Genomic DNA, 125,216 nt, shown 5'->3' on the forward strand with positions numbered 1-125,216 from the left:
GGATATATATATATCGTTAACACTTGACATTGAAACTTATGCCTACATGTCTGATGTGTGATATTTGATGCGTAAAAATAGGCAAACGCTCTTCAAATGGTTAACCTTTACACTCTATAAAAACTCAACACATCATACTGTAAGTGTGACTTCCGTGCTGCAAATTTATGCTATTTCCCTAAATTTTTAATGTTCGATTACAGGACTTTAACTGCATGGATTTCTTTTCGTCTACTACAAGCAAACCTGCTGTTTGATGTGTAAAATCGGTTTTATTGTCAAAATACTTTCAGACCAATAAATAAAAAAGGGTTTGCATATCGTACTCATAATGAACAATATGTTAACATTATATCCGAAAATTTTACCTTATGCGACTTATCAGATAACCCCACACAAAATAATAATCATATTATAGTTACGTGAAAAGTTATGTGAATATTTTCCACCCTACTTTTCACGTAGGTTTTAATGGACTGGCATTTAAAAGCTGTTTAATGCATAATCCAGTAAAAGTTACGTGTTTCATAGGTAAAATGTAATGTACTGTTCATATCACATTTATCTATCAGTTCATATCAAATTTAGATACCAGAAAATTACTATTTTATATATTGGTTGAAGTCAAAAGGGAGATTCCAGATTTTTATATAAATTTATGAAATGAAAAATGCCATGAAATATAAAACATTTATTTCAGAAAATTGTCATACAATTCCAATGGCTTAAAAAGCAACTAATAACGTCGTGGTATCTCAAATCGACAAGCCTCCAGAAATCGTTTATGTTGTCACTGCCATCCAACCGAAGCCGAAGTCGTGATCCAAGAACTCCCACAACACTACCGATGCAGGTTGAAGTTGCATTACATGGTTCCAGTGTCTCTATCTTCATACCGACGGCCTGTTTGAAGCATTCGCAGGAGGGGGTAAACTTCCGGACTCACGCAGGCACTCGGTCCAGTTGAACACATGGAAACTTTCATACTGGAATGGTCCGGTCTATGGAGTAAAAAATTGTAATTAAATAACTTTTCTCGCAAATGTTTACACTACTTACACTTCGAGGGCCACTACTCGCCATTTTCAAAATCGAGTTTTTCACACTGGAAATTCACGTAGATTGTTTGACGTTTGGTCAATTCACGTAAACCTTATGTGATGACTCTATTCATTTTAGGCGTTGTTCGTATAACATTCATTTTCGTCACGTAAAATATTCAATTTGACATTTGAAACCATTCAACGTGATTTTTCAAGTGAATCGAACGTGAATTTTTATTTGAGTGCCGGATGAAACACATTTTGTTGAGTTATTGGACTTAGATCCAAACAAACCACATCTTGACGAGCATTTTGCTGTTAAATCTATAGCATTAGAACACGAAAATAGAAACTGAAACAAAAACAAACATTACGATGAAAGCTTCTTATGTCAAAATAATACCTTGCCAGATCTCGGCTAAACTTGTCTAATCCCAAGCTAATCCCATTCTAATCACATGCGATCCCTATTAAACTTTTATACTCCCGTTAAATCTTACTTGTGTTCAGACAAAGTTTAGAGTGATTTGCCCCTTGATAATTTCTAAACACGATTTGAAACCAAAGTCGAAACATTCATCGATGATTTTCTCTATTGGCTGTCAATGTTAGATTCGCCGTTCTTTGAAAAACAGCTGAATTACACTTATTTGTCATTGGTAGCGATCGAGACTACACAAATCAATTAACTCAACAATATTATCAGATCTGGCGTCCCTGCTTACGAGAGAGCGAATGCGCCTACGTGACTTTCGCCAAAAACTTACTCTCACGGTGCGCAAGAACGTCCGAGTTTTGACAACTTTTGGTTTGCTAGATTTTTCTTCACTCTTCAGCTGATAACTGATTCTCGTTTTTCAGATCTATACGCGTTGTGAGATTTTTCAAATTTTATGCAGTAAAATCATTCGTAAATGTGACAAATTTGTACTAGAATTGTGCCATATTGTTCAGTGAATGCGATAACGTTAACAACTTACCACAAACCTCTAACATTTCGTGCTAAACGACCATTGGAACCAAGGCAATCAACGCTTGCTTAGCTCTCAACACTAGGGCATTGTTGTTGCAGCTCAGTAGCAGAGGAAACCTGCTGATTATTTTTTTCTTGCAACCAGTTCTATTAATCCGGTCAAAATTTGCGTCGTAAAGATGGATCTGTTGAAGAAGATGATGGGCCTGGATGGTCACACAGGGGACGATGACGACAAAAGGTAAGCTTTTTTGTTTTGTTCATACACATTGAAATATAGTGATGTAGAGGAAGATTTTCAGACATTTTTGTTTTTATTACACAATTCCCCTGTGTACGGTGGATAGATTTGTGCTGTTGCTATATGATTTAGGTTTGCATTTCTAGACGCTTTTGGCTGCGACGATACCGGTTTATATTGAAATTATTGATTTTTCCTTAATGAAGCAAATACTATTCTCAGTTTTTTTTTGCGTTTCGTCTTCGACTCGTCAGTGTACAGCGTTACAGATTGATCTGCTGTTATAGCTGAGTAGTTTAATTCGAACGACTAAGCAGGCGTCAAATTCCATTCCACTAGCAAGATTGTCGAGGATTTGCACGCTAAGCATTACTACAATTTCTTTTACCGAATGTCGAATACAGTAGCGTTTGAAGTCAGTAATAATTGACCTTGATCTCGGAAACGCCAGTGCCTTTCGTTCGTTGACGATTCGACGTTGAGATCGTATTATTGTTTACTACAGTATTTTCATTCTTTGTTTCTATCGTTCCGGTCGGGATCGGCTTATGACTGCATCAAACGAGACACGAGAGCGAACTGGCCGTTGTAGATTAGATTAGACCTAAATATTGTACTTGTTAAGACTGAATCAGTTCCAATACGACTTGATGGCATAATAATTCTGTATAAAATGTTCAGAACGACGAATGTAACAATAAGAGATTCTCTTTGTTTACTTTCTTTTTCGATTATTGGAAAATATTCCTGCTTATTTTCGTTAATTTCTTTAGTGCAGATTAAAAGATGATAGCTTTAGTTTGGCGCTCTTTCCAGAACGCTTATTTATTAAATATTAGTTCAGAAAATAGTTGCTGGGAACTAAATCAGACAAATATGGTAGATGCGGTAGCAACACAAACCATCCTCTAACGTTCGACTTGTGACACGGTGAATTAAGCTTTTTTTTTATTCTTTTTTAAGGCAACATGATTACATTCACAACTCAAAGTACAAAATTGGAAAAACTATTTTCCACGATTTTTTATACTTTTCCAAAAACAGCGTCACTGAAAGTGCGATAACAAACACACTAACGAACGATATTCGGCATGAAATTTTCATACATGACATCTGAAAGATGCTTCTATTGAACACGAGGAATTTTTAAAGTATTTGATAAAAGTTAAACTTCTTGGTAACGAATCTTTTTCCTGGTGAACAATCACAATTAGGTTGAAGTAGGGGTAAAATAAACGATACATAGAAACAATCTTTATTTAATTTTTCATTTGATACTTGCACGAATTCATTGTCAGTATCTCAACTTTTGGGATTTTGATTACTCATTTTCGAACAGAAAACTTTCAGATTCATTAAAAGAGTTAAGGAAAACTGTCTACGTGTATAGTTTCGTCATTTCTTTGATCATTCGAGATGCTAAAACATTGAACGTCTCCTATTTATAATACACTGAAGTCTTTTTTTATGCGAATTTACGTACCGCATAAAAAAAAACCGCATAACTCTGAAAATTCGCATAAAAAAAACCGCATAACTCTGAAAATTCGCATAAAAAAACCGCATAACTCTGAAACTTCGCATAAAAAAAGACCGCAGAAGGGCAAACCGCATAACTCTGAAAATTCGCATAAAAAAAAACGCATAACTCTGAAACTTCGCATAACTCTGAAAATTCGCATAAAAAAAGCCGCGTAAAAAAAACCGCATAAAAAAAAGGCCGCATAAAAAAAGACCTCAGTGTACAAGTTTCTAATATGTATTCTGTTCTCGTTAGGAAAAAGAAACCAATCGTGAAGGATGAATTCCGCAAGCCCATCTGGGTCGAGGAGTATGACAGTGACGATGATCTCTTCGACAACCAAAAGATTATGGGTGTTCAAATTTTTACCAATCCGTTGGAGATTCAGAAGCACTTCGATCATCAGATCCAAGAAATGATGAAGAGCTTGGAAGAATTTGATTGTGAGTGTCTGAATTGTCTCAATCAGGTTTTGTATTTCGAGCATTACCGTTTTTTTTCTATTCCGTTTAGCCGATGCTGTAAAATCTTTCGACCATAACCTGAAGCAAGATTTTTTGAAACCCGGTTTCGAGGATGAAATTAAGAAAGATCTAAAAAAGGAAAACCTGATCGACACCGATCTGGATGGAGAGTAAGTAACGTTATAATTGTAATCGCAATTTTTGTCTATAAACAATATTTATTTTTAGAATCTATCCTGATCAATTGCACACCTTGTTGCAACGCATCTCTCCGGATTTGAAGGAGCTATTGCCGAAAAAGCGTGGATCGGAAACAACGTCAAAATCCGAGCAAAAGCTGAAGCTCACTGACGAACAAAAGATAATGGATTGGATACATGGCTACAAGGAATCGGATCCGTTGCCGGTCATGCGTCCTCGAGCGCCACGCAGAATGCCATCTCAACGGTTCCATGACGGTATTTTCGAGGGTACATTCCAAGGCCCTCGCATGTTCGGGCAGAGTATTATCTCACAAACAATTCGGAAGCCCGATGGGGTAAGAAACACCGACCCTTTCGTTCCCTATGTTAAATTGATGTTTATTATTGTTTCTATGTTTCGACATTAGACCTACGAAACCCGCAAAACGGTTCGTGATTCGGAAGGCCACACCAAAACTACAATAACTCGTTCGACCAAGGATGGGCAGAAGGAAACCATAACAACATACGGCGACGAAGGAGGGTCTACCGGGACAAGCAAACCGTTCATGGAAAGTGCTGGAGTACCAGATTTCGACAGCAATGATACTGCGGCACATGTGCTGTTGGATGCGGATCAGGGCTGCCGCAAGCATCTCTTCTCCAAGAACGGTTACATCTTACCGAGGAACCTCTGGTGACTCCAAGCGCAAGTAAACCGTAATGAGCTAACTACAGTGCTAGTGGATCATCGGTTGAAATTTTGTAATACTTATAATATTCACTTCCCATACCATGGGACGAAGGTAGTCGTCACCCATCGGTTATTATTGTCGTTTAGCGAGCCAAATATGTGTGCAGTAGTAGTTGTAACCAAACCCCACTCTGCTAATGAGTGCAATGACATTTCTGAATGCAAAAACATTAACTATATCAACCAAACTTGTCCCATCAATGATTTTGATGACGTTACAGACAGAACAGAACAACAATTCATTACCCTGCATCCCACGACATCAAACGCTGTCTATTGTAGCACCGAATGTCCTGTCGTTTCACATTTACTAATTTGTAATTTACTTTTAGTGTTAGTAAAGATTAGTTTTTGTAGTGTTCAAGTCTTACTTACCTTATTCAGCAGCAATTTTACTGAAGGCACCGCTGCACAGCAAAGGCGGACGACGATTGAACGACGCAGTATTACAGATATCTGGCGAAGGCCCGTTCTAACGGGTGGCTCGTTATGAAAACTGGTCCTCTGTAAGGAGTTCAACTGTTGTCTACCTGTGCACGGTACATCTTCAAACAGAAGACGTTTGTGTTTGTGATATACTTTTATGTTAAACAATTATCTTTGCGTCTTACCGAATAAGTTTGCGATTAGTGCTAACAATTTGAGCTGACTGTGGTTGAGCCTGGAACTATTGCCAGGTTGGGAAAGTTTATGAACGAAGGCAGAACATGTGCGATCGCGTGAGTTTTACCGAGAATTTTTGTGGAAACGTATAATAGATTGAATTTATATATATTTTTTACTGCGTAAGAATTTTTTTATTGACTCGATAGAATGTTTTTAAACAGGACGAGGAGGGAAACAAGACAGTTGAATACGATGCAATTAATTGATACCCACGTTTGAGTCAATGACATAAACTATACAAAATATATATACTATCTACTGTAGTAGCTTTCCCTACTGTCAAGAGAAAACAATTTCACATAAATACATAATATCTACTAGAAAGATATACAAACCCTTTGCTCCTCGTACAGTCTCATTGTGCGTTATTTTTGTCCGAAATCCAAAAATTTGTCAATTCGTTCATGATTCATCCCCATTCTGTATTCCAAACTGTCGAGAGCTCTGTTCTGTTCTAAATCTGGAAGATTTATCTCCTCGGGTACGAATTCGGCTCCGTTGGCTTTGTACTGGACTACCGTGTCCTTCGCGAAATGCACTGAAGCCAAATCCACCTAAAATAGTTCTTCATTATGATATTTTCGGATCATAAAGAGTAGGCACCGCTACAAGCCTTTTTTGACAGTAAACATTCGCTGTCATCGTATCTGTTGTAACACATGAATTCTACACTCACAATGTGCTTGCTAAATCATTGTCTGATTAACGATTTTTTCCGATAAAAATCAAGGTTTCATCAGCCATGATTACTTATGCTGCTTTCCGTAGTTTATCGTATAACTTGCGGGCCGTTGACAGCTGCAGCTTTTTCCTATAGAAAGATTATGCAATCACTATAAAAAACGACTTTTGAACCGAGACCCGAAAATGCGCGTGTTTTATACCGACTCAGCTCGTTCGTGTAACAAAAATATGCGCTAGATTCTCTCGGATATAGCTGAACCGGTTTTCACAATCCCATATTCTGCAAGTTAAAATGTGCAAAAAATATGTACAACCAATTTACTCAAAGACCGCAGTTCCGATTCTCTTGAATTTTGATTCAAACGAGAGACCTTAAAATCCCACAGCTTGCTATTGAATTTAATCCGCATCCGACGTTTTTTTCCGGAGTAACCGGGTAAAATGTGCAAAAACAGTGCTCTCGATTTTTTCAGAGACCGATGGATCAATCTTCAAAAGCTTAAGTTAAAATGAAAGGTCTCATAATACTATGGACCAGTGTTGGTGATTGCCGAAAATTTGACAGAAACTGCTCGATTTTTATCTATATTGTATACAACATTTTCAATCTGATAGAAGATGCTACAAGAACTCGAGTCTCTCAATGCATGAACCGCGAGAGAATTTTTCTACATTTCTTCACTCCACTTCATACTCTGAGTATTTCACGGCCCTTAAAGAAATACAGTCTGATAATGATTGGTGCTGTGTGGAATTTACCAAGAGAGAATCGCAAGTTGACAATTATCGCAGAAAATCGAATCGATGATTCGACTTGATGATTCTCATACTAGGTTGTAATATTTCAAAACCCTTGTGTGGAGCATTCACATACATTTTCATAAACACAACTTATACAAAGGTTTTATGCACATAGTTAGAATAAACGGCAATAGTAAAATGATTCTATCGCAATTATCCACTGCCCATACAGAATCGGATCGCGAAACGAGAATAAGCGACCGTTTGTTGCTTGAGAGAGAATCCCCACAGAAGCGAGGTAACCTTTGATTCTCAGACAGGTCATCGAGAGAAATTCGCTCTCGCACTAAAATGGACATTCTATGTTAAATGAACCATGCCGGTTTTTTGTTGCTGGGATGATATCCGTCTCTCTTTGATGGGACGGATTCAATCGTGTGAAGAGTTGCTAGTGAGAGTTCTTTGATACGATAAAAGCCATCCTTGCTATGGACCCCTTTTGAATTTCATTCAAATACGACTTTCGGTTCTCAGGCTAAGTATAAATATTGCAATTTGGAGAGCGTACTCCTATGCGTTTAACTAGTCGCATAATTCTTCAATTTGGCAGATCTGGTTAGTTGATGACCAAATTAGTTGATGAAAACTGATCGTGCACTTCACTCCAATTTCTTAGAAACGGTTAAACCGATTTTCAAAAACTTAAATCCAAATAAAAAGTATTGTTTTTCCATAAGTTGGTCCGGAAATACAGAGTGCAGTTTGTATGAAATTGCAACCCGTCATTTAGAGCGACGAAGCAAAAACACGATTTTTTATATTCGGCTTATAACTATTTTAATTTATATATTATGTTAGTAGCTGGCAAAAGAACCATTTTTAGCTATACGGATTACCGGTTAAGGAGGCACCGAAAACAGTAGTCAAAATCTCAAAAATGGAACTCTTCATTTTCTCAGATACTGTCAATTTTCACAAACTTAGACGCAAATGAAAGGTTTTACGATCTCATAGACTGCTTTTGACTTTTGTTCGGAACCGACTTCCGGTTCTAGAACAACAGGGTGAAGTCGTCGGTGAAGTGTTTTTGAAATTTCAAACCGTCATTTAGAGCGACAGTCCAAAAAACTGAAGAATCTCAAGCTTGGCTCAAATTTGCAAAAGTTATGAAAGTTTGTTTGTTCTTATTCAAAGAGAAGTGTTTTGAAGAATCCCTTGATAATACTTTTTCTTTAGTCCGCCTATTTCATTACCAATTTCTTGGAGATATGTGGCCGACAATCTGTCGTCATGGGCACGTCCTATCCACCCCCCTGCTATGGAGGCTGGTTCCTGAAACCGACGCATTTTGCTTTGGTGGCGTTGTTGTCAACAATATTTTAAGCTACGTTCATACCATACAATCAAACCACACTGGTGTCAAAAGTTAATTTCTTCAAACCCAATATAAATATAACTCTTGTCTAGTATTCTTCTTCGATGACCTATATTCGAACATAATATGGCCAAAGATAAATAATAACAACATATATGTGCTTATAAATATTTTTGAAAAATGTGGTTCGTTCCCGGTACCTTCTGAAATGACCCCACTCACCGCTTGGTGGAGCGCGAGATTAATTGCATTGTTATCATTTCAACCAAAGTGTGCCTTAAAATCTCAATATATACAAATGAGCTACCGAATCGAAAGGGTTCTCACGGTTTGACATTAGCATTATGAATGTATGTTGGGAGCTCAGCAGTGAAACCAATTTATCACCATTGGTGCCAGTTTCACGGAGGACCATAGATGTGCGCCAAAAAAAGATCGTGACTGTCATGTCTGGAAATTCGTTTGTGATATGGCTTTCTCATAGAACTTGTTATTTTCGACTTCCTGTTGGCGATTTTAGTCTGCTTCGCGCATGTCTTGTATCGTCCCTCGTTTGTTCTCGTCCGTTGTTATAGGTTATGGTATGTTGCATAACTTCTTAGCATGCTCGCATTTGTCATCGAGGCAGTAATTTCTTTCGTTCGGTCCACTTCCCTCCGGTTCCCTTCCGATGACAGTGTTAGTCCGAGTCTCGAAATCGAACAGTGGTAGCACCTACCGGACGTTGTGAATAATTTTTCGTTTAATGAAACGCGATCGATTTGTTTGTTGGTCAGATGATCTCCAAGTAAGCAAAGCGAAGCCTTGTTATTACATTCCTTTTATGGACTTCGCAGCCGATTCATAGCGTACAGAATAATTGAATGGCTAGTACTACGATCTTACTGATCCTAAGAATCTTTGCAGGCTCGAACATACTACAACTGACTTGTAAGGCCAGGGCGCTGTGCATTGAGCCAGCTACCCGGGCGATCTCCAAGTAGCTTTATGTTAATTCAATCATTCTTCAAAGTTCACACATCATTAGCTGCTTTTAATCAATGCAACATGAAGGCTGTTCGGTCTGATTGTCGTTTTGTACATTACTTATCTACTACTACTCGGTCGTCATGCCACTGATGACAATTTTCTTCGTCTCTTACCGTCGTATGTTTGTTTCAGTTACGCATGTATAAGGCTTCTATCTCGTCTTTAGGTCTCCTTCCATGCTGGCACGGTACGTTGATGATGATGTAGTTGAAGAAACCATCTTTAAAACGTTAACTTACATATTTTTGCGAAAGGGTCACTCGTCCAAGGCGCAACGTTTTTAGGAAGGCGACAAAACAATCCTAGGGACCTTTTTTTTGCTCGTCCAAGTCATCTTTCCGGATATCAGTTTTATTTTTTTCTCATTAAACCAACGATGGGGATGGCAAATTCTATTTTGCCCGGGCACCAAATTTCGTCGGAACGCCACTGCCTTTTGCGTTCATTCTTTCCTGCATGTAAACGGTATGAACGGGGAGGATGCAATGCACTTGAGATATTCGATCTGAGTTGGAATAGTATTAAATTTAGGAAACAACTCGATAATCAGCAAAAATTAGATTAATTAGAAATTAGAAAATTTCGCAGCATTCAGAAATTTTTTACCGAATTTTCAACAGCTGAACGTTTGATAATTCAATTGATTACTGACCGTTCGGTAATAAAAATTTTGTTGAATTACCGAACAGTTCTGTAAACCGAATGGAATCATCTAACGAATGGTTCGGTAATTAATTTGTCTTTGCTTTTTTAATGAAATTCTGAATTTAATTGGATCTTTAGATTAAAAAAAAATTTTCAGCTTACGATAACCTTTTACGGATTGGGATATTTTTCACAGAAACGAGTGAAACAAATTAGAATCAATGGCTACGGTTTTATTGACCTAGAAATCTACTAAAAAAGAAAAACATGTTTATCAATAGCAGCTGATGATAATTGAGAAAAATTTGCGACTTAATATCACGGTTGATGTTATGTGTTGGCAGCAACTGGACATAGTGATATGAAGTTACTTTCTACCTATAAGTTAAAAAATAGCTTTGAGGAGTTCTGTTTTGAAAACATGTGCACCAGCACATTTATTCCATTTGACGAATCTCTCGGAGATTTTTTTTCGTTTTGTGAATAAAAATACACTTACTGAAAATTTTAATAACTGTTTGACAGCTAGTTTTCACAGTATATACAGCAGTTCGGTAATTGGAAGACAACTTGACCATACGGACAGTGATATTTACCGCACTCGGCTACTATTCTGATTTACTGTATGAATTGTAATATTATTGTCCAGTAGAAGTTTGCAAAATTTTTGTATTTTTTTTTCATGACCGGATCATCGGTTATTTCTAATGATGTTACCGTAAGTTTTCGTCAAAAGTTACCGAAAATTAGAATTAAATATTAGTGTGCATTGTTACAATGCAACACATTTTGATCTAGTATTATTACATAAGGAAATGCATCTCAGCTTAGTGAATGAAAGATTTTTTCAACGAGATTGGAATGTACAATTTGAGTGTTTAATTACAAATTGATCAGTGTCCTTGTCATCTCAATGAATGCATACAGAGTAGTGTTTTGTATTTTTATCATATCGTTTTTATTGAAATTAGTCTGCGTAAAACCACTCTACTGAGTACTGATAAATCGATACAATCATATGCGTTACAAGTTGTGGAAATGTTAAAGCTAACCAAGTGTTAGTAATGCCGTTGTTGTTTGTTCTGAGTAGCGTTACTGCTGCCCGTCATCTACTACACACAGTAGTAGGCCAGTCTATCTAACTGATCTGAGTCCTTTAAAACTTGTGGTTGGCACTAACGTCAATAGTTGTGCAGCTATGTCTAACGTAAGAAGGGCATCTCCTTCTTCGTGGGATCGTAATGAAAAATTAGCCCTTGGAACTGTTTGTTTTACATTTACTCAATCAATAAACTAAACTTATCTTCTATATTCAGATGACATTTTATCGTCCTTCAACTGTAATGATGAAAAAAAAAGTTAATCGATTGATCATTGCTGCACAACCCCCAAATACTTACTATACGATGAGAGATCAATTTCGTCCGGAAGCTCGGTGATGTTTACATCGAACCGATCCTGTACCTCGTTCAAAATCTTTGCATCGGTTTCATCAGAAACGAACGTAATAGCCAAACCTTTTGTACCGAATCGCCCAGCGCGGGCTACCCGATGCAGATATGTATCGGAATCCTCGGGCATGTCATAGTTGAATACGATGTTAACACGCTCGATATCCATTCCGCGTCCAAACAGATTAGTCGCCACCAGAATGCGCTTCTGGAAATCTTTAAACTGCTGGTAACGAGAAAGGCGTTCTTCTTGTACCATACCGCGATGTATTCCGATGGCAGGGAAATTCTGCTCCGTCAGTAGCTGGGCCAACGCCATGCACCGTTGAACAGATTTTACGAAAATGACAACCTACAACCAAATCGATCGTTGACCATGAATATAAACTCGTCTTTCATTCACGCCCTTAACCTACCTGATTGAACTCAAGTACATCTAATAATTCGAATAGCTTTTTGTTTTTCTCATTTTCCTTCAATTTGACGTAGTGCTGCTGGAGTCCGTGCAGCGTCAGCTTGGTTTCATCATCGACGTACACTTCCATAGGCTGGATGATTTGACATGAAATGGGGATATCACAGAGGGAAACAAAATGAACGTTAGGCAAAACAAATCGCAGTTGGTGACGTAATGATGAAACGGGATACGCTGTTATTTAAAGGAAGTCTACGCTAAGCAATCTGCAGCCCGTTAAACACCATCTGCTAAAATCTAACGTGCCACAAAAGTCTGTTGGTTACGTGGGAAAGTTTCACGACCCCGGGCCCCGAGGTTGAATGATAAATTGTGAGTTTATATTTATCTGAAACGAGAAAGTCTATAGGGATTAAGTAATTACAAACTAACTACATACGGATTTGGCTCTCAAAAGGCTGCCCAGTTTGACTAAACTGTCCAGGATGCCAACTTGCGTAGGTTTCATCGAATTTTCTTTACAGCATACTGTGTGTCAATCCATCTATTGGTTCTGCATGTCTTCCTTCGCCGAAGCTGGATTTTGCCAACGATTCGTTAGACCAGTAGATTTTTTAGCATAGTTATTATTATTTGTGCAAAATTATTGGGTTTAATGAAAGTTAATGATTCCTAAAATCCCAGTATTAACAGGTATGTGTTGTATTATAGGGTTTCAAAATTTATAATATCTACTGGTCACTCCATCACTCGCAACTACTTCGCAGGGTGGGACATACAAACCTTCCCATGATTGCCCTTTTCTACTGGCGCCGATTTTTTTTAGTACAACTATCATGAGGTAGTGGACATTATCTCAAGTAACATTTCCGGTCACCCATAATCGGCCGGTATTAACGATTTAAGTGTAGAAGTTTTGGTTTGACAACCAGCTCTCTCCACGAAACCAAGGATCCCAGCGGTACGGTAAACTTTCCCCACCAACACAATAGCTTTCGAAGTGGACGCTAGAGATACTCTCAGCGTTACAGGAGACAGTGGTAGTAGTACTAGTAGTAGTAGTAGAATTGGTTGTAATTACATCTTGCATGAATTTCTTGCACACCGGCCGAATATCTTTGCTGAGAGTGGCGGAAAACATCATCACTTGTTTACCGTGCGGTGTATTGCGGAAAATCTCCTGCACGTCACGACGCATGTCTGAAAGCAAACGAAAAAATCTAACCTAGTAAAACGTTCTTACAAAATCATCTAGTACTTATGCATCTAAAAGATCAGAAACAACAAACATTCATTCACTAGAGATACTCAGATGTCCCTATCTACAAAATAGTTTGTTTTTTCATCACATTAAGACTATGAAAATCCAAGACTGCAATAAAATTCTTACCTAGTTGCTCCAACATCTTATCGCACTCATCAAGGATAAAATGTTTCAGATGCTTCAGATTCAATTTCTTGTTGCGAATAAGTGCCAAAACACGACCAGGTGTTCCAACGATGATGTGCGGATTAGTCGATTTCAGTACTTCTTCATCCTTTTGAATTGGGAGACCACCGAAAAACACGGCCACTTTAATACTGGGCATATACTTGGAGAAACGTTCGTATTCCTTGCTGATTTGGAATGCCAACTCGCGCGTGTGGCACATAACCAACACGTACGGGACACTCTCCGTGGGTTCCAACTGTTGGAGGGTAGCTAATACGAACACTGCTGTCTTTCCCATACCTGATTTGGCTTGGCACAGAATGTCCATGCCAAGAACCGCCTGGGGAATACATTCGTGTTGTACTGAAAGATGACAAGGGAAAAGCAATTAGAATGGGAATACTTTTTCTAAAAGTTCATCTAACATTCGTTGCTATCAGCTACTTTTTAAATTATTCATCCGCATAATCAGATGTCCCTATCTACAAATGAGGTTGTTTTCATCATTGAGGAGTTATTAAGTTTGTGATCACGCTTCAACACTTACCTTCAGAAGGATGTTCAAAACCACAGTCAACAATGGCACGTAGAATTTCTGGCTTTAGCAAAAAGTCACGAAAACCTGAACTGTGAATCGAGACGTATGTTCCTTTTACATCCTTTTTGGGTTGTTCTGTCGGCTCAGTGGTAACCTGTTCGGTCTGATCTTCATCCTCATAATCTAAAAGATCGTCATTATCTGCCATACTGCTTTATCGGTCAGGTAGATTCTGTAAAAATAGAGAACAAATTTTTGGAATCTTAATTTTTTTTCATGCTGCAATCCATGTGTAACACATAAGCAACGCCATTGAGAAAATCTACGTAGCGTCAGCCATTTTGAATGCGGCATGAGCTCATATTTCGGGAACATTTTCTAGTTACTCTCCCCTAGTTTACATTAAATTGTAATGTATTTGAACATTAGGAACATAAACAAATTAACGGCACAATATAAGCAGTATAATAAAAAATTTAAAAAAGCTTACAAGTATCAGAAGAAATTTGGAACACGGTCGTCACTGCTTGAGATAACTGGCACGAATAGTTCAACTGATTTCAGGGACAGGGAACACAAATTAGCTAGTGAAAATCAGAGTTGCCAACTTGAAACAAAAGCTATTTGTTCTAAAAATTTAGCAAATCTACGTTGACATTTCAAATGGGCCTCAAAGCAAATGAATTCGATAGTCCCACGACAAAAGGGCCTAACTGCAAATGAGAGCCTCTCTTCGACGACACGACCTGCCACTCGCCTTCCAAAACTGTATCGTAAATTTGACTACCCCTCAGTAACTGGTAATGTCAAAACGAAATAGCATGAAAAAAATTGAAACTGGCATCACAAGTTGATAAATTATTGACTTGGAATAACAGTTACCTTGGTAACGTACTTTATAGCACAGACTAACAGACATGACAGTATGAGTAAATTCTTATAAAAATAATTTTTCGTGATGCACTAGTTCCACCTATATTGTACTGCGCGAACTATTTACTATCTGTACACCCCTTGTGGTATGTAAAAGTTTTTTTTACTAGTTGGTTTCCCCTCGTTTGTCAACAGCGATCAGCTGCTTGCAGGGATGCCTGATTTCATCGAAATATTTGAAAAGGAATCGTCACAATAAATTATTGGATTACGTTGATAATATATTTAACTTTTTCGCGATGTTGGAAGGTAACCATTTATTTGACTCAACGTTGCTCATCTAGACTATTTTTTATTGTGTTGGTAATTTTCACCCGAAATTAAGTGGCGGCAGACCAGAAGCAAGTAAATATTGTAACAAAACAGGTTCGATTTTGTATTTCGTTGGAGAATGAGAAGTAGGCACAATTATGTATATGGTTTTGGCAATATGTATTAAATCTGTATCCTGCATGAAATTCGCATGGACGTATACAAATTAATACATTACTGGTGATTCTGTATAAATGGCAACTCTGTTGGTAAATGAAAAAAATAAACACAGTCTAGATGACAGACAGGATGTTTTTGATAGGGTAACGTGGCGCCATCATGACGCATGTGAGTACTGTCCCAAATAAAGGAATATTCGAAATGACCGTTAAAATGATTGAAGAATTTAATTTGAGTGTCCTGTCTGTTAGTCTGTGTTTATAGTATGTTCACATTAGCGCTGATATCAAGTGATATACGGATATACTTGATATCCGATGATATCATGTGCGATATCACTTGATATCCCATACAATTTGATGTCAACGCGTATCACCATTTTGGCATGATATCCGGGATATCATGTACGATATCATGTCGAGTTGTAAAAAATCGCAACTAGCAACACGGATAATGGCATTGAACGCACTCATTTATGAACGTCACTTTGAAAGTGACAATAAACAATCATTATAATTTCAAATTTTTCAACGAATATGGCGTTCGGAGACCATTTATTGCAAGACTTCAATTATTGATTGAATTGTAGGAGAGAAAAGCAATATTATTGATCTTACTCCTAATGGGAACATTCAATATGACAATTTGATTGTCAAACGATATTATTTCGATCATATGTGAACACTCCCACGTGATATGCATATCATCTCGGTATATCAAGTGATATAAGCGCTAATGTGAACATGATATTATACTGATTGCCAAAGAGAAGTAAATGTTTTTATATCTCCAACTTTTTCTTCCAATAACTTTTATTCTTTTCGGTCAGGGGCAACATTTTGATCGTAGGCTCAAACCAACGAGGAGAACATGGGAATGATACAACGAGCTATGCGCGGCCAATCGACTACGGAAATAAGCGCACTGCTGCCCCTATATAATGTTCGTCAAATTTATTTCTTTGGGGAAGGATTCCATTGACATCTTCGAATAAGGGTAAACTACCTGCTACGCAATCAACCGAGACAAGACTATTCGAATCACGCTAAATCGTACTGCTCGAAAGATAGTCGGTTTGATCATAAGCCTTTCCTGTACCGGGTCTACTGCAGCTAGTGGTTAATGTGTATCGAAGAATAGCTGGAACAAGTTAATTGTCCATGTTCGTTGGGAAACGATAAGACTACAAATTTGGATCTCCGAACACAAAGTGTCTGTCATCTGTCGTTGATGACATAGGGACGGATCATTGGCTGAGTCTTCCAACTGCGATGGATAGAATTCCATTCGGAATACCGAAGCAAGTAGTGTCTTAAGATGCTCATAGATGACGACAATCTGCAGATTTCGTATGCAAAGTTTTCATCCAATGCAAAGTACATTTGGTGGAAATGTTGGTTGACACATTGAAACTCTGAGACTACAGTAATGATAAATGTTTCGGCTGGTTTATACTTTTGTTCATTGTTGATTCAATAAAATTTCGAAAATCGACTTTTAATCGACATTTAAATGTAATTCTACTCTGTTTTCAATTCCGTAGTTTGCAACTATGACATCGTCATATCGATTGCCGCACCATTATTTTTCATCACATTGTTAACCATCACGCAATTCGACATTACGTTATGTTTCATGAGTCTCAAATATCACCTCACTCTTTGAAGACTTTTCAATGTTGCGTTCTGCTGTATTCATCAATAGTTTTCTTTTGTTTCAATGCCTGACCATGCCTGATGCATCAATTCTAGTTCCATATGACTCCAAAGATTCGACAGAGCAGGTCATAATTTATTACGGGCAGTTGATATCACCTCATATATCGCAAAATTTCTTGAATTTATCTAGAACAGTGACTAACCTAAATAGAAACCTTATCATGCTCACATAAGTAGGATAACGAATTTTCTTTTGAGCACAATGCCGAAGCAAGGAGATATCCTGGAGAGATTCTTTTAATGTGTGGACTCAAAAATTAAATCAAACTATAATTAGAGGATAACATGTATCGTTTTGTTATCTGAAATTTAAACAATCACAGGATTTTATCAGTCGACAGTTTCAGAAATAGTTTGAATTGATTCGTTTGTTTATTTATTTTGGGGCTCCTTGGTAACTAGTTCATGGCAACTTAAACAGTGTTGCTCGAGAAAATTATTTTTATCATTATCAAGGGGTCGCTCTATTTGTGGTAACTGGCGGTAAATCGTACACGAACGATTTTATTGCTGTTTTTTCTTCGGAGTGCCTGGTCGTGTCGTCGCTCTCTTGGTTTACTTTCTCTTTTGATTATTACGAAACCATTATTGCAAATTCCCTGAAGATTTCACTATTAATTGAAAGATTGTAGTTTTACCTTAAAAGTTTTGCGAAGAGTAAAGCACAGACTAACAGACAGGACACTCAAATTAGATTCTTCAATCATTTTAACGGTCATTTCGAATATTCCTTTATTTGGGACAGTACTCACATGTGTCATGATGGAGCCACGTTACCCTATCAAAGACATCCTGTCTGTCATCGAGACTGTGTTTGTTTTTTTCGTTTACCAGCAGAGTTGCCATTCATACAGAATTACCTGTAATGTCTTGATTTGTATACGTCCATGCGAATTTCATGCAGGATACAGATTTAATACATATTGCCAAAACTATATACATAATTGTGCCTACTTCTCATCCTCCAACGCAATACAAAATCCAACCCGTTTTGTTACAATATTTACTTACTTCTGGTCTGCCGCCACTTAATTTCGGGGGAAAATTACCAACACAATGAAAAATAGTCTAGATGAACAACGTTGAGTCAAATAAATGGTTACCTTCCAACATCGCGAAAAAGTTAAATATATTATCAACGTAATACAATAATTTATTGTGACGATTCAATTTCAAATATTTTGATGAAATCAGGCATCCCTGCAAGCAGCTGATCGGTGTTGACAAACGAGGGGAAACCAACTAGTAAAAAAAACTTTTACATAACACAAGGGGTGTACAGATAGTAAATAGTTCGCGCAGTACAATATAGGTGGAACTAGTGCATCACGAAAAATTATTTTTATAAGAATTAACTCATACTGTCATGTCTGTTAGTCTGTGAGTAAAGCGTCAAATATAAAATCAGTTCGGTAGATCGTGAAAGAAAAAGTAAACAAAGAGAAACTGTCATTTGCAGTTAGGCCCTTTTGTCGTGGGACGGTCGAATTATCTTAATCTCTCTCGATCTTCTACACAGCAAATGAAATTGTAATTACCAGTCTCGTAATACACTGCGACGTTCAAACAAAATCGACGTAATTTAATTGAAGATGTGGAATCACAGATTTTTGTTTATATATTTAAAGCCATAGCGTAATATTATGCATAAAAGATGTACTCAAATAAAAACGTCGAAAGAGCAAAATTTTATATTTCGTTCCGTGTTATATCCCAACGAAAAGAATGCACATAAACTGAGGGGGACGACAGATCTGGTTTTTTCAAATAAAATACAAAAAGTCAATGGAAAGCGAAAAAAACTACATCTATCCAAACATCTAGATCGATCCGTTTGAAAGCGTTTCTAACCGTGTAAAAGAAAGTCAAAGAACATATGATCTCTTAAAAAGTTTCTGTTACTGGTCTTGACATTCACTGAGTGTCAACATTGATTCGTCAGCAGATTGGTAAAATGAAATTAGGGTTAAACAACATTGAAAATTTGTTTTCTTAGTAGCTGGGAGCATGAAGATGGAATATATTTCAATTTATTGTAGCCCTTTGAAGGTTTACCCAAAGATATCTCTGTCTGTGATATTAAACTGGTTTTATATTTTGTTAGATGCTAAGACTTGCAATTTTTATGTTTAGAAACGTTTTTCATTAATACTGAAGCTAAAACTGAATAAAGCTGTGTTTAATATGTTATTGAAAATCTTATAGAAAGGATAACAATTCATTTTTTTTACTTTAATACACATTAACAGCAAACTACATAACGGTTTACTTCACGATTTCCCTTCTAGCATATTTTGAAGGTTCGCAGACGTTAAAAAAATCAGACAATGGAACGTCTCTACAAGAGAAACCCTACAGTGTACGATGTAGATGAAATTCGGAATAATTTTTGGTTCGAGTTGAATATAGAAACTGTGGAAAATGACGCAGATATTAAACGAGAATGGCCAACATTCCGACAGGATATGGCTGATAATCCGGAGCATACGCTCTCGGTGTGTTGGTTAGCTATGCACCAGAATATAACAAAACTGATTTTACAGGACGATAGTTCACAACTCTCCGAACTGTCTGCATCTGGCATCTTCTTCATGTGACATTTGCAACTTTCAGGTTTCATGGCCTATTACGATACATCATATCTCCATGATTATGTTTTTAACCAGCAAAAATCCAAGAAAAGACGATCGATCCATATTCAACCGTTACTATGTGTAGCAAAGAGAAGAAAAGTGTGCATAATCGTATGCAGCGTGAAAAAGCCTAATCGAAGCGAAGTGCAGTTTTTTAGTGTCGTCCCCTTGGTCGTCCCCCTCGACATAAACCGCGTTGAAATTTTACCAGAATATTACATAGTTGTTTTGTGATATATTATCGATACAGTGTACATATACACAAAAGTGTGTAATATTCACACAAAAGTGACGCAGAGCTCTTATGTGTGCATTGTTTTTCATTTCATGGCGTCAGTTATGTGAATTTGTTTGTCTGCGTGTTCTTGTGCAAATATAAATTGGTAAGTAACAGTACAAATTTGTGGTTTGTTGATTCGATTCAATACAGCAATTTACAATAGAAAATGTTATTAAGCGGGTTGATAAACTTTCATTAATTTTTGTAGCTTTCGTTGGTAGTCTCAAACTAAGTCTTTTTCCCGTGATACTAGTGGAATATGCAGTACGACATTATGTCTGGTACTAATTAATGTGTGCAATGGATTAGAAACATTTTCACAAACCCGTATGAACGATTTTCAATGTGCAAAAAAGGATGTCGCCTATAATGTGTACATAAAATCTGGGAAACGAATATTTTGGTAACATGATGACTTTGATGCACGCAAAAAAGTATCAATTTGGACGAAACAGCTAAAATCATAATTTGAATTGAATTACTCCAAATCACACAAGCTTTGCGATTGATTGAATTGTAATAGCTGTTCTATGTATGTATATATGTATGTTATGTTATTAATTTGTCGGCAATACTTAAAAATGATTCTTATCAATATCACAAAATTTATAAAAATCATATTAAAATACATCGCTTCGACAATAATTTTGCATGTAATTTATTATTAGTTATTAAAAAAAAGTCTTCGCCGACTGTTCTTCAACGCAACATTCTACTAATTTATATAAGAAGACAAAATCGATTCAGTAAGTAACTCGAATGTCAAAGCTTTGCTTTATTAAAAGATTTAAATAATGAGTAATCTAATAAAGTATGTATGTATATATATATATATATATATATATATATATATATATATATATATATATATATATATATATATATATATATATATATATATATATATATATATATATATATATATATATATATATATATATATATATATATATATATATATCTATATATATATATATATATATATATATATATATATATATATACATATACTTGTATAGATAATGAAAAATTGAAAATTATGCTTACAACTAGAAGGAGAACGGTACAATAAAATGTAGTTTAATTACTATTGAAATGATACCAACGACTGATTATAGAACATTAAATTTATAAATATAAAATAAATACCTAAACAATAACCGTATTTTCATTTCGTATCAACATGCTATGAATTCTTTCGGATTACATCGTTCTGAATTACTTTGCTCAGCTTTGTGTTTTTTTTTAGTACGCAAGTCTCTAATACGTCGATCTTGGATTAAAACGTATACAAGAGTACATCGTTATCGTGTAACGTGAAATGAATGTAATTGTACGCAACATTTCGAACCTAGTTTATGTGCATTCTTTCTAATGTGAAATTACAAGATGTTTTTAGCTGTGTATATTATTTCTTTGTTTTGTGAAAACGGCCAATAAGCCACCTATCAACATTCACAGATTCACTTTGAAGAGGAGTTCCGAACGACTCGTACTCGCTGAGAGTAAGTCATAATAGGGTAACAGAGATATTTTGGCCCACTTTAGGATTGATTTTATTTTGGCCCATTTTATAAAAATATCCACCAAATGTTGTAATATCTTCGAAAAACCCTTCCGCAATAGGTAATTTAATGTGATTAACTTCAAATTGATGCAACATGGGTTACTTAACATCGATTAAATCCATGAAGTTTGTTAGGTGGGCCAAAATATATGAAGTGGCCAAAATACCTCTGTTACCCTAGTAAACGATAGAGAACAGTTTTCTATTTCGTCTGGTGTTAAAATTAGTACTCTATTTTATATAGCTCACCTAAAATTTGTTTCAATGGTGAAAACTGGCTTATTGACCGTAATCACAAAAACGCAGTGGAACTACAGGCAAACCATTTCCAATCGAAAGGGTAAACATTTCTTTGTCGTTTACTGTTGTGACTAATTCTTAGCGAGTACCAAGTTCTTTAACATTCCTCTTCCAAGTAAATGCTGACATGCGGTTTATTGGCCATTATAAAAAAACACGACATTTCTGCTTTTTTACTGTGAATTTTGACGAACCACATCGGTCCGATTGTCACGCGATAGAGCACGATATCGATCCAATAGCAATTGAAGCTATGAACAATGGAAATTATGTACAAACTCTCTATACTGACTTCAGCAAAGCTTTCGACAGAATTGACATACCAGTATTACTAAACAAAATTTAAAAATATGCCATTGAACAAAACTTTTGGAACGGCTTGAATCATATCTCACAAAACGTAAACAAATTGTACGCTATCAAAACACATACTCCACATCAATCAATGTCACTTCAGATGTTCCCCAAGGTTCACATTTAGGCCCTCTTCTTTTTATCTTGTACATAAACGATATTTTCTTCTTACTTAAACATCTAAAAGTACTTGTATATGCAAGACGACATGAAGCTCTTTATGGAAATAAAAAATGCTGTAGATGCTGAAGTATTCCAATATGTAATTAACGTATTCAACATTTGGTGAAATAAAAGCTTACTACAACTAAACGTTAAGAAATGTAGTTCAGTAACGTTTAGTAGAAAAATCATGTATCCTTCTATTAACATATATTTAGGAAACCAATCTGCAGAAAAATGTAAAATTATTAGAGACTTAGGCGTAATTTTAGACTCAAAACTTGCTTTCAAGGAGCATTATAATACAATTTTCAATAAAGCAAATAGTATGTTAGGCTTCAATGAACATTTCAGTCATAATTTTCAGGACCCTTACATAATAAAATTATTATATACAACTTACGTCTGACTTTTTTGAAATACTGCAGCATAGTATGGCACCCATGTACCTCCGTACACGTAGAACGCATCGAATCGGTCCAAAAACAATTTCTATTGTATGCGCTTCGTAGACTAAACTGTCTCGAAGAACGCCGCACAGCTACAATGATTTATTTTATCAACAACATTATTTCTCAACGAGTACAATCTGAATCATTACTTTCACAACTAAAATTCTATGCTCCTAGTCGCCATCTTAGAAGTCGTCAAATATTCTCTGAAAAAAATATAAAACATATTATGCCAAAATAATCCTGTTAATCAAATGATGCTCTTTAATAACGAAAACTGCCAACTCGGTCAAAGCTGCGAATGTCGGATCGGAATGGAAAATGGGGAAATATATCGATGATCATTTTATATATGGTGTCAATCCATATGAAGGTTTCTATGCCGGAGAAAAATTCACATGAATGGACACAACGTCAAGTTCACGAAAGATTTTGAAGTCGGGTACGTGAGTAATATTTGGCTAAAAAAATATTAAATTAATCTTTACATCTACCAAAATCGATTGATTGTCTGAATCGTGTTTAATGTAGGCGTTTCCTGATGAAAGCAAACCAATCTCATTTGCATTTGTGGTTGTAGGTAAGCTGTCAGCAGAGATGCCAGATTTTTTCATAGAAAATCTGTATTGATTCGTATAAAATATCTGTATTTATCTGTATTCGCTAATAAAATGAAATTTCTACAATACAATTATGTTAAAAGGTGTTATTCCAATAGATTATGGTTATAGACTGCTAGATTAAAAATTTCATATCTTATATTATATTCATCGACGAAATTTTATAGTTTTTTCCTATCAACAACAATTGAATTATGGTGCCATATACTTGTCTAATTTGAAAATGTTCACTTCACAAGTTGAGATGGATTTCCAAAACCCAATATGCAACGTCGAGTCAGGTAATACAACTGTCAGTCTGGCAATAATGTTTCATGATGCCAAGACTAGTCTAACTTTTAAGTTCAATTTAGTTACAAATATTAATATAAATGGATTTCAGTGTTCTTCATTAAATATCTGCACAAAAAATATATATTTTAAAAAGTGATTTGTACGTTGATTCCTAAACGTTTATCTCGTCATTGCAATCAAATACTAATAGATAGCTCAAACACTAATAGATAGTTTAATTTTTTCCTTAATACTTTTGGTGAAATCTGTATAAATCTGTATTAAATTTAAGAAATCTGTAAGAAGTATGTACTCTGTATTCAATATGTATGCGCATGTAAAAATCTGTATAATACAGATAAATCTGTATAAATGGCATCTCTGGCTGTCAGAAATGTCAATTCAGCTGTTTTTCAAAGAACGGCGAATCTTACATTGACAGCAAATGAAGAAAATCATCGATGAATGTTTCGACTTTGGTTTCAAATCGTGTTTAGAAATTATCGTATATTCTCAGAACAATTTATGATTAGTCGATGAATTGTTAGTTTATCTTCAAAAGGCACGCAAATGTTGCCACTTTCCTTCTATATCCACTGAATAAATAAACATAAAAAGAGTTTCGCCCTTTTTCGATTTGTTTACTTTTATACTTCCTGTGTGAATTATAAAGATACGCCCTTGCGCATTTTTCATTAAATTGGCTGGTTTTCGCGACTAAGACAAATCTGCGAGTAGTTTTATTGTCTCCTTTACTATTTCCAGTAATAAAAGGTTCGGAAACCATCTAAAATAAAGAAAATAAATAGTTTCGCCCTTTCTTACTAGCAATTGAAGTATCGCCTTGTTTGTTGGCATGGAACACCAAGGGGACGACACTAAAAAACTGCACTTCGCTTCGATTAGGCTTTTTCACGCTGCATACGATTATGCACACTTTTCTTCTCTTTGCTACACATAGTAACGGTTGAATATGGATCGATCGTCTTTTCTTGGATTTTTGCTGGTTAAAAACATAATCATGGAGATATGATGTATCGTAATAGGCCATGAAACCTGAAAGTTGCAAATGTCACATGAAGAAGATGCCAGATGCAGACAGTTCGGAGAGTTGTGAACTATCGTCCTGTAAAATCAGTTTTGTTATATTCTGGTGCATAGCTAACCAACACACCGAGAGCGTATGCTCCGGATTATCAGCCATATCCTGTCGGAATGTTGGCCATTCTCGTTTAATATCTGCGTCATTTTCCACAGTTTCTATATTCAACTCGAACCAAAAATTATTCCGAATTTCATCTACATCGTACACTGTAGGGTTTCTCTTGTAGAGACGTTCCATTGTCTGATTTTTTTAACGTCTGCGAACCTTCAAAATATGCTAGAAGGGAAATCGTGAAGTAAACCGTTATGTAGTTTGCTGTTAATGTGTATTAAAGTAAAAAAAATGAATTGTTATCCTTTCTATAAGATTTTCAATAACATATTAAACACAGCTTTATTCAGTTTTAGCTTCAGTATTAATGAAAAACGTTTCTAAACATAAAAATTGCAAGTCTTAGCATCTAACAAAATATAAAACCAGTTTAATATCACAGACAGAGATATCTTTGGGTAAACCTTCAAAGGGCTACAATAAATTGAAATATATTCCATCTTCATGCTCCCAGCTACTAAGAAAACAAATTTTCAATGTTGTTTAACCCTAATTTCATTTTACCAATCTGCTGACGAATCAATGTTGACACTCAGTGAATGTCAAGACCAGTAACAGAAACTTTTTAAGAGATCATATGTTCTTTGACTTTCTTTTACACGGTTAGAAACGCTTTCAAACGAATCGATCTAGATGTTTGGATAGATGTAGTTTTTTTCGCTTTCCATTGACTTTTTGTATTTTATTTGAAAAAACCAGATCTGTCGTCCCCCTCGTGGAACACGGAGGGCGAAACTTGCGTAAACAAATGGAATGACAGTTTCGCCCTTTATAGTTCTTTGTATTACTAGGTTTGAGATTTTTGTAGAATACGAATTTTTAGACAAAATTGTAGGATTTTGAAGCATTTATTGGTAGGAAAGAGAACCTCGATTTGTTTACTTTTGTAAGATTCGTACTTCTTTGAAAAACAGCTGAATTCAGGAATTATCGTTTGCTTTCCGATTATAATTTAATGCAGGGTTGCAAAGGAACCTAATACATTTTGTTCTCCGGTTACACTGGAACCACACAAGGGAGGTGTCGTGACTGTTTTCTTCATTTCCACCATCTTACACACGCCACATTGATGAACACGTCCGTTCACCTCAAATATCTTCGTGTGAATCGACCTATGTTTTCACTAACCAACCACAGCAAGGCAAGTGATGTCATCCCAAGGGGCAAATCACTCTAAACTTTGTCTGAACTCAAACAAGTTTTACCAGGAGTAAAAAAGTTTAGCAGGGATCTCGCTGGATTAGAATGGGATTAGAGAAGTTTAGCCGAGATCTGGAAAAGCGTTATTTTGACATAAGAAGCTGTAAACGTGGGAGCAGAGATGCCAGATATTTTCATAGAAAATTTGTATTGCTTTGTATAAAAATCTGCATTTATCTGTATTCACTAATGAATGGAAATTTCGGAAATAAAATTATGTTTAAAGATGTTATTCCATTAGATTATTGTTATAGAATGGCAGATGCAAGGAGCATTCCTTTATATCGTAAGTCCTTGCCGCACTGACAAGAACATTCAACGACGAAATTTGATTGTTTTTGTTATTAACCACAATTGAATTGTAAATCCATATACTTTTTTCGTTTGAAAATGATGACTTGGAATTCAAACATGGAATTCAAACGCCCAATACGCAACGTCAAGTCAGGTCATACAACTTTTCAGTCTGACAATAAAGTTTCATGACGCCATGACTTCCTTGAACATCATTCAAATTGGTTTCAAATTATGATATAAATGAATATCAGCGTTCATCATTAAACAGCTGCACGAAAAAAATTTCATTTTAATCATTTTAATCAAACACGCTCAGATGGAAAAGTTTCATTATTTCTTTCTTACTTTTTGTGGTATCTGTATAAATCTGTATTTAATTTGAAAAATCTGTATAAAATCTGTACTCTGTATTAATGCACCGTTTACACTTCTGCTGGCTGCCAGCATGCTGGTGTCAGTGTACTGCCCTCTGAGGAAAAGAACGTTCAACCACAGACTAACAGACAGGACACTCAAATTAGATTCTTCAATCATTTTAACGGTCATTTCGAATATTCCTTTATTTGGGACAGTACTCACATGTGTCATGATGGCGCCACGTTACCCTATCAAAAACATCCTGTCTGTCATCTAGACTGTGTTTATTTTTTTCATTTACCAACAGAGTTGCCATTCATACAGAATTACCTGTAATGTATTGATTTGTATACGTCCATGCGAATTTCATGCAGGATACAGATTTAATACATATTGCCAAAACTATATACATAATTGTGCCTACTTCTCATCCTCCAACGCAATACAAAATCGAACCCGTTTTGTTACAATATTTACTTGCTTCCAGTCTGCCGCCACTTAATTTCGGGTGAAAACTACCAACACAATAAAAAATAGTCTAGATGAACAACGTTGAGTCAAATAAATGGTTACCTTTCAACATAGCGAAAAAGTTAAATATATTATTAACGTAATCCAATAATTTATTGTGACGATTCATTTTCAAATATTTTGATGAAATCAGGCATCCCTGCAAGCAGCTGATCGGTGTTGACAAACGAGGGGAAACCAACTAGTAAAAAAACTTGTACACAAAACAAGGGGTGTACAGATAGTAAATAGTTCGCGCAGTACAATATAGGTGGAACTAGTGCATCACGAAAAATTATTTTTATAAGAATTTACTCATACTGTCATGTCTGTTAGTCTGTGGTTCAACGGTGGTCCTTCGTTGGTCTAATACTTTGGATCATTGGACCACAGTTGAACGTTTTTTCCTAAGAGGGCAGTACACTGACACCAGCATGCTGGCAGCCAGCAGAAGTGTAAACGGGGCATAAATCTGTATGCGCATGTAAAAATCTGTATAAATGGCATCTCTGCGTGGGAGTTCGAATGACAGATACACTTCAAACAAGATTAGGCAAAATTAGGTTGGATTAGTTTTAAATTACCCAAACTTATGAGATTAGAGAAAATTATTTTGGAATGACATGAGTTTATTAGTATGAGATTGTCTAGAGTTTAGAGTGATTTGCCCCTTGTGTCATCCTTTTGATTTTTCGTACACGGCCGATGGTTTCGATCGTTGGTCTGTGTCGTGACTTTTTTTTCTTCATTTCCGCCATCTTACACACGCCACACGGACGAACACGTCCGTTCACCTCAAATATCTTCTGTGAATGATGCATGCTTTGTTTTTTCTTTTGGATCAGAGCTGTTGCATAGTTTGTTTATTGTTACCATGGATAAGTGTTTGTAAGTGCTTACTCATACCAAATAAAAATCGAGTTTTTTAATCGCGAATGATACCTCCCCTTTATTCATTCGCTAGTTCTTACTTTCGCCTTTTTATTAGGAAAGAGGAATCATATTCGTCAAGTTTCATATAGCATTTCTGAAGGGCCAACGCTAAACTGTTATACAACGAAAGTTGTTATCCCGAAATGTCAAAACTGCATGTCAGTTAGAAAGGAAAATAAGGTAAGTGTTGTATGAAACAAGAATGTTTTAATTGTTTTATCATTTCATGTTTATTCTACTACAGGAGGGAGAAATCAAACACAGTATCGAAATAAAGGTTTATTTTCGTTTAGTCTAGTTCCATCATGTAGAACTCCAGTGTCGCTCACCGCGACAACCCGTTTTTGAAGAATCAGTTGTACGTTACAACTAGTCGTGAGTTTAAAAAACATTATGACGTACGACTGATTTTTTAAAAACGAGTTATAGATAAAAACGCGCCGAGTGACACTCCTGTGCCCCATGATGGAAAACTACTAGATAAAAATAAATCTTCATTCTTCTACTTTCCGATGCCGTCGGTTTCTCCCTTGCTTGGTGTCGTGAATACCAGAAGAACTTCGTGATGACATTTCCACGTCTATCCGCGAATAACGTAGTCGAGTGAATGCCTGTGAACGCTCAAAATTTTTTGAAGACCCTCACTTCAGCGCTCATGTACACTAATCATCTCGTTTTCCACTCCTCCGCCGGAACCTCCCGAATGCATTTGAACGCCTTTGAACGCAACCTCTCATTCGATAGCGGAAACACTCTTATCGTTAATGTCACCACCATTAATTTTCATGCAGCGTATAAATTAGTTTATACTCAAATTATGTGGTGTAAATCCGAAAGTGTTTTCCACAAGCATTTCAAGTTTCCAACTGTTCCTTGCTAAAATCGTATAACAGCGGAGCCAGTTTTATAGAATCTTTCAATTTATTTATAGATCATCATTCTTATTTTTCATATATCGTACTTATGTTACTATGATGAATTATTCGAGTCTTTTAAAGTGGTTTTATTTGCATTTACTTACCCTGAGTCTTAACTCCTAATCAATTTTGAATCATAATTTCCAAGCCTTTGAGCTTATCAAGAATATATCGGAATAATGAGATTTTCTCAGTGTTAATTCTTTGTTTATTATGGCAATCCGGGACAGTACGCAAAGAATATCACTCAAGGTATGTATTGTAAATTGTTTATTTTAATTATTTTCTCTATTCAGGACTATTTCCTACACTTGCTTCCAGTGTAATAGTGAGAAATCGATCCGTTCTGAGATTGTTGGTGGTGGAGTGGAAGGACCTCTTTGTTTTGCTCACTGAACCAATTTCCCCTACGATTGTGGATATATCAAGTTTTTTCTCGGCCGCTGATTATCCTAGGTATGCTATAGTGATTTTCACTGTCGGCTAGAAAAGATTGCGATGCGATGAGATTGCGACAAAATGTCTCAAAGATAGCGAAACTGTCATTCCCATCGATTCAACCCCTTCGAGACCACAAGCCAGAAAAAAATATTTTTTAAATTGACCGTTACAATGACTAATTTTTTATTTATTATTAAGAAAACTTCAGTCATAATGAATTCATATTGATAATGCGTATGTGGCAGATTACGGCTACAACTTGCACGGATTTTTTAAGCGTGTGCTCTTTATTTGACATAATGTACGATTCAGACGATCCGCCTCCTTCCGTCACCGTCACCAGAACGTCAGCTTCCGTCAAAATTAGTTTAATACTTTCTTTACCGGAACGTTCACACGCTCCGTCTGTCAAGATGTGCTTAGTATGTTTCGTTTTCATTTATATTTTGTATTATTCGACGCCTTGGTTTTCAAAACCTCGTGCTTTATTCGATTGTGCTATTTGTCTACTCTAAAAAGTTGGTCGTCTTTGACAGATATACATTTGTTGATGCTTTCGATGAACAATGAAGTAACAATTGTCGCTAAGGAATTTTACCAGTTGAAAATGCAATTGGCCTCAATCCAACAGCCGATTAATTTTTCTTTTGGCTCTAATGCTAGTTAATTTCAATACAACAGACAGCGAAGAGGTTAAAACAACTGTCCAATTTTCTGGCAGCGATGCCAGGTGAAATTTTAGGCGTCTGCGTATTAGAAATGGTCCTATGCGACCTCAATATTTAGAAAAAACCAAACGAAAACCCTACAGAAATAGCAAAAGTCATTAAAATGGACGAAAGTTTATAAAAATTTCGAAAATCTGCAAAAAAGTCGGCTTAATTGCAAAGTCTGCTAACAAACGAAATTGCAAATTTACATACCAATCTGCAAACCTGGCATCAGTGGTTCTGACGCTCATTATTTCGCTATCCTGCGACGATTCCGTCGCATTCTATGTCCAGCTGAAAACCACTATAATGACAGAGATGTTTGTTAGTGTTGCAGATGTTATATTTGTCGGAAATTCAATCTGTACAACATATATTGTGGTCGGTTTTGACAGCGAAAAAAATGGTCGCACCATCTGGTTCAACACTATGTCATCAGACACAAAAATTGAAAGTCTGTATTTATCCGTAAGAAAATTGAATTATCGGTATTTTAAGAGTCTGTATTACTGTATCGTGTGCAAAAATCGATATAGTTGGCAGCGTTGATAGCACTTCTGGCTCCATATGCGGATCTTCCTGCTTGCACGTGTCTGGCAGATTTCCCCTCAGACGCCTGGTAACGTCTGTCAGAAGGTTTTACAGAAATTCTGGCAGTACTACCAAACATGGTATGCAAAGCTTCTTCTCTTAATCATAGATAACAGATATACAGGCTCGAACTATTTTTTTTAAATCCTGTGTAAATTTCAAATTTGCTATACGTTGGAAATACTACCAAATACAAATAATTTGTGTTTGATACTACTGCCACCTACTCGACAGTTCACCGCGATCTTTCAAAACGTTCCACTACGTTCCGGAACGATAACAAAATCCTCCTGCCTGTTTTAGAAATATTCCAACTACGACAATATTAACACTTATCACACGAGAATTTGATCGGAATAAAACAAAAACGAACTTATCATTTCAACCAAACCCACAAAAAAATCTACCGTGAAGTGAATGTTGCACCCAAAATTGTATCTCATATGAAAGCGGAACCCAAATCGTGGGTCAATCGTGGTGACATCTGCAAGTGTTCTGTTTTTTTGTGTCTTAATATACCAGTATTTAAATCTCATTTATCTGGTCTGGTAAAAATTGAAAGAGTATACTAAAAGAAACTGTCAGTTTCACTTGGAACCTTTTCTAATGTTTATCGAGATTTATTTTCGATATTTTTTTACCAGTCCTTTGGGTCGTACTAAACAAGCGTGTAGAAATAAGTTCTATCAACATTGTTTTGCTGTCAGAAATGTGCACCAACCCTAACTCATTGAAGATTTTTTTATATATTTTTTGCTGTAGAGAGCGTAGCCATTGAATTTTTAAGACGAAATGAAAATATTATTCATTGCGCGATTAACACTAAAAAAAGTGTCGTTCTCGTATTATTAATTATTTTCAAGTAGTACCGTTTCGTGTGCAATATCGTTTGAAGAAAAAAAACCACTAAATGTAGCTAGAACAAAAGCATGAAAAACAGCTTTTAAATAGTGATAAAAATATCGGATTTGTCAGCACATAGCCTGCTGGTAGCAAGTAGAAAAAGAAACAATTCTTTAAAGGATAATAGCTGTTTTTCGTGAACAAAACACAGCACAAGAAGCGTGTTACCGTGTTTTAGTGTTACCGAGAAAAGTAAGTGATGGTAGTATCGCTAGCTTATATCATTTTTAGCGATTAGGTAGAAAGTACTCGAGGGGAAAATGATAATGATTAGTGTGTTGTTAAATTATATAAGTATGACAATAATTTACGGGCTTAAGATGAAACCAAAGAAAAGTAAATTATACTATTATGAATCCTTACAGTTAGCTATGCTATGATATATAATTGCAAATGATGCAGAAAATCACATGATTTTAATGTCCAATTCGATTTATGCTTGTATGTGTGTAGACATATTCATAATTAACACTTTTCTGGATGGATGAAACACAAAAAATGCGCAGACCAGCGTTGATAGTGAAGCTACGGGAAAGATATTGCAGTTACACATCAGGTGTCTAGACGCAAAAGAATTGGAAAAAATCAACACTGCATAACAGCAATCGAAAAAACGGAGGAACATTACTTAGAAAAAATAGCTGTAAATTTTTGTTCGCTTGTTCACCGTCGTCTGGCGAAAAATAAATCCACAGAGAAAGCCCGCTAGTATAGTTTGTTTTCCGATCCAATTGCATTACTGATTGATTGCACAGAGTTCATTATGACTGTAGCTATTCAGTATAGCATTGCTCCGAAAAGTTGTCTTATATGAGGGATGCGTACCGATTGGAATTTGTAATTGTAACAAATTACTGTATGATATACTGACTATCGTTATAAGTTTAGTAATGTTCTTAACTGGCATTGCATGTCCCAATTTAAGGCAGATAAAAAATTTGTTTTATTATGATAAGGATGCTGATTCATACCCTTGTTATTACTTGCTATCTCCAGCGCGATAAAGCGAGCCATCGATTGTATTAGGGCGGTACAGATTCCACCTCCGAGCAGCATGTTGATTTCAAATTTGGATCGTCTATAACCTGATGTTCATGAATAAGATATCGAAGGAACAAACAAGAAGATTTCAAAGCGGATATTTTGATAGTGATTTATAAATGACATAGAATACACTATATCACAGGTTCATCTAATTCACGATAAAAAGGAAGGATACTTTAACGATTGTATTGCTAAAGGCTGGTTTGGATAAATCCACACAAAAAAACCACATTTACACATCAGTGGTACCGTCAAGACATCGAAACCATATCGTTGATAATTATTGATATAATTTGATAATTATTGCGTCTATTTTTCATTAATACTCGGTATAAAAGCATCAGTTGTTTCTGATAGCAAGCTTATGTGAACCTTTTCTAGCTGTAACTAGGAATAATATATAATTGAGTTTCAACTAAGTATATAACATCAATTTCGATGGTGCTCAAGTCCATTGATTCTTGGATGTTGACAGAGAGTTATTCAAAGTAACATATTTGATAAAAATTTATGGTGTCTGCAAACTTTGATTACTTTTTCTGTTGCCAGAAACATTACGGCCATAATCATCATTGATCTTTTTGTCTATCGTTCTTCAGGTAAAGATAAACAGAATTCAAAAATATGCGCATAAAAACGGTATGAAATTCTTTCGGATATTTTTTTCAAGTCTGTTCTTCATTAAGTTTCCTGAAAATCATATTTTATTATAAAATAAATCACTTAGAATAGTCCTTAAAATTTCACCTAACAGGACAATCCAACCTAATGGAACTATGTAGAATGTATGTCCTGTATAACAAGAAGAATAAAATAAAGCTATGTGAACTGATTGTTCCGTTTTTTTTTCGTTCTAGGATTGGTCTTATCCAACTTGCACGCGATCAAACGCGAAGCAATAGAAAGCAATAAACACATTTCTACTAATAGGCACGACTATACCAATGCAGATGGAAGAAGGAATCCATCAGCTCAGCATTACAGGTGAGTTTCGATGCAACCGTCAAAGTAAAAACGACTCAACAGAAAGTAGTCAATGGATTTCTGCCCAACCTTAGGATCCCTAATTTTTGTATCTTAAAAACTTCCATTACTCTGCGAACAATACCAACAATATCAATATCATCCGCAAAGTTGTATGCATTGGTGATGACAACTATGTCATGAAAACCGCGAAAATGTTACCGCAGAGACGAGACTCGAACCCGTAGCTAGCTCCTAACCGGAGAAATTGTTTTGTCAATTAAACTACCCACATATGAAAACACATGAAGAGAAAGCCTAATTGACTAGAACTGTACTTGACCAACACAGAATTCAAGTATAGCGAAGCATGCTTGGTTCACCTAGTCAATTAGACTTTCTTCTCATGTGTTTTCAACGATCAGCAGCAGGATAGCCCCATCGGACTCTGCGAATGTCCCGCAGCAGAACTGCTCACAGTACTGAATGATTCCATACTGAACTAAAAATGACTAAGAGCTTTCTTTTTACGTGATTTCATTTGTAGCTTTTTCACAAATGGGCGGTCCCAACGGCTACCAAAATAGCAACATATAGAATTATGATATCGATTATTTCATCTCGGATTTGCAAATTTCATTGCTGTCAAAATGCTGTACGGGATTTATTTCTGGCATTTAGAAGGGCCGAATTGTGGAATACATTCTTTCATACTCAAATACAATTCATAAGTTTTTTCATTTCTTACGAAATATTAAAATAGTTTCGATTTCTATTCGATTGGATCATAAGCAACGAGTTTGTCCGTAATTTTTCGAAGTCAATTTAGATACGAGCTTAATTTTTGGACTGAAATGGCTTCATATGTATTTTTGTGTGTCAATAAAAATAACAATGAGAAGCCAAGACAAGAAAGTTGGGCGGTTCAACGAAAGAAAGTGTTGGTGGAAAATCAGGTTCATTTCATTGAAGACCGTTTCGTCAGAAGCTATTTCTCTGAATCATGCATTGATGGTAAGATTTTCTGAAATCGAATATTTTTTACAAAAGACTTCACTTCCACTCGTTCGGATTCAGAGATTTATGACCTATTTGTTTGATGTTTCGTTTTCGTCTCTTCAATGCATTAGCAGCGCTAGTTGAACTGCTGTTGAAACTTAGGAGTCGAACTAACTGCCAGTTTTGTCGAATACACCCTTTATTTGAATTGTACACGTTAATTTTGTTGTGACATTGCCTGTTAGGGTCGAAATAAATATGGTAGTTTCGATTGTCTCGTATTCCGGTAATCTGAACTTAGATTCAAATGAAAAGTCTTACGGTCCAATACAAAGTTCCTGAATTTTATTAGGATCTGAGTACCGGTTCCGAAATTATAGTGTGATATGCACCAAAAAAGTACAAAATAATGTTTATTACTTTTCTTAAATCATACTGAAACGACTTTTTCAAAGTTATATTCAAACGAAAACTTTTGTAGTCCCATATAAAGTTCCTGAATTCCATCCGAATCGCACTTCCGGTTCCGGAATTACAGGGTGATGTGTGTTATAGAAATGAAGATAATATCACTCATTTTAGTGAACATGGCTCAACTGATTTCTAACATCTCAGATTCAACTGAAAGTTCTTTAGATGTCTGAACAACTCCCGATTTTTTTAGATTCAACTTTCGCTTCCGTATCAAATGATGAGAATCGAATTCTCTAAATTGGAAATATTTTTTTCCTAGTTCACAGATTCAAGGGCGGCAAGCTCCATGAAATATTAGGGGTTAGTTGAGAAACATGAACGATTATGGAGACGAATTACGGGGATAAAAGAAAAAACGTGATTATTGCACCTAGCAGTGATATGATACCATTTTTTATCAATCCGCATGTGTTTTTTGCATGGATATTCTTAGATGTTTTAGTTCTCATGATATTATTTTAATTATCGGCCATAAATTAATACGCCAAACAATTTACATATTCTATATCGGTATTAATTTTGAAAACTAATCATCCTGTAATTCCAAAATCGGATAAAATTCAACAATTTTGTATGGGACTATAAGTCCTTTAATTTAAATTTAAGTTCGATTTGGCCTTTTTGAAAAATGATAAAGCTCCAACGATTCGATACTGGAACCCGAATTCTAAAATCGGTGTAGCCGAAATCACTTAAATTCACCTGAGGAGTGTGTAGATATCTTTGAGCAATTGTAGTGCGAATTAAATTTTTGGGTACTTTCCGAATCGAAAACTGAAATAAATTTGTTTGGTAATCGACTATCCAAATCAGAAAACCCGATAAACTTGAATGATTTATGTGTTATTGACATTTTTATACTAATCACCCTGTATCTCCTAAGCCGGAAGTCGGATCTGACTAAAAAGTAAAATGTTTTATAGGATTTTAAGACTTTTAATTTGAATCTTAGATGGTTCTTAGATTTCATTCAAATCTTAGATCGGTTTATTATTTTAATTTCGTTTCACATATCATCCTGTGGTTCCGCAATCAGAAGTCGGATCCAAACGTAATTCTGGAACTATACTACTTTTCATATGAATCTGAGTTTGTAGGAAACGGATTAGCCATCTCCGAGAAAATTGATTAAATGTATTTGTCACACACGCATTTGCTGATCTCGACGAACTGTTTCGAATGGTATATGGGTGTTGTGTTCTTCCAGCATTTTTGCTGTAAGTAGTTTAAATCAATATAATTATGGCATTGCTTTCAACACGAATATGCTGCCATCATCTAGTTTACATATGTCATATTCGAACGATTATGTTGCCAAAAACGAACCGTGCTAAAATCGGTTCGAGGCAAAATATCATAAAAAGAATGCTGTACACAGTCTTTTTGGTACTCAGAAACAATTGTATGTAACAGCAGGCCCGTACCCAGGATTTCGTTTCGGGAGGGGCCCAAGGTAAAAAAAATAATGTTACTGAAGACTGCTTATGTACCTAATTCTCGATGTGCTTCTCACGGGTGTTTTTAACAGACACTTTAAACTGGATCTGTTATTGTATTACATTTCTTTATGCTTACTGTCTTATTATTTCTGCAACACATGCCTTAGACCTTCTAAATAATTATATATCTGTTTATGATTTCGGGAGGGGCCCGGGCCCCTCGGGCCCCCCTTCTGGGTACGTGACTGTGTAACAGTATAAAAAATCGCGTTTCACGTTGCTCTCAAGTATTGCTTTGTCATACAGCGCTTAAAACTCCTACCACAGATTAACAGACATGACAGTATGAGTAAATTCTTATAAAAATAATTTTTCGTGATGCATTAGTTCCACCTATATTGTACTGCGCGAATTATTTACTATCTGTACACCCCTTGTGTTATGTAAAAGTTTTTTCACTAGTTGGTTTCCCCTCGTTTGTCAACACCGATCAGCTGCTTGCAGGGATGCCTGATTGATATTCAAATATTTGAAAATGAATCGTCACAATAAATTATTGGATTACGTTGATAATATATTTAACTTTTTCGCGATGTTGACATAAAACTTCGTATAACTCATAAAGTAAACATCCGATCTCAAAACCATTCAATAGCGTTCAGGGTGACGGGAAGAGTTTTCGTTTGCGACTAGTTTGATCAAAATCGATCCAGCCATCTCTGAGATCTCAACCTCTTAGTTGACAACACACATACAGACCCACACACACACACACACACTACCACCCACCCACCCTAATTACAAATTACTCTCTTCTTAAACTTGTAGCACCTACCATCGAATTGAACTCAAAGATATGCTCAACATTTAAAGTTCTCGTTTTTTATAGGAGTATAGTACACGAATTTTAGCAGACCTTTTGTAGCAATAGGTAAATTTATCATTGTGAGATATAGCGTGAGTTAACGTTAACTTAACGTTTTCTTGAAAATTTGTTTTCACATATACTAAAATACATATTTTAGTAGTCAAAATAAAACTTCCGGAGCGTAACGTTATGCCAAATTTTTCATACGACTACAGAAGGCACGTCCATCTTACGTAACTGGTAGTCAGGGTAGGAGGCATTCTTGTAAATTACTGGTTACCTACGAGAATCAGTTGAATGCATATCAGTTTTGTCAACATACCTGCTCATTAGGTGAACCCTGCACTGAGACTGCGAAAAAGACACTCTCAACCAAAGACAAGGACAACCGTTTAACAACGGTAACTGGTGAATCCAGACTCCTGTTTCAAAAACGCCTACACCATCAAACCAACAGGCAACTGTAATCAATGTACAACGAGACGCTTTTACAACTACTAGCAACGAACCGAAAAGGGAAACTACCCATTATAATACATTTGACAACAATAACAACAACAACCACAACACCGACGATGACACAATGGATGATAGGACGAACCACGAACAAAGTACCCCTCGCTGGAAGGTAATTGAATATTTTATCTCCCAAATAAAAAGGGTGATAACGAGATCCAAAAAAAAAATTGTTCAATCAACACAAAAATGGCTAAATCGGTCACGAAAAGCTTGTATGCGATAAAACCTCAAAAAAGAACATAGGGTAACGGCTCCAACTAGTCACCTTATGTACGAAAAATATTAGTTAGAGTGAGATCTGCTGTCTCTGTTCCATAGATTGACATTAAGGGTAAGTTGAAAATAGGGACATTCGCTTCGAATGTCCCTACAGCGAATAACAGCAGTATTGAACAGTTTTTGAATGATTTTTTCTGTGGTTTAGCTTCTTGGAGCTTAAGCAAATAAGTTGTATCCGACTTTATTACAATTAGCTGATTGCAAGTTAAGTAATCGGCAAAATAATATTGCGTCTCAACTAATCAGAAGACTATTGGTGCCATAGCCCTAGATACAATTTGTTCTTGATCAAATAGTACTTAGTATAACTACAAAATACGCCGGACTGTAGTCTAATTTATAATATTTAATTTCCCCCACATCCAGTTGAACACGCATCCTTACGCAGCAATGGTTTCCTGAAGCCGAACCCATACGTGGAAATTGCCATCGACAACAAAAGCACTCGCAAAACTGATTTTCTCAAAAACACCAATGCGCCAAAATGGAACGAACGCTTCACAGTAATCGTTTCGGCCAGTTCGGTGTTACACTTTAGGGTGCTAGATCACTCCAGTTTCCGGAAGGATTCGCTCTTGGGTCAGCAAACCGTCCTACTCGGTAACATTCTCGAGCATTATAATGGAACGCTGGAGAACCTGGAACTGAGCATGGATCTACTGACGGACGGTTCCACATCATCGAAAGCGAACGAGCCCCGCCAACCGATTAAAACCGGCGAACTGGTGGCGGTGTTGAATGGGTTGAAAATAGATATGCGTACTGTGGCACATAGAGCAGGTGTTAGTACAGGTAGTACCCACGGTAATGACGTCACCGGTGCTTCAGTTTACGTCAATGGAAATGGGGTGAGTATTCCATGTTGCGATGTGCCACCGTCGGGGTTAAGTGAAAGTAATATAATTACCAGTGGATTCAGTGATAAGCTTTGTTAAAATTGTTTCATTGTTGAAAAGCGAATGTTGCGACGAATTGTCGGTACTCACTTTTCTTTATGATATTCAATAGAATATTCAATAGAATAAAAACTGAGCAATCTTTAATACCACTACAAACGCTAAACCCACTCCTGCTGAAAGATAGCTGGCGGATAAAAAAAATCAATAGCCTTCAGGATATGTTTCTTAATTATTAATACATTTTTCCCTTCCTACTTCCTATGCATACTTCCATGCGGCAGCTCTCGTCGTCGATGGACCTTGCCGGTAGTAGCCGCAGCAGTATTCTTAATGGAGGTATTCGAGCACGTATGCGATTACGTGGCTCAAGTTCGACACCATCGCAATCCTCCCAGTTGCAATCTCCTGCACCGGGCCCAGTCGGTGGTCAACAACAGCAACACACTCATCACTCTCCATCAGTGACGGGAAATCACATCACAGGTGGAGCAACATCAGCAGGTAGTAAATTCGATTCATATGATCTCGAAAAATAAATTATAATTCGCATAAAAAATGCTTTTAAACCACCTACAGCAACAGGTGCGATGGGTAATGGTGTAGCAATGCCAATGGCGACAGGAACTTCTCCGATGGGTTCCACCGCGTCCACTGGAGCCGTACGCCGAAGTAGTGGTATTAACTGGGAACAACAACAACAGCAATCGCAACCGCAACCGTCGAACGCTCTACACCCTCACTCGGGAGGGCATCAACGACTTGCTCCGGTGTATTCAAATTCGTCGCAAGATTCGCTTCTGAATGGCGTCAACAGTGCTAGTAACGGTCAAGTGCAAACCAGTTTGTCTGGTGCCATGATTCCTATGAACGGAGGAGCAGTAGCTCCCCAAGCATCTGCCGGTGGAGTGGCAGCAGGTGCAATGGTACCCATCGGGGGAAGCCTAACCGATCAACAAATGATGCTACAGGCTGCCGCACAACAACATCAAGTCGACGACGAACCATTACCGGCCGGATGGGAAATGCGTGTGGATAAATATGGTCGTCGGTATTATGTGGACCACAATACCCGGTCGACGTATTGGGAAAAACCACAACCGCTGCCCGCTGGGTGGGAAATGAGACGAGATGCCCGAGGGCGTGTGTATTATGTTGATCACAACACTCGAACAACGACCTGGCAACGACCAAACAGCGAAAGGCTCATGCACTTCCAGCATTGGCAGGGCCAGCGGCAGCACATCATTTCGCAGGGTAATCAACGGTTTCTTTATCCCCAGCATGCTCAGCAGTCCAACACGACCTCCGTTTCACACGAAGAAGATGACGGTCTAGGGCCGCTGCCCGATGGATGGGAAAAACGAGTTCAACCAGATAACAGGGTTTACTTCGTTAATCACAAAAATCGCACCACACAGTGGGAAGACCCCCGCACCCAAGGCCAGGAAGTTAATATGCTTGCTGAGGGTCCGCTCCCACCGGGATGGGAAATTCGCTACACGGCCACGGGCGAACGATTCTTTGTAGATCACAACAATCGCAAAACGACTTTCGAGGACCCTCGACCGGGTGCTCCCAAAGGTGGCAAAGGAGTTTATGGAGTTCCCCGGGCCTACGAGCGTTCTTTCCGCTGGAAGCTTAGTCAATTTCGGTATCTTTGTCAAAGCAATGCCCTTGCCTCCCATATCAAAATTACGCTCACTCGACAAACATTGTTCGAAGATTCCTACCATCAGATCATGCGATTGCCGGCTTACGAGTTGCGACGAAGGCTCTACATTATCTTCCGAGGAGAGGAAGGTCTCGATTATGGTGGTGTTTCGCGGGAATGGTTTTTCCTGCTTTCCCACGAGGTTCTGAATCCGATGTACTGCTTGTTTGAGTATGCCAACAAAAACAACTACAGCTTACAGATCAATCCGGCCAGTTACGTTAATCCCGATCACCTGCAGTATTTCAAATTCATCGGGCGATTCATTGCAATGGCCCTCTATCACGGGCGGTTTATTTATTCCGGTTTCACGATGCCGTTCTATAAGCGAATGTTAAATAAAAAGCTAACCACCAAAGATATTGAATCGATCGATCCGGAATTTTACAATTCATTGATTTGGGTGCGTGATAATAACATTGATGAATGCGGCCTCGAGCTATGGTTTAGTGTGGACTTCGAAGTGCTAGGTCAGATCATACATCATGAGCTGAAGGAGGAAGGTGACAAGGAGCGAGTTACGGAAGATAACAAAGAGGAGTACATCTCCTTGATGACCGAATGGCGGATGACCAGGTATGTTGCGACAACGACGACTAGTGGAAAAGAATTACAGGTTGATTTATTTATTTTTATATTGCAGGGGTATTGAAGAGCAGACCAAAACTTTCCTGGAAGGTTTTAACGAGGTTGTGCCTTTGGAGTGGCTAAAGTACTTCGATGAGCGTGAACTGGAGTTGATGTTGTGCGGTATGCAGGAGATCGACGTTGACGATTGGCAACGAAATACTATTTACCGTCATTACAATCGCAATAGCAAACAGGTGGTGTGGTTTTGGCAGGTTCGTGACCAGTGAGCAACTTTATCGTTTAGGGAGCAAATTTATTTACCCTATTCCGTTCTAGTTCGTTCGAGAGACCGACAACGAGAAACGAGCCCGATTGCTGCAGTTTGTGACGGGAACTTGCCGTGTACCTGTCGGTGGATTCGCTGAGTTGATGGGGTCCAATGGTCCCCAGAGATTTTGCATTGAAAAGGTCGGGAAGGATACGTGGTTACCTCGATCCCACACGTGTTTCAATCGGTTGGATTTACCACCGTACAAAAGCTACGACCAGTTAGTTGAGAAGCTGAACTACGCAATCGAGGAGACTGAAGGTTTTGGCCAGGAATAAATTAAAGAAAACGTGAGAATATCAATAACAAATGACCTGCATGTGATCCAACCGATAGCGATATCGATAATATTCGTTTTTTGTAATAAATCAGTTCGGCGAATTCATAGTGATGATAAACATCGGCAATTTGAATTGATTAGTAAAGTTGTATATCTAGGATTAAGGGAAAAATGTTCTATTTTGGTTTATTTTTGTGTAAATTGTGACAGTATCCAATTTTTATGATGTATATTTAAACCAAAAATTGGTCAACCGATATGCTCTATTTTTAATGAAAAAGCCACAAATGCTAATCGATATATTAGAAGTGAGAAAAGTGTACATAATCTAGCTGTTAAACTAAAGAGATACTTTAGTTTTCCTTGTTCCAAAAATCGTGATACATCAAAGTAGAGGTAATAAACGTTACTGTATTATACAAACCTTTGTATATAAGAATTCCTAGGCCTAGACAAATGGACAAAACAACTAGAAACAATGAACTCATTACTGAAAAACTACACTACACTTACAATAAAATTGTTGTCTATGCTAACTGAATTGTGTAGTACTAGAAGGCATATAACCAGCAGCGCACCGTTTTGTACCAATAGACTCACGAATCGAACAATAGATTTCAAGCAATGGAATTATTCATTTTTTGCAACCTTCATTATTCCGCATTGAGTAACATTTCAAAATTCAGTTATCGGAAAATACAAAATAAACAAACCGTTGGGGCCATGGTAGAGAATATTAGCTGTTGTATATAGAAGAAGAAAACAAACAATGTTTTTTTCGATCTGAATGAAGATATAAAGCAAAACTTGAGTTGGAAAAAAATCACAAAAAGCAAATGCCGTGAATATGTTTTTGTAGCGTGAACGAAGCGAAGTGAACTTTCTAGAGTGATGAAACAGGGAAGTATAAATTGTTTTACCTTATTCTTTCTGAACTTCAATTTCTACTTTTGTGTTTGTTATTTATTTTGTAAATTGTATTTTTCCAGACTTTATGTAAAAAGTGATACAAGTTGGGTTTAATAAGAAGATTCCAGAAATTATGTTTTTGCAAATAAAGATATCAGCTAGATGAATATAAATTGACTTTTTCATGGTTTTCTTTATTGGTAGCACTCTATGCAACAGAAGAAAGTAAGGGCAATTAGTGTTAATCAATTGTACAGAAACAGGAAAAGGCAGCCAACGCAAGAGGTTAGTTGTAAAAACAACGATTTTCAATTGATTAATTGATTTTTAAATTAATTAAACTACATTCGATCGTTTTCTTATAACCTTGGTGGGCCTGGTATGTTTCGATTGACATCAATTTCTCCGGAAGCAAGAATTGAAATTGATGTGCTACATTCGGGTAGATCCTCGGCAGACCCGTGGAGAATATTTTTAGAAGGTGAAGAAAACTCACCTCTAACTCTACCTTTTTGAAGCGTTCTAGATGGTAAGATTTTTCGCGACATCTCAAATTTATTATCCCGTTCCGACACCAACAACGTCCAATTGTTACTCGCTGACGAACCATTGCTTTTTTATTCTCGTTTGAGTAAATTTGGAGGTACTAACCTTGGATTATGTATTTAAAGGATGTTTTTTGTGTGACCACTGTCTGGCAGCGTTTTACAGAAAAAAGATTGAGCGGAAACATATATTGGAGAAGCCAAATGAATGAAAAACTAACAGAAAATATGATTTATTAAAAAAAGATACGCTCAGAGACAGGACTCGAACCTGCGTTCTTATGCATTCCGTGCATACGCCCTACTATTTCGCCACTCTGAATCTTGTTATAGTCACTCTAAAACGCCAGTCAGACATAGTAGAACGTACATCGCCCTTACACGAGTCATTAAAATGTCATTACTAAAAAATAATATCATTTTAATGAACGTGTAATGGTGCAGTAATGACGAGATTTCTATAGCGGCCCTTACACGAGAATTATTTTTGTCATTTTTAATGATGACTAAGTAATGATGTATTTCAAATTTGATAGAAATCTCGACATTACTGCACCATACACGTTCATTAAAATGATATTATTTTTTAGTAATGACATTTTTAATGACTCGTGTAAGGGTCGCTTATCAAATTTAAAATACATCATTACTTAGTCATCATTAAAATTGACAAAAATAATGCTCGTGTAAGGGCTGCTATTGGAGCTTAGTGTGATATTGCACACATCTGAATATTTTCCGGTCTATCATAAAACACTAATTATAATAGCGGCCCTTACACGAGCATTATTTTTTGTCATTTTTTGACTATAAATTACCCTTACACGAGTCATTAAAAATGTCATTACCTAAAAATAAAAACATTTTAATGAACGTGTAATGGTGCAGTAATGACGAGATTTCTATCAAATTTGAAATACATCATTACTCATCATTAAAAATGACAAAAATAATGCTCGCTATAGAACAATTATTTATGCCCAAGCAGTTGCCCTTACTCATAAGAGTAAACTGTTTTATACAGCCCGGTGGCAAGGATAGGGCGCTCTAGCAAGTGCTATCGTAGCCAACATCTGGGGCATTTGGTGGGCAATCAGAGCGCTCAGAGTATGGTAAACAAACATTCGAGTATTTTAAATCGAGTTAAATCTTAATTTCCTTACCGTAGTGATGATATTCTGATCGATAATTTGCGGGGAATCGCGGTAAAGGGTACTGAATAACCAAGTAGTTTGTATTATCCACTTTTTTGTTAGCCATTCTTTTTCATTGTTTTGGTTTTTGCAGAATGATGCTAGCCATAGTTTCATGAGGTCATAGCAGGAGGCTGTTTTATACGTCGAAATCCTTAAGGATGAGATGGAAAATACTAATCTATGAATATTGCGAGAACAGTTACAGACGGTTTTTATGAAGTTGATAAAAAGTCTGAAAGAAGTAACGCAAATTTAAAACCACATTAAATGGTTTAAATACACTCCATCAATAGGACGTCAAACCGAAATTCTTGACCAATTTGAAGGAGTTTTAATAATTTTCGCAGTTGAGTTTTTACATACAGATCAATTCATATCCTCTCATTCTGCGTAGATGGTGAAAGCACACAGTCGACGCCATTCTAATGATCAAATGTCATCAGGAACACACACAGGGAGACACGTGATAGGAACTTATGAGCACTTAGTTATCTCACCAATCATGTATTTGGAGTATTATTCCATCTGAAACAATAAATAGAACTGTATTAGTTTCAATTAACTGAAGAATTTCCGTTAGTTTAACTAAAACTAATTCAGTTATCTCGGTGGCCGCAGTGTTTGGTGAAAGTGCATAAGAATGAAAAAAAGATGAAATTGATGGAAAATCGCTGCAGTGACCTCATCACCTGAACAAGTTATCTAAGAAAATAATTATATTCGCCACATATTAGTATTTGACAAATATCATAAGTGCGAAGCGATAAGTGGCCCTTACACGAGAATTATTAATGTCATTTTTAATGATCACCAAGTAATGATATTCCCAATTTGCATGGAAAACTCGTCATTACTGCACCTTACACATTCATTAGCGGCCCTTACACGTGACAATATTATTGTCAATCCAAAGTATTGTCGATACCGTCAATCTAATTGGATTGGTAACTTGAGTCCGCGTTTTTCGAAAAAATCAAGCTTTTGGAGTTTAAAATATTGCAACTGAATATTGAAACATTGAGAGAAAAGGTCTTTGTACATATTTAACTGTTTCCTCTATGGAGAGAAAGTATTGTAGGATTGATGAGCAGTTTTGATTTTTTGACAATATTTAAAGGACTATTCACACATATCCGGTCCTGTTCAGTGCCGGCACGACACCGTGCGCGGATACTGATATTATTTCATTCGTTTTCTATGCGCGCATTTACACCTATCCTGCACCGTGCCGTTTCAGTGCAACTCGCCGTCAGAGTAGCGTCCGTCCGGCAAACTCAAATTCGTCGTCACCGATATTATTTATTTTCACTGAAGTCGGTATGTCATTCCATTGGCTGTGCCGGAACGGAAACAGCACGGAAACGGAAGGGAAGGGTTCCGATAAAAAAGAATACTGACGGCGCACTGAAGGCACTTTCACTGAACCGTCACAGAACTGAAATGTGTGAATAGTCCTTAAGAGCATGCGTGGAACTTTTGGCAACTTAAAAGTACAGAACAAACGACTTCTGCCGTACGAACGAATCAACGAAATATCGATTTGTCTATTTCATCGGAAGAAAACAAAAAACGTAATTAGTTTTTTGGGATAAGTTTACTGGTTTAAAAAAGAAGAATAGTTTAATTTAACTCGCATACGCATTCCGGGATCCTAGAATTAAATTCTGACCTAGAGACTGGAAGTGAGATTTGGATATGGAACTGAGTTCTGACTTCTGGAAATGAATTCCGGACTTAAATTCTGGGACTGAATTCTGGATCATGATTCTGGAACTGAATTCTGAAGCGATCGAAATTCCTAGGTTCTCATGGGGCACTGACAAAATTTTCCCGCTCAGTGAACTGCACCGACAAGAACGAATGAAAAGGATAAATTATTTACCTTTTTAAACCATCCCATTAAATAACACATTTCATTTGATTATAATATTGGATCAAATAGAACACGCAACATTGTTGTCTTTCCCTTTGGAATTCTCCCGTGAAGCCGAAAAACAGATGCTGATTAAACAAATTGATCCATTTTTCAAATGCATGCATGATGTTTATTACGAATTGTTTTTCAATCCCGAGTTCTATCGCGTTAATGCGGTGAATTTCCGAGTATTTTCAAAGAAGAATTTTTATCCGTACTTTGTATACAGGATGTTGTAATACAGCGAGGTTTTTTTTATGGTACATAGTCCAGTGAAAAGAAAGTCCATTGCAATTAACTGGCAATATAGTCTAAGCTGCTGTGCAATCAATCAACATCATCTCGATTGTGGTGACGCCAACCAGAAGGAGGAAGAAGAAAGTAATAACCTTACACTTGATTACTATTAACGGTCACATTTACCGAAACCGCCCCCTTTTCCGAATCTGACCATGCAAGGTTCGATTTAGCTAACAAGATCTGGTACAACATCATCTGAGATAACGTATCACAATCCGAAAAAACGATTTTCAGCTTCTTTAAGAAGCCTTCTTAAAGCACTCTTCTTATCTGTTGGAACAGTACTCGGAATAAATCGAAAAATGATTAAAGAATATTTTTCAAACTTATAACCAGGTGGTGTTTAATCGGGTGCATGGATGAGTTCGTCCATCTGGTATAATTATCTAATCAAATACACCGGTTTATCAGGTTTGAAACAGAACCGAGTACATGGTTGATTGCAATTATAAAAATACGAAGCACCTACTGAGTGTCTGACTGTCGTTAGTGTTCTACACCTCGGAAAGGATCTACCGCAAGATGACTGACGAATCTGTTTTCACGAAGTTACCTCAGTACATTCAGAATGGACTGAAGCAAGTAGCAGCGGAGACGGGTTTCACGGAAGGACTATATCGGTTCGAGTTCGAAAATGCTTCCAAGGAGGGAGATGGGTTTATGGGGGATCTCTTCAAAGTGATCGTTCGTGAGAAGAACCATGCCGATCTGGTTGTCGTGTGCAAGACACTACCGCGCAACGAAGCCCGGAAGATGTACACGATTAGACTCTTCCAACGGGAAGTTGAAGCTTACACTGAAATATTACCAATGTTGCGAAAATTCCAAATTGAAAAAGGTATTACTGACCGTGATCCCAAAGGATTCTGGAGTTTTCCTAAAAGTTATTATGCTTATTGCGATGTTCAGAAGCTCGAGGGTGTCATAATCATGGAAGATTTACGAGAAAAACAGTTCCGAATGTGGAATAAGTCTAAACCTGTGGACTATGAGCATACTCGATTATTGGTGACTGAGCTAGGAAAACTTCATGCGATTTCATTCGCACTCAAAGATCAGAAACCAGATTTGTTCGAGCCATTCAAACTGCTCTTGGACCCGCTTGGTCTTCTGATCCAGCACGAACCGAGACAAGCCATGGCGAAAATGATGAACGGTATCTGTGAGCGTGCGATATCAACTCTCGACGAGGACGACGAACAGAGTAAAGCGAAAATGCAACCGATTCGTGGTGTTGTTACCGATTTGTACAGAACGGATACTGACGGAAGCGAAGCAGAACCCTATGCCGTTTTAGGACACGGAGACTGTTGGATTAACAACACGATGTTTTGCTATCGAGATAATGTAGGTTTCTTGGTTTAATTCAATAAACGAGATTTTATAAATAATTTACATATTTTCAGAATCTGACACCATCAGATATCTCCATGTTCGACTGGCAGCTATGCCGTTATGTTTCACCCGTGTTGGATTTGGTGTACTTTATTTTCATCTGCACCGATGAAGAATTGCGAGCTAATCATTATGACCAACTGCTTCAAAACTACTACAAATCACTCAGTGATTATTTAAAATTGTTGGGTGGAGATCCAGAGCAGCTGTTCCCGCGATCGGCTTTCGAAGCTCAATTGAAAAGATTCGGTCGCTTCGCGCTATTAATCAGTTTCCTGATGCTTCCAGTGATTTGCACGCCAGATGAGGAACTTCCCGATATTGATAAGCACATGGAAATGGCACAACAAGCACATCAAAGTGACAACGATTCAACGGTAGAGGAAATTGAATTTAGTAGTACCACGAAAGCTGATGCGATTTATAGAGAAAGAACACGGGGAATGATTAAGGATCTCGTGAGGTTAGGGTATTTGTAAGATTTATTACATTGTAAATTCATAAATTGGGGTACTATCCATACACGTCTTTCAATAAGGTCGCTGTTTGTCCTATCTTTTTAGTGTGGGAGCATTGGATCGAATGCATTAGAAGTTTTGAAAATCTGAAAAATTACAATATAAAATATGAATAAATTGTACTTGAAACCGATTCTTGAGTTTGACATAATAAAATGCCAAACAAGATCAGGAACACTTTGAAAAGCTTCAATTATATCTGGGTAAAGCTAACCTTTCTGCCGAAGCTCTTATTCCAATTTATGCCACCTCACTTGAGATGACGTCGATTGAAGCTACAGCAACTTAGGAGTTTGAAAAGTGGCAAGTGTCTCGTCAAATTTCGAAATTTGACGAGACACTTGCAATCTAATTAGTCATTGTACCACGTCGGCGTTTCCTTGGAACTGGGAAATATTTTATTTAAAGCGGAATAGACTTTATATAATTTCATTCGTACAGTCGCCATATTTTGCCGATTTTTAGACTTTCAAACAACAAATTGTGATAAAATCCCTAAAAAACAATACCGCAGAAAAAATAGCTCAAAACTTGTTCGATACTATACTGAAAATAATTTGCACGCTAGCATCACGTGCAAAGCATTCGATCTATCACTGCTTGTAGAACACATGAAATTCATAAAAATAAACACTTAACTCATAAAATGAGTGTAAAAACTGTTGATATTTAGTGGAAATCATATTACGTTTATATGAAATGCACTTAAAAACGATCAGATATATCGTTACTTCTAGATTCTATATGCATTTCATGTGAATGTCACATGGTTTCCACACACATTTCAATTGAAACAGAGTTGACATACATATGACATGTACAGTGTTTTGCACATACATTTGTGCTGAACTCATTCCCACTAGAAAATGAAGTGTTTAACACATGTAGTTCGATTCAATAGCAAAACACATCAAGTCCAAAGGAACAACATATCAAAGCTAAATGAAAAATAATCTAATCTCGCTTAGGGGCTGTCCATAAAAGACGTCACGCTTTTTTTGACAATTTTTGACTCCCCACCCCCCCCTTTGTCACAAATTGTCACAGAAGCAAAGACCCCCCACCCCCCCTATGTCACATGTCACGAATTCAAAATAAGAAAAATGCATCTCAATACATTCTCAATATGTATGACAAACCATACAAAAATGAAGAAAAAATCGAGTCATTAGATTAAAAAATATCCCTAAAACTACAAAATCATCGGAATTATTTTATTAATATCAATTATATAAATTAATAAAAGTATTTGGTTGGAATTGATGAAACATTCAAATCATCTGTTTTATTCCTCCTAGGGGTACACAGATATATTATTGTTTTAGGTAAAGAATAATATTTCCTTAGTGTAGCATACAGGGCTGAGAAAATAAAGACCAAAACCTCATCAAAACGAGATCACTGCCGATGAATCTTTTCAAGATCAGTTGATCAGTGAATTTTAAATCAAATCGATCAATATCGGTACTGATCTTCCGTCACACAATGGGTAGTGATTTTGAGCTAAAATGATTCTTGATTTATGTAAGTTCAATCATTGGATGATTCGATAAGCTTTGATGTTGGTGGAGGAAAATCACATATGATCAAGATAAGACATGACATGATCTACGTCTGAAATCGTTGATCTCCCGCCCTTTTTCAAATGGAGTACAATTGAATAAACTGCATCAGAATCAGATAAGAGAAAATTTTATGATATACTATTATCAATGCTAGAAAATCAAATTACTGAAAAAATTGTCAGTGCATAACTGAAGTTAAACCGTTTAAAGGCATCTGTTTCTTTTCACTCATATTAGGCAAAAATTTTTAATTTCGCTAATTTACTCGCTCCTCCGTGCACTTTTGCTGATCTCAACAGAAATAATTTCCTGCATCATTCGTTTCCGAATTTACAAGAAGAAGCTTTTACATCAACAAGAAGAAACTTTTACATTTTGTGGAGATTTTTTTCAGGAAATAGGGCAAAGCAGTAATATAATTAGGTATTTCAAAAATGCGCTCATTGAAAATATTGGACGTCACATCCCAAAAACCTCCCCCCTTCATCCTGTCACAAAAGGTCACGTTTTATGAAACACCCCCTCCCCCTTGTGGCGTGACGTCTTTTATGGACAGCTCCTTATCTTAGTGAATTTGCACATGCAATCTTGAAACAAATCGCTTTGGTTTATGTATTGATATGGAAAAGCATATTAAATTGAAGTGGTGTTTACATATGAATCGATCGTGCAAATTTGTATCAGTGTACTGTTGTAGCGTCGCAAAAACTCGAAACGAATGCACCACACTCTAAAGCAGCCCTTACACGAGACAATATTATTGTCAATCCAAAGTATTGTCAATACCGTCAATCCAATTGACTTGGTAACTTGAGTCCGCATTTTTGGAACAAATCAAGCGTTTGAAGCTTCAAATATTGCAACTGAACATTGAAACATTGAGAGAAGAGTTCATTGCACATATTTGACAGTTTCTTCTCTGGAGAGAAAGTATTGTCGGATTGATGAGCAGTTTTGATTTTTTGACAATATTTTCGTCAATCCAATGAAGTTTCCTTTACACGATCAAAAGTATTGTCAATACTCCTTGTATTGACAATAATATTGTCACGTGTAAGGGCTGCTTAATGGTTTTCGTATATGAGATGACTGTTGGAACTTGTTACTGGCGTTTATGAGGCAAGATCCTTGCACGATGTAAAATACCCTGGTGATCACGTTTTTCTATGTGTTAGTGCGGTTGTCATTTTATTTTGGAATAACAGAGAGACGTGAAGAAGAAAAAACATAAATAAATGACGTTCCGGGAGTTGCTTTTATGAAAATATTTAGAGTTGGTTCTGTTTGCGAAAATATTGACAGCGAAATGCGGTGTTTTGTTCCCGGATGTTTCAATCGTTTTCATCACCTGCATTTGAAATGCCACCCACAGCACAATCACTCCATTATCTATAATAACTGTAACCACAGTGCGATCCGCCAAATCCTTCCTCCAACGAAATGAACAGAATCGAATGTGTGTAAAATTTTCTATATTTCGACGTTACCTTGCAAGCCCTTTAAGAAAAAATGTTCCGATATTCAATTAGTGCCAAAGATTCGCCAGGCTGCGCGACAACTGGAGTAACTTAGAAGTGAAATCCCGATCTGAAATGGTCGTTTGTTTATGTTTACATGCTTGAATCCCGGCGCGCCATACTTAATTTCGTGAGAAAATTACCAACACAACCAAAACTGTCTTATCACGCCACCAGTGTATTTTACGTCGTGAGATCCTCGGGCCAATTGCAAACACATACAACAACAACAACTGTTGGAACTGGGATGAATGTAGTTGGCGTTACCCTATTACGAAAGATGAACAAGAATCGATGACATATCCAAAAGGGTGATTTTGGTCTTTATTATCGGTAACACTACACGATGAAAATGAAGTGAATGTAGGACTTTATAACGGAACTCGTTTCAGAGAACATCACGTACCAATATTTTGATGAAAAAACGATTTTTTTACTACAGTGATCACATCACTATGTGTGATATTGATAATAGGTAAGATCAAGTGAAGTGATATGTGAGTGAAATGAAAGTGAAAGTGGAAGTGACAACGGTATCAAGGACCTAAGTATTTACTTTTAAAATTCACTTTTTGAACACTGCTTACTCTCAGATAGAGGAGTGCTTCTAAGCTTCTAAGGTATCTTCTAAGCGAGGTACCTGGGTACAGCTGAACATGTTCGGTTTCTTCGTGTGTTTTACATGCGGGGTTGATGAATTGGCAAAAATGATTTCCTGAATAAGTGAAAGCTATGAGTTCGAGTCCCGTCTCTGCGATAATTTTTCACAGATTTTCATTTCGTAATTATATTATTCAGTCTTTTTTCTAATCTGTGTTTCTAGATAGATACTAATGAAAACCTAAAACAAGGTTATATCGCCTCTACGTCTCAGCAAAACTAAATACAAATCGTTCTAGCTATTTAATAGCATGCTTTCATTAAAATTCTTGAGGAATGAGCTTTTGTATCGGTTTTCCTTTTTTTCCACAAACGTCGGATCGTTATGAAGTTTTCTTTTTTTTCTACTGAAATAAATATAATGTTCGAGCTAAAAATTTGCCCAGTTCATATGACAATCAAAAGGAACTCGAAAAATTTTAGTGGAATGAGGAAATAAACCTTTTCATTTTTTTACCCTTCAACCACAGAGAACAGACATCCAAACTAGTACACTTTTTTTTAAAAAAAAGCTGTGTAAAGCCAAATATATTATGTATCAATATGGATCACTCTAGCTATTCACGAGAGACATCACAGTAAAGTACTATGGCAAAAAAAGGTTACTAATACACTACAAATTTTTTAACACACATATGACAGTTTTCCCAATCAGTGCACTGAACCAAACAACTCCAAATGTATGGAATATTTCTCGATATACACTGCACGAAAAAATAAGCTGTTAATACGGTTTAGAATCGCAATCTGATACTTGGATGAGAACATTTTGTTTTTTTTAAAAATCCCCATTTATATAAATATGTGTGAAATGTGCACACAGAACTAAACAAATTAATCTTAATGTTAGTTCCAGAATTTTACCAACATTTCCGAATTCTGTACTACAATTTTTTGATTTGAAAAATTACGGTTACGGTGATATAAAAATACATTATCAGGTTGTTAAATAAATAAATAAATGCTTCCAAACAAAATTTTTTAGTATATGAATAAACCGTAATCACAGCAAGGAGCAGATCGCTTAGTATATGCACTTTTAATTCATAGACAATTTAAAAAAAATGACAATTTTCTTTCACATTCTAACTTTCCCTGAGATAATGTGCAGCTAATTAAAGTTCAATGTCATAAACGCAATGAAAAACATATCGCAATCAAAGTAACTTGTAATACACCGTTCATTTCATTTTAATTTTGTTCTATATATCAGAAGTGATCTGCCAAACATTGCCTTCACAGCCTATAGGTTTCGTCTTTTTAGCACTATTCATAACATTTATGAGCAAAGTTAAATACTATTTCATAACTGTTAAAAGTGAAGACGATAGGTCTAAAAGAGCGTCATTCTACATTATTTATAGGCGATATATAATTTGTCAGAAAAAACATTTAAATATGAAAATGTTCACACCTCTATGTAGGCATCATGCTCAATTGTTTTTGTCATTGCACTTCTGGTTGCACGCTAAATGCAAACCATTAAACATGACTGAACTAATAGCCTTTTCCGTCACGAGATGGTGTTACTATGATGTCTTTTTCGATTTGTATTGAATTCGTTAAAATTATTCATATTGATATATAATATATTTGGTTTTAATTTAAGTTGAAACGTATGAAATGAAACTACGCGGAATAATTTAGCGCAACACTGCAATAAGGGACGCGGACGAATTCAGTTCATCACCATAATTTTTGATTCTTCTTGCCGTTAGCATTCTGAACATACTGTTGCAGTAAATTGGGTGAGTGTATTTACAAACAAGTAACATTTCAATGTTAGTTCCAATAGGATTTCCAAGGATCAACAAAAACAAAATACTTTTTATTATTGAATACTTTATTTTTGAAAACGCTATGTGTCAAGCAAATTTTGAATAAATTACGCCGCAGTTTAGAAATTAACTCAAAGAATTCAACTAACTCTGCAGTGAACTGAACTAAATGCACTGGACGAACATTTTTTCCCATTTAAAACTTATCCTCTTCGAGACAATACTCATCCGCTAACCGGCGCAGCTTGCCAATCAGCTCATCGACTGAAATTTCGCCATGAACTTTGTTGTCACGAGTGCGCACATTAACAGTTTCTGAGCTGCGCTCCTTCTCACCAACAACTATAGAGAGAAAATAAAACGATATTTTTTCTATCTTTCAATTGGTTCCCACCGAAAATCCATCTTACCAAGTATGAAATTGTACTGCGACAGCTGTGCGTTACGAATCTTTTTGTTCATAGTATCTCCGGCATCCAAATCAGCTTCAGCCATAAAACCAGTATTGTACAGCCGCTCACGAACTTTTTCGGCATATTCGTCATACTGGGGACCGACCGGTACTACCATAATTTGTCTCGGAGATAACCAGAACGGCCACTTTCCAGCATAGTTCTCAGTAAGGATAGCGATCATACGTTCAACCGAACCAAGAACAGCTCGATGAATGATAACCGGACGTTTCCTTTCGCCTGTATCGTCAACGTAGTTCAGATTGAATCGAATAGGCAGTTGGAAATCCAGCTGGATGGTGGCGCACTGGTGATTACGCTTCAGCGCATCCATAATTGTTATGTCGATTTTTGGACCATAGAAAGCACCATCACCAGGATTTTCTTTCCAAGGTTGCCCAAACTTATCCAACGATTCTGCTAGAGCCTTCTCTGCCTCGTTCCAAACTTCAATATCGCCTAGATATTTTTCAGGGCGTGTTGACAACACTAAGTTGAAAGAAAATCCGAAAACCCCGTATACGTAGCGTAAAAAGTCCAAACATCCAGTGATCTCTTCGCGAATTTGCTCCGGCATACAGAAAATATGAGCGTCATCCTGTTGGAAACGACGTACACGCGTCAAACCAGTCAATGCGCCGGACAGTTCATTCCGATGCAAAACACCAAAATCAGCCATGCGTAGCGGCAGCTCTCGCCAGGATCGATTGCGGTGATCAAAAATCAAACAGTGCCCAGGACAGTTCATGGGTTTTAATGCAAAAGTCTCCTTCTCACTTTCGAATGAGAACATATTTTCAGCGTAATGTTGCCAGTGACCTGAGGTTTGCCACAGCTTTGCGTTATAAATATTGGGCGAGATTACTTCCTGGAAGCCACGCTTGCGGTATTCAGAACGAATGAAATTCATCAACGTATTGTAAATATGAGCCCCTTTTGGCTGGAAAAAGCAAGATCCAGGGGACAACTCGTGAAAGAAGAATAATTCTTGTTCCTTGCCCAACTTTCGATGATCTCGTTTAGCAGCTTCTTCCTGAATTTTTTCCCATTCTTTTAATTGCTTCGGATCAGGGAATGAGATACCGTAAATTCGCTGTAAAGTTTCTGCATCGGCTTTACCTTCCCAGTAAGTGGAGGAATTCTTAACGACCTTCAGGGCCTTAACTTTTCCTGTGTGGCGAACATGTGGCCCCCGGCATAAATCAATTAACGGGCCACATCGATAAACAGTGGTTGTATCCGTTGTAACCTTTTCATTCAAAATGCGAAGTTTGAACTGGTTGTACTCGAACATTTTCAATAAATCTGATTTTTTCATCTCCAAGCGCTCGAATGGTTGCTTCTCTTTGACAATCTTCTTAACTTCACTCTCCAGCACCCCGTAGTCTTGATTGGAAATCTGTGAGGATAATAGCAAATTTTAGAATATTCGATCAAGAAATGAATTTATTGTGACACTTACTCCGCTACCTTCTAGAAACATATCATAATAGAACCCGTTTTCGATTGGTGGTCCATAACAGAGATGACCACCGTATTGCTGTAAAAAAAGGTAACTTATAATGTTGGTTTGTTGGAGGTTCCATGAAATATAAACATATTTGTAAAATAGTCGTTTTTATAAATAGGTTTGAAAATTCAAGAGTTAAGGAATACTTCAAAACTTACATTCTCCATCGCTTCACCGAGAATATGGGCTGAGCTGTGCCAAAATACAGCCTGTGCATCAGGATCATCGAACTTCAGCAACTGCAGCTTACAGTCACTTTCCAACGGGCGATCTAGATCCCAGAGTTCGTTATTCACACGAGCGATGACCGTATTGTCTGCTAGTCCTTGACTGATGCCTTTGGCAACATCGTAGGGACTAGTTTCCCAGCTTATGCCACTCACTTCTTTACCATCAGGCAAGATTACTTTAATAGGATTCTTTGGTTTTTTGGCCAATTCGTCCAGGTACTGAGCTTTCAGCTCATCGTAAAGTTTGATGCGATCATCGATAAACTTGGGAAGGGGTTTCTCACTTGGAGCTGTAGAGCTCGCTCCGCTTCCTGCAATCAAGCACACGTGTCTCGTGATTTATAGAAGTCTCTACGAAATATTGACGTCAGTTGCATCACTCACCTTTCTCCTGATTTTTCTGTTTCTCTTTCTTCATCTTGCTTGCCTGGAATCAGTAAATGGAAATAACGTTATCCATATTTATTATTTGCTTAGGCATGTTTGCTTGTTATTTTCAATCGCTTCTCAACGTAAAAATTAGAGGAAACTACTCCATCGCTTTTAGTTTTGTGAATAAAATTTCGAAATAAGATGAAGTTCATGATGATTTTGACAAAAATAATCTTATTCTAATGGAATTAGGACACCTTGCATCAGCACAGTTAACATAAAACAATATTTTCACACACTTTCTAGACTTTCGAACATCCTACAAATAAATTCACAAACCAGAGTAGTAAAAGTATGTTGAGTTTGTTTTAGCTGCAGTTGCTGTATTGGTTGACGAATTAGCAAACTACTACCGATATTTAATCTCAAATTAACGACGTGTTTAATCCCGGATAGCACTGGCAAGAGTCTCATTTTCGAACATACTATTCAATTTTACGAAATGGTCTTAAAATGGTACAAAATCATGCCTTTTGCTGGTTTAAATCCAATTTTCCGAGTTCGGCTACGGGCACGTTGTCAGTCATTTTCACAGCAATTATACCAAAAGAACCCGCAACGTAAAGCACACTGAAGTTTCTGTCTAGGCTACCAGAGCTGAACTCAGGGCATTGTGATATCGAACCGAGCGAGTTGTTCTTTTGGCTGCATGGGTGTTTTGGTTTGGTATAAATGCAATGCAAATTGCATCATACAGGCATTTAACCAATCAAATATGGGAGGGATTATGTCTAGGTGTATAGAATTTGTAGAAGATTTCAACATTACCACTTAATGGTTTAATATTATAATGTACATAGCGTTGAACAGTTATCAGCATAATATAGCATTATTAGAACACTAACTTGATACAAACCTTGTTCGATTTATTGTTCTTTCCCATGGTTTTAAAAAGAATCTACTTGTACTTGATTATCAATGATGTAGGAAAAACGTTCTGCACAAACAGATTCGTATTACATCGGAATGTTATCCGTGTTCACGATACTGCGGCAAATGTTTATTGGGTTTTCGAACCACGATGGAATCAAATACAGTAAAAGGTTAATTGTGCGCAATCGCCAATATTACTATTTTTCATAATATTCGTTTGACGTCGAAAAACCGAGGGACCCCAGAGGCTGATTTTAATTTTTTTCGTTCTACCATTTCCTCAATACATTGAACTAAGTATAGTTGCATTTTGCCAAATTAAATTTGATCCGACTAAAACGGGACTCATCCTTGATTCAAAAATGCTTTGAACTAAGCGATGGTGATAGTTTTCAGATTTTGCTTGAAGATTCGAAAAAAGCCGGGTTTTTATATTTATTCCTATGAATCGAATACTAACATACAAAAACGTGTTAATATTTGGTGAAAAAATCGATTAAAAATGATTCAGCAACGTTCCGTGGTATGTTTGATTGATATTTATGGAGAAATCGTAAGAAATCGTATTCGAAGAAGTTAGGTTGGGTACTGTTCTTATGTTTGGGAAATTCTTTAGTTTTAATTAATAAATTAAGATTCAAAGTTGTTTTACTCGTTCATTTACTCATGTTTTATCATCTAAATCAGGGGTTCCCAAACTATTTTGAGTCATGGACCCTTTTAATAAAATTAACTTAGTCTTCAGACCCCCACCCACAAATTCCTTTGAAAATTAAATTTCTTACTTTTTAATATTGATGTAAAATACTTGAAAAGTTCTGCGGATGGTCAAATAAACACAACTTTTTTAGCATAAATATTTCAAATAACAACTTATATTAAACAATAGTGGATCGATTTCTAGACCTCGTCGATCCCCATAGTCAGTTTTCGTTTACGTCGACCCCCGCAAAAAAGGATATCGACCCCAAGGGGTCTATATCGACCACTTTGGGAACCCCTGATCTAAATCAAACCTGTATCTGAACTGAAAATTTAAAATTTCATTCGAGATTTTAAAGTGCATAGGACAATTTTAAATTATATGTTTGATGACAACTCGTGAATGCTCATTTTTTTACCCATATTTGTATGGTTTCGTTCAAACTCAAGTAAATGGAAAAAATCGTCCAAAATTTTTCTGAATGCATGGGATATGTCAAAACAATCACCATAACGCTATCTCTTGGTGATCACGCTGATTGGATTGTTAAATAAGCTTGACTGATATGAGCCAAACCCTCATGACATATCTATTTATTTTTCGATAACATCATGAGAACACAGGGTTGAGGCTAACCTCGAATCACGCCTCGGCCGTGTAAAGTCTGAACATGTACAGAGTGCTACACAATTTGGTTGCTTTTTGAGATGTGTTTTATCACATTCAAAATCGTTCAGTTGGTAAAATAATTATCACGGTTGGGAAAAAATTGCGGATTTGCATCACATCCCTTATTAAATTTTGTCACAAATTCTTGTTTGTTTTGTGTTGTATGCTCTTGTAAAAGTTATACGCCATAACACATTGTATTTGAAGCCAGTTAAAAATACCGATTTTTCACTCTGATTTGGTTCTTGTGTTTATTTAATATCAACTATCATCAATTATATCTGAGAAAAAAAAATTAATTTGTATATTAATATTTCTATAATATCTCTTAAAAATTTCAATGACAATGTCAGCAAATATTGTCTGAATTCATCATTAAACTCTCTAAAATCATCTCCCAAGAAAGTATTCCCTTGAATAGTTAGAATCACAGATACTTTTTTCACTAGAATACACCATTTGAGAGAAAACAAATGGCTTTCTAGTGACTTACATAAAATACCATACTATCACTATATATAAAATAGGTATAGAATTCGCTCAAACTTTAGACAAATTCTCCGAGGCCCGGAGGACCGAATGTCATATACCAATTGATTCAGCTCGACGAACTGACCGAATGTCCGTGTGTGTATGTGTGTGGGTCTCTATGTGTGTTGCCAACAAAGAGGTCGAGATCTCATACATGACTGGACCGATTTTGATCAAACTAGTCGCAAATGAAAGGTCTCCCCGTCACCCAGAACGCTTTTGAATGGTTTTGAAATCGGATGTTTAATTTTTGAGTTATACGAAGTTTTATGTCAAAATTGACCTTGAAAACAGAACATGTTTTCAGACTTAGATTCCGCACGGTAATACCTATCCAACAAGCCATAGATTGTCAAAATCCGTCCATTTTTAACGGAGATATCGTTAGTTTTGTTCAAGCGACTTTTCCCCCTATCCCAGCAGTAGAAGTTTTGAGCGCTGTATACCAAAGCAATGCTTGAGAGCAACGTAAAACAAGATTTTTTTATTATACTGCTACATACGATTGTTTCTAAGTGCCAAAAAGACTGTAAAGCATCCTTTTTCATGACCTTTGGCAACATAATCGTTCGAATATGACATATGTAAACCAGATGATGGCAGCATTTTCGAGTTAAAAGCAATTCCATAATTATATTGTTTTTAACTATCTATAGCAATAAATGCTGGAAGAATATAACACCCATATACCATTCGAATCAGTTCGGCGAGATCAACAAATGCATGCGTGACAAGTAATTTCACTCGATTTTCTCGGAGATGATTCAACCGTTTTCTACAAACTCACATTCATATGAAAAATCGTATGCTTCCGAACAAGATTCCTGAATAATGTTTGGATCCGACTTCTGGTTCCGGAACTACTGGATGATATGTGAAACAAAATTAAAATAATGCAACTCATTTTTCTCGTAGATGACTGAACCGATCTAAGATTCAAATGAAATCTAAGAACTATCTATGATTCAAATGAGAGGTCTTTAAATCATATAAAAAATCTTACTTTTTAGTCAGATCCGACTTCTGGTTTAGGATATACAGGGTGATTAGTATAAAAATGTCCATTTCAAATAAATTAATCAGGTTTATCGGGTTTGCAGATTTGGATAGTCGATTACCAAATAAATTTATTTCAGTTTAAATTTAATTTGCACTACAATTTCTCAAAGACTCCTCAGGTGAATTTAACTGATTTCGGCTACACCGATTTTAGAATTCCGGTACCAGTATCGAATCGTTTCTCAAAGCACAATCATTTTCTCAAAAAGGCAAAATCGAACTTTAAAAACAAAAATTCAAATTAAAGTACTTATGGTCCCATATAAAATTGGAGAATTTTATCCGATTCCGGAATTACAGGATGATGAGTTTTTAAAATTCATACAGATATAGAGGATGTAAATTGTTTGACGTATTAATTCATGGCTATACGAATCATTTTGGGTTATACTGGTTCCTGAATACCAGCTCTGGTAGTACCATAAATAATGACGAACAACTCTAAAGTGTAACTTACTTCGACATCTCATGGAATGTTCAATCGATTGTCACACGTTAAGATTGAAATTCGAAACGAAACGAGTTTCGACATTACAGGGTAATGAGTGATTGAAATCTCAATTTGCCGTTTAAAACGATGATAATTCAAATAATGTCATGAGAACTAAAACACCGAAGAATATCCATGCAAAAAAACATATGCGGATTGATAAAAAAAACTACAAGGATCAGCCCCACGGGGTTGTTCGAGCCATTGATGTGGAACAAGGCAACCAAAATTTCTAATGATCATAATTTTCAATTAATCGTCACTCTTTTGAATCCGCAAATGCACGAGAGTCTGCTTAGATTGAACTTTATTAGGAACCAACACCAAACACGCGATCCTAGAATATAGACTCTATTTATCATGATTTGTATTTGTTTTGCAGCAGACGAAATTACATCAATATCCCAAACGTATGCAATTATATCTTTGTACACGCTTGCGATACGGATATCGATATTTAAGCTTCTCTTCGTCAAGCTTGTGTTCAAGTTTTTTATACAAGCAGTAATTTTTATAGCGTTTCTCTACCATTACTACCATTTTGCGATTTCGGTTGAATCGATAAACTTTTTCTCATTATCAATCGAGTTCATCTTATATAAATTAGAAATTAATGATATGCACTCAAAATTTACCCTGGGTAGTTGTCAGGCGAAACGACATAACATGGAATTTCATCTCAACTTGCATGACACAAGATCAGAGCATATCAATTAAAGCTTCAAATCGTTTTATGGCACTTTTTGTCTTGCTGTCTAGCAACAACCTACCTCTAGCATGCTACGCGTAGGACTGAAACGTTAACTATAGCTTTGCTTCTATTTATAGATTCGCGTGCTTCCAACAGCTTCGCTTCAGCATCGATTGACCAATCAGAGCGATGCTTTTACTTTGATATATCGCTTACTCCTTCAAAACCGTCGACTATGGCAGGGAAATCCGATGTGCCGGAGATTTTTTGCAAACAAAATAAAACACTACTAGCTATTATTCAACATTTCAATGATATACAATTAATAATACATGGCTATGAACATTCAAATCAAATGGTGATCTAATATTATTAATTAATACAAAATTGAGTTAGCTGTAATTGTTCAAAACCTGACCACATTTCTACGTGTATTTTTCTTGAGTTTCTAATTTGCACCCCTATATAGAAAACAAAAATGTATTCCACATTAAAAAGGTATCATCTCACTGCTAGGTGGATTTATCACGTTTTATTTGTAGTGGAAATGAAGACAGTTTCGGATCTTAAAACAATGTAAATATAGACGTCTAATGATTTTGTACGTTTATTTCCGACTAATTTTTCACAAACAACAAGATCTATAAATTGGAGTATGGAGCTTGATTTCGAAGATTTTTTTCCGTTTTTTCCGTCAATTACAGTAGGCCGCACAACATTGAGTTTCGTTTTGAGCTTGCTGCCAAACTTAACCCACTAGTTGTTAGAACTCAGGTAACCGCTTGAAGAGTTTCATCAATGGTTTGTGTGTATCATTCATTACACTATAATAGCGTAGAGTTGCTAACATGATAAATCAAATATGATAGTGTAGAATCACAACCGTTCAGTTTAACTAATCAAATTCAGAAAAAAAACGAATATTTCAATTATTTTAGAACCGTGAGCTTTTCCGTGTTTCGCCACATAAATTACTATGACCATATTGATGTGAAATGCATCAACGGAAAAGAAAATGCTTTGTAAATAAGGCAGGTTTGGAACCTTTATAACTCAATCTTTGCTCAATGCTTGTTTATTAGGCTTGTACCATTCTGTAAATGTAAGTATTTTATATTCCATTTTCAATAAAGTGAACTATTGCAAGACTTTGTGACTTGTTGGTTGGTTTTCAAAATCCTCACAGATAGAATCTCTAGCGGCGAACAATTCCAGCTCTACCCGGCGAACGACCGCATTTAGGTTAAAGCCGGGTATAAATAAATGATATAAATTAAATTTATTCCACCGTGTTTGGGAGGAATGACGCATCATTTTGTGGTAAGACGTTAATCGATTTGATAACGTAAGTCAAAGTTATGACACAGAAATGATCACCTGTAGCAATTCGCTAATAGAGGCGCTTTGAGCAGCACAGCAATCGCTTATGGAGATTTGCGTTCGATCTAGCATACGGTGAACTTTGACGAATTTCAAAGTTTGTATGAGCTTGGATGTCTGTTCTCTGTGGTTATGAGTTTACCCAGGAGCTCAGACAATATGGCCAATCCTGTATTGCTCTAGTAGCATAAGCGAAAATGGGTCGTGTATGTCCGTCTGAAACGGAGATACGTTACGATATATAAGATACACTTCGAAATTGAATGTTTTAAATGTTCCCAATGAATAATTATTAGAATAATGTTCAACCATTATTTAGAGTGAAAACTGCTGTATCTGTTCAATATAATGACTCACGGGATAAAATGAAAGTTGATTAGCACCAATGTATTTATCACTCTAATTTTACTGTGGTATTCGTAGCGAAGATTACATCGCAACCCGTTGATTGCAGCCGCCGCTCAAGATCACACACTTCTAAAGCATTACCTAATAACATGAAAAACGACACTATATGCGTAATAACAGCGACGCATAACACTATAATTATAATTGCATACATTTAGGCTATTGAAACAATTGAGGTTAACAGTTTCTAGGATCTTGGTTTGAGTGTTTCTTTAATCTTCGAATAAGGATCCACTTACTGAAATATTTGCTGAATATTGCGCTCATATTAGTACATAATTATTAGGTATTTTGGCCCACTTTAAGATTGATTTTATTTTGGCCCACTTTGTAAAAATATCCCCTAAACGTATAATATCTTTGAAAACCCCTTCCGCAATAGGTAATTTAATGTGATTAGCTTCAAATTGATGCAACATGGGCTACTTAACATCGATAAAATAAGATGAAATTGATAAAGTTTGTTAGGTGGGCCAAAATATATGAAGTGGCCAAAATACCTCTGTTACCCTACTATGCTTCATTGGTGTAAACGGCTGGCTCAGACAGAAAACTGAAGGTTTGGGTACGATTTTCAAGAAATAGGGCACTGGATGCAAACTGGAATATTGGTAGGATAGGATAATGTTAACTATTCATACAAAATTTGAAGAAGATAATCTAAATACGCTTCGACTGCTTGCCATATGCAAAGGACCGAAAGTCTTTCTGTAATGGTTGAATCCATTGGATGCAAACATTTTGTTTAGGCGGGGCTGGTCGATGGAACGGTGATCTCGGAACATGATTTGCTCTATATACGTCATATATAAGGTCATCGGAATTCGATAGATTCCACACTTTCCTGAGCCCGGACTAAAGTTATTTGCATGTATAAACAAAATACATGGAAACATATTTTTTTGTAAACCGCTGCCAGACAGTGGGACTTAGGGTAGATTAAACACACACACATCACATTGATCTCCCATATTCGGATTCCGAAGAAGCAACCAGAAAAGCGTTGTCATGATATTACATTTATTTGTAAAATGTTGTCATTTTGTTTCCTATACATTGAACGATTTCGAAGTGAAACTCACATTGATTTCTCAGAGATCTCTGAAAATTTCACATAGTATTCAGGCTTTTAGTTGAAAGACTGTTTTTTCTAGTGTCCACAATTCAAAATTAAAGATTTTAATGGCAATATCATTCGATAGATGAACTAGAAACAGGTTTTCCCAACCTGACAGATCAACCTGTTGATTAGGATTGGTTTGCACAATGAATGCATGGTGAGACTGGAATGTTAGACATGAACGCGATGGTGATGATTCGATTACCAATGCGCAAGTCAGCCAATTGTCAGCTATCATCGTATTGCTGGAAAATCGATACCAAGAAAAAAAATGGCAATGCAAGCATTCCAAGAGTAAATTGTTGATTCTTAGCAGAAAATTGGGAACATTCTCTAGACATCATTGAATATTCTAGCAATTAACTAGCAATTGTTTTCATCGGATAGAAAGGATGAATCATTAGATCCTAATTGTGCAGTGTTTGAGTAATTGTAGTACTTGTAAAACGTGAACAGAAAATTAGGCCTTCATATTTTCGATTATAATACATCTTGATAAAAAAACAAAGCCCAGAAGCACCGTCGTGTTTGAAGTAAAGTGGCGCTCGATAACGGTATCAAAACGCAGTCCCGAGTGCATCCTAGTCCCGGCAGTGCTCGCACGCTGGTGTGGGCACTACCTCTGACGGCATCATGCAACATGGTTACGGAGGAAAATGATGAACATCCACATACTGAGGATGATAAGACTCCCACTCAGGAACGGGACAGTAATCTACTGGCCCGCTCTGATAGTACGGAGATTCTGATTCAAAGTAGTGTGGATGATATTTTCGATGTGATTAAAGCGGGGTATGTTGTGGTTTACGTTTTAAAAGGACAAATCCCAACGAACATACTTCTTTTGCAGCGAACTGTCCGAGGTAGAGAATTTAGTGGAGAAGGTTGGCCCAGAGGCATTGAGTGCACGTGACAAACATGGCTACACTCCGGCACACTGGGCCGCATTGGACGGAAACGTGGAGATGATGCGCTATCTGGTCGAACGTAATGCTCCTGTCGATTTGCCGTGTTTGGGAACCCAAGGACCCCGACCGATTCACTGGGCATGCAGGAAAGGGCATGCCGCAGTAGTGCAGATTTTGCTGCAAGCTGGAGTCGCAGTGAATGCTGCAGATTTCAAGGGATTGACTCCACTGATGACGGCTTGCATGTACGGGAGGACGGCGACAGCGGCTTATCTTTTGGGAATGGGAGCCCAGAATCATTTAACGGATATCAATGGGGATACTGCCCTGCACTGGGCAGCATACAAAGGGCATGCTGATTTGATCAGATTGTTGATGTACTCCGGTGTAGATCTACAGAAAACCGATAATTTTGGATCTACGCCACTGCATTTGGCTTGTTTGTCGGGTAACTTACAGTGCGTGAAGTTACTCTGTGAGAAGCGAAATTTGGTTATGGAACCTAGGGATAAAAACGGGAAGACTCCACTGATGCTGGCACAAAGTCATCGCAACAATGAGGTGGTTAAGTTGCTGCATAACGAGTGCAAGAAACGGAAGTCTCGGTGGATGCCACCAATATCGGAGATCTGGAGTTTGCTCTTCGGTGGAGGAGGAGCTTCAAAGGGTCCACTGATTTTGTTTCTGTTCTCGGTTCTACTCTGGGGATATCCTATGTATATGATTCGGGTAAGTTGGTAGATACATTCAATAAAAACTAATGATACACGATGAACACTTTGTTTTCAGTGTATTCCCATAACGTGGAATATTCTTCGTCGTTCTCACTATTGTTTCATCTATTGGAATGCCGTTATGTGGATCAGTTGGATTATAGCAAACAGAAGAGATCCGGGTTATATTCCGTTAAACTCGGACACGTATTACAGAGCAATCAAACAGATTCCTTATTTTGATAAATGGAAGAAGCGAAATCTGATATTGTCTCGGTTGTGCCACAGTTGCCGTTGTCTGAGGCCGCTACGGGCCAAGCATTGTCGAATCTGCAATCGTTGTGTATCGTATTTCGATCATCACTGTCCGTTCATTTACAACTGCGTGGGGTTACGGAATCGGATGTGGTTTTTACTGTTTGTGTTGAGCATTGCCATCAATTGTTCGTTCACGATATACTTTGCCTGCTACTGCGTTATGATTGAAGGGTTCACCTTGCTCTACGTACTCGGTTTAGTCGAAGCATTTGTGTTCTGTGGGTTAGGATGGATTCTAACCTGCACGTCGGTAAGTATTTACGATCTAGCTCATGATTTAAACGTTGGGACATTAAATTTCCGCATCGCTTACCGATAAATTAAATTCCAGATACTCCACGCATGCATGAACCTAACGACCAATGAGATGTTTAACTACAAACGCTATCCATATCTGCGGGATAAACGTGGTCGCTACCAGAATCCGTTTTCCCGTGGACCCGTCCTGAATTTGTTCGAGTTTTTCGTATGCCTTCCGGATCGTCAAGATGAACAGGACATTATACTGGATGAAAACCTTTGAAAATTACCAAACTCAAGCGTGAAAAGGAAACGAATTACGAGCAGCTAAAATTGTGCACAACTCATCGGTAGAAAAGGAATTTAAAGTTCCGAACTTTGCTCTCTGCTGCTACAACGGCTTCCGCTTGAGAATGCTCTTAATTAAAAACTAATTAACTTACGATTCATCGGTGCACGTGTCCCTGCAGATCCACGTGTATGTGATCGATCAGAAGATGTTTTATTACCGTCCCGTTGTGATCCACGTCGATACGTACTTTTGACATTCTTTCAAATTCCACACAGCGATAGTTGAAGTGTTTGATGATTACAAAATAAGTTTATTTTTCGAATTACATGCAATTTTCCTTTTTACTACTTGAATTTTGCGGTCAATCTATTGCAGGCATGACATGAATACGTACTTTTCCTCATTCGATTCTGCAATTTTGAGACACTGTGTTTGATTACTGCGCACATGCTGTTCCCTTTTAATTCATAGTTTCGAAAATGTTAAAACTCAGCTATTTTTATTCTATAAAAAAATCCACTCAAAATACCATCTTTGGAATTATTTATTGATATAATATACGAAAATAATTTTTTTGTCATAGAATCTATTATTACGTTTTTAAGAGTCTAAGAAAACGAAACAAATAAAAAACTTACAGGATATATCGCGTAGGTTGATCTAAGTTATAGAGATATAGAATTGTGTCATTCGTAGATCATTTCAGTAGATTGCACAAACATAGGATCATACTTTGTTGGGAAACCATCGATCGTATACGCTTTTATTCCATATTGTCTGCGAGTTTGAGGAATAAAGAAACAGTTATGTGCGTGTACCATTCCGCATTAATGTAATAGCACTAGTAGTACTTAGTTCCAGTCATACAATATAATATTTGTTTTTATCCTAATTGTATAATATGACAACGTGATCCAATTTTCCAACAGGAATCGAAAATCAATCAACCTGTCTTGTAAATGTTCTCTAAAAAGACAGGCCACATTCTGCTTGTTCATAATTTATTTTGTTCGATCGAATAGATAAGGATTAGAAATTGAATTTATATTTATCATTTCATCGAATACAAACAAAAAAAGACTACGTCTAGTAGCATCAAGCAACCATTGCTAGTGCCACACGCAAAAATAAAGAAAGAAAATAAAAACTATATAAATACTTTTGTCAGCTTAAAGCATAAAATAAAAAAAAACGTTTTTTTCGTGTCTCTTACAGTTATGTCTTGTTTGTCTGTTGAACCAAGTGAAGAAATGCTCAAATCTGTAATATTACCCCATTACTTTGGTACTTACTCTTGACTTTATTTATTTCTCATAGCAAAAGTAGTCAACACTGATCATAAATTCGACGGTAAAATATTGAATAATGGATAGATTTTAGTATTTTTTAATGCGATTACTGTGTTACCAGGTGGTAAATGCATCGCTACATCATTGTGACGAGAAAATGCAGCCGCCTGGTGTGAGGTCATGTTACTGTGGTCAGCATCTTTCCGTAATGATCTAAACAAAGAAGAAGAATATGGCCAACACAAAAGCTTGATATTACTACATTTAGGGGTTTTGGTTTGTACAAAAAGTACATATTTCGTTTTGATTTCTTCGCGTTTCGCCTTCGGTTCATCAGTGCTTAACACAATTCTGTTTGGCCATCTCCGCCAAACAGTTCAATTTGAACCGCTAAGCAGACATAAAAATCCCTAAATGTTCAAATTTTGCGGCGGCCAGTAGTCGGTCGTCACACGTTTTCGCCCGAGACATCAGATAGAATATTTAAATATCCTTTAAATTTAAATAATTATTGTGTGAACTTTGCGTCTGCTTAGCGTTTTAAATTGAACTGCTAGGCGAAGATAGCAGCTCAATTTGAACTGCTTGAAACCGAAGGCGAAAGGCGAACAAATCGAAATTGATATTACTAATTGAATATTTATACAGTACCGAACTGAGTAATTAATTCATGTTCGATTTCATTGATTGATTTTTAAGTGCTCGATTAACACAATTGACAGTCGCATTATGAATTTCATTGAATTTTCACATTCTTTATAATTGTGCAATAGTTAATTGGTGAATTTTTCCGAATTATTCGATTATACAAAAATCGAATATATTTTTTCAAACTAATCCATTGAATTTTAGTCGATTATCAGGGTTACTATTTGATTAATTAACCTATTATTTGACATCCCTAGTTACTTGTCATTTGATTGCACTTCAGCTAACGATACAAACCAAGATAGATCTTGTTGCTTCGTTTTTTAACAGTTCATGTTAGTATTTGAGAAAGAATTTTTATTATATCGTTTATTTATACCCGGCTTTAACCTAATTTTAGTCGTTCGTTGGTTTGTATCCAAAGGTGAGGGGGTGAAATCATGGGATTAGAAAAAGAACTTATATAAATAGTTCTGAAATCTAAAAAAAAATCTAAATTTAGTTTTTAGACGTAAAATCGAAGAAAAAGAAAACAAAACTTTAATTCAGTTCGCTTTCCTCACTCAATTCCGACAGATGCTGGTACCAACCCTCTCAGCAAGCCATTCTATTTTGTTGGTCGTTGAGCGCTTGTTGAACGACATACTGCACGAAATATTCGTTCAGTTTACTGAAACGGTTTGTTGTTAACGATTTATTAATTTTAGTTTGACGTAAAGCCGCCATGAATAAGTTCAGTTTTTGCAATGACTGAGCGGAGATATATATTGGAGAAGCCAAGTGAAAGAAAAACTAACAGAAAAGATGAATTTTTGGAAAAAGATCAATAACAAACAATCAATACAACCTTCATAGGGGTCTGTCGCTGACGATGTCCAGTCAGCGACTGGCACCATTAAAGAAGGTGACAAGCGATTATAAATACACTCTCCTACTCAATGCTTGATCGGAGAAATAGGTATAAAGCGAGAGGACTAGTGTTTGATGGACAGAGAAGATGTTTGGATGTAAGGTATCGGTCGGGTGACGACCAGGATGTAGACCATGTTCGATGTTCGTTGCTACTATGTCTGTTTCGCGTTTTAGAGTGGCTAAAACAAGATCAGAGTGGCGAAATGGTAGCGCGTATGCACGGAATGCATAAGAACGCAGGTTCGAGTCCTGTCTCTGAGCGTATCTTTTTCCAAAAATTCATCTTTTCTGTTGGTTTGTTGTTGTTTTTTCTCTTGAAAAAATAGTGTGAAAAATAGGTGTTACCTTCATATAAAAAGAAAACGTATTGGACCAATGAAGGACCACCGTTGAACGTTTTTCTCTAAGAGAGAATCTGTTGGCGGCAAAATCAGGGGTGTTACCTCGGATCCATCACTCGCCCAGCAGCGATGATATTAAGAGATAAAATATCTCACCTGTACGCGGCTGTTTTCGGGCTTGAAATTCACAATGAATCAATGCGAAAATCAATTGTGCACAATATATTGAGTGCAAAAAGCGATGAAACTATTAATTAAAAACACGAACGCTAGCGCACTTTGGACATGTGTTTGGCTATGCTGATGCTAAATCTCGGTTGATTTTTCATTAGGGCGTATAAGCAAGTGACAGTTCCTCTTTAATCACTTTCTCTTTCGATTATCGTGATGTGATTAAAATGATTCTCTTTGATTTCACTACTCTGTTTGAAAGTCGAAGGTTGCGGGTACCATTTCATGCAAAGAGTTGAGTGATAAACGTGGAAACCGCTTGGTAATTAATAGAAGAGAAAGTAAACAAAGAGAAACTGTCACTTGCTTATACACCCTAATGAAAAATCAACCGAGAAATAGGGTGAACTGCAGAGAAGATCTAATAGAATAAAACTGAAATAAATTTTCGAAATAACTAAGGCGACGGCTAGTTTGCCTGCGTGTTGTCGGATGTTGTTTTTCGTACTTTACTAAAACATAGCTCAATGTTTTGGGTAATCCGAGCAGTTCTTTTCTACTCTTCGATGTTTCGGCGTTTTATACTATGTTCACACCTGCAGAAAATAACATGTTTTAACGATAGTAATATAAAGTTAAAACCGCACTGTTCACACTAAGATTATGTTATACGCATGACATATTACTTGGTATTGAGTTTGTTTATAAACAAACTGCAAAAATGCCTACCTCGCAGGTAGGAAAGAAAAAAGTATTTTGACAATATCCGAAAAATAAGAAATAAGCTAGGTACTTCTCCTAGCTATGAAGGATATTATCGTTTCACGCTTATTGCCAGCGTTTCGAATATTTTTGAGCAGCAAGTGATCAAAAAAGTCATCTTTTAATTCAAAAACAAAAGTGGTTGTGGTCTGCGTTGCCAGGCCGTTTTTCCAAAAATCTGTATTCGGCGCAAAAATCTATCTGTACCATATCGGTATCAGAGTCTCTTCTACATAAGTAGTAGAAAATGTCACCAAGAGGTGCGCAAAAAAAAGGTCCCACGACAACCTTTTCTCATGTCTATTCAAGCTAAAAACCAAAATCGGTACTTATCTGTATGATTCGTGAGTTATCGGTATTTCGGGAGTACATATCTGTATTGCGGTATAGACGACAAAAATCTGTATAAATACCAAGCAATCTGTATAAATACCTAGAAATTGGTATACCTGGCAACGTTGGTACCAGTTTCCAGTTTTGTTTTATTATGATTACATGGCTACTTTGATGGAAAACTGCTGTTGTTGAACAGCTTGTCAATTGACATAGTCGTAAAGTGACGGAAAATGCTAGCAGGGTTGTGCTTTACTGACAATTATATCATGTTATTTCGGGAAAACATGTTTTAATGTGACGTTTCTGAATATGAAATAACGCAAAAGTAAAACATGTTATTTCGCTTAAATCATGAAATCAGAATTAAAACTTGTTTTAACTCATAGTGTGAACATAGTATTATGGTATATGAGTATATAGGAAACAATTACGAAGCTCGAATGAGCATTGGGCCAATTTTGAGAATGACTCTATTTAAAACAGTTATAATTTGTAACTGCATGAAACTATTTGATTACAAAATTGTTCTTTTCTGAATAAAAAAAATCAATCGTTGTTAAACTTGTCGAATATTTATCAACATTCATCACGTTTTTGCCTAATCCTAAATCGGAGACATTTAACATTTCGTGGGATATAACAATAGGCTGACTAACATAAATGAAAATTTGATAAAAGTGATTTTTTAGACAGCGGGCAATCATCTGGATACCACTGAAAAATGGTACTCGTGTTTGTGCTTTGAGATTGAAATGAAATTTTAACTACAGTTCAATCAACCGTCAAATAACTAAGAACAAACAATTCGCACTGTGAATGCTTAGTACTATTTGCCACTGAACTTTATTCAACCTCAGACAGTGACCACTTTTGCAATTCGAAAAAATGGAAGTGGAATGAAAAAGAATTTGGAAACAATACTCAACATATTTTACACAAAATTCATTCAAAATACTTTGGTGTCAATCGATAAAGTGTAGTCATCGAGTGGTATCTAATGCTACAGTCATACATGAGAGAGAACCAAAACACAAATGCAGAATATCATCCAACCGAGATTACCTTAACTGTCGAAGCAGAAATCGTAGTTCTCCGGTTCCGGCGGGATCGGCGGTGGATCTTTGGAAATGTCGACCCCTTCGGTGTCCAACAGGCGCAGCTTGATCTCCATTGAAAGCAGCGTTTCGAAGTCGTCGTCCTTCTGCTTGCTGACCATCGGTTGGCTAAGCAGAGCGTTGATGCCGTCGGTCCAGTAGTTGAAGGTGGCCTCATCCGGAGCGACAAAATCCAACGTTTGCTGGTCGCTCGATTCCGTTACCAGGGAAAATCCGAGGGGGAAGGTCGATTTTTTGGCACGCATTTCCTTCATATGAGGACACTCCTTACCAACCAACATCTGGCGAATGTCGATGACGGGTAATTTGTTGTTCAATTCTTCCAATGTGGGAACTGTCTTTTCGTCACAGTCACCGTAATGAATCACTTTGTGGTTCGGCGAAAGGCGGGCATACCAGTACTTATCTCTTTCCCGCTTGCCGCCACTGTATTTGGAGAAGCGCGTTCCGACTACCAGATAACCCAGACGTTGTTCTTTAATGAGAGACATAATTTCGGGAGTTATTTTTTCTTTGAGAGAAACAATGGCCGAGGCAGTCGATTCGCATTCTTCTCGGGAAGTTCGCTCTTGTTGGCGGAGAGTAGTGATAGTGTTGTAGGTAAATGTGTGTATTTTGGCCTTGAAGTCTTCAAGGGAAGCGGGACGACCGGTGATACTACGAGTGATCTGTTCCCGTACAACACTAAAGACCTTTACGAAGTCCTCTGTTGTGGCACGCATGTCCTTCCATGTTTTATTTAGTACCACAATGCAGATGCAGAAGAATTCCTCGAAAGGATGGTCATGGGTGAAGAACATTGGATGAAACTCCTGCCCGTGTTCCGATGGCGACTCACCAATGCGTAGAATGTCACACAAAACTTTAACCAGCTCGATGCTGGTTCGACCGAAAGGGCATTCGTGTTCATCTGCACGACAACTATTTTCGTGAACTACTTTAGTGTAATTCTGAGTATAATTTCTGGCAAAATAAACCATACAATCTAGCGCTAGTACTCCTGGAGGTGTTTCCAAGAAATCCTGAGCCGGATTAATGTCACACTTAAATCCCAGCTTTTTGTAATGCACAGAAAATGATCCTCCGTGTTGACGACGGGCTGTCACTTCAGGGATTGGTTCGATACCATCAGCTTCGAAAGCAATTCGGCGCAACTCTTTGATTTTATCCTGGCCTTCCTGGTCTTGAACATCAATTGGGGTTTTCATGCGCTGATCTAACAATCCAAGGGTCAGGGTTTGCAGTACATAAAGCTGATGAGAAATCTCCGCTCCCATGTTTGCTGTAATCACACTATTGATGATACTTCGATATTGTTTCGAACTAAACGTAGAAGCGATAGTTTTGCGTTTCTCATCATCTGCCTTCAGGAAAAGTGCATTTATGAGAGCGATAGTGTTCTGTTGAATAACGGTCGAAGGGGAATCCTGCAGCAACTTCAATAGTACCTCTAATGTAACATCTTTCTCTACCAGTGAAAATTTACCACTATTTTGCACGATATTCTCCAGAATCGCCAACGCCGATTGCACAATTTCTTTACTACTATTTCCATTTATGAAGGAGATATTTCTCGAAATAAACGCTGGTTGGAGAATATCCCAGGATACAGTGCCGTGGTCCATTAATTCGACAAAAGCAGACAATGCAAATTTTAAAATATTTCCTCCCTCCTTCCATGCAAGATCTTCAATTATACCGATGATTAAACCTAGCCCTTGTTCTTTAATAAATTCAAGAGCAAAGGTAATATCAGCACTTAGTCCTGGTAGTTCTTGTAGAACCTTCACCATTTCATCACTTTTTCCACCTTGCAACTTTTCCAAAATATCATTGGCCGTCTTGGATGGAGAGTGGACCATTTTCAGTACAGAACCATTTTTCACATCGTGTCTGTTTTTCTCTGTTACATAGTTATTGTTTACATCAGTGAACCGTAGCGCATAACTTTCCGGATCTTGAATCACCCAAAACGAACACAAATTCTGTATGATCGTAGCCAGTGGTTGTCTTTGGTCAAACTCGATAAGCTGTGGAATTCCAGTTTCAAACTCGACCGCAATTTTCACGACATGACTGTCACGGATCGCAGGCATTTTAGCAGTTTTTGGTAACATTTACACTGGACACAGAACTAATATACCGAGTAAACGCTCATTGACAATAAACAACCAATAAATTCAACATAAAACCGATTTATTTCACAAAACACAAACTTTTCTCCAGTTTTCAGACGATTGAAAAGAAAATGACAGTCCTCGATTGAGGATATGATTAATCAACTGCATTACATACACTTTACATATACTATCATGACATTCACACTGGTGTGTAAAAGTGGGTGGTGAATGTTTGCAAACACAGCGGCTGTTTTCAGACGATCGATCTGCTTCGTTCTGGAACGATATAATTCATTTGCTCTGCTTCCTTACTGGTACGATTGGAACGTTTCCGACAATGTCCAGCATAAGCCCATGCAGCAACATTAATTATGTTTCAAAAAGAAAACAATACGGCAGGGTCGCCAGAACATTTTTTTCCAAGGAAACAGACATCCAAGTAGTGTTATCTGACAAAGAATAACGGTACAAGGTTCTAGTTCGTCTATACACATTCATATAAAATTCCAACTGACAGTAAAGTTGATGAGACTATAAATAAATCCACTGGCAATATAGCGAGTGCTGTGCCATCTCTATACAGGCACTTTGACAAGAATTGTCAAACAAGCAAACCAGAAGAAGAAGAAGAAGAAGTAGTGTTATCAATGTGTGTGACGCTTCTTAGAAATCATGATTTGTGGTGACCACTGTATTTCAGCGCAGACTAATCAGAAGTCAACGAATTGAAACAGCATTGTTATAGTAGATGTTTTTCTAGAACCAACAGTTTTTGTTTGAAATTGAAAAGAAATGATTTTCAAATGTCCTATTCCGAGGAATCTGGATTATAGTCCCGGAGAACTGCAATTGAATTGTGACCAAATCGACTCTACGTCAGTTTTGAATGCTTTCAATCAACTTGTGGAGCCCAGTAGATGTTTTTTGTCATGTCGCATTGCTTGTTCAAGAGCAGTTTTCTGGGACTATAATCCGGATTCACTGGTGAACAATTTTAGGTGGTTCTGCGGTATCAATTACATTGTATTCTGTTTATTCTAACAAATAATTTTGTATTACTGAACACACACAATCTTTTCGAGAGTCTTGTGACCGGTTCCAGTACTCTCAGGGAGGGTTTGCCAAATGATTATTTTATTCATATTTAAGCGGTTTAGTAAATTTTGCACATTTTAGATGATTTCATAACTGTTTTCATTGATATTTATAGTTAGACTTTCTTTTCACTGGACTACAAGAGAAAGTCTCGTTGTGTGACTACGTCGAGTCATCAAGGGTCTGATAAAAATCCTTTCTTTCTCGGGAAATACTCGAATTTTCTTCGCTCGCCCGTTGAAAGTTAAATCGGAAGTGAAGAGAACAGTAAATTACTTCATACCACAACATTCGATTTAGTTATACATTGTAAAAACATTATATTGTATTGTTGGAAATAATGTTTGCCATCAAAATACAAAAAGTTGTATTGTATCTGACTGTGACTCAATTGCTTCCAATAGAAAATCAATTATTATCAAACGGTTGTTAAGATTAGATTATGCAATTTGCCTTCAAATGTTAATTATTAGAAAAATTGTAAAACTGGCATCTCTGCATCTGTAAGCAAACAGTTACGAATATGTTTACAAGCTATAGGCTAGGTTAAGTTTATGCTGGTTTATGTTTCACGGATAATAACATCTTTGTGTATGAAATTCTGCCGATATGTTTTATTTATTTCTTCTATTGTTGATATTGATTGTAGACTATCAAGTATCTTGCCTGAATTCGTTTCTTTACATGAGTATTCACAACAGCGGCTTTCACAGGTGCGTTTTGTTATCAATGAATTTTTTTTAGATAAGCGTAAGTTTATACTTTGAATCTACGAGAAAGTTACAAATACATTTTGATTGTTTCAGAGAAATTCATTACACACTGAAATTTGGTGGACTAGGCAAGCTGTCCTGCGAGTTGCTTCTGTTGCAAAATCTCCCATCTGCTGTGTATGTTGATACGGATCAATTGACAAACATGAAAAAATTTAAAAAAGTATGCGATAGTGTAACTACCAAATTATCTGTAAGCACGCCAATAATTTTGTTTTTTTTTTCAGATCAACAGCTACGTCCCATTGTACGTTGATGTTGAAAACCCCACGAGCAAATCAAGTCCCTTCTCGATATATATTTTCGAGAATTCGCGAAAAGAGGTTAACATTACTCTTCCCATTCATTTCCGGTACCACGATCCTTCTGAAAAGAAGTAAGTTTTCAAATAATAATTAATCTAAAGTAGAGGCATGCAAGAAACTGGGAATGTAAAACTGGCTTGTTTAGCTGATTTGAGAGCGCATTGACATCATTACTTTTACTGATTGCAGTTATTCGTTGAAAGCAATCCTTTGTTCCTATTCTATTTTCAGATTTGAGCGTATTCAAATTGAAAGTCCGTCACTTTTCGTTCAATGTCGTGGAAGCAACAGTAGAAGCTCATTGAAGTTTAAAGGAACCTCCCGGCATCCATGCTCAAGCAGTTCTCAGATCTACGATTACGACAAACTTAGTCAAGCCGAGCACTGTGATTGGCAGGAGTTGGAGTTTAGTGTAAATTTCAATAGTGTTTGTGATAGGTTGCGAATGATGTGAAGGTTTACTGTTTTATTTCAGAATATTCCTACTATCATCAGTGTCCTTATTCCAGTGGGAAATAGCACATCGTACAAGTTTGTCTTACCGGCTACGATATTAATCAGCTGGATTGGTAGTATGTATCTTATTTACATTATCATTAAATCAGGTAAGCGCGTTAACAAAAAGCTTTTATAATAAAAAAAACTTTTATAAAGAAAAACGACAGGCTTTATTTATTCGTAATAATTTTTTATTCAACATCAATAAAAATGTATTACTATGTTGGAATGGCTCAGGTTCCACCCCAAGAAATTGTAGGATGTCTTTTGTACCTAACTAATAATAGTCATCGTTTGGCAGGAACTTATATACCACATTTTAATGTGAAAATTCCTCTCCTACTTTTATTCACAATCGATAAGAGCACTCGTGTATTTTGTTTTTTTTTTTTGATATGCCATCATTTGATGCTCTTTGCAAAGCTGTATCAGTTTTGGACTAGACTAAGTACTGTTATCCTTAAAAGTAGCGATCCTCAGATGGTTGAACGTTAGTTTCCTAATTTATATGAGTATGATTGATGATCAGAATGTTTATTCGTTACATGCTTAGTCTGTGTGGTTCATATGTTCTGTAGCGTTCTGGTTGTTTGGCACAGCAGCTTCTGTATCATCTGGAAAAGTAAAGCAAATTTGTAGAATTTGATTTGTTGCCGAATTATTCTATATAGATACCGTCTTTTTTGTTTGATTGTGCTTCATTCCAAGGCTGGATGTCAGCTTTACCAAGTAGCACAAATGTAAGGTTTCCTAAGAAATAAATTGCCGCTGCGATGTAAAACACGGTTCTCCATTGGACTGGATCTTTCTGTAACGATTAATTTTTCACATTATTGAATTGAAAACATGTTTTAAAATTCTTCCTAAACATACCGCGTCACTCAGTACTTGGCCAACGATCAGTGGAGCAATAATTGACATGATATTGGCTGCACAATTTGTGATACCCATCATAGTGCCAGCATGATTGGGAGCCAAATCGATGTGGTTCACTTGGAATCCGAGATATGTCGCCGAATTTATGCCAACAGCAGCAGTTAGCAGACCAATCGCTAACTCAGTACCGCCTTTGGGTACATAAGCAAGACCGATCAAAGCGCCCATTGGAATCCATAATCCTATGGAGTTGAAAAGCTTCCGACTTGTTACACGGGAAAGATAGTTTTGATTTATCAAGAAATCCGAAATGGGACTGAAAACGAAGCTAAGTATCCACATAACCAAGTACGGCAAACTAGATAACAGTGCATTACTTTTTATATTTAGGCCGAGAACGTTTTTCATATATGTAGGCATTTCAGTAAGTAATGTCCAGAAGCCCCAATTGTGGCTACTATGTGCGATGATCAGAGCGATCATAGGAGCTGAAGTGAATATAGCTTTCCAGGGTGTAACGATACGTTTACTGTGGTCCTGATTTCCTAGTGAATTTTCTATGAAATCTCGCTCTTCAGCAGTAATGGTAGGATGCTCTACCGGAGAATTGCCTCCGAAAAAGTACCACAAAACAGTCCATACCAGACCGGCTGCTCCTGATACATAGAATATTCCAGGCCAACCAATGGAAGACGATGCCAAAACTCCACTAATAGCCAACATGATGACAGTTCCAAATTGAGCTCCGGCATAGCAGTAGGTTCCCAGGCGACCACGTTCCGAAACAGGGGCCCATTTGGACAGTAAAGTGTGCGTTGATGGGAAGATGAAACCCTGACTGAGACCTTGTATTATCCGGAGGGCTATCACGAGCTGCAATGAATGGAACGATTTGAGAAAATTTACCCATGGAAGATGCAGTAATTCAAATACCTTACTATCACCAATATGAGCAAAGACAGGGGTCAGCACAGCCAGCGAGGAACAAATTCCGAGTGAAAAGAGCAAAAGAATTTTTGCCCCAAACCGTTGAGCCATTTGGCCGGCAGGAACCTGAGTCACTACGTATCCCCAGAAAAAGCTACTCAAAATGATCGACTGCGTTTCCTCGTTCCAATTGAATTCCTCGAATTCTTCGTTGGCCGCTTTTTTGTCCACCATCGCCACGATGGCGACGGAGAGGTTCACTCGTAGTGCATAGGCAACCGTTAGCCCGAAGAATAACAGCACGGTCTGCAGGTGTCGGATCCCGAAGCCACTCGCTGGAAGAGAAGGTTGTACAACATGAAATTTAATCAACATCTAAATTCAAAATGTTATACTACAGACAAGGGCAGAAAATTTATTTAAAAGTACATACTTTAAAGTTAACTAATGAAGTAAATGTTGGTAATCCCAAAAATTAATAGCTCAAAATAATTGATAATTGTCAAAATAGCAATAAAAAAATGGTTATTTTATGTATCTTTGGAAAACAAACAAAAAATTAAGGAAAAGGAAATTGAATAGTCGAACTAGGCAATCTCCAGTTTTGATGTAGGGTTTCAGAATATCTAGATGATGCAGCGTATGAAAATAATGACTTTTTCTAACTTATGAAAATTATGAAAAAAAATTAAATGTGCAGATTATTATCCCTCAGAACACTCAACTCTCAAAACCTACGATTTGTAGAATTGCTCTAACATTGAGTTATTCTGGAGATGTCGAGGAAGATTCCATTACATTCCTTTTGTAAAATTTGACCATTCTGTTTCAATAGACTTCGCACAGAATCATTGAATTGAAAGTGTTAAAATTTCACAAAGTCAGCAGCCAAATAAATGTCTTAGTAAGATTATAAAAAGGTTACATAGTTTAGGATGGAGTAAACAACAAAAACTGAATACAAGTCGAATGTGTCAATTTCAGATCTAAAAAATATTATTTGTGATATTTACGTTGAAATGCCAGTTCGATGGGACGGTAGTCATAGCGAGTGCGGCAGCAACAGAACATTGTGTTGGCTTGCGGTGCCCGTTAGTGCTAATTTATCCCAGATGCGTCGTTTCGTTTAGTGATACTACAATTCTGGCAATGTAGAAGGATCCTCTCGGTAGGTCCAGCGGTTTTTCTTTTTCAACTGTAGCAGACGATAAGCGGATAGTCTTGGGAGGCAGTGAGAATGATAGCATGTTGGTCAACAAACTCAACCGACAACAGACACACTGCTGGTTTCGATTTCAGGCTTCACTATCACTAAGCCACCATACCATATGGAAGGTTGTTTCGATAATACATTGATCTGAATGCGTTTTAGGTCATCTCGGATGGCAGCTCACTGCGTATGCTACGGAACTCGATCAAGCGTAAATGAGAATAATTATTTCAATAGTTTTGTATTGGTTATAACACTGTTCCGATGTTATTGTTGAACTTTTCACTATCAGCTGACACTCTGCATGTGCAATATTGCTCGACTGCAATTTACGGACTGGCAATGAACACTGAATGTAAGCTGATGTGGACACGTATCACAGTTGGATCGAGGTTTTTAAAACAAATTTTGCAGCGTGTAGAACGGAATCGCTCAGTGCAAAAGACACTTTGCGCGTTCTGACCTCCAGATAGGTTTAAGAGGAACAAAGACCCTGTTTTTCATAGTCCGTGTAAATCAAAGTATCTGTTTTCTGTTGATTCAGCTACGGCCTCTTGCTTGTGGATTTTAGTTTTTGTTATATACGCTACACTTGTTTACGAAACACCTTCCATTCACACACTGTACCACCTATCAACGCAACGTTGGGGGTGCATGATATGCTTTTTCTCTCATTTGAGGCGTATTCCTCTCTCTCCCTCTCTGTGATGAAGTGCACTACACCAGCTGAGAATGAATGGATTCGGCTGTCTGGTACATATAGTAGTTCATTTTATAGGAATCATATTTCAAATAATTTTCTAAATAAATCGATATCACAGCTCATCGAACTATATAGTATTCGATATATCATGAAGGAACTTGTAATGTGTTTTACAAAGATTATAAAAGGCCGCCTGTCATCATTATCAGATTTCACATGATAATTTCCCGATGTTTGCCATGGGGGAACCTGTTGACACAACCTATGATTTCTATAAATGATGAATCGATAATAGAAAAACACATCAGTCTTAGAGCAGTATCATAAAAAGCATTGCAATCGGTTGTAAAAACTCACATCGTTATAACTTGTTGCGCGCTATGCTCTATATATTCATCCACTTTTTAACAATATAGATGCGACTCGGGTAAAGAGATTTCATAGTATCTCTCATTTCTCCTATTTTCTCGCAATGTTTCCCATTGTCATTGTCGAAAACGGAACGTTATTATTACATAGGTAATATCCGATAGAACCATCGCAATACAGGAAGCTTTGAGTAGTGTTTGTTCCATCGATTAAATGTTTACGTTGTAATGCACAGACAAGTTCAGATGGACCTAACACTGGGCCATAAATTTTATCTAAATCTGCATAAAATTTTCAAAACGACGAATATAACATTTCAGCTGAACCGAGAAAAGCGATGTTGAAAAATAATCGCACAATTTTAAATCCTATTTGAAAATGAGTAATTAAAACAACTTCATCTCTTCACCAAATCGTCCAATTTGTGTGCGTGCACGTATCGTAGTGACTAAATTCACAATTTTCAACTACAAAGATAACTTTTAGGAAAACACGACACTTTCGTCGTTTTGTAATTTGATCATGTACATTGGACAGTATGATATGTCGTTTTTTCCTGGTTGACTTGACACATAAGTCGTTTTGTTTCTGTTAGTTACGTCGTTTTGCGAAAGTCACAGTGTTCATTCGTCGTTTTGTTACTCGCACTTGTGTGAAAGCCAGTCAAGTGGCAAAAAATGACAGTCGACTCGTTTTTAGTGTGCTTTGATAACTTTCACTTTTGTTTGACGAAGGATTCATAACGGTTTCTACGATTGGAAACAAATCAGTTTCTTTCCAAATTAATCAGCGTATTTTTCAACAAGCTTAATAGCAACTCGATCCCATTAAATATCTCCAACTCTACAGCAAGTCTCACTTTCATAATATCACACTAGATCTGCTTTTTCGTGAAAAACTATTCCGTCGTAAGTCCGCGCATATTCTTTTGTTCATGCTTTGGTACATTGGTCAAAACATTGCCAATTGTTTGTTGGCGAGAAAATGATCAGGATTTATATGGGTAGATAATATGATCTTATTATATAAACAAGCGTATGCGATGATCGTAACCCGGAGGCCCATGTTTAGCCGACCACAAAACGAATTACAAACGAGTGATTTGTAATATTCGAACTATTTGGTGGATTTCTAACAAAATGTCATAGTTGAACATATAATATAGATTTAGACAGTCGGGGCAATATGAATTTTAAATGACAGGCGTTTAATTCTAAACTGTCGACCGTTCGAGCATAAACAGTAAAAGAAAAAGACTATTGTCATGTAACGCCTCTTCGAATGTGTCCACCTTTATTTAATACAATGTTTGAAAAGTTACACCTTATTCGATAACATGTATTTAGTGTGTATTGATCGAAAAGTCGATCAATACAAAACATAAAACCATCAATAAACAGAGGCAGGTCCTCTTTTAGTGTTCAACCTTCATCAAGGTAATTTCGTTGTGATATTATCCGAAACTCCAGTTAGGGACAGTTAAGTCAGCTAGGACAGTGAACTTATAAAAAGTAAGAACTTTTCAACTATGACTATTTAAATTTATTTATTTGGATGAACCCCTATCGCTCTAGTTAAGTGGTTTTAGAAAATGATTAAATGTTTGTTTGGTCTCTAAGAGACAACTTATGCTTAGTTATTACTCTCATCGCAACAATTCCTTGAAAAAACTTGTAGTAGGTAATGTTAGAGACAAAGCCACGAGATTGGCTTAGGACTGCTGTCGACAAGGGGAAGATCACTTTAAAAATGCACATTTATTTAGATATATTGTTCTACAAATAAATTATCCATTTGAAGTAAAATCTCATTAGATCTTCGTAAAATGTTTTGGATTCTGAAAAGAACCGAAGGTTACCGTTTTTTTCAACTCTCAACACAGTTGACAATTATTTCCACGCGTAAAATTCCGAACAAATTGGTTGCCTCTCGTTTGGCGAACGGCGCACAAAGTAAAACTGCCACATGCTTGTGTGCCCTTCCCTACAGCGCTAACGCTGCGCACCGAGTCGTGGCACCCATGAAGTTCGACGTCGTATGGATTAGTGACGACATTTGTTCTGATTTACTATCGATTTTATAAAATCAAATTAATGCATATGAAAAAATCCAATTAACTCTTTGCTTGATTCTATGTAGAAACACTGAAAATGGTTTGGAACTAAATGATTTGACCGTAATGGCGGATTATAACATTATAATTTTTAACACTTAGAACTGTCGATTTGTATATATGTTCTCTCCGTTGTGTTCATACTTTGATGAATTTTCCGCATTTGTTTGAAGCGAAAGCCGGACTGCGAACGAAGCGAATAATAAACATAATAGATCAACTGTTCAAAAGAGCTTTAACGGCTTTAAAAATACCAACGTATAGAATTTTAAGGTTGACTACTTCATTTCGGATTTTCATTTTTCATTGTTCGGGCTTAAGCTAACATTTAGAGCCATTAGAACGGCTGATTTTGTATAATGTTCCCCATCGTTGTCCAATTTTCGTTTTCTTTCCTCCAATGCAAACGACCAGAAGCTAGATGATGGAATCATTTTTGTTTGATGCGAAACTTACACAGATATGCTCACAGAAGAACTAGTTGTTGTTTTTCTGCGTTTATGCTGGATGATTGGAACCTCATATTCGCCATTGACTGAAGTACCAGTTGAATAATACCGGGTGTAGTTCCACTGTCTTGGCGTAGATGGCAGCCTGTGCACCCGATGTGTCGTTCATGGATTCTTTATTTCTGAACTAATGCAGGCTAGAGGAATCTGATAAAAGTTGTATACTTTCGCTACCTTTGAAAATGTATACAAGAGATAATGATTATTGATAGAAATACATGCAAAAAGTACTCGCTACCACTGAATTCGTTTACTACGTAATATAATTTGTGGCTCTCATACTATTTTCAAAGAAACGTATAAAATTTCAGAAGAACGAAAGAACGGTTCAACAGAACTAGTTCTTTGTGGTAGAACTATAATGTTCTGAGCAGTTCTTTGAAATGAACGGTTCAGTTTATTTAGTACGAAGATATCTGTGCTCGATGAATGTCACCCGATTGATTCGTGTTCCCTTACGATAAAGAATTCAATATGAAATCAAAAAAATTGGGTTAATTTTTTGTCGTGAATATGAATTACCTTACTATGGGGCGTATTCTCAAAATTAGCCATATAGAAGAATGGGCAGAACTTAATCGTGAATACCTCGACTTGTATTAATGGCAGCAACATAATTCTTTCACTATTTCATCAAAAATATGATCAGGAATTTAGGATAATATTTTGTATAGTGTGAGATAACCACAAACAACTCAAAAATCAAGTTTTCTCAAAATTTGAAAACAACGCGGAAAAATCTTTACTTTTGCTTGGGTTTTTCGCGCAAGGATGACGATTTTGAGGTAGTCAGGCACATATCTTCAACTGAACGTTATAAAAAAGGGGAACTGTTTGTTTGCGAATGTTCGCGATATCTAATCGATCGAAAATAAAACGACATTAATTCTTCGTTAAACAAGCGTGAGACAAACTATAACAGTGAGGATTTATTTTCTTATTAAAAACGGAAGTGAGTTGTTACTGGTAACAATGAATTCATTTGATTTTTTTCTTGACTGTAGAATTATCTTGTAGATGACGACAAAATTCGCCACGTAGACGAGGAACAGTTCACATATTACGATCCGTAAACACGCTCCCGACCTTGAGGCGCTAGCCTCAATTTCTTGGCAAAACCACTAGCTTGTGTATGGGTCGCTGGTACTCCGTTTGGCCTTTGCTGAGAGTGACATTGCGAACGAAGCCATTTCGATCGGGATGGACTGCTATAACTCTGGCGAGCTCCCAATACGCTGGAGGAGTGTTGTCATTTTTAACTATAACCAAATCACCAATCTTCAAGTTTGCTTGCACACCTCTCCATTTACTTCTTGGTTGAAGTGTCGCTAGAAACTCGCCTTTCCATCGATCCCAAAATTCTTCGACATATCGACAAAGCCTTTGATAACGATCAAGACGATTTTCAGTTATATTCAATACGGAAGGTTCAGGTATTAGATTCAGGGCCTGACCAATGGTGAAATGCCCAGGAGTTAATGCTTCACAAGCATCAACCGATGTTGATAGGGCGCAAAGCGGACGTGAATTAAGGCATGCTTCGATTTGAGCCAGAATAGTTGATAAAGCTTCGTACGTGAGTATCTCATTTCCAAGGACGACTCGAAGATGTTTCTTCATACTTTTTACAGCTGCTTCCCACAGCCCTCCCATGTGAGGTGCATTGGGTGTGATAAATGTCCATTTGATTCCTAAGTTGTTGAGATACTGGCTAACACTAGCGTCAAAACTCTCAGATTTCAAACTCTCACGAAGTTGCCGATCTGCACCAACAAAATTAGTACCGTTGTCAGAATATATTTGACATGGCACACCACGACGAGCACAAAAACGCTTCAAGGCACAAATAAATGCATTTGTTGAGAGCTCCGTAACAGCCTCTAAATGGATAGCTTTAGAAGCTAAACATATGAAAACTGCAATATAACCTTTAATAGTTTTAGACGACCTCAAGGAGCTGGCACGAAGAATAAGTGGCCCGGCGTAGTCAATTCCAACATGTTGAAATGCTCTTCCTTCACACGTTTGGACCGAGGGCAAGCTTCCCATGAGTTGTTTAGCTGTTTTAGCTTTCCACCGAATACATTTAACGCAATTATTAACTACAGTAGTAACTGCTGCGTGACAGCCCAAAATCCAAAATCGTTGATTAAGGGATGCGATTAACAATGTAGGGCCTGCGTGAAGATTTTGCACATGTTAATATGAAATCAACAAATGTGTATATCGGTGGGACTTGGGTAAAATTATTGGATGACGCCTATCGTAAGATAATTGCGAATTCTGCAACCGTCCCAGAACTCGGGCTATGCCGTTGCCATCTAAAAATGGGTTAATTGATTTTAGTTGCTTGTCTAAGGGTTCCAATCCCTTATGTATACGATCGAGGTCACCATTGAATTGGTCATGTTGTGCACAACGTATTAACTGGGTGTCCGCTTCCTGAATTTCTACCAACTTCAAATTTCCATTTGATACAGACAATCCTGTCAGCTTCGCTGACGCATTATTCTTGAATCGATTTATCCAAGCCAGGACTCGCTTTATGAACAGCAAAGATGAAGAACGATTCAGGAGGTACTTTTCTACGTTGAAGTTCGACACCTTTAGGGTGGTTGTTGATGAACAAATGACTGTACTATCTTGTTTACATACATTGAACGCTGTAATAACGGATTCTTGATTCCACATTTCATTTTTGTTGTACAAAACTGTTGGGCCGGTCCACCACAGCACATGATCAATTAGATCTGCGGGAAGTAGGCCACGCGAAGCACAATCCGCCGGATTATCTGCAGATGGTATGTGATTCCACGAGCTACGAGGTAACAGATCCAATATCATTGATGTTCGGTTGGCGATGTATGTTTTCCATTTCCTAGGATGGGATGACAACCACTCGAGTACGATCATAGAATCAGTCCAGGCATAAACACGAATCTCCAGATGATCGAAAGCCTCAAGTATTCGTTTTAAAAGCTCAGTTAATAAAACTGCTGCATTTAGTTCTAATCTCGGCAATGATACTTGCTGAATTGGGGCAACCTTAGTTTTGCTTGCTATTAGTGACACGTTTACTATTCCGTTGCTATCAATCGATCTAGCATAAACAACTGCTGCGTACGCAACCTCCGACGCATCTGCAAAACCGTGTAGCTCAATTCGACCATCATGGTTTGCTATCCACCGTGGAATATGTATGCCTTCAATCAGATGGAGGGTAGATTTAATTCTATTCCATTCGTCGTCAATGGCTACTGGTAGAGGATCGTCCCATGACAAGTCAGTGAGCCATAGTGATTGGAATAATATTTTGATTCGAACGATGACGGGTGATATCCATCCTAGAGGATCAAATAATCGGGCTGAGTCCGATAACAACTTACGCTTGGTATTTTGGTTATGGATGTTTAGTTTTAAACGGTAACTAAATGAATCGTCCAATGGAGACCAATGAATACCCAGTGCTTTAACATATTCTGTTTCTGGTGACAATTTAAGAGGTATGGACTGTTCTGGAATTGTATTCGGTTGTGAAATGTTTGATGACCATTTCCGGAGGTTGAAACCTGCAGCCGATGTGATTTTAATGATTTCATTTTGTAACCTAATCGCCTCCTCGAGTGTATTAGCCCCTGACAAAAGGTCATCAACATAGAAGTTTTTCCTTATTCTCTCTGACGCGATGGGCGATTCATTCTGACTGTCTTTAGCTGCTTGTCGTAATGATTCCATAGCAAGGTACGCAGCACAGGAAGTCCCGTAGGTGACGGTTAATAGTCGATAATGCTCGATTGGTTGAGTTGGATCGAATCTCCATACGATTCGCTGGAAATCAGTATCGTCTTTATGTACGTTCACTTGACGATACATTTTTTCTGCATCTGCGGTGAATGCGACGGCATAACTCCGAAACCGAGTGAGTACGACAAAAAGTTCTTCGTTTACGTTAGGTCCGACCAGCAGCTTCTCATTTAGGGAAACACCCATTGAGGTCCTACATGAGCCGTCGAAAACAACGCGTAGTTTAGATGTGGAGCTATCCTCCTTTAAAACGGCATGATGGGGGAGATAGTATCGTTTGTCTGGCGCGATATTGATTTCATCTGTCGGTACACGTTCCATATGACCGAGCCTCAGGTATTCGGTCATAAATTCACTATATAGGTTTTTGAAGTTTGGATCCGAACTAAACCTTCTCTCCATTGCCTTCAAGCGTTGAATTGCCGCTGGCAATGACTCTCCAAGCGTTAATGAAGAATCATTCATTGGTAAGCGAACTGTAAACCTTCCTGCATCATCACGTTGATGTGTTGATTGAAATATTTCGACAGTCTTTTTTTCTTCCACAGTGAGATGCTTAGGTTTCACGATTTCTTCGATCTCCCAAAACTGACGTAAAGTGCGGTCAACATCGATGTCGGTGTAAAGATTCATGACAGCAGTACTGCATTGAATAGTAAACGAATTACCGATTTGACCGGCAACCAACCAGCCGAACAGTGAGTTTACCGCTACTGGCATTCCGAAATCATCTTTAACCTTTCCTTCGTCTAGAATTGAAAGAAACACATCAACGCCAAGAATAAGATCGATCTTACTTGGTGTATCATATCCAGGATCAGCTAACGGCAATGATTCCAAGCACTTCAAACTGGTAGTATCGATTTTCTGCTGTGGTAAATTACGAGTGAGCTTGTTCAATACGTAAGCTCTTGTGTTGATAATAGGGTTGAAGTTGAAACGCGAAGAGATTTCTAAGTTCACCACACCTCTTGTGGTTTCCGATGCACAGTTAGTAACGCCAGTGATTAAAATGTTGCCATTGGCTCGATGTAATCCAAGACGTGTAACACAACTTTCTGTAATTAACGAAGCTTGCGAACCGCAATCGATCATGGCGCGCATCTCGTAGTATTTATCCTTTCCTTTAATTCGTACAATAGCTGTGGGTAATGTTCCTACAACATACTTTGGACTATTGGTTTTAAGACTGGTCGAGTATGAGTGCATTTGCTGAATATTATTATCTTCTGTTTTTATTTCCATCAGGGACTTTTCACTTTGATTGGATGTTGCGTTTGATTCCATTTGACACAGTAGTGTGTGGTGCCTTTGTTTACAGTCCGGATTTCGACACACTGACTTTGATTGACACGTTTTTGCAAAATGATTCGATCTTAAACAATTGAAGCACAATTTTGCCTTTTGAACTAAATCTCGTCGTTCTTGAACACTTGCTTCCTTGAAGTTATTGCACTGATAAATTGTGTGATCCTCAGTACACATCGGGCATGGAACATTTTGAACCACTGTTAAGCTTCGAACTTCCTTCTTTGGAATCTGACTTACCCGCTCGTCTTTCCATATATCACGCTTCATGTAATCAATACTCTTTGTACCAAAAGCAGCGCAAGTCTCCAATGCATCACATTTTCGCTTGAGGAACCGCAACAATTCGTTGAACGTCGGATAATCATTGTCTACAATGTGCTGAGCCCACTGGGATCGCAGGCTATCGTCAAGTTTCTTGAGTAATAGATGGATGAGCCAAGGGTCTCGTGTTTCGTATTGTTCCCCCATTGCGTGTAACTGGCGTATTACCTCGTCTGATGTAGATACGAGTCTTCGAAGGTTAGCAAGGGTTGGAGTTTTGATCAAAGGTTGATCGCAGAATTCTTGCACAAGTGACGATACGGCGAATTTAGGCTTGTCGTAGTTTTCAACTAGAGTATCCCAAACTTGCTTGTAATTTGCATCAGTAATAGCGTAGTTACTTACAAGGCTCTTCGCTTCACCTTCCAAGTGTGTAATTAAAATTTGCAATTTTAGCGCGTTTGTAAGATTTTTACGGTCGACACTGGTGGAAAACAAATCTTTGAATGAAGCCCATTGCTTCCTATCACCTCTAAATATCGGTAGAGTATATGACGGCAATTGAGTATCCATTGGTTCGGTTGCGTTTCCTCGGAGCTGGACAGCTAACTCCTCTATGGACGTTGAAGCTGCAGCTTGTCTGGTGAGCAAAGCTGTTTGCGTTTCAAGAAGTACACGGATTGCTTGTTTTAAATCATTACCGGGATCAGCAATTGTTACGTCACTGGCTGCGTCATCTCTTCCCGTCGTCAATAATGCATTGTACAAATTTTTTGTTGCATAAAATAGCCTTTCGAAATCTGTCCTAATATTCAAAGCCGATGACAAATCGTCTGGCAATGATGCTTCTTCGATTTCTGTTTGGATCCTTTCGAAATGTTCCTCCAGGTCTGATAATTTCCGAAGCCGATCATGAATTTCAAACCCGGGTGGTTCCTGTTCACAAAGTTGTTTCGCGCTAGCGTGTTCTCTTCGAAGCCTCTCGAAAGTGATGTTTCTTTTATTTAACAGTACATCCATGATGACGGTTCTTTAGTATCCGGATCAGAAGGACCAATGTTTGTTTGCGAATGTTCGCGATATCTAATCGATCGAAAATAAAACGACATTAATTCTTCGTTAAACAAGCGTGAGACAAACTATAACAGTGAGGATTTATTTTCTTATTAAAAACGGAAGTGAGTTGTTACTGGTAACAATGAATTCATTTGATTTTTTTCTTGACTGTAGAATTATCTTGTAGATGACGACAAAATTCGCCACGTAGACGAGGAACAGTTCACATATTACGATCCGTAAACAGGAACCGTAGTCGAAAATCGATCATTTCTTCTTGTGCGTTGGATGGAAGCAGATGTAGGGGCGAGAAGACGCATTCAAACAGCGGCATCGGAGAGCGCACCTTCTGCGTGGTTAAAAACCTCAAACGCTCAGGTTATAGTTCTCATTTGCTTTTCGGTCGTCAAGGCGAGAAGACGCATTAAACCAGTTTCGCATCATTTGGCACTGCGAGCGGATGTCTTGCGGTTTGTACGCAAAGCTAGTTTCAACTCAAAAAAGAGTGATTGCATCATGCAACATCACCATATGCAGCGTTCAAACAATATCAACAGGAGAACCATCAAAACCAGGGGTCATCCACTGGACTATCCGATCTAATACCTCATCAGAACTAAGGACCGAAAACACCGGTCAGCTCTCCGCGGCCCATACCGTTACGCTTTTCATCGAATTCTCGCTTTTTAATTTGAACTGAAAAAAAATAAAAACAATTTTTTCAAAATAACATGTAATTACAATTCTCGTTTCCCCCCAGTGAATGACCAAAAGGTTAAAGCCGGGATAAAATAAATGATATTAATAATAATAATAATCATGCAACAGAGCTTCTGGTCGTTTGCATTGGAGAGAAAGAAAACGAAAAACGAAAAGTGGACATTATATAAAATCAGCCGTTCTAATGGCTCTAAATGTTATCTAAAGAACTATTAAGATTACTTCTTTGCAAATCGAAAGTAAAAATCAACAGTTTAGTGAAAATCCAAAATAATTTGATTTGCTTCGTGCACTTTTTGCTGTGCAAAGATCGTTCGAGGAAAATGTTCCGAACTGTGCTAAATATCGTAGAGAATTTCACAATTTGGTCCTTCTAAAAGACAGAAATGAATCCTGTACAGCATCTTGATAGTTTCTTCCAATGAAATATGGAAATCCGAAATGAGATAATCGACGTCAAAAGTTTCACAATTCACAAAATCGATCAGCTATCAATTCGAATTCGATAGTATGAAGAAATCGTGTCAGTTTTATTCGTATTCACGACATCCAGTTATGCCTCTGACATTACACACCCTTACTTTTTTTGGTTTCAATTATAGAGGAAAAGCTTTCTCACTCTATGTGCGGGATTGGGGATTGAACCCAGGTGGGCAGGCATCGACTAACCCATCACGCTATACCCGTCCCTCTCGTTCAATATTGTAGTGAAACATTTTCAGTGATAGCACTGCTAACGAATCGCCATATTAACAATGACGACATACGGGTGCATTGGTAAATCTTGAACGGCGTGTGGCAATTTTGCTTGTTGACGTATACATTCCACCAAAAAATGCGCCTCATTACTGAAGAGAATTCTACGCTGTAAACTGTTTTAATAGAACACTGACTTTGAAAATATATTTCCACGGTTTGGAAGCGTTGTTCTGGAGTTAATATATTCATGATGATTTGCTAAATAATACTGATTAGAGACGTCACTTTACACTGTCGAAACAACTTTCAGATAATCTATTGAAAAAAATAACAAACCCGTTACAAAGAGCGAATCAATTAAATTCAAGTTTCCTTGTCGGAATTTGCTTAATATGACATTATATCGAATGGTTTTATATTTGTGAGTTTGTGTAACTCATTTGTACTACACCAGAGAAGACGCTTCAGAATAATTTTCAGAGCTTTATTCTGAATCCTTTGAAGTTTCACAAATTAGTAGTGACAATTTTTTTTTGTAAATTAATTTTTCGTTATTTTTCGGTTTATTCTCCTATAAACAGAAATTCTAAGCTCTGCCTTAAGAACAAATTATTATTATTTTTTATGATTTCCTGTCTGTCAGTAATTTTTTATTTTTCGGTTTTTCAACGATATCAAACTAACTAGAGATTATGAGAGGAGAAACTTTTTCGCACTTTATCTTCACATCCTTGTTTGCACTATGGCTCTACAATTTTCATATTCTTTCTACTCAGAATCTCTAGTTAGTTTGATACCGTTGAAAAACCGAAAAATAAAAAATTACTGTCTGACAGGAAGTCATAAAAAATAATAATAATTTGTTCTTAAGGCAGAGCTTAGAATTTCTGTTTATAGGAGAATATAAATATTTAATACATTTATTACACTTCGCCTTGATTTCTTCTATATTTTTCTGCTATTAACTTTTGGAATTGCTCGTATTCGTTAGATAAAGCCTTAACATATTCTCAATCATGTAATGTTTTATGATAGAAATTCCGGTTGTAATCATGTAAAAATCAAAATCGGCTAACGCACTGATTTGCCGAAGGCGAATCGTAAAACACAAACCCATAAGATACCAAAACCCCCAAATGACAAATGTAATGTAAAATGATGTAAATATCATTGTTCAATTACATGAACTAAACGGTTATCGATTATTGACCTAAAAGCTTAGTTCCTGTTGATGATACCGAGATGCACTTTTGTATAAAACAATCAAACGATTTCGTTTCCTCCGTGTGAAAAACACGATTCGAAGAATGCCTCAGACTGGGAGCTTGTTTTCCATCACCGATATATGAGCGAAACGTTATTTTTTAATTGGGCTAGCTAGGCTTGACTTCATTGTTGAGCGTAATAGCAAAAAAAAAAACGTCTGGCGAATAAACGAGATTTATGTAAATTACGACAACTTGATACGCAATCAGAATGTTTCACATATCATTGAATTCACTGAGTTATCATTTTCTACTTAGTATATTCAATTTAGCTATAAGCTACTGTTGCGGATGCGCGATTTTCGTCTAATATCGTGGGGAATTTATCAATCTTGCTCACCTTCGTCTCGGCGATTTCGCACCATCCTCGTTACCGAGCTGAGTTCGATTCGTTTTTCTGCTAGCCTCGTTCCAAGTAATAAAACACCAGAGTAAGTTAATGTATTCCGTTCGACTGTCACTTGTGGAATTGCCTTATGCCATTCTATCGATACACATCTCGCATCTCAATAATGTGCACTTATCAGCATTGGTTTGAGGAAAACTATCTACTATTTTTACTATCACTGTATCAATAACTAAACAATGTCAGTGATATGGAGAACCAGTTGAAAGCTAGTTTTCATTTTGTAATGGTCGTACAAATATACTATTCATCAAACAGGAATGAAGTATACCGAAATTGTAAACATTTGTGGAATGTCGTAATTCAAAATGCGTATCTTTTAGAGAGTTGGCATAACAGGAATTCAGTTAGTTTAGTTAGTTAAGATTGACAATAGCGTAAGGTTATGATATTATTACTACGGGAATATCTTTTATCACCAGGAACTGTTATAGTGATTGTCTAACTAATATTAAATGCCAAAATCGTACTAAGTTTTACCCGTCTTCCAGTCCTAATTACTCGGTTTCATTCAAAAGAGCACCGAGAAAATGAAATATTTGGGACAGTTTCATTCCATCTATCTACCGATAACAATGTCATCATGATAAAGTAAATACTTATACTTGCCGCCGGTCAAGTGTCAAGTGTTTATTTAGTCTGCACTTCATTACAAATGTTTCAATGGATGATTGTTTGAACTGTCCTATCTGATCATGTTCAGTTCAATGTTATCAAGACAACTGCCCACGTTTCGACTGTTGGCGCCTCAACGAGATAGTCTTGTTGTTAAACTCTAGATGATAAAACGTTCTACAAGATATTTTTGATTTGCAGATTTTTTGCTACTTATCTCATCTGGTGTTGAGAATAACGGACAGTATTACCGAATGGGCCGTTCCGCAGAAACATGAAATAATATAAAATTTGATACTGTGTATTAACCGAAGAAATTTTCGTCAAATTGAAAATTAGACCTTCTGAAAACGACTTTAGATGAAATGGCTTTTTTGGAGAAATATCCTCCACCTAGGTGAAATGGTCTTACATATTTAGATTTCATTCGCAGTAAGCTTTACGGTGAAATTTGAGAATGTTTGTTGTATCATCGGCGTAAGTTTAAAAACAGACATACAAGCTAGATCTCGAAAAACAACACAACTCGACTCCATAGGGGTGAATTGCTACGTGGTGATAGCTATTTCAATGTGACCGTCAAATTTCTTACAACAATTAAAAACTTAACTATGATGTCTGTTATCTGTGGTGTAGGTTTTCACCTGAGCAAAGCAAAGATAAACTGAAGATTACTAGGTACCATACAAACCAACTTTTCGGTCATAGAACGTGAACCGGAGAACCGTTCATAAATATGTGAAATCTTTAAGATGGATCGGTGTCTAGATAGAGACACAGAGAACAGACATCCAAGTTGTGATTTCAATGTGCGTAAATAATCTAACGGTTGTTTTAAAAAGGAATCACCAAGTAGTAATTCTAAATTCGCCTCCCTGTTCGGCTTTTTGTTCCAAATGTAATGAATTGTACGAACTGCAAAAAATTCGGACACACAGCTACTTACTGTAGTAACAAACCAAAATGTATTAAGTGTGAAGGACCTCATAAAGATAATGATTGCAACAAGGAAATTGAAAAATGTATTTATTGTGGGGAAAGTCCTCATGAGGATATTTCAGTATGCACTGCATTTAAAGTGCACAAAGACAAAATTAAGCTTTCTTTAAAAGCACGGTCTAAGCGCACATATGCAGAAATGCTTAAAACGGTCATTGATGTCCCCCCTTTGGAAACCGAAAACGGGTTTTCAAATCTAGAGGAACCAGAGGACTCTGACTCTGACGAAAATAGTGAAGGTAATTCGTTTATCACTACCCAAGGGTCAGTTAAGAGAAAGAAGTCTTCTTCCAAATTACCAAAAAAGACACCTAAAGTTTCATCTTCAAAAAAAGATCCCCGTGTTAAACAAAAAAAGTCAAAACCAAAGACTGTGCCTCCTGGTTTGTCAAATTCACAAACCAATCCAGGATCTAGCACAGAAAAAGGTAATAATCCTGTGGGCTCCATTTCACAGCCACCAACAGGATTACTGAAGTTTTCGGAAATTGTTGAATGGATTTTCTCAGCATTCAATATATCTGAACCCTTAAAGACCCTCATAATGGCATTCCTTCCAATAGCTAGAAATTTTTTGAAGCAGTTATCAGCTCAATGGCCAATTGTCTCAGGTTTTGTATCTTTTGATGGATAATTTATCACCCGCCGCAAATGATACAATCACTGTCCTGCAGTGGAATTGTCGAAGCATCATGCCAAAACTTGATTCATTTAAAATTTTATTGCATAGTCAAAAATGTGATGTATTTGCTTTATGCGAAACATGGCTTACTTCAAACATAGCTTTAAATTTTAATGATTTTAACATTATACGTCTCGATAGAGACTCTCCGTATGGTGGAGTGCTTTTGGGAATTAAGAAATGCTGTTCCTTTTATAGATTAAACATCCCTTCAACTTCTAGTATAGAAGTTGTTGCTTGCCAAATAAACATTAAAGGCAAAGATATTTGCATAGCTTCGGTTTATATTCCTCCAAAAGCACAAGTTGGACAGCGACAGCTTAATGAAATGGTTGAAGCCCTTCCTGCTCCACGATTGATTCTGGGGGATTTAAATTCGCACGGAATGATGTGGGGTTCCGTTTACAATGATAGCAGATCATCTTTAATACAAAACATTTGTGACAATTTTAGCATGACGGTATTAAATATGGGTAGCATGACACGGATCCCAAGACCTCCTGCACGCCCAAGTGCATTAGATCTATCTCTTTGCTCAACATCAATTCGACTAGATTGCACCTGGAAAATATTGCCTGATTTACACGGTAGCGATCATTTACCAATCATCATCTCAATTAGCTGTAACAAATGTATTGCTAATTCAGCTAGTATTCCATATGATTTGACAAAAAATATCGACTGGATTAAATACCAAAGTAGAATCTCTAGTATTTTGAATTCAATGGAAGAGCTCCCTCCACTTGAAGAATATGACTTCCTCGTTTGTTCGATTCTGGAGGCCGCAGAACAATCCCAAACTAAACGCTTTCCTGGGCCAACGATTAACAGAAGGCCTCCCAACCCCTGGTGGGACAAAGAGTGCTCAGAGGCTAAACTCGCAAAACAAAATGCTTGCAAGACGTTTCTAAAACGGGGAGGAGGAACTCCTCAGAATTTTGAAAAACTTATGGTTTTAGAAACCAAGTACAAGAGCATACTTCGAGCCAAAAAATGTAGCTATTGGAGACATTTTGTCGAAGGTTTGTCAAGAGAAACCTCAATGAGCACTCTTTGGAATACGGCCAGACGAATGAGGAATCGTAACGTGGGCAATGAGAGTGATGAATACTCGAACCGATGGATATTTGACTTTGCTAGGAAAGTTTGCCCAGATTCTGTTCCTACGCAGAGCATTATACGGGAATCTCCTCCAAATAATGGTTTTATTAATAACCCATTTTCAATGATGGAATTTTCTATAGCACTCTTGTCTTGTAACAATAACGCCCCTGGGTTGGACAGAATTAAATTCAACTTGGTGAAGAATCTGCCCGACCTCGCAAAAAGACGTTTGTTGGAATTGTTCAACAAGTTTCTTGAGCAAAATATTGTTCCACCTGACTGGAGACAAGTGAAAGTTATCGCCATTCAAAAGCCGGGGAAACCAGCTTCCAATCACAACTCATATAGACCCATTGCGATGTTGTCCTGCATCAGAAAATTGTTCGAAAAAATTATTCTACGACGTCTCGACACTTGGGTCGAGACGAACGGTTTGTTGTCAGATACTCAGTTTGGCTTCCGTAGAAATAAAGGGACGAATGATTGCCTTGCATTACTTTCGTCTGACATCCAAATTGCCTTCGCTCAAAAGCAACAAATGGCATCTGTATTTTTAGACATTAAAGGAGCATTTGATTCAGTTTCCATTGATGTTCTTTCAGACAAGCTCCACCAACATGGACTTCCAGCGGTTATAAATAATTATTTGCACAACCTTTTGTCAGAGAAGTGCATGTATTTTTCACATGGCGATTTGGCAACATTCAGAATTAGCTACATGGGTCTCCCGCAAGGCTCATGCCTCAGTCCGCTCCTCTATAATTTTTACGTGAATGACATTGACAGCTGTCTAGTAACCCCATGTACACTAAGGCAATTGGCAGATGATGGCGTGGTTTCAGTTACTGGGCCCAAAGCTATTGATCTGCATAAACCATTGCAAGATACCTTAGATAACTTGTCCGTTTGGGCTGTTCATCTTGGTATCGAATTCTCTGCGGAGAAAACAGAGTTAGTCGTCTTTTCAAGAAAGCATGATCCCGCGCAGCTTCAGCTCCATATGATGGGAAGAATGATCCAACAGGTTTTAACTTTTAAATACCTCGGGGTGTGGTTCGATTCCAAATGCACGTGGGGAGGACACATTAGGTATCTGATAACGAAATGCCAACAAAGAGTAAATTTTCTTCGAACAATAACAGGATCTTGGTGGGGTTCTCATCCGCAAGATCTAATAAAATTGTATCAAACAACGATACTTTCAGTGATGGAATATGGATGCGTTTGTTTTCGTTCCGCTGCAAACTCTCATATTATCAAACTTGAGCGAATTCAGTACCGTTGTTTGCGAATTGCCTTAGGCTGCATGCATTCGACACATACAATGAGTCTTGAAGTTCTGGCGGGAGTTCTTCCATTAAAAGATCGATTTTGGGAGCTTTCATCATGCCTGCTAATAAGATGTAAGGTGCTGAATCCCATGGTAATTAATAATTTCGAACGACTAGTCGAGCTTCGATCTCAAACAAAATTTATGACAGTATATTTTAACCATATGTCACAGGAAATCAACCCTTCAAGATATATTCCTATCCGTGTCAGCATCCTAAGTGCCCCTGACTCAACTTTATTTTTCGATACATCCATGCAGCGTGAAGTGCGTGGAATCCCGGATCATCTACGCTCGACGGAAATCCCAAAAATATTTTCAAGTAAGTTCAGGCATATTGACTCTGAGAAAATGTTTTATACGGACGGATCGCGAATTGAAGAAGCGACAGGGTTTGGTATGTTCAACAATAATGTTTCGGCCTCATTTAGGCTTCAAGAACCTGCATCTGTTTATATAGCAGAGCTAGCAGCAGTTCATTATAGTTTGAGTGTAATCGTCACATTATCTCCAAACCATTATTTCCTCTTCACAGATAGTCTGAGTGCAATTGAAGCCATTCGCTCAAACGCTGCTGGCAAAAATGAACCGTTTTTCCTGGGCAAAATAAAACAGTGCCTGAACGACATATTGAACAATAATTATCTAATCACTATAGTCTGGGTCCCGGCTCATTGCTCCATTCCTGGCAATGAAAGAGCCGATATTTTAGCCAAACGTGGTGCTATTGAGGGTGAAATTTATGAGCGACCGATTGCTTTCAACGAATTCTATAGCTCGTCTCGCCAAAGAACACTTACCAGCTGGCAAGCATCTTGGGATAGAGATGATCTGGGTCGGTGGATGCACTCAATTATTCCGAAAATATCGACAAAGGCATGGTTCAGGGGACTGGATGTGAGTAGGGATTTCATTCGTGTGATGTCCAGACTCATGTCCAATCACTACACGTTAGATGCACATCTCCTTCGAATTGGGCTCTCCGAGACTAATCATTGTGCTTGCGGAGAAGGTTATCGGGATATTGATCATGTCGTTTGAACATGCGTGGAGTATCGTGATGTCAGATCTCAACTAATACATTCTTTGCGTACCCAAGGTAGACTATCCAATATCCCAGTTCGAGACATTCTTGCTTGTCGTGATCTTTCATACATGAAACTTATTTATCATTTCATAAAGAAAATTAGAGTTTCAATTTAATAAAGACCCCTTTTAAGACTTAGTTCTGATCCCAGCTGCGTCCATGAGTTCAACCAATAGCTAAATTAGAATAAAAATTATGTGATGATACAAACAAACTCGAAACAGTTTATGAAATTATCAACAAAATGTCTGAAAATAACAGCTTATTTTATAATTTATAGAAGTTAATCGTTTGGTTCAAATAATATTTCCGAGTAGATTTCATAATTAATGACGAGTTACCTAAGATGATATTTAAGCTATAAGAGAATATGTTTTAATAAATTCAATACGTTGTGACTATGTTAGAATTAAATTAGGATAAGAATATTATGTAAAAGTGATGCTACGGCGAAGAAAAACTTATGTAAACTGCCTTAAGAAATAAACGTATTTATGGAAAAAAAAAGTAGTAATTCTCCTGTAGAGGCGCTTCGAACATCCCAGCAGTTGCTTATGGGCTCTTGCGTTCGAGCTTCCATACAATGGTAATTAATGCGTGCAAAGTCGTACGCAACGGTGATTTTTAACGGATTTCCACTTTACACAGCTTTTTTGAAAAAGTTTGTACTAGCTTGGATGTCTATGCTCTGTGATAGAGAAAACCCCAAAATATAATTTTCATAACTTTTCTCAATGATTTTCAAATGTTCTACAAATATACTTTAAGTGTCAAAATACGTATGTTTGTCGAGGGTTGTGTAACTTAGAAGTTTATTAACAAAAATCACGAAAAAATATTGCATATTCACGTATCAATGTCTAAAACATATGGCAGTTTTTTTTTCAAAAGCGTATGGAAGGTTGATGTAAAAACTATTATGCACTCAAAAAAAGAAAAGAGTGTCTTTAGATTATTCATTTTGTCCGGTTTTAATTTAACACGGTGTGTAATCCCCGTATGGAAATAATTTTAGTTGGAAAGTGTAAGAAATGTTCCCCCACTATTTGTATTTTAAACATATGACAATGCATAAATCACAAATAAAAAAAAACTTTTCGGTCATAGAACGTGAACCGGTGAACCGTTCATAAATTTGTTTAATTATAAAAAACCTTTTAATGTGAATAATTTCGTGTCAGATTTTTACTATCTGCTATCCGTTGAGTGACGATTTATGTTTCTATAATCGCGGGTTTAGTTTAAAATCGAATGGATGCTGATTTGGTGATTTAGAATTGAGAATGAAAGCGTAAAATAAAATGAGTAATGTTAATTCAAACAATAATGTTCACCATGGAATGATATGTCTCGAAAGATGCTTCGTTCAGTTTCCTGATATATGTCTCAGTAAACACACCGTAAAGCCATAGTTTTTCTTAGACTTAGACTTCTATTGATTGATTCAGAATATTTAGATCCTATTCAATTTTATGCGTGCACGTGTTATTGATAAATAATGTAATGTGAAATGTCAATACTTCGACTGTAACTTTACGTCTGCTTAACGGATTATATTGATCCATGCGGTGGCATTAGCAGTCCAACATAATTTGCTAATGCAGTGATGAGTCGAAGGCGAAACGTGAATGTTAACATTCATATTGAACGAAAAGTTGCAGGTTAATGTAAACTTTTGGCATCGAGGGATCGTATTTCAATGGTAGATAGAAAAACGATGACCACCCTACCCTAACATTATTTTAGTTTCCACGAGGCACATTATAAAATTATTTTCATAGTTGTTTAATAGAATGCAAACCATTAAACATTAGTTTAATGAAATACTGGTCACTGACTATTTCTGACAGATAAGCATTTACTTGAATTGATATAGTTCCACAGGTATTGAATAAAACTTTATTACCTATATAACTGTACACGTAGTGATTCGTCGCATACCGATTTAATCGCCATTTTATAGTATTTTTGTTATTGTTTCATATGAGGTACTCTTGAGTGGTCATAAAATATATAATAAAAATGAGGAAGGAAACCCTTGAGTGAGGGAATGATCATAAATTTTTTCGTTTAAGTATCTTAGTAGAATGCTTTAGTATGGAAATTCCGAAATATCGTTCTATTTCATTATACTAGTTATATCTCGTATTCGAGACTGATACGTATTTCGTCACTATCAAGGCAAAGCCGTCAGATTAGTAATATATTCGTCATAGATAGATATTTATTCTTGAATTTGTTGCTGATTTTCAATACAAACGTCGTTGTAGCAAGTTTAATCTCCTCCAGCATCAATTATGATTTGACATCGTTGGAGCATGCTTACCACGAGGTTTTCCGGATTAGTATTTGTATTACAGGCCGTATGGACCAGGGCCAGCTTACAGCTGACAAAAAAAAACCTAATAAATAATAGATCCACTTGGTTTCTGCTTCCATGTTGCAAATGGCCGTTATAGCACTAGTTTCTTATTCCCTGCTTTGTTTAATGTTTCTCTATTTTACCAAACTAGGGTAACGAATGTATTTTAGCCACTAATATATTTTGACCCGGCGCTAATATTTTCCTTTTTTGAGATACAATGTACTTTTATGAGATACAATGTACATCCATTAATATGTACGCCGGACCAAAATATATTATAGTAGATAAAATATCTCCGTTACCCTATCTCTTCGTTTCTTACATTTTGTTTTAACTTTCGATAGGATTCATCATCTATTTCGAGCTTCGAGCTTTTAAGCGTTTAGCGTTTTTCATATTGAGGATCGTATTCTTGTCCTCGAGATACACCAGAACCTTATGCGCAGCATTAAAGTTGATTGTCTTTTTCCGTACTGGCAAGATGCCAAATCCTTTGCGTGCTTTCAAATGTTCATTTCATGCTGAATCCAGTGATTACGTGGTTTCAATTACATGTAAAATAGAATTATTATTGCGTTTCGAAAATGAGCTGTATGTACGGTGCTAGACCGGGTAAAAATGTGGGTCTCAACCGGACGCATAATTTTCGATTTGAAATTCCTAACGAACTTGTGAAACGTACCTAAATATTGATATCTATGTTTCCATTCTACTTCTTATCACTTATTAAAACTAGATTTACTATTAATTTTAGTAAAACGTTCACTCTACATATAGTGAAAGAAGTAAATAGTCTTCAATGAAGACTTTAAAGACATTTCTAACATCAATTAATTGGTACTGCAGGGCGTAAAGTTTCGAGACAATACCTAGATTCCCAGCGAGCAGGATTATGTCTTACGCAAGGTTGAAACCAGCAATTATTCCATTAAGTTATCTTAAGATTTGGCGCCCTACTGTGTTCGATCTTCATTTTTGTTAAACTATATAGTCCGATTTAGCCCTTCCGGTTCCTAAATATCGTGATTTGGTACAAAAACTAATGCATGTTTTTTTTCACAAATTGGGAATGGGTGTTTTTTCAATTTATAAGAAGTATCCGGTTTAACTCCATGGGTTTCCGGTAGTAATTTTGAATTTTGGGTTGGTCAATTCATCACGACTTTTTACGGAAATTAATGCCTATTTTTACAAACCACCAATTGGGAAGTGTAGCTAAAGGTTGAAGCTACAAAATGGTATGGATAATTTGGGTAAAAACCTAGTTATAATGTATGCTTTTCTCAATTTCCTAAAAATTTCCGGTTTAGTCCCGGTCTTCCCTACTATAGTAAACGAGACTTCCAGCTTGCTTGCGAAATCTCGGAGGATAAGGATTGAATTCCGCTTGAAACAACTCGCCACTCTTTCCGACGTTTTCGTCGGATTTTTTCTGACTGTCGACAAACCACATTCAATAATTTTATGCAAGTAGTTCGGATTGTCGCTGTGCGAGAGCAAAAGTTTGATGGGTTGTTAATCTCACTTTTATGAAATTTTTATAACTGAAGACTGTATGTCAAGAATAAACACACTGCACATACACATCTTTAAAATGAAAGGTTTCCTCTTTTACATATGCCATTTTCGATCAGAAAAAAAGTGTGAAGTAACGTTCCTGATTGCTTTGGGATGACATCATGGCAACGAAAATAATAGACCGTGGGGATCTCAGAACTTTTCATTTTGAAAATCGGGTATCTTTTAGCTTAAACTGTTTAATTTAAGTCTTAAGTAATCACGTGGTTTGTGGTTGAATATTTGTTCCATTTGGACATAGAAATTTGAACCTGATTATTAATGTCAAAACAGCGAGAAAACAATATCAAAACTACAATTGACTATTGATACTTGGAACTCTGAATGTCATGTTTAATCTGATTGAATGTCATGTTTAATCCAAAAGCGTTCAATTTGAGAAGGTCGAACAGATGACCAACTGATTGAAATTTCTACATAATACAAATAAGAAGCGACGTGCTTCCGGTTTTTCTACTACGTTATGGTATGCATATGCCTTTGATGTAGAATATTCGGTGCAAATTCATAGATTATATGTCATACATTGATGTAGAATATTATGCGCAAGACGCTGAGTGCAACGCAATCGAGAACTTTACGTACTCGTAGACGACGAACCTTGAAGTTGAACTTGGAAACGTTGGCCGTGATGCTAAGCGGTTGGACCAACGCAAATACGAAATTTCGTGCTAGCTATTTGTTATTCCAGTAACACATCGCTGGTGTTCTACACAGCTAACCGTTTTGATAGCTTCATTACTGTACCCTCGGAATTCATTACTTGGTTCCGTTTGTTACGGACATTGGTCTCTCTTTTATAAGGACTAATAACTTTAACGTGATTGAACTGAGCAACTATTAAATAATCTTGACACGACATGAGTAGGTTGCTTGCTGTCAAGGGTACTTTAAAGACAGTATTCCTATTTCTGACCAGCCATTGAACGGTGGCTAGTGTTTTATTTTATTATAGTACACTTTAGATTTCTACGATACACGTGACTTCATAGTATGCGTTATTATTGAAACTTCGCACAGTATCAGTAGTAGAGGCAATAATAAACAGTCTTATCAGTTCATTACTGTATGTCATCGTCTCAGAAAACTTTCAATTGCAGTTATTTTCGAACAAGTATAGAACCTTTGAATATCTGTAGCATAACTGCTCTCAGGAGCTTCATTCAAATTAAGTGTCTATAACTATTTCAAGTTAAAATTTCTAGCATTTTTAGATATACATGCTAAAGTTATTTGAAATATTTGATCTACAAATGGCGCGATTCCACAAAATTGGAACTAAACTAGGTGCAGTAAAACTCTTGACATTACTGATGTAGAGATAACTGCTGCCCAGTAAGTCTAATTAATTGTGAGGTTTAATTTTATCGGTTTTGTTCTACTGACCCACATGTGGCATTTTATGGGTTTTGTTCTACTGACCCACATGTGGCAGTTATGTTTTACCTGTAATAAACTGAAGTTAGTCTTACTCGTCAAACTTTTAGGAATGGGAAGATTATATAATAATTGGGTTCCAATTAGAATTTTCCATATCATATGTTCTGTTGAAGTCAGGCATTGCTGATTCACGGTGGATTATGATCGTATAAATTAGCACATCTATCGAACAAAGCGAAAGTTGTTTCGAATTTGTGTAACATCTCTCCCCGTCGAACGCAAATGAGATTTCTATGGCATTTGTACCTATATTTGTTTCATTTTGTCGTTGATTCCCACTAATTTGTTGATTACTGGCCATACAACTTACAGATTCGCCTTAAGTTGTACATTGATCAAAAATAGATCTAATATTATCGCACAAAAAAAACCAATGGCTCATCTGAGATGAGTATTTGCACTGTTACCCTAAATAGGAACGGAAGATAAGTATGCCAATATTGGATGATTTTTTTTTCCATTTGTTGCGTCAAGAGATGAATAAGCTTTTTAGTTTCGCATAGTTTTAGAGTAATCAAATCTACACGGCTTTGGCTCCGGAATAGTTTGCGTCAGTGGGTCTACCTTTTGTCTTTAATTCAGAGTTCATGACAATATTGTATGAGTACAATACTGCAGCAAACGACCGATGGCGTTCGATAAATTGCTGTTTACTTTTGAAAATTTTGTCAATGGAAAGCCAGTGTTTTTGTTGGAAAAATTGGAGTAATGGCATGACTTCCCATCCATACGATCTGCTTCAAGCATATGGCAATTAAAGCACGTGCAAAACATTGATGTTCTGCCGGTGGACAATAACATATTGGAATGTCATAGAGAAATTCAACTAGCGTGTTCAGTGTTCTGATACGACGTTCAACTTTATTTTCCAGTGCTAGTTGATGCATGATTGCTATGATGTTGATCGCCGTCGTGAATGTCATTAATTTAACCGACAAACAAATGTATCGGTGGATGGAGGGTAACATCGACTAATGATATGCTTTGAGGTTTATTGTCAGCACTAATGTGTCAATCTGGGAGCTTGGAGTAATATTGGCAAGCAAAACAGCTAACTTGACGGCTGTGCAGCGTTAAAGTTTCATGTGAATTAAAATGCACATGAAACTTTTTCGCTGCTGAAATATAAAAACCTGTTTTAATCCACCTAGTGGTGTAATGATGCCTTTCTCATTACATACTATCATATACAATACTGTGGTATTCTTCAAAATAATGTAAAATATTTAAGGTCGATTTAGAAAACTTTTTACGGTTTTTCGCTCTTTTCAGTGATGGTATAAAATTATTTAAGACACTTTACCCTATATTTCCGGATCCGGAAGTCGGATCCGGATGAAAATCAGGAATTACGTATGGGACCACAGGACCTTTCATTTGAACCTAAATTTGTGAAAATCGGTCGCGCCATCTATGAGAAAAGTTAGAACACATATTTTGAATTTTTTGCACATTTTACCCCATAACTCCGGAACCGAAAGTCGGATCCAAATAATATTCAGGAATATTGTATGGGACCACAAGACCTTTCATTTGAATCTAAGTTTGTGAAAATCGGTTCAGCCGTCTCCGAGAAAAGTTAGTGCAAAAAAACGTTACATACACACATACGCACATACGCACATACGCACATACACACACACAGACATTTTGCGTACTCGACGAACTGAGTCGAATGGTACATGACACTCGGCCCTCCGGGCCTCGGTTCAAAAGTCGGTTTTCACAGTGATTGCATAACCTTTCTATATGAGAAAGGCAAAACCGCCTTCTTATTCACCTAGTTTTGTGATAATGCCCTTCTTTTGTCATTCAAATAAACTTATCATAAAATATTTTTCATAGAGTGAATTTTAATTAAAAATGGTCCAATGGTCCGGGTCATTCACTATAGGGTTCTTTAATTATTGTATCGTATCTGGGACTAAAAGTATCCACAATTATGTCTCCGGAATCGCATATACATATACATATTGTCATATACATTGCAAAAGTGTTCGGAGAATGTTGGCTGCCAGCAGACCCTGTCAGCTTGGTGCGAAATCAATCTTCAGTTCAGCAACGCCATCGCATTCAACATATCATGTCAATTGTATAGGTGCGCAGGGCTGCTATTTTGCTATGTAGAAAATTCGATGCGGACTCGCCTGAGGGCGCCATGCTCGCAAAAAAGGATGTTGCCAATGATTTGTTTTTGAAATCTGAGAGCTGGATGTCTTGTTAATATGATGTCTTTGCTGCCAGGAAGAGTAGATCGAGGGATTATTGAATACCGGAGGCCAAAAAAACGAGACCTATTGTTTTAAGTGAAAGCTCTGTACAAAATTTCTGACACAGTTTGATTGATAATGAAAACTACAACAGAATTCAATCTGGACAGGAATTGGAAAGCGAATACAAACTTTCAAACCTATTGTTCTTCTAAAGTTCGAGAAAAAGTTTCCCTTTTAACCCTTTCACGACCATAAGATGTGCAGGACGAAATATGTCAGTACAAAACAATATTTTTCAGCTATTGGAGGTGTAAATTAAGAGAATACCACTAGAAAAACATAGCAGGGTGCATAAGTTTCCTATAATTTCATGCGATATATTTTTCCTTATGATTCTTAGAAATAAATAAAAGAAGAGTTGGGTTTATTATATCGTAATTCAATTTAATGCTTTAATTGCTTTAATTATCAGAATAGTAGAATAAATAGTTAGTTATGGCATTCTACGAAACGATTTCATGTACTTGTGAACGTTGCACATAACACATTTATCATGTGTTCTATTTTATATACGTCATTTTGCACAAACTTTTTTAGTGCAATAAAGATTGATAGTTCTTTTTACTTATTCGTTCAGAAACACATTTGTCGCATTGGAAATAAGTTTTCTTTACCATTCAGTAAAAAACATCGATTTAATAGTAATTGAAGAATCTATAACGATTTTTATAGAAGGGAAACATATTTCCCTTGAGTGTTAAGGGGTTAACAGGCCATTTGTTCCTGTGGCTTCAAGTACGACATTTACACAGTGACCAGGACCATCAACCAGGAAACCTATGTTCGAAGGTGTCTAGAAAAACGTATGTTGTCTTTTTTAAAGCAACATAATTATTCCGTTTTTTAACAGAATTGACATTTTGCATAACAGAAAAAAGTTCACATGGCTCCCAAACTTCTGACCCCTCCCTAAACGCCAGAGCTCCGCTCGATTGAAAACGGAATAAGCTCAAAAAGCAAAGAGCAGCTCATGGCAAACAGGTGCTTGCGATTAAAGTGACCAAGGACGTTGTGTAAGACTTGATGGGAGGAATCAAACGGAAGGAAATTTCCTTCCGCCAAAAAGGAATCTTGAATGAATATTTTCTTTTTGTATAAATTGAACTTAAAAAAGGAACATGATTTCATTTTTGCTTATCTTTATAGAAAAGACATAGAGATACTGAAAAATCTAGAGAGCCTTGGTGTTACATACCAATCGACTCAGGTTGATAAGATCGGAAAACCGTATTTGTGTGTGTGTCTGTACCTTTATACGCTTTTTCATCCGTTCATTGTTTTCGCAGATGGCTGAAGTTAGGTTATTGATCAAAATCGCATGGCTTATGGCGAACACTTCCGGTTCCGGAAATATAACCAAATAAACCAAACCAACCCAGAAACCGCACTCTTTCCCATCTGTTCAATTTCCTCAACTGGATTCGACATAATTGGACTCGTTTAAAAGCTGCAAAAAAGTTATTGTTCAAGCTCAATTGTCATATTGCTCATGATTTCGGTTTGAGAAATATTACCAAATATGTGGCGTATGTGCTTAAAGCACAATTTTATGAATTACTCAAATCATTTATAAAATTGTTGGATCCACCTAAATTTATGGCTAAAAAACCTAATTGAAAATATTGCTGTAAAAAGACTATCTGAAAGACAACATAACACCACCAGGAGGATAAAGTATTGGTCGAAGTATTGGAAAACTGGTGTCGAGCTTCAGTTGTATTTTATCCTGAATTTTATGATATCTCCGAAAACGAGATTGACTATCATTATCAAGCAGTCTTTATTTTGCACAACAAGGAACTTTTTTTCGATCAAATTCCTGTTGATACTATTAGCAATTGAATGTTAAAGGAATCAATTCGATGAACTATATCGTAATAATGTACAATATGGCAGCTGAAGAAAACACCTAAAGTCAAGTTTTTCAAATCATTCGTTTGAAATACAGTTCTTTAGGCGGTTTTCTAGCATAGAAATAAAACAATTTATGATCTTGCGCTATCAATTTTAATTGCTTTCTCTGCAGACCTTCTGGTTGTATTTTAAACTTTACGAGGTGACCTCAATAATTTTGTCCATTAAATTGATAGTAGAAACGGTTTGAATCCGATGATGCAATTCTTTGTGGGTTTAATGTGATGCAGGATTTACTAACAAACATAAATCTTTCTCGCAGTACTCGGAATGTTGTATACTCTAAACTAGTAAAATCTACAACATATTGAAAAAAATACATCCAATAAGCTTGAGTGTGGACCGAAATACGTTATTCGTATTCCTATAAGGTTCCGGTTAACACAACATGATACTTCCGCTGAGCAAAAAAAGTGCATTTGCATTGCTGTTAATAACAGTTCAAGTATTTTTGCGGCGATCGGCTCGTGTTCCGTCAAGCGTGAATTTCATTGATGCTTTTGCGATATCGGTTAAAATGTGGAGCAGTTGAAATGGTAGAGCAGTCCGTTATCGTTACCCAGTTGGATTATGAGTTGCTACTTGGGAAGACTGTGTTTAGATGAAACCATACATTAAGACACTGCTTTAAAGACCGTGACCTTACGGCTCCATGGAATTCCTGTTGCCAAAAAAACAAACGCTAAGAACAATCAAAATAATACAACAGTACTTCATGTTTACAATGATTGTTTTAGATATTACTACAGATCTTTACACAACATAACTTGGGACATATTCTTGTGACAACTTTCGTATAGCGATGAATGCCGTTCTAATTGTCAGATTATCAGGTGATGCACATATTTCGGTAGCAAATTGACCTTCGTTCGCGTATGTGGGGTAGTATGCGAAAACTCCGTGTTCACCACAGGTGAATTTGATCTAGGGGAAAGACGGAACAACATTTTCTGAAACCTGTTGTCCTTAGACATATTTAAAATGTGAAGCGTTATTATAGCTTGAAGGTGTACTGCTGCATGTTTGGTTTCGGAGCAAAGAACTTTGGTTGAGCACGGTGGAATGTCCATAGGCGTTTAGAGCTTGAGCTCATTAACCCAGTTTTAATGTTGTTTTAAATTTATCGTTAGAACTTCAAGCTACCGGAGGTACAAAATATCAGCGTAGTACTTTTTTTTATCATTTCAATTGAAGAATAACACCATTTTCTGATTTATTTTTTAACCAAAATGTTAGTTTTAATATTTTGACTTCAATACTAACATTGTTTCTTGAATACTAACGTGATTTCAGATTCTCGGAAGCTTTCGCCTTTTCCATCGATATATCGTCGCTGAAACCATTCATCTCGATGGATTTCACGTTGTTTGCTTTATCATTTCCGTTCATGGCGATACACTTTTGCCCAAAGCAATGCTTTGGATGCACAATTTCCACTAGTTCACTATTTGCTTGGTTTCGTGATATGCTTATTCGTTACACTCGTATCAAACTTAGTCACGTAAAAATGTTGTTCGTTCACCGTAACTATATTTTTTTCCCTACAAACAATCTTCGCCTTAGCTTAAATTTGAATCGTAAACCGCGTGTAACCGCAACCTGTGGCAGTAGGAGGAACTAAATACCGATCTTATCACCGTTAAAATCAGAACCTAGACTTGGGCTATATCTACTGGGCAATCCAAGTTACACAAAGCTTCGCGCACTCGGCTATAGTAGCTAGGCCGTTCAGTCTTGAACGGAAGCTACAGTTAGAATGCGCACTCGATTCAACTCCAGCCTAAACTAGGGTTCCAGCGCCAACAGACATAATGCCTTCAGTGCGCTACTAACACCAGCAATCGGTTGCCGCTTCAACCTGCGGTAAAAGCGCTGTGATTAGTGTTCGATACGGCGATAATCGACACCGTGTGTGCACAACCGGGGAAATAAAATTGTAAATATTGTCGCCGTTGTAGTGTTCCTAGCGAACATCGCTGGCTGCTTTCGGTGATTGTAGCTTATGGCAAGTAGTAGCCCATAGGCTACTAGTGACCGTGTGTCGACTGGATGGAACTGGGTGATATTTGATAATGTGAGATAATTGGTAGAGGTATTTGAAGGTTTTGGATAAACGGTTTGAGAAGGACTATTAATGATGCAGTTTGCTAAGGTAGATTTAGATCCTCGTTCTCAGTTGCAGTCTTTCATACGATTTTTTTTGCAATACTGAACAAACCTGTTGGGTAAGGTGATAGAAATACACTTTTTATGCCTAAGTCACTAGTCCTTTTTTCAATCTTTCTCAAATTTGAAGGAAAACTATTATAACAAAATCAATCAACTTTGCGTCGAAAATTACAGCGACTTTCAAAATTTTTAATATTGTTCATCTGAATCCGCATGACAAAATTCTGTTTTCGTTGTCTTTGCCTTCAGCTCTGACGGGCTTATGTGCTACAGAATTTGGGCAAGTTTTATATAGTATTTTATTATTTTTCACTGAAGTAACTGGAATATGAATACTAGACGCGGGATGAAAAAGGGTCGGTGCGCGATAAACAGATATATCCAATACTCAAATCTTTCGCTACGGACATTTGCACAAGCATAGTCAATGCGTATGGTAGACTTATGCGCGGAATAGTTTTTATATATTCTCGAGCATACTGTTCGAAGTGAGCAATCAAGTGTTTGACAATCAACGTATCGAAGTTCGTAGTTTTCAAGCATGCAGAGCCCGTGCATTTGAATTGAGGTTATGGAAAAAGATTAGTTGATAAGAAATTAGTGTTTGAAACACCTATTAATCAATTGTTATGCTCTATGCATATGTTTCAATGAAATGTGTTGAAATTATATCGATTCTATATTCCAAAGAATATACTCTATATATATATATATATATATATATATATATATATATATATATATATATATATATATATATATATATATATATATATATATATATATATATATATATATATATATATATATATATATATATATATATATATATATATATATATATATATATATATATATATATATATATATATATATATATATATATATATATATATATATATATATATATATATATATATATATATATATATATATATATATATATATATATATATATATATATATATATATATATATATATATTCTCAAATCAGAATGAAACATTAATTCATTTGTACATCTTCTTCAGTAATTCAGACGGATTTCGAAGGAATCGTAAAATTGATTTCGTCAGATCAAAAAAAGATTCACAAAGAAAAAATTGTGCTCTCGAAAAGCCAAGCAAGCCTGAGTCGGAAACGTGCATTACTAAAGCTTGCTTCATTTAGAATTGGAACAAACTTTTGCTAATATTGTGGCGCTCCTGGTGGACGGATTTGGAAGCTCTTGGCGCCCACGTGTCGGGAATTTTGTCAGCTTCACGTATGATTTTTGACATTCCGAAAATCGACTGTACTTTGTAAACAATCAACATGGAAGCCGAAAGAAGGAAAAAAAATTGTGCACAGTTATTTGGAAAATCCATTGTGGTCTGCATCTAGGCTAGCTAAACAGCTGAAATTGCCCAGAAATACCGTATGGCGCGTTATCAAACGGTATAAGAAAACATTGACGACGATTTGGAAGCCTCAAGCCGATCGTCGGAGTCGAACTGACGACCGGAAATTGCGTGGTAAGATTTTGAAGACGATTAAGAGGAATCCTAATCTGTCGGACCGTGATTTGGCCAGAAAATTCGGTGCTGCCCATAGTACCGTGAGGAGAACTCGACTCCGGGAAGGAATCAAGTCGTATCGAGCTAGCAAACAGCCAAATCGTACCATGAAACAGAATAGTGTGGTCAAAATTCGTGCTCGGAAACTATATGACCAGGTGCTGACCAAGTTCAACGGGTGTCTTCTGATGGACGATGAAACCTGTGTCAAGGCTGACTTCGGTCAAATCCCAGGTCAAAAATTTTACTTGGCAACGGCTCGGGGGATGTTCCAGCCAAATTTAAATTTGTTTTTGCCGACAAATTTGCAAGAAAATTTATGATTTGGCCGGGCATTTGCAGCTGCGGCAAAAAAACGAAAGTTTTCGTTACAAATAAGACAATGACATCGGAACTATACCAAAAAGAGTGTCTCAAAAAACGAATTTTGCCGTTCATTCGATCCCACGACCATCCTGTAATGTTTTGGCCAGATTTGGCAAGCTATCGTTACAGCAAAGCCGTTTAAGAATGGTATGCAGAGAAAGTGGTCAAGTTTGTTCCGAAAAACCTTAACCCACTCAACTGCCCCCAGTTCCGCCCTATTGAGAAATACTGGGCAATCATGAAGAGGAGACTCAAGGCAAAGGGAAACGTTGTCAAAGACATCAATCAGATGACGACCTGGTGGAATAAGATAGCTAAAACGATGGACGAAGAAGGTGTGCGCCGCCTACTGAGCCGTGTTACAGGAAAAATTTTTAGAATTCCTTCAAAACCGTGACGAATAATTTTATCCGTATTTTTTCTTAAAAGTATGAAGAAAACGCTACATTTGTATAAAAAAAGATCTTGAATACAATAATAAATAACTGAAATACAGGCAATTGTCTTTGTTCCAATTCTATTTGAAGCAAGCTTTATAATAAAAAATCAGCATCTGGAACGCGTAAATTAAACTGGACTTTGCGTTATTTTTTACGAAAAAATCTCTTTTAATCCACCTAGTGGTGTTATGATTGCGTAGGTCATCCTTAAGAAAACGAAGTGGGTTCACTATTATATGCACTTCCAGCACCGGAACCTGAGAACAGGTATAATCAAAGTCGGTTCGTACGGCCACTCTACTAGTACGCACTCTTAATTACGATTAAAATGTTTGTTGCATCCGAAAGTATGCAGTAATTTTTGGTAGGACCATAGGACCTTGCAATTGACCCTAAAATTGGGAATAACGGTTCAGAGTCCATTTTATAACATTTTTTACGGTTTTTGTTCCGCCGGTTTAAGTGATGGTGTACAATATTGAACACACCTTACCCTATAACTCCGGAACCGGAAGTCGGATCCGGATGAAATTCAGGAATTCCATATGGGAAGACCCTTCATTTGAATCTAAGTTTGTGGAAATCGGTCAAACCATCGCTGAGAAAAGTGAGTGAGATCCATTTTGGTATATATGACCACTATTTCCGGTACTTCTGGAACCGGAAGCCGGAATCGGTTTGTTTAGTTGCCTACTTATAATGACTATCGATTTGTGTAGTTTTGAGACTATTTTAAATTTTTTTTATGTTTTTTGTTTCGCCGGTTTAAGTGATGGTGCACGGAGAACCCGCAGATCACAAAATTACAATATTGCAATTGTTGTTTCACGGCCTGGTTGTTTCAACTAAAATGTTGTTGATTTAACATATCTGTTGTTTTTGTCATAACCATTCAGGTAACCGAAATTGTTGTATTCAAATGCTGTCACTTGGCGGAGAACGAAGACAGCAAAACGCAGAACAAAAAAAAACCTCTTCATTTCACCAGAAGCGTTTCATATTGAAAATTTTCAATGGTAAATGAACGTCATTTATGTTAGTTACGTAGTGGATTTTATGTAAGTGAAAGTATGCAGAAGAATATATCACGTAATCAGATATTCCTACAGTATAAATGTTTTAATTTCATCTGAGAGTAATGTATTCTAGGACAGTTCATGTCAATGTTTTTAAAGCCGCTTAACGCTTAAAAATTTGCTGGTAAAGTGAAGTGGTACTATTTGTATTTTCTTAAAGGTGTATCTGTAGCATTAGGTTTACCAGCGAGCCATTCTGCAATTGAAGGAAAAATTTTCTAATTCCCTGTGACCATTTTTCTGGTGAGTTCTCTTTTGAGAATTGTAATCTTTTGGTGCATTTCTATATCCTTTGTGAGTTTAGTGATAAAGATATAAGCAGTTAATTAGGTAAAATTTCGTTGTTCAAGCAGTGAACGATTAGCTGCCCCCAGAAGAGGCTAACAGTAAAAAATATTTATTGCAATTGGCGTCTTAAGTTCAAATAACTGAATAATTGGCTGAAACAACTGAGACATTTATTTACTTTCCTGCATACAAGTAACTTTGCTGGGATTGTGTCTTTGCTCAATTGCACGAGTGACACCTCATTGAAACGTTTCATTGTTCGCTCAGGGTGTTTGGCATTGCTCAACTGAAACGTTTCATTACTTGTTTGTGGTGCATTTCTTTGTTGGGTATCGTTGCTAAGCTGCCAGCACGATAAATCAAAAATGACAGATTAGTTAGAACAATAGTCGATTAGTTATACCAAATTTTAACTAATCAAAATCAGAAAAACAACTAATATTTTAGTTGTTTTCCGTGTGTACAATATTGAACATACCCTATGTTTACCCTATAACTCCGGAACCGGAAGTCGGATCTGGATGAAATTCAGGAATTCCATATGGGACCGGAAGACCTTTCATTTGAATCTTAGTTTGTGGAAATCGGTCACACCATCGCTTAGAAAAGTGAGAGAGATCCATTTTGGTATATATGACCACTATTTCCGGTACTTCCGGAACCGGATACCGGGAACCAGGATAGCCGGAATCGGTTTGTTTAGTTGCCTATTTATAATGACTGTCGATTTGTGTAGTTTTGAGACTAGTTTAAAATTTTTTTACATATCTTGTTTCGCCGGTTTAAGTGATGGTGTACAATATTGAACACACTTTACCCTATAACTCCGGAACCGGAAGTCGGATCCGGATGAAATTCAGGTATTCCGTATGGGACCGGAGGACCGTTCATTTGAATCTAAGTTTATGGAAATCGGTCAAACCATCACTGAGAAAAGTTAGTGAGATCCATTTTAGTATATATGACCACTATTTCCGGTACTTCCGGAACGGGATACCGGGAACCAGGATAGCCGGAATCGGTTTGTTTAGTTGTCTACTGATAATGACTATCGATTTGTGTAGTTTTGAGACCAGTTTAGAATTTTTTTACGTTTTTTGTTTCACCGGTTTAAGTGACGGTGTAAAATATTGAACACACTTTACTCTATAACTCCGGAACCGGAAGTCGAATCCGGATAAAATTCAGGAATTTCGTATGGGACCACGAGACCTTTCATTTGAATCTAAGTTTGTCAAAATCGGTTCAGCCATCTCTGAGAAAACCTAGTGAGATTATTTGACACATACACACATATACATACACACACATAGACATTGCTCAGCTCGATGAACATGACACTTAGCCCTCCGGGCCAATTTTCACTAGTCGGTTTTTCAAGTGATTGCATAACCTTTCTATATGAGAAAGAGAGCAACATACATAATCTAACTACTTGCAACCGCGAAATATCTAGGACCAGCTCAGTATGTTATGAGACTTTGGGAATCTGAAAGATATGATCCAAGAACTACTTGGGATATTATCATTAGGGACTACACTGTGTCACAGCAAGAACAACAACTACAACAGTTTATGTCTATATTTTGTTCGCTGTTCATACTTTTAGAGTAACACATTACCTACTTCTCTACTTTGATTTGTTCCAGACATGTTCTCAGTAGTCCAAGAACTTCAGCGATAACAGGTCTTAAGATCTATACAAACAATTAGCTGCTGATATATAATTTTTCAATGTTGTTCACCTTGAACATTCATAAGCAGATTATGAATTGTATATCATCGGTTACGCTGTTAGATCTTAAGGCCACACACCAGGTAGTTTTGGATAACCAAGATCATTTACAATAAGTCTATTAATTGCATGTGATATCACGAGTATGAACCGTTGGCAATAAGATCGTTGATGCACTTTGTTATGCTGGTAGATTTTAAACCCTGTACTCCAAATAGTTTTTTGTTTTAAGCGAGAAAATCTTTGTGTCAATTAAATTTATACAAAAAAATTAATGATATGAAATTCGAAAAATATTTATACTCGGAATTCCATAGGTCTCATAGGTATAAATTAAAATTTCCTTAAATATGCAAACACTTTTTACGTAAATTAAGGTTTGCGATGGTCTTGAGCGCGTCCTAATCGAATTCGGAGACAACAGTTCTACATAAAAAAAATTTCCGTTTTTAATACTGCCTGGTTCAGAGCGAATAAAAGTCATTTTCATTGACATCAAAATAGACGAAAATGACGAGAAATTAATGTCACTCTCAGCTTCGCTTGCACACCATAGTTTGCAAGTGAAGATGAGAGTGACATCAATTTCTCATAAGAACGAATTTCATGTCCAGTCAATGACATAAGCTGAATAGTAGTTTCAAAATTGAGTTATTTTTTTCATTTGCTCTTTCATTCATTTGCTGTTTTCAGTGAAAATCCCATAGTATGCAGTGTCGGTATTCAACCGAAGCTTTGAGAATCGAAAATGACAGAAAAAGGTTTCACAATGACTTTAACCTGTTCGTGCTCGAATGTGTAGTAGTTTTAGTTTCCAAAGAGGTTCTGGGATGTAATTACTTCGATTTGTCATATTTTAGCTACTCTTTATAGCAGAGTGTCACAGATTTTCAATACATCAATGAAAGATGAGAATTAAAATTCTGCTGATGCAATGAGAGAATGAGAATTGAAATTCCTGCAGACTGGAGGTTTCGTATTATCATAGAGGAAAGAGTGACGTTGACAATTATAGTCTCTCATTTTTTCAATGAGAAACGAAAATTCTTCGCCTCTCTTCGTTTGTTCTGGTGTCGGTCATTTACGAATGAGAAAGTAAAATAATGGAAATCAGGTTGTTGGAATGGTTTCTTTCATTGATAATGCGTGACAATTTTAAGCTCTGGTCTGGATGAAGTAACCGTCATACTATCTATAGAGTCTTGGAATGAGAATTTACTCACTCCTAGTGACCTGCTGTAATACTCAATTTATTGCAGCTATTCTTTCAAAATATACAGTGTGAGATATTCTTTTCGGAAGGAATGGAATAGTTTGTTATAGAGACCGTTCTTTGTTGGATGGTCGTACTGGTTCCGGTGTCTACTGTCCTGAAATTAGTCTAGAGCATTCTCTTTCACTAGGTGGTTTCTGTACTGTATTCCAAGCAGAAATAATCGCGATTCTGTGTGGTGTAAAATGGGCACTTCAGCAGAGATTTTTTGGTAAACGAATTTATTTTTGTTCCGGCAGTCAGCCAGTGTGTGTGAATAATTTTCGAATTTTTGGTATGCATTGAGATGTATTCCAAAGTGTTAGAAATGAAGATTGGAAGAGAAAGCAATGAATTTAAGTACATTCTGTGATTGACCGTGTTTACCGTTCATTGATTATCTTGAACCAACTGAATATTCACCAGGAGCTCATTTGATAGGCGCTCTTTCAGTCAATTGCAATAGAAGTTTGATGATTTCAAGGGAGAAACTGACGTCGGTTTAACGGAGTTTCAATTGACGGTGCAACGGATGAAGAACTGAGTGTTGTCCATTCAGTATGTCAGTGAGCAGTGTATGTATTGAGTATGAAGTATAGCACAGTCAACTAATCGGGTGTGATTGAATGAAATTCCCACTATCTGGTAGCGGTTTGCAAAAAAAAGGTGTTTCCATGTTTTTGGGTTATACATGAGAATAACTTTAGTCCAGGACTCTGGGAGGTTTTAACTCAATCGAATTACGATGAGCTATTTAGTATATACATAGCAAATCATGCTCCGAGGTCACCGTTCAATCGATCAATTGGATTCAAACATTACAGAAAGACTTTCGATCCCTTGCAAATTATAAACAATCGAAGCGTATTCAGATTATGTTTTCAGATCTTATCAATGGCCAAAGACATCATATTAACAAGATATCCAGCTCTCACATTTCTGGAACAAATCATTGGCAACAGTCTTTTTTGCGAGCATGTCGCCCTCAGGTGAGTTCGCATCGAATCTCATACATAGAAGTAGGGGAGAGAAATGTCAAATTCGTGCGCGCCAAAATAGCAGGGCTGCACACCCATACAATTGACATGATATGTTGAATGTGATGCCGTGCGATGGCGTTGCTGAACTGAAGATTGATGTCGCTCCAAGCTGACAGGGTCTGCAATGGCCCAATTTGCATCCAAAGTTTGTTACTTACCAATCGTATTTTTAATCTTCGGAACCAGCCAATTACATTACATTACAGTGGCATAGTATGATAATGCACACATCTGAATACTTTTCCTATAGACCAAATAAAACACTAATGGTAAGAATAGAGACAGTAACTCGTACTCATAAGACGTATTTTGCTTTACACGTCGAATTGTTTAAGGATGATATGTAAAATGCTAATTTATGGATGGAATTCTACAGGCGGTTTTTATTAAAACAAGTTGGCATCGGAAAAATAACGTCAATTTAAAACCACATTAAAGAACTTCTAACTGATACACTGATGAAAGTTGTGAATATCAATCTACTATCTACTAGACACAGCTTGACGTTTGTGGCGTATCAGCAAAAATTTTAATTGAGTGGAATTAATTTTATTTTAAAGCGATCACATTAAATGGTTTAACTACACTTCAGCAAAAGGACGTTAAACCGAAATAGTTATTCTATTGAGGGATTTTTAATAATTTTCGCATTTCATAGGAGTTAACACATACGAACCAATTCGCACCCTCTCATTCTGCTACCCAAATACATTCTGCTTGCCCAAATGTCATCATAGACACACGGGCAGGCATGAGATAGGAACTTGTGAGCACTTAGTTATCTCACCTTTTGACGATCCTCAGTTCGAATGATTAAATTCCAAATGATGTTTACTTCTTGTAGATGTTCAGTCATTCTGGTAGTACTGGAATTGAATAGGATGATGAGTTGGCAAGAGCTTGTGCAACGAATGATTTCGTTGGTCCTGAACCTGATTTACCACTATCAACTAGTTGGATAACGAACAAGATTCGTTCTTGGACTGCATTCGAACATGCCCGTTATTGGAGAAGCTTGCAACTTGCGCTCAGAGAAAACCATTTTACTCTAGTATGATAAAATGGTTTTCTCTGAGCACAAGTTTGCAAGTCAGAAAATGTCTTACTGCATTTTGTTAAGTATCACTGCTGAATTCTAGTCAGAGCTCTGACTGGAAAATGCAAATTCCACTAGCACATGGCTTCACCGTGCAAAGTATCATTCGTGTGATTTGTGTGAATGCGGTATTTCATTTCATCTGATAGGTAACTGTCCCGCATTGACTCAACTACGTATCCGTGTTCGTGATTTCAATAAAATTTTGCACACACTTTCTGTACGGCAAACCATTTGTTTTGCTCGGATGGAGAGATCAATTGGCAAAACAAAACCTTGGTATAAAATTCCTGTTGTAAAATTTGACCTTCTGTTTCAACAGACTTCGCAGCCGATTCTCAGCTTACATTCCATTGCATGGCTAATGCTATGATCCTACTGACACTGACAATCCTTTCCTGTCGGGGCTTGAACATACGACAACTAGTTTGTAAGAACAACACCCTATGCATTGAACTTCCAACCCGGGCAAAACCAACCAAGATCAATTAGACTCAAGCCTAATTTCTAAAAAGGATGAATGAATTTGAATTTTTATGTAAGTGATCATTGAGGTTTCGTTTGGTCAGCAATCATCAGAACTCATACTGGTAGTTCAATTTCAGGCTCAATAATAATGATTGGGACAGGATACAAGTTGAGAATTTATACTTACGAAAAACGGTTCATTGTAAGAACGATTTCATATATGTTTGGCCGTTATATCTTGTACTTCTTGTACTTGAGGTCGACGAACGGCAATCAAGTTGCAACCCTTTCCTCCGGAAGAAATTTTCGTTGAATCCTATGTGATGATAAGAGAGAGAAAATTGCACATTTTCACTTACTTACATACTAACATACATATAGAAGTTTTGCAATCTTGTCGAACTGGTTCAAATGGTATATAAATGTTGGCTATCTGAGCTGCCTTGGTAAGAAAATCTGTTTTCACAGTGATAGCATAACTTTTCTGTGAGCCAAAAGCAAAACCGACATGGATTCGCAAGATGAGAACGCATCAAATTGTAGTGAGACAAAACTGGTACGCACAGAAAGTTTTGGCCATCGATCATCATTGGAATTCAAGTGTATTGTCTTGATAAGGAAGACAGTCGGCATCATGCGCTTACGAGATCAGACTCGGTAACAGCATTTGTTGTTTGATTTCGATAAGAGAGCACAGGAAGAGCATTACCTCAGCAGAAAATCGTTATAACGTAAGAAGCTCTCATTGCATTGTTCAAATAATCTAAGCAAATTTTGATAATTTCTGAACAATATATAAAAATTTCAAGGAAATTGTGACGAAACGATAATTCTCCAATCACTGCACATTGGCTGATAGCTGGATTAATTTTAAATTGTCGTCGGCAATAATACGCGTAAAGGGCGGATGATCGCATGCAGATGAACTGATGCCGCGAAAGCGTGTGTTTTCAGTGACAGGTGAAGCATTGCTCCATTGTGTTGTCATTTCCTGTCCGCATGCACCGCGCAATCATGAGTCACTTCGATTGTGCATTTGTTTAACCGATGATAGGATTTTCTGGTAGCGTAGTTAATTGTTACACTCACTTCCAGCCAACCACTCGAAAGAATACAACGGATGACTTTCTAACATGTGTCTATATTGTGATCATCGACTATGTGAATGCAGCGTTTGCTTCACAGTGCACGGTCAATATCTTGTTACTATTCTAACACGGCGAATGTAAGCAATCATTCGAATTCGGTGCAATTGATACCTATCAATAATAATTACAATCATTCGTAGGTAAAATGCGACGCATAGATGGGGTCGACTAAGGAAATGCAAGATTCCTTAAATGTGCCGCTTCATGTCGAATGACTCTTCCACCGGTCGTCTCATCAGGGTTGAATTGTTGCTTCGAAAGGCCGTTTACATTTAAAAAGGGTCATAAATTTTCTGTAGACGTTTGAAATTACGCTGTACCGCTAATTGGCGAATTAAGGGAATAATATTGTTCAAATCAGTATGATAATGATCATCGTGATATATTTCTGATGCCTAATAGCGAACAACGTGATATTCGAAGGCTACAGGCTGGTTCTAATATTATTTAGACTTTATATCAGACACATCGCACGTTGAGAAATGACTTCCGATTCCCTAGCGTCATCATCTGAAGTATTATAGGTGATGGAACAGTTAGATTAGGAGTGAAATAGAATGTATGATTGTATTAAATGGTTGAATGCGGCTGCTGTTCCGGGCGCAAGGTTTTTTTTTTCGGGGACCGGCAAAGCAATCCTTGCTCCTTGGGGACCGGCTTTTGCAAATTTTGCTCCGGGCTCAAATTTTTCCAGGCACGCCACTGCTTCACCGTGTCTGAAAAAATTTATCTGCAAAAATGCAAGACACTTTGTTTTTTCGAAGAATCAAGTTGAACCATAAAATAATATTTAAAATTGTCAGAGGTACGATAACTTACCCAGAGCGTGTTTTTGCAATGACTTACGGTAAACACTCTCCAAGGCGAACAGGCTAACTGAAATCAAATCATTAAAAAATTATTGAATAACTCTATTTCGAGAAAATATTACTCGACAAATGCTTATGGATGAAACCAATGCACTGCAAACTGCTGTCTTGGAAATATATTCATATTTCTATGTCTAAAAAATACAATGCTGACTTCAAACATTCGACCTTCGCTCTAAGTTCTGGAAACCTTGCGTAAGAAGCAAATGCACCTCTATCTGAAGTATATACATTTGCTGCAACTGAATAAAACTATCAGTGTTGTATATTTTCAACTCTATAAGTAGTGGAATTGAATTGATTTCGCTACACTAATAGTGTGCACTATGTGGAACATGAAAACATAAAGGCAAACATACACGTATATATGAAGGATAGTGCTATAGAAGTGCATCTCCGCGAATAAAATTATCATTCGATGCATCATGTCGCAGTACGGATAGATTCTGTCCATCGAGAAGGAAGTGTGGAAGAATTTTTCCACCGGCCTTTTTAATGGCGTTCGCTTGTTACACACGCGCTTGTACAAGAATACTCCTTCTTATGTGACTTTAAGTCTCCCTACAAACAAAGATACAATAATAAAAACTGTTTTATTTTCGAATTATTGAATTTATAGAATGTACAAAATTTATAATGTTGAGCTTTAGAGCAATGATACGTGTCAAATAAATTAAATAAAGTTATTTGCATAAAAGGACAAAGCTGTAAACATTTTTTGTGACTTACTGTGGTAATCTCAACAACAATATATCGAGCGAGGCAAACTCGAACGAAATGTGTGAATTTTATATTCGATAATATTAGGTGAAATAGAATTATTATTTTTAATTTTTAAAATTCTGTAGTAAATAGCATACTGTCATTTTATATAAGCCACTCACTTAGTGCTAGCACAATCTTCTGTTCGTCATAGATTATTCAGAGCGAGACAGCCGAAGGCCGTGAGTGCGCCGGCGACCCGCCGTGGAAGCGCCGACCACTGCGGGGGACAGCGCCCCCGCAGAAATTACCTCTGTCTAGTTGCGGGTGTTTGCCCGGATTACCCAAAGCTAGGTCCGAATGAGCGGCAGCGAGGTCGAACAGCAGGTCATTGAAAACGATGAGGTGTAGCCGCATTAGACCATTCAAAATTTCAGTAAATAAAAACAATTTCCATTAAGCAGCATGTTCATCTGTTATGCCTAATGATTGTAACACCAAATAACCATTATGCCAAATAACTATCATGCCAAACGGCGTTATGCCGAACAGTATTATTCCAAACGACTTTATGCCAAACGCACGAACATTTTATTTATGTTTAAATTTTCATATCGCTGTAATCAGAATGTAATCGAACGCTCGTAAACAAAATTACTAACATTGAATTCCGGTAGACAATTTGATGTTTGTTGGAAAAATTTCCACTTTTCATTTCATTTTCCAATTCTGGTTTGGTGACAGATGGTCACGTAGCTCGATACAATTTTTGCAAATGAACTGTGATAAAAGTGGAAATAGTGAATACCTTGATTTACTAATTCGTGTCGCACTCGTGCTCGCAATTCTATTTGAATTAATTTGTATTTATTTGTATTTATTTTTTTGATTCGAGTTTTGCATAAACATTTTGCAATTAATTACCAAAAAAGTCAATTTACATTAAAATATTTTGACTCTTACCTTACTTTTGAGAAGGACCTAATGAAGAATTTCTTGAAATTTTTTTACCGCAATATATCAAAAACAGTTGGTTTGAAAGTTTTGGTACCTTTGATAATGTTTTAAGTATTTTTTAGGGATATGTAGTAAAACTATATATTTAAAAATTTGCTCTTTTTTGTATACCAATTTTCTCAAAAAATTTTGATTTGTTTAATTTTTTAATATGTTGTAGTTCACAACTGATGAAGTTTATTGTACTGTAGGTCAATATGTAGCTCTAAAAGACAAAAAAGTTACAGTCTTTTAAAATAAAGTTGAAATATTTCTTTAAAATGTTTTTTTATTCAACTTTAAGAAAGTGCACCGAAGTTTCAGTAAAAAATCTGTTTCAGTGTTAATGAGATTTGAGATTCACAACATATTTTGACTTCTACTGTCGACT

The 125,216-nt window shown here is 36.9% G+C and overlaps 9 protein-coding genes across 17 annotated transcripts; 5 read left to right on the top strand and 4 right to left on the bottom strand.

Annotated features, from left to right (window-relative positions):
- Positions 1-1,832: 1,832 nt before the first annotated feature.
- LOC131431143 (uncharacterized) lies at positions 1,833-6,195 on the top strand. 2 transcript variants are annotated; one of them, XM_058596674.1, is made up of 6 exons: positions 1,833-1,851; positions 1,905-2,257; positions 4,035-4,222; positions 4,293-4,413; positions 4,472-4,781; positions 4,854-6,195. In XM_058596674.1, exons 2-6 carry the CDS (start codon positions 2,196-2,198, stop codon positions 5,124-5,126), a joined length of 954 nt encoding a protein of 317 aa, XP_058452657.1. In that variant the 5' UTR covers positions 1,833-1,851; positions 1,905-2,195; the 3' UTR covers positions 5,127-6,195. The 2 variants fall into 2 exon arrangements, with proteins under 2 accessions (XP_058452657.1, XP_058452656.1); XM_058596673.1 differs by lacking the exon at positions 1,833-1,851 and having other exon boundaries at positions 1,862-2,257.
- A 5,058-nt stretch (positions 6,196-11,253) lies between these two features.
- On the bottom strand, positions 11,254-14,778 carry LOC131431144 (ATP-dependent RNA helicase WM6). The gene is made up of 7 exons (XM_058596675.1): positions 14,646-14,778; positions 14,165-14,387; positions 13,576-13,980; positions 13,267-13,385; positions 12,187-12,318; positions 11,720-12,122; positions 11,254-11,657 (listed from the first exon to the last, which is right to left on the bottom strand). Exons 2-7 carry the CDS (start codon positions 14,361-14,363, stop codon positions 11,644-11,646), a joined length of 1,272 nt encoding a protein of 423 aa, XP_058452658.1. The 5' UTR covers positions 14,364-14,387; positions 14,646-14,778; the 3' UTR covers positions 11,254-11,643.
- A 17,016-nt stretch (positions 14,779-31,794) lies between these two features.
- On the top strand, positions 31,795-43,413 carry LOC131431145 (E3 ubiquitin-protein ligase Su(dx)). The gene is made up of 7 exons (XM_058596676.1): positions 31,795-32,146; positions 33,856-33,982; positions 38,906-39,387; positions 39,720-39,939; positions 40,015-41,725; positions 41,793-41,991; positions 42,056-43,413. The coding sequence occupies exons 2-7, from the start codon at positions 33,943-33,945 to the stop codon at positions 42,323-42,325; spliced, it is 2,922 nt and encodes a 973-aa protein (XP_058452659.1). The 5' UTR covers positions 31,795-32,146; positions 33,856-33,942; the 3' UTR covers positions 42,326-43,413.
- A 4,252-nt stretch (positions 43,414-47,665) lies between these two features.
- On the top strand, positions 47,666-49,711 carry LOC131427527 (uncharacterized). The gene is made up of 2 exons (XM_058590792.1): positions 47,666-48,539; positions 48,599-49,711. The coding sequence occupies exons 1-2, from the start codon at positions 47,715-47,717 to the stop codon at positions 49,064-49,066; spliced, it is 1,293 nt and encodes a 430-aa protein (XP_058446775.1). The 5' UTR covers positions 47,666-47,714; the 3' UTR covers positions 49,067-49,711.
- A 4,961-nt stretch (positions 49,712-54,672) lies between these two features.
- LOC131431146 (threonine--tRNA ligase 1, cytoplasmic) lies at positions 54,673-58,284 on the bottom strand. Of its 4 annotated transcripts, none has more exons than XM_058596679.1 (6): positions 58,106-58,284; positions 57,202-57,244; positions 56,746-57,128; positions 56,540-56,617; positions 55,036-56,476; positions 54,673-54,967 (listed from the first exon to the last, which is right to left on the bottom strand). In XM_058596679.1, exons 1-6 carry the CDS (start codon positions 58,130-58,132, stop codon positions 54,822-54,824), a joined length of 2,118 nt encoding a protein of 705 aa, XP_058452662.1. In that variant the 5' UTR covers positions 58,133-58,284; the 3' UTR covers positions 54,673-54,821. The 4 variants fall into 4 exon arrangements, with proteins under 4 accessions (XP_058452662.1, XP_058452661.1, XP_058452660.1 ...); XM_058596678.1 differs by lacking the exon at positions 58,106-58,284 and adding an exon at positions 57,720-57,847; XM_058596677.1 differs by lacking the exon at positions 58,106-58,284 and adding an exon at positions 57,529-57,809.
- A 7,115-nt stretch (positions 58,285-65,399) lies between these two features.
- On the top strand, positions 65,400-68,862 carry LOC131431148 (uncharacterized). Its single transcript, XM_058596683.1, has 4 exons — positions 65,400-65,965; positions 66,024-66,810; positions 66,871-67,362; positions 67,444-68,862. The coding sequence occupies exons 1-4, from the start codon at positions 65,814-65,816 to the stop codon at positions 67,633-67,635; spliced, it is 1,623 nt and encodes a 540-aa protein (XP_058452666.1). The 5' UTR covers positions 65,400-65,813; the 3' UTR covers positions 67,636-68,862.
- LOC131431147 (engulfment and cell motility protein 1) lies at positions 67,934-75,670 on the bottom strand. 2 transcript variants are annotated; one of them, XR_009229651.1, is made up of 2 exons: positions 70,878-75,669; positions 67,934-70,838 (listed from the first exon to the last, which is right to left on the bottom strand). XR_009229651.1 is itself a non-coding variant. In XM_058596682.1 (2 exons), exon 1 carries the CDS (start codon positions 75,333-75,335, stop codon positions 73,167-73,169), a length of 2,169 nt encoding a protein of 722 aa, XP_058452665.1. In that variant the 5' UTR covers positions 75,336-75,670; the 3' UTR covers positions 67,934-69,146; position 73,166. The 2 variants fall into 2 exon arrangements, 1 of the variants encoding a protein (XP_058452665.1); XM_058596682.1 differs by having other exon boundaries at positions 67,934-69,146; positions 73,166-75,670.
- A 1,291-nt stretch (positions 75,671-76,961) lies between these two features.
- LOC131431150 (phosphatidylinositol-glycan biosynthesis class X protein) lies at positions 76,962-78,165 on the top strand. Of its 2 annotated transcripts, XM_058596688.1 has the most exons (6): positions 76,984-77,024; positions 77,083-77,146; positions 77,240-77,369; positions 77,434-77,582; positions 77,743-77,923; positions 77,987-78,165. In XM_058596688.1, exons 1-6 carry the CDS (start codon positions 76,988-76,990, stop codon positions 78,143-78,145), a joined length of 720 nt encoding a protein of 239 aa, XP_058452671.1. In that variant the 5' UTR covers positions 76,984-76,987; the 3' UTR covers positions 78,146-78,165. The 2 variants fall into 2 exon arrangements, with proteins under 2 accessions (XP_058452670.1, XP_058452671.1); XM_058596687.1 differs by having other exon boundaries at positions 76,962-77,146.
- A 13-nt stretch (positions 78,166-78,178) lies between these two features.
- Positions 78,179-111,389, bottom strand: LOC131431149 (putative inorganic phosphate cotransporter). Of its 3 annotated transcripts, none has more exons than XM_058596684.1 (5): positions 110,909-111,389; positions 79,819-80,147; positions 78,883-79,758; positions 78,685-78,817; positions 78,179-78,623 (listed from the first exon to the last, which is right to left on the bottom strand). In XM_058596684.1, the coding sequence occupies exons 1-5, from the start codon at positions 111,012-111,014 to the stop codon at positions 78,559-78,561; spliced, it is 1,509 nt and encodes a 502-aa protein (XP_058452667.1). In that variant the 5' UTR covers positions 111,015-111,389; the 3' UTR covers positions 78,179-78,558. The 3 variants fall into 3 exon arrangements, with proteins under 3 accessions (XP_058452667.1, XP_058452669.1, XP_058452668.1); XM_058596686.1 differs by lacking the exon at positions 110,909-111,389 and adding an exon at positions 94,173-94,344; XM_058596685.1 differs by lacking the exon at positions 110,909-111,389 and adding an exon at positions 80,826-81,318.
- Between the last annotated feature and the right edge of the window lie 13,827 nt (positions 111,390-125,216).

The sequence above is a fragment of the Malaya genurostris genome, chromosome 2, assembly GCF_030247185.1.
Source record: "Malaya genurostris strain Urasoe2022 chromosome 2, Malgen_1.1, whole genome shotgun sequence".
Taxonomy (NCBI): domain Eukaryota; kingdom Metazoa; phylum Arthropoda; class Insecta; order Diptera; family Culicidae; genus Malaya; species Malaya genurostris.

Coding starts and splice junctions, on each gene's coding strand:
- LOC131431143 (XM_058596674.1), top strand. CDS start 2,196: ATGGATCTGTTGAAGAAGATGATGGGCCTGGATGGTCACACAGGGGAC. Junction 2,258..4,034: donor GGGGACGATGACGACAAAAG/GTAAGCTTTTTT, acceptor TGTTCTCGTTAG/GAAAAAGAAACCAATCGTGA. Junction 4,414..4,471: donor GACACCGATCTGGATGGAGA/GTAAGTAACGTT, acceptor ATTTATTTTTAG/AATCTATCCTGATCAATTGC.
- LOC131431144 (XM_058596675.1), bottom strand. CDS start 14,363: ATGGCAGATAATGACGATCTTTTAGATTATGAGGATGAAGATCAGACC. Junction 13,981..14,164: donor TTTTGAACATCCTTCTGAAG/GTAAGTGTTGAA, acceptor GTCATCTTTCAG/TACAACACGAATGTATTCCC. Junction 12,319..13,266: donor GCAAGAAATTCATGCAAGAT/GTAATTACAACC, acceptor CAAATCATCCAG/CCTATGGAAGTGTACGTCGA.
- LOC131431145 (XM_058596676.1), top strand. CDS start 33,943: ATGCAGATGGAAGAAGGAATCCATCAGCTCAGCATTACAG. Junction 33,983..38,905: donor CCATCAGCTCAGCATTACAG/GTGAGTTTCGAT, acceptor CCCCACATCCAG/TTGAACACGCATCCTTACGC. Junction 41,726..41,792: donor ACCGAATGGCGGATGACCAG/GTATGTTGCGAC, acceptor TTTATATTGCAG/GGGTATTGAAGAGCAGACCA.
- LOC131427527 (XM_058590792.1), top strand. CDS start 47,715: ATGACTGACGAATCTGTTTTCACGAAGTTACCTCAGTACATTCAGAAT. Junction 48,540..48,598: donor TGTTTTGCTATCGAGATAAT/GTAGGTTTCTTG, acceptor ACATATTTTCAG/AATCTGACACCATCAGATAT.
- LOC131431146 (XM_058596677.1), bottom strand. CDS start 57,663: ATGAGACTCTTGCCAGTGCTATCCGGGATTAAACACGTCGTTAATTTG. Junction 57,245..57,528: donor AACATACTTTTACTACTCTG/GTTTGTGAATTT, acceptor TACTGATTCCAG/GCAAGCAAGATGAAGAAAGA. Junction 56,618..56,745: donor TCGGTGAAGCGATGGAGAAT/GTAAGTTTTGAA, acceptor CTTTTTTTACAG/CAATACGGTGGTCATCTCTG.
- LOC131431148 (XM_058596683.1), top strand. CDS start 65,814: ATGGTTACGGAGGAAAATGATGAACATCCACATACTGAGGATGATAAG. Junction 65,966..66,023: donor TTCGATGTGATTAAAGCGGG/GTATGTTGTGGT, acceptor CTTCTTTTGCAG/CGAACTGTCCGAGGTAGAGA. Junction 66,811..66,870: donor ATCCTATGTATATGATTCGG/GTAAGTTGGTAG, acceptor CTTTGTTTTCAG/TGTATTCCCATAACGTGGAA.
- LOC131431147 (XM_058596682.1), bottom strand. CDS start 75,335: ATGTTACCAAAAACTGCTAAAATGCCTGCGATCCGTGACAGTCATGTC.
- LOC131431150 (XM_058596687.1), top strand. CDS start 77,043: ATGTTTTATTTATTTCTTCTATTGTTGATATTGATTGTAGACTATCAA. Junction 77,147..77,239: donor CACAACAGCGGCTTTCACAG/GTGCGTTTTGTT, acceptor TGATTGTTTCAG/AGAAATTCATTACACACTGA. Junction 77,924..77,986: donor GGCAGGAGTTGGAGTTTAGT/GTAAATTTCAAT, acceptor GTTTTATTTCAG/AATATTCCTACTATCATCAG.
- LOC131431149 (XM_058596684.1), bottom strand. CDS start 111,014: ATGAACGGAAATGATAAAGCAAACAACGTGAAATCCATCGAGATGAAT. Junction 80,148..110,908: donor TTCCGAGAATCTGAAATCAC/GTTAGTATTCAA, acceptor CTTCTCTTCCAG/CGAGTGGCTTCGGGATCCGA. Junction 78,818..78,882: donor GCCAAGTACTGAGTGACGCG/GTATGTTTAGGA, acceptor TAATCGTTACAG/AAAGATCCAGTCCAATGGAG.